Raw genomic sequence first — 129,307 nt, forward strand, 5'->3', positions numbered from 1 at the left:
CCTGTGTGCCCTATTTGACACAGGTGCTGGACTCAATCTTCAGAGGTCACTTCCAGCCCCTACCTTGCTATGATTCTATGAAAGAAAGGTCAGGAGATATGAGTGGGAAACCCTTTTGCTTGGTTTGCACTGCCAGGCAATTCTCCATAGGTCCCCTCCAACCCCTACCATTCTAGGATTCTATATCTTGAACTAGTGTCCTATCTCACTGATCTTTCTTTTCAGGAGTGCCAGGTTATTACAGTGCACAATTTGTTATGAGCAGTCTCAAGACCAGCTTTTGTCAGAACCCAGCTGGCTGGTCAGTCTTTTTTCTAAGCAAATAGAGAAGGTTGACAAGTGAGCTTTTACAGACCCCAGATGCTAGCTTTTCTATATAAGTTCACGATATTGACACTATCTGAGTCTAGAGCTGATAAACCTTATTGCATTCCTTTCCAACATGTAATGTTATTAAAAATAGGTTAGTCACAAGGGCTTCTTATCAAAGTCCCTTGTTTCCCTAGAAACAGTGACCAGCATTAACCTTTCTAAAAGTAGCCCCTGCCAGAGACAAATGTCTTTGGTTGCCACTGCTGCAGATTTAATCTAGGGGAAATCTGCTGCAAATTCTAGTTCATATCAAAAGAAAGCAAACTCCAGAAAGGCAGAAATAACCTGTGCAGCATCAATTCATATTGGGCCAGCAAGGAAAAGAAACTGACCAGTTTTGAGCCAGTGCTGGTTGTGTCTCTTTGTAAGTGGCACCAGCGCTGAAATTGTCTTGGCATTAGCTACAGAACCAGTTGTTTGCAGCCCCAAAAAAAGCAAAGGTGGGAGTGAGATAGTAGTGTTGCAGGACTGATGGAAGCTGAATATTTGCAGAACAGAAAATGTAACTGATAATATCCAGTTTGTGATAAGCAGAGGAGGTGGTAATGGAATATTGTGTTTGGAAGGAAAGCAGTGTGAGGGGAGAGGAAGGGAGAACGTATTGGCATGTTCTACCCTCATGGCATGAAATAATCATTCTCAGCCTGTACAGCAGAATAACTGCATCCATAGCTTGTGGTGATGCATGCAACTGACCTTGATTATGTGATCAGGGGTGTCTGCTTGAGCTTTACATAACCACTGTTCACCTAAGCAGCTGAGAGAATGAGCTGCTTTCTTTGTTACCACACATAAAAGCAAAAAGGTGATGAGTTGGACCCAACATCAACACACCTCCATGCTGTGGGACACTGAGCACCTTTAGAACAGCAGCCTAGGAGGGGTGGGAGGAAATTATGGTTTAAGGACACAAGTGAGAGGAGCACAACAGGCAGCTGAGTGATGGATGTGATACACGCCAAACATCTTCAGTTCAAGCGCAGGCTCCTTCTACAGATCCATGGAGACCTGATCTGAAGCTTGAAGAAGGTATATTTAGACTGGATATTAAGAAGGAATTCTTAACAGTGAGGGTGGTGAGATACTGGAACAGGTTGCTCAGGAAGGTCATGGGTGCCCCCTGCCTGGAGGTGTTCAAGGTCCAGTTGGATGAGGCCTTAAGTAACCTGCTCTAGTGAGAGGTGTCCCTGCCCATGGCAGGGAGGGTTGGAAATAGGTGATCTTTAAGGTCCCTTCCAACCCACACCATTCTATGAATCTATGAGCCCATGACTGAAAACTTCACCCTGAGCTTTAGCAGAAGACCCTCTCCTTAACTTAGGTCTGTCTGGAGGTAGGCATGTCTCTAGCAAAGCAGTAGTGATTCTCTGTCTCTTGGTTGCATTCTCCAAATGCTAAAAATATCAGGTTGCTAAAGCACTCAGATCCTCAGACTTGCCACATCAGTCTCCCATCTCTGAGTCTATCACTTCCACAAATTCCTCTGTTTCTTACAAACCTACTTTGTCTGTGCAACCTGTCGCTGTCCAGCCATCAGGACAACAGCTTTAAAAATACCCCACTTGGTATGCATTTTTCTTCTCTGTTCACAAACCAAACCACTTGCTACTGCGGGTATCTGAGAATTCAGTGAACCTATGGATAAGCTCCCTCCCTGCTCCCTCTTAAGTTGTTGGGATTGAGTTTTCTGAAGCCCTAATATATTGTCTTCTTTTGTGGTCAACAAGCACTATAGAATGGCATGAGGTCTCTTCCAACTCAAGCCATTCTGTGATTCTCCATAATATCGATTCATACATTCATAGAATGGTTTGGGTTGGAAGGAACCTTCAAGATCATCTAGTTCCAACTCCCCTGCCATGGGCTGGGATATCTCCTGCTAGACCAGATTGCTCAAGGCCTCATCCAATCTGGCCTTGAATGGCTCCAGGGAGGGGGCATCCACAACTTCCCTGGGCAACTTGTTCTAGAGTCTCACCACCCTTGTCTTCCTTTGCAGCAAACAAGCATAATAGAATGGCTTGAAGTCTTTTCCAACTCAGGCCATTCTATGGTTATCTGCAATATTTATTTTCCTTTCTCCTTTTATGTTCACTTTATGCTAGAACCAGAGGAAACTTCTCTCTATCCAACTGTGATGGGAAAAACAAATCAATCTGGATGTGTCAATTGTTTTGCTGTTGGTGAGCTGAAGTGGAGTGAGACCTGAGATGCTTGTGGTACTTGTTCTACAAGCAAAATGAGAGTATGATCAGATTGCCTAAACTCAGTTTCATAAATGAGTTTCTTGAAGAAAAGCATTCACTGAAGTTGATGCCTACTTTCTTCACTACCTGTGATTCACTTTCCGGGCAGAACCAACATATTCCTAAACTTCTTCACCACCGTGTCTTGTTCCTAAACTGGGAGATCCCTGTGTATACCAAAGCTGAGCCTATAGGACTGGCTTTTAAGAAAACCATTGAAGAAGTGGATTTGAAGTGTTTGACTGGGATGTGAGAACTCACATCATAGATTTGTTGCTTGAAGGCAGTTTGGCTCACATATCCAAGTTCCCTCTATAATCACTTGTCCCTTTTTCACGAAGCTGGAATTTTTGCATCCTAGGGCAGTTACAGATGAATAGTCTTAATTTTCACACACTCACCCCCCTGCCCCAAGCCCATGGTAATGAAGTTCTGAGGTGCTTGGAAAAACAATACTTGCCCCTGTGAAAACACAGAAGCAGGAAAAGCTTCTTCCATGAAGTCATGAAGCAAGAATGGTGTGGCGAGGAGCACGCTGCTCCCCACTGACATTCCTACCCCCCTCCCTCTCACCAGCCACACATGTCCCCTCCTCATGCATTGTCTCCTTACCCAGGATCTGCTGGACAAATATAGGCATGGAGGAAAACTGCTGATGCCTTTAAACAGTTATCACCAGTGACCTTGAGCTAGGGGCATATAAAGTGTGGAGTAGGCAGAGTGGTGACACTTTCTGTGTGCTCTCCAGGGTGAGTACAAACCTCTCTCACTTCTAACTGTGTTGTGGGTTGATGTGACTAGGGTTGTCCTGTGGCTTAAGGTTTTAGTAGTGATATCACTAAACATATAGTGCTAGTCATCCTGGGATGCTGCTTGAATGCTGGAATGGCAAATAAATGTTTCTTCTCTAACATCAGAAAGAATAACCTCTTAGAAAAGTGTGTCCCTCGTAAGCATGCATCTGGGTGGACTGATTAGCCAGCTCCTGCAAGTCATATTTTCTGTCTCTCTATCATCCACGAATTTGGCTTGTGCAGTTTGTAATTTTAAGCAGCTTGTTGATACAAGGAGTTCTTTATTACAACCTGAGTTATTACCCTTGGAGAGCTGCTGAGCTGCCTGGCAAAGACCACGGGTGCCTGCTGGTGCCTCTGCTGTGGATGAGTCCTCAACAATGTAGCTCTCCCAACAGCCCCATCAAGGAACGATTAGGTTTGTCCTTTCCACATCTGAACGCACCACCAACCTGGTGGTGGTCCTGGGCATGCCACTTAAATTGTGCCAGGGGAAGTTGAGGTTGCTGCAAAAGTGGTCAGGCATTGGAACAGGCTGCCCAGGGAGGTGGTGGAGTCACTGTCCCTGGAAGTGTTCAAGGAACATGTGGACATGGCACTTTGGGACATAGTTTAATGGCCATGGTGGTATTAAGTCAATGGTTGTACCTGATCATCTTAGAGGTCTTTTCTGACCAAAACAATTCTATGACCCTATGAATACTAGTTTCCTGCAAGGAGTACGTATTTTCAGGGATTTTCTGAAGTTCATATACAAGGGCTGGCTCTTTTTTCTATTAGCTAGATCAGGTTGAACAGAAAGTAAATGTTTTTAGCTCTGCCTTGTCTTTCCCATCTATGCTGTCTTTTAAAAATAGGTTTATGGCTATAAGCTAAACATTTCCAGCTTCTCCTATCTGGCAATGGATTTGCCTCATTGAGCTCCCTGCTCCCCCAAGGTGCACACTGGACTCTGTTGTAGCTCTAAGTAGACTGCTGGAAAATATGGAATTCTCCCCCAACTGCCATAATCATCATAGAATCATAGAATGGTTTGGGTTGGAAGGGACCTTATAGATCATCTAGTTCCAACCTCTCTGCCATGGGCTGGAACACCTACCTCTAGACCAGGTTGCTCAAGGCCCCATACCTGTACTGGTGGTTCACCCTGAATAGATACACAAACGTAAATTGGGTAAGAAGGTGGTAACTGAGTAACTGTACTTAAGAGGTCTGCAAGTGGATCTAGGTTGCACAGAAGTGGATTGGAATATTTCAGTGTTTATCAGGGCTTCAGAGAATCTGCCCTGAGTTCTAGAGATCAACACTAGACTGACTCCTCTGGCACTGCAGGTTTAATGTGGGATGACACTGACATTCTCTAACACTGTTCTGTTTAAATGTATGAGCTGATGACATTGCATTGCTCAACCAGAGCTGAGACACTCTCCCCATGGGAGAGAGACTTCACCATGCTAGCTTTGAGTTGTTTCTCCAGCTGGCAATTTTGGTCAGTAGGCAATATTAAAATAATCAGTGATAGTTGTGTTCCTGTAGGCTCTTAATCTTTAAAAAGGGAAAAGTTAAGGCTAGTTCTGAGGGAAAAAAGTTTTTGCTCAACAGCAAAAGGTCAGAAGGTCTCAAGCTTGTACTGTGGCATCAAGAGAGGGCAGAAAGGCAACAAAGCTGGTGAAGGGTCTAGAGAAAAAGTCTTGTGACGAACAGCTGAGGGAACTGAGTTTGTTCAGTCTGGAGAGGAGAAGGCTAAGTGGAGAGCTCAGAGTCCTCATTGCTCTCTACAGCTCCCTGAAAGAAAGTTGGGGTAAGGTTGGGGTCAGCCTCCTCTCCCTATTATCAGGTGACAGGATGAGAGGAAATGGCCTGAAATTGTGCCCGGGGATGTTTAGATTGCATATTAGGAAAAATTTCTTTGCTGCAAGTGCAGTCAGGCATTGGAACAGGCTGCCCAGGGAGGTGGTGGAGTCACTGCCCCTGGAGGTGTTCGAGAAACACATGGACATGGCACTGTGGAACATGGTTTAATGGCCATGGTGGTATTAGGTCGATGGTTGGAATCGATGATCTTAGAGGCTTTTTCCAAACAAAAAATCTGTGATTCTTTGTAAAGCACTTGACAGCTCTGCTGCCTTAGGATGTTGCATTCCACAGGAGGAATGTGTTGAAAACCCCTGATGAATTTTTTTATCCCTACCAGGATTTTGTAGAAAGAAATTGAATTAGATTTTCAAAGACTACAGTCTGTGTCTAGATAGTTCCCTTGAATATTTGTACAGCTGCTATGCATATTGCACAGCAAATAAAATAAGGGAAGAGAGCTTCAAATATTCATCAAGTTGGTGTCCTGGGTTTAAAAAAAAAAATAATTAAAATATGAATGTCTTAAACTGTCTGCTTGTGTGTTTGTGTGCACATCTTCTAGCGGTAGGAGTATTTTACAAACACGTGTGTGTAAATGTTTATGTGTGTGTGCATGAAAAAACAAACAAACGAAAAACCAGGCAAATCCCCCAAAATATCCATGCAATCACTTTAGAGAGTACATAGCAATCACATGAATTGCTTGGCAGCACACACCCAGCAAAAGCATCTCCCACCCATGCAGCCTGAGCTCTCATAGAACCACAGAATTGTAGGTGTTGGAAAGGACCTCTGGAGATCAAGTCCAACCCCCCCTGCCAAAGCAGGATCACCTAGGGCAGGTCATACGGAAATGCATCCAGGTAGGTTTTTGAAAGTCTCCAGAGGAGGAGACTCTACCACCATGCTGGGTAGCCTTCTCCAGTGCTCCACCACCCTCACAGCAAAGAATGATAAAAATCTCCTAAGGTCTGTGACCTTGACAGAGAACAAGTAGGTTTTAAGCTGGACAAATAAGGTCAAATCTGTCTAAAAATCTATGACACTCTTGCACCAAAGCTGCAGATACACTTGTCCTCTGCTGTGCCTTGCTGCAAGCTGATGAATTTGGAGGTACCAGCAACCTGAGAAGCTGCAGCAGCCCAGGACCTCCTGGAGCTGTGCTAGTCCTGTTTTCTCTAAGTTGCTAATTGCATCATGCTGCAGTTACCAGAGTTTTCTTCAGCCCCAGTACTGGCTTTCTCCAGCACAAGCATGGGCATACATGCCTGGACCTACACCAAAGGTGTAGCACACGCCCTTACAGCTGTTCTCAGCTTGCTGCGGTGACATCTTACTCCTTGAGTCCCAGAAGACTGCCTGGGATCCTGCTTGAAGTGGCTGAGTCACTCAGCCCTAGGATGACACACTGGAGAACATACCCTGCTCCAGGCAAATTTGAAAGGGGCCAGAATAGACCCCCACTAAGTGGTTTTTAAAATTACAGCTTGAAGTGGGCTACTTTATCTCCTGCTCTTAAGCATCACTGGTGCCACAAAGATTAAATTCTCCCGTGGAGATAACTGTGACCCTATGTCAAGGTTCTGAACCACCCAGGAGCTGGCTGCTTTAAATAAACTGAGCCAGGAAAGGGTTTATCTAAAGGTACAGTGCAGCCCCAAATCTGTGTTGGGTGTTTGTGCTTCAATCTAATAATTGATTTAATTAGTAGAAGGTTGGACTTAATGATCTTAGAGATCTTTTCCAACCTTAATGATTCTGCGATGATTTTATGATCACTTTGTTGAGCCACCTGCCGTTGTGGAAGTTGTTTTGTGTTGTCTCAAATCACCCACAAAAGGAACTGATGATTGGTTTGGTTTTTTCTCCCCTCCTTTGGTAGACCAGGTCCCTTTCTTTTTCCTCGTTGACCTGTGCCACCTTAAGCCGCCACCATGATGATGGACATGTCAGAGTTCGGGGAGGCTGCTCCCTTCCTCCGCAAGAGTGAGAAGGAGCTGATGATGGCACAGACCGTTGCCTTCGATGGTGAGTTGCAGTATCCCTTGTGCTGCCCCGGGGCTGGGTGAGAGGGATCACAGAATGGTTTGGGTTGGAAGGAACCTTTAAAGGTCATCTTGTCCAACTCCCCTGCAGTCAGCAGAGACATCTGTAGCTAGAGCAGGTGGCCCAGAGCTCCAGACAACCAGACCTGGAATGGTTCCTGGGAGGAGTTGGTGGAAGCTGCAATGCCCACTGACAGCTTTTAGAGGCTCACACCTTTAGATTCATAGATTAAGAGAATGGTTTGGGTTGGAAAGGACCTTAAAGATCATCTAGTTCCAACCCCTCTGGCATGGACAGGGACACCTTCCACTAGACCAGGATGCTCAAGGTCTTGTCCAGCCTGGCCTTGGACACCTCCAGGGAGGGGGGGATTCCTGAGGTGTAATAGTGTAAGTATAAGTACACAGCATCTCACCATTTAGAATAGCTGCTGTAACTAATGATTCTAAGAAGCCACATAGATAACTCAATGTGAATTATTCATATTGCTGTTTTTCATGACAAACCTCAGAAAAATGTGCAGGAAGAAGGTTAAATCTGGCAGGGAAATAATGTGGGCTGAATTCCTCACCCAGACTGCAATTTTCTGCAAAATGTCTTAATTTGGGCTTGGATCTCAGTTTCTCCATCTGCACACTGGTGATGATAGCAATGGATTTCCCATGCAAGCTAAGGCTTAGCATTTTTGAAATCATAGAATCATATTTTGACACCTTGTGCTGGAAGGATGTAGAGGAAACCAAGTGGTAGTCTCAAAGGTGAACCAACATTTTGGATCCCTACACCTTTTTCTTTGGCAGGCACCCCTGCAGCACTGCTCATCTGCTCCAGGCCCAGGGCATTTGTGTTCACAGTATCATAGAATGGTTTCAGTTAGAAGTGATCTTAAAGATCACCTAGTTCCAAGCCCCCTGCCATGGGCAGGGACACCTTCCACTAGACCAGGTTTATCAAGGCCTCATCCAACCTAACCTCTGACACCTCCAAAGAGGGAGCATTCACAACCTCCCTGGGCAACCTGTTCCAGTGTCTCACCACCCTCACTGTCAATAATTTCTTCCTAATATCCAGTCTAAATCTCCCCTCTTCCATCTCAAAGCTATTGCCCCTTGTCCTGTCACCACAAGCCCTTGTAAAATGTCCCTCCCCAGCTCTCAGATAGCCCCCTTCAAGTACTGGAAGACTGCTCTAAGGTCTCCCCAGAGCCTTCCCTTTTCCAGGCCGAACAGTGCCAACTCTCTTAGCCTGTCCCCATAGCAGAGGTGCTCCAGCCCTCTGATCATCTTCATGTTCTCCTCTGGACCCACTCCAGCAGTTCCATATCCTTATTGTGCTGAGGGCACCAGAACCAGACGCATTACAGCAGATGGGTTCTCACCACAGCAGAGTAAAAGGGCAGAATCACCTCCCTTGTCCTGCTGGTCACACTTCTTTTGATGCAGCCCAGGGCCCCATTGCCTTCTGTGCTGCCAGCATTCATTGCATGTTGCTTGTGCATAAGAAGCAACCCAGCAGTCTCACATAGCTGGGCACAGTGGTGCTGTCTGATGCAAGGCTGTGAACCCTCTGTCTCCTTAACTTCACAGGGAAGAAGAAATGTTGGGTTCCCGATGATAAGAAAGCTTATGTGGAAGCTGAAATCACAGAGAGCAGCGATGGCAAAGTGACCGTGCAGACGGCAGATGGAAGGGTACAGAAGCAGTTTTGTCTGATCCATGTCAGCAAGGCTGGAGCAGCAAGCTCCAGATACTGCCTGTCCCAGATTAAGCTCAGTTGCTAGTTTCATGGTATGGGCTGCAAATGGGAAGCTCCAGTAAGAGACACCATCTCAGAATGGCACAAGAGCCACCAAGGGAAAGGCAGCAGTGTGGTGGTGGGTAAGGGACCACCAGCCACTGCTCACAGTGGGTGGTGTGTGAGCAGAGGTGTGCAACCAGCTTGCTCTGGTTTGGCCCCCAGAGGTTTGGCCCAGGCTGTAATTAAATCCCATGGCTCCATTTTCAGCAATGCCACCATGCTCTTTCCTTCCACCATCTCAGTGTCCCACCATTCTTCTGAGAGCTTTGCAGGGAAACAGTATGATAGAACCACAGAATAGCCTGGTTGGAAAAGGCCTTAAGATCATCAAGTCCAACCATAACCTAACATTTCCCTGTACACAACTCTTAAACAATGTCCCTAGGCACGTCGTTCAGATGTCTTTTAAACATCTCCAGAGATGGTGACTCTACCACCTCCCCAGGCAGCCTGTTCCAGTGCCCTATGACCCTTTCAGTGAAGAAATTTTTCCTGATATCCAACCTAAACCTCCCTTGGTACAACTTGAAGCCATTTCCTCTCATTCTATCACCTGATACCAGGTAGGAGAGACCAGCCCCCACCTCACTCCAGCCTTCTTTCAGGGAGTTGTAGAGAGCAATGAGGTCTTCCTTCAGCCTCCTTTTCTCTAGACTAAACAACTCCAGCTACCTCAGCTGCTCCTCCTCTCCAGACCCTTCTCTACCTTTGTTGCCCTTCTCCAGACATGCTGCAGCACCTCAATGCCCTTCTTGGAGTGAGAGACGAAAACTGAAGCTGGTATTTGAGGTGTGGCCTCATGAGTGCCCAGTAGAGGGGCAAGATCACTTCCCTGGTCCTGCTGACCACGCTATTGCTGACACAAATAAATGTGTACATAGGCTGAGTGTGAGCAGCAGGCTTCCCTCTGCAGAAGTTTTCCTGTAAGGGACGGGAAGCAATAGAAAATCCCAACGTTTTCCCACTGTTGCTGCATGTATTTTTTTCTTTGCAGACCTTGACCATAAAAGAAGATGACGTGCAGTCAATGAACCCTCCCAAATTTGACATGATTGAGGACATGGCCATGCTGACACATCTGAACGAGGCCTCCGTGTTGTACAATCTGAGGAAGCGCTACAGCAACTGGATGATCTACGTAAGGGTCACTGCAGGGGGATATTTAGAAAGCTGCATTTCAAGTTCAGACTTCATGTTTGAAAATGTGCTCTTCATATTCACCTTAGAGCTTTGATAAGTCACAAAGCTGAGGGTTTTGCTTATCTTTTTAAGAAAGAAGTTGCTTGGTTGGCTTGTGTCTTGACACAGGCAGACATAACTGTATGAACAGGACACATCTGGTTCTTTCACGGATTCACAAATTGCATCAGGTTGGAAGGAGCCCTCAAAGATCATCTTGTCCCACCCCCCTACAGCAAGCAGGGACACCTCCAACTAGATCAGGCTGCCCAGGGCAACATCAAGTATGAACTTGAATGTCTCCAGTGACTTTGCTTTTGTGTGATTGCCTAGGAGAGGGGTATCATCCGTCATATTTTCAGCAATGCAGACACTGGGGAGATCTGGTTTACTTTTCCTCTCCTAATATTAATCCATGTCAATACCAGCCATGGAGATGTCCTTGTTAAGAAACAATGCCCGAAGCTCAGGGGAGACACATAACTTCTGTTAAGTAGGAACCTTTCTATCTTTAGTTCAGTCATTTTATTCCCTTCATTTTCAGTGCTGACATCTGTCTTACCTCACTCTGACAGTTTAGGTTCTTCTGTGTCTTCCCCACAACATCATTAACAAAAGTTCTGTCAGCACCTGAACAAGCTTCAGTAGCATCTCATTTTATGAGGCAAAACTTTTGCTCTCAGTTTGCTGAATCCAACTGTGTCTAGAACCATAGAATTGTTTGGGTTGCAAGAGACCTCTAAAATCATTGAATCGAACCATCAACCTAATTCCACCATGGCTATTAAACCATGTCCCAAAGTGCTACCTCCAGGGACAGTGACAGTCAAAGGAATCTGTATATTTTCTAGCCAAAACTTGTTCTAGTTCGTGGTGTTCATAAGAGGAGTGAATCCAACTTCTTCCAAATTATATTTTGATTGTTGAACATTTTCTGTGTTTCTCCAATACCTTAGTGTGGACATACCTGGCATAGCTTTGCTTGCAGATCAGTGTAGGGAGAATATTTCATTTGTCATCTTTGCCTTAATCCATTTACTGGTTGGGGTTCCTCTTTCACTGACAGAAAATGAGGATTTATGCCAAGGTCAACCCTGTGAGGCTGGACTAGGTGATCTCTGGAGATCCCTTCCAACCCCTGACATTCTGTGATTCTATGATTTTAGGTAAAGGCACCTGGGATTCACCTTAAACTTTTAGAATGTAACTGAGCTCACTAATCCATGTGCACACAGTGCTTGTACCCATGTATTAACTGTGTTTCCTTCAAGATTTTTGCTTCAACCTGAACTAAGCACCACCAAGAGTTGCCAGTTAACTCTGGTTTCCTGGGATTACAACTGAAAACTCAATTCTTCTTTAGAACAGTCAGGCCTCAGCTTACTGACCTAGATAGCTCAAAAAGCAGCTCTAAAGATAGATTCTTTACCAACAGTGTTTCTCCAGAAGCTGAAAAAAACTCCACAGCTTTGGGGAATAACACTACAATGTTGTTTTCTCTTTGAACACCCACCAGAAATTGCCCCAAGGTGCTCACATCTAATTATTAATGAGAGATTGCTTCTCCTCCCAAGAAAAGAGTTCAAGCAGGAAAGATGTAACTTTTCTTTCCTTCATAATGGTAATTTTCAAGAGGAAACAACTCTTAGAATCATAGAATTGTTTTGGTTGGAAAAATTCTCTAAGATGATTGAGTCCAACTGTTGACCTAACACCACCATGATCACTAAACCATGTCCTGTGTAGCAAGGCAAAAAATCAGATGTAGGTCTATTTGCTGCTCCTTTGTTTTGCAGAAGGGGCTGTTTCTGGTTGTCATGTTCAAAATACATTCCCCCTCTTTGGAAGACTGTTCGATATCTGTAGCTGAAATTCAAGTCAGAATTCAAAGTCCAATCAGAAGCTGACAACACCAAGTCCTGCTTGATCAGCTAAGAGTTTTTTCTTATTTCTTGAGCAGGTTTTTTCACTCGTGTTTTGTGTTCCTCTCCAGACATATTCTGGTTTATTCTGCGTGACTATAAACCCCTACAAGTGGTTGCCTGTCTACAAGTCAGAGGTTGTTGCCGCATACAAAGGCAAGAGGCGCTCGGAGGCTCCTCCTCACATCTTCTCCATCGCTGATAACGCGTACCACGACATGCTGCGTAGTAAGTGGCGCTGTTTGCTTTCACACTGGGGTTTGGCTCTGTTTAGCTCATGTCATTGGTTAGTGAGAGCTTTGGTAGTGTGCAACCAATGTGGAAACGCTCCACAAGCAACAGGGGCCTAGAAATCTGCATCAGCTTTTTTAATTTATTGGTTTGGTTTGGTTTGGTTTAAGTCCCCTGACTTTAAGGTCCCCTTTGCTCTTGCGAGACCCCACCTCGAATACTGTGTCCAGTTCTGGTGTCCCCATCATAAGAAGGACATAGAGCTGTTGGAGCAAGTCCAACAGAAGACCACAAAGATGATCCAAGGGCTGGAACACCTCTTCTATGAGGATAGACTGAGGGAGCTGGAGTTGTTCAACCTGGGAAGACTCCGAGGGGACATTAGAGCTGCCTTCCAATGCCTGAAGAGAACCTCCAGGAAGGCTGGAGAGTGACCTTTCATAAGGGTGTCTATCAACCGGACAAGGGAGAATGGTTTTAAGCTGAGGGAGAGTAGGTTTAGACTGGATCTTAGGAAGAAGTTCTACAGTGGTGAGACTCTGCATTAGGTTGCTCAGAGAGGTTGTGGATGTTCCCTCCCTGCAGGTGTTCAAGGCCAGGTTGGATGAGTGCTTAAGCAACCTGGTCTAATTGAGAGGTGTCCCTGCCCATGGCAGGGGGGGTTGGAACTATATGATCTCTAAGGTCCCTTCCAACCTAAGCCATTCTATGATTCTGTGATGACTGTCCCTATGGTGCTTATGGTAGCAGTAAGATCTGTAGGTGGATTAACTGGAAGATGCACAAATGTAGCTGTCTGAGCTGGGTAACTCTATCAGGCCTCCACACAAATGTCCTACAAGTCTGTCAGCATTTTTGCAACCTCAAAACTAAACTCACTGTCAGTTTACCCTCAGTATTCTAATGCTCAGAAGATGTTTGCTTTCAAAGGTCAGTGAATGGCAGCTCTCAGGGTGCTGGATGCACATCACTGGCATGAAACTGGAACAGATTCTCCCTGCCAATGCCAATGATCTTTAAGGTCCCTTCCAACCCAAAGCAATCTGAATCTATGAACCTGATGTGGGTCAGTATTGTACTGACTGCCACAGGTCTGGGCACCTATCCCACAGCAAGGACTTCATAGAATCATAGAATCCTTTATGGTGGAAAAGACCTTTAAGATCATCCAGTCCAACTGTTAACCCATGGAATCATAGAACTGTGGAGTCTGGAGGAGACCTCTGAGACCATCGAGTCCAATCACTTGCCTAGAGCTCACAATTCCACCACCACTGCTAAGCCACTACCATTAAGCCACATCCCTCAGAACCACATCCACTTGTCTTCTAAATACCTCCAAGGATGGTGACTCCACCACCTCCCTGGGCAGCCTGTTCCAGTGTTTGATAACCCTTTGTGTGAAGAAAATGTTCCCAATATTCTACCTGAACCTCTCATGGCACAACTTGAGGCCATTTCCTCTTGTCTTATCATTTGTTGCATGTGGGAAGAGACCAACCGCCACCTAGCTCCAACCTCCTTTTGGTTGTGGAAGGTGATGAGGTCTCCCCTCAGCTTCCTCTTCACCAGACTAAACCACCCCAGATTTTCCTGTGACATTTTCTTGTGCTGAAACTCAAATTACTGGGGAAAAAAAAAAAAAAAGAGTTTATCAGCAGAGGGCAGCAGTGATGTGCTCATGCGAGGTTCTGGGAGGCAACAGGATAAATCCCAAAGAGACCTGGTGGGAACACATCCTGCTGCTGTCACCTGGTTTTGATAAAATGAGAAGTGCCACAGCTGTGATGGGATAGAATTGCTGGGCAGAGGGGATGAGAGTATGGTTGCAAAGAGATGGTCTTCTGTGAAGGTTGAACCATGGCCAGACTGCTCAATTTAGGGTCAGTGTGCTGGGGAAATTGTTATAAATTAGCACTTGGCTGCTAATATATACGGGCTGTAAAGTGTTCTAATAAATGTTTCTTTCTGGTCAGGCCATTAAGAATGAGAACACTATAAACCTGAGGTGGAAGTCAATCTCTTCTCTCTAGTATCAGGTGATAGAACAAGAAGAAATTATCTGAAATTGTGCCAGAGGTGGTTTAGGTTGGAGATTAGGAATAATTTCTTGCTGCAAGAGTGGTCAGGCATTGGAACAGGCTGCCCAGGGAGGTGGTGGAGTCACCATCCCTGGAGGTGTTCAAGAAACGTGCGAACATGACACTTAGGGATATGGTCTAATTGCCATGGTAGTGTTAGGTCAGTGGGTGGACTTGATGATCTTGGAAGTCTTTTCTAACCACAACAATTCTATGATTCCAGCAGCATGGGCAACTGAAGAAGCATACATATGCATAGTGAGGAACAGCCTGTGAACAAACGGTAACATTACTTAGATTGGTCTAGTACTGGAGTAGCAGAAGGGTCAGATGTATACTCATGAGGAAGAAAAGAATCATTTGCTGGCCTCTTCTCCCAAGGAACAAGTGACAGGGCAAGAGGAAAGAGCCTCAATTTGCACCAGGGCAGGTTTAGGCTGGGCATGAGGAAAAAATTTCTCCCCCAAAATGGTTGTCAAGGCCTGGACCAGGCTGCCCAGAGCAGTGGTGGACTCACCATCCCTGAAGGGGTTTCAAAGCCATGTAGATGTGGACCTGAGGGACATAGTTTAGTGGTGGGCTTGGCAGTGCTGTGTTAATGGTTAGACTTGATGATCTTCAAGGTCTCTTCCAACCTTTATTCCTGTACTCTATGATTATAGTTTCACAAACAGAGGAGGAACATGCACGACAGGCAGCTCTTTAGTACCAACTCAAAACACAGGAGGAGGATTCAAGACAGGGCTAGAACTTCCCATGTTCTGCTTCATGTGATTATCTCCTCTCCTTGCAGGACTATTTTGATATAGTTGGTACTCCTTTGCAATTCTAATGAGCAATTTGTACAGTCTGCTAAGTTGATATCTTTTTTTTTCCCCCTCCACAGATCGGGAGAATCAGTCCATGCTGATCACGTAAGTGCTGCTATTTTGACTGGTTTGAGACTCTGTTGCTGCAAGAAATCTAGAATGAAAAAAAATTAACAAAACTGGACTGAAATACAAGTTGACCCTGGAAAACTCAGCTAAATTGCCTGGAACTAGATCCAAGCCAAGTAACTGGCAATTTGGCCACCTGAGAGCTGCCTTGAGCCCCATGGGAAAGTAGCAGCTGAGAGTTTGATGGAGGCTGGCCCATTCCTAATCCCCATCTGGTGCTCATTTCAAGCAGGCATGAAATCAACTCATCAGATAGTTTTTAAAAGCTCCTTCCAGGTTTAGCCTTGCTGAGGCTGCCCCTTTGTACATAGAAGACTCCTTCTTTCCAGTGTGATGCCTGTTGCTGCAAATTATATTTAAGAATGTTGTGTAGGCACGTAGAAAGAGAGGGAGATGACCAAGGCAAAAAAGGACAATCAGAGAATGCCAGGATGGAAGGGACCCCAAGGATCATATGGTCCAACTTTTCTAAGTATTAATATAGTTGAAATGAGATGTCCCAGCACCCTGTGATGATGGTGGTGAAGAAAGAGTGGTCAAGCACTGGAATAAGTTGTCCAGGGAGCTGGTGGAGCCACGATCCCTGGAGATGTTCAAGAAACATGTAGCTGTGGCACTCTGGGACATGATTTCATGGCCATGGTGTTACGTTGCTGGCTGGACTCAAAGATCTTAGAGGTCTTGTCCAACCAAAGCAGTTCTATGATTCTATGATGATGATTGCACATCATTTACTGGAAAGTATGAAAGATGGAGAGCTGGGTGTCTCTCCTGACAGTTGGCATATGCTCCAAGATAATTCTGGCATATTAATGCAGCTTTTCTGTGCATTTTGTAACCCATTAGCTGTATATAGTTGTCCCTCAGATTCTCAGTCTGGAAGTTTATGAGAAAACTTCATGCCCTTGCAGGAAACTCAGTGTAGAGCATGTTTGTGCTAGAAGCCACATGAAGAATGAGTTGCTGCTCTCTTAGGCATTCACCTCTTCATTCAGTCAGTTCAGGGTGATTTCCACTCAAATGGCCAAAAATCAGTCAGTGATTCTGAGCATAGCCTGTGTGCAGGACAGGAGGATGGAAGGATGGGATGCAGCTGTTTGAACAATGTCTGCATTATCCTTTCTCTTTCTTCCAGTGGAGAATCTGGTGCTGGCAAGACTGTCAACACGAAGCGTGTCATCCAGTACTTTGCCACTGTGGCAGCCCTGGGGGAACCTGGTAAAAAAAACGTAAGTGTGCTGAGGGCTGTTTCATTTTGGACTCCCAGGGTTTATCTGTTGTATACAACCAACCTCACCAGTCCTCACCACACAGCTGGACGTCGACAGGCATGGTGAGGAAAAGAAACCACTGGGAGAAGATGCTGATGCTCCTACGTGGCATTACTGAGGGCATGCTGTTCTGAAGGTAGAAAGGCAACGGTCACCTAACACTGCCACCCTCCAGAAGAAGCAGGAACACCCTTCCTGGTTCTGAACAGCTGCTTATGGCTGCTTCTTTTTCCTGAGTTTTAGTTTTGGTTTTTAGTTTTAATTTTAGTTCTAGAGTTATTTTAGTTTTAGTTTGTGTTAAGGATGTTTCTGATCATATTAAAGCTGGTCAGAAGATGGGGAAACCATGAAGATTAAGATTTTTTAATTTATTTTTTTTCTCCACATGGGAAATAATTTCTAAAAAGAGCAGGATTATCAACAGTGTCACACCTGGAGTGTTGTATCTGGTTCTGGGCTCCCCAGTTCAAGAAAGACAAGGAACTACTGGAGAAAGTCCAGTGGAGTCTACAAGAATGATTAAGAGACTGGAGCATCTCTTACAAGGAGAGGCTGAGAGACCTGGGGCTGTTTAGTCTGGAGAAGATCAGCCTGAGAGGGGATCTTCTCAATGCTGATCAACATCTAAAGGATAAAATCTAAAGATCATGAGGATGAGGCTGGACTCTTCTCAGTGGTGGCCAATGATAGGACAAGGAGAAATGGAACAGGTTGCCCAGGGAGATCATGGATGCCCCTCCCTAGAGGTGTTCAAGGCCAGGTTAGATGGGGCCTTGAGCAACCTGGTCTAGTGGGAGGTGTCCCTGCCCATGTCAGGGTTTTTGGAACTAGATGACCTTCAAGGTCCCTTCCAATCTAAACCATTCTATGATTCTGTGAAAGTCCCACTGGAGTATTGGTGCCCACTAGACACCTAAATTTGCTAATCTTTACCTTTTGTGATGTCCTTCGTATTAGTACTCACATTCTCTTGTTTGTTGTGAGTTTTTTAATCCATCGTGTTCCTCTTTTGACAGCAACCAGCTACCAAAACTGGGGTAAGTCATAATCTTTGCCATTTTATGTTTTTCACATGAAAACAGTCCTGGGCTCTGTCAGTTCATGTCATGAACCTCAGTATTTTACTTTGTGTGGTTCTCCCAGTGAAGGATCCCTGGAGCCCAGGCAGTTTGCTTCAGCAAACTGAAGTTTGTGCATGTGACAGTTAATGCTTTTCTCAACTCCAAACCCCACAACCATTACAAGCTCTGACTGCTTTCAAATCTAATGCATTTTAGTGCTTGTCACTGTCGCCGCTCGCCCCTCTCCTACATGCATTCCCTTGGATGTCCTCACATGCTTCACAGCACATGGCAAGATATGGTGATTTGTTTGCTGTGCAGATGGCATAAAATATCCCATCTACAAAGCACAACAGTTAGAATGCAGCAAAATCTTTGAGGCCTTCCAAGCCTCAAACTCAGCACTGACTGAAGACTTTGCTGTCATGCCAATCACGGTGTGCCACCCCTAGGGTGGAGCTAAATCCCTCTGCTAAAGTGGCTTCTCCCTTGTAAGTGAATGCCTGGCTGTGGTAGAGTTGACATCTGAGTTTGTGGCCTGTAGGGTCCTCAATAATATTTCAACTTTGATTTTTAGGGAACCTTGGAGGATCAAATCATTCAAGCAAACCCAGCCCTAGAAGCTTTTGGCAATGCCAAAACCCTGAGGAATGACAACTCCTCACGTTTTGTAAGTTTGTAACGTAATGATGTCCCCTTTGACATCTCTGGAAAAATCCCTTCAGAAGTTGCTTCTTCTTTTGTCCACTAAAATGTCTGAATTTCTGCACAGTGGAAGAATAGCAAAGTAGGAAAACAAGAAACAGGAAAAACTGCTGGAAGGATTATGTGGTGGGTTGAACATTTCCCCCCAACATTAACTTTGCCAGACCAGCCCAGTCAGAAGCAAACGAAAGCTGTATTTACAGGCAGAACTACAATCTACAATGAAATGCAGTGAATATGTACAAAATATACAATATTCACAGGTATTTACAATTAATAAGCAGCACAAGGACCCCCCTGGTCAAAGACCAGGGGACCTGCAACGGCTTCTCCCTCTCTGCCTCCCCCTTACTTGCCTGTACAAAAGGGACATGGGAGAGAAGCAGAGATATTAGACTTAGCCAAAATAAAAGTGATGCAGCCAAGGTCAGTAAAACCAGTTAGACTCTCCCAGAGCACAGAGCAAGAAGAGAGCTAGAGATTGTTTTGGGAACCAAATCTTATGGTAGATATCTCTCCAATGGAATTGTTTGTAATTATCTTGTTTTCCTTTTTACACCCAATAGTGATTTATTTACATTTTACTACTTTCTGCTCAAGCTGTGTGAAAGATTTTAAAGGCATAGTCTAAAACTACCACAGATTAAAGAAAAAAGGAAAAAAGGTCCACTCTGAAAATCAGTTTAAACTGCACATGCTCAGGAGACAAGCAAAGCTCTTTCTACAGCAATGGCAAATCTTCCCCAGGAATATGATAAATTAAATGAAAGCTACTCGATTTTTTACGAAATTTGGAGGAATTAATATGCAGATTAAATGGGCAAAGCAGTGGGAAATCACAGAATTCTTCTGACTTAAGTAGTTGCATATAAATTAGGACTGCAAATGAGGAGGAGTCAGAGAAGGAACCTGTGTCTGATGCCCAGGCTTTTTGCTCTGAGCCCTGAATTACAGCGAACCTGCCTCTTGAAATGAACTTGGAAGCATTCTCATGGCTCAGCCTGGCACACAAACACTCTGTGATCCTAGCCCTGCAAGCTGATTACAAAGCTGTGTGCACAGACTGAGACTTAGAGAAGTTTCATACCACTGTTGGATATCTGATATTTTACATGAATTTGTAGTGATAGGATGAGGAGTAATGGATTGAAACCTGAGGAGGGAAGATTTAGACTGGATATTATGACAAAATTCTTGACAGTGAAGGTGGTGAGACACTGGAACAGGTTGCCCAGGGAGGCTGTGGATGCCCCCTCCCTGGAGACATGTGTTCATGCCTGTGTGGATGAGACCTTGAGCAACCTGGTCTAGTGGGAGATGTCCCTGGCCATGGCAGGGGAGCTGGAACTAGATGACCTTTAAGTTCCCTTCCAACCCACACCATTCTATGAATCTATGAATTTGTCCCTGAAAACCTGCCTGTGCAAGGACAAAGCGTTAGTATGAGCTGGTTCTCTGGGCCAGAGAAAAGGAGGCTGACAGAAGACCTTCTGACTCTACAACTCTCTGAAAGGAGGTCAGAGCAAGATGGGTGTCTCTTCTAAAAAGGAACAAGCCATAGGACACTAGGAAGCTGCCTCAAGTTGCCCTAGGGGAGGTTTAGGTCACACATGATGAAACCCTGAAAGGAACGTCAAGCCCCAGCCCAGGCTTCCCAGGGCAGTGGTGGAGTCCCTATCCCTGGAGGGGTTTCAAAGCCATGGATATTTGGTGCTGGGGTACATAGTTTAGTGGCAGTGCTGGGATAAGAGTTGGACTTGATGATCTTAAAAGTCTCTTCCCATCAAAATGATTCCATGATTACCCTCAAACATCATTCTTTTGTTTCCCTCTGTGTATCCTATGTGCAATAATTACAATATTTTTCTGTGTGAATTAGGGGAAATTTATCCGAATCCATTTCGGAACCACAGGCAAGCTGTCATCTGCTGATATTGAGATTTGTAAGCACCAAACTTTCTTCCTTTTTAAAAGAAAAAAGATATCACTCATCTGAAAGAATGCAGAGCAATTTTCACTCATTTTTCCTTTGTGCAACTAGATTTATTGGAGAAATCTCGAGTGATTTTTCAGCAACCAGGTGAAAGAGACTATCACATCTTCTACCAAATCCTGTCAGGAAAGAAACCAGAACTACTGGGTGAGTATGACATGGATTTAGAGCTTTAAAGAACTGACCCAGGCTGAGTATGTCTCCATGGGGACAGGCTGGGAGAGTTGGGGCTGTTCAGCCTGGAGAAAAGAAGGCTCGGGGGAGACCTTAGATCAGCCTTCCAGTACCTTAAGGGGGTTACAGGAGAGCTGGGCAGTGAGTTTTTACAAGGGCTTATGATAGGACAAGAGGGAATGGATTGAAGCTGGAGGAGGGAAGATTTAGACTGGATATTAGGAAGATATTCTTTACAGTGAGGGCTGTGAGATGCTGGTGGAATAATAAGCTGTACCAGTACAGGCTGGGAGGTGATCTGCTGGAGAGCATCACTGTGGAGAGGGACCTGGGAGTCCTGGTGCATAACAAGTTATCCATGGGACAGCAATGTGCCCTTGTGGCCAAGAAGACCAATGGGGTCCTGGGGTGTATTAAGAAGAGTGTGTCCAGCAGATCCAAGTTGGTTCTCCTCCCTCTCTACTCTGCCCTGGTGAGACCTCATCTTGAGTACTGTGTTCAGTTTTGGGCTCCCCAGTTCAGGAGGGACAGGGATCTGCTGGAGAAGGTCCAACGAAGGGCTACAAGGATGATTAGGGGACAGGAGCACTGCCTGATGAGGAGAGGCTGAGGGACCTGGGGCTTTTTAGTCTGGAAAAGAGAAGACTTAGAGAGGATTTAATAAATGTTTATAAATATCTGAGGGCTGGGTGTCAGGAGGGAGGGGACAGGCTGTTCTCATTTGCTCCCTGAGATAGGACAAGGAGCAATGGATGTAAGCTGCAGCACAGGAGGTTCCACCTCAACACAAGAGGGAACTTCTTTACTGTAAGGGTCACAGAGCACTGGAACAGGCTCCCCAGAGAGGTTGTGGAGTCTCCTTATCTGGAGACTTTCAAGGCCCATCTGGATGCATTCCTCTGTGACCTGAGCTAGATTGTATGGTCCTGCTCTGGCAGGGGGGTTGGACTCGATGATCTCTTTGGGTCCCTTCCAACCCCTAACATCCTGTGATCCTGTGATCCCTGCTGTGGAGGTGTTCAGGGCCAGGTTGGATGAGGTCTTGAGCAATCTGGTCTATTGGGAGGTGTCCCTGCCCATGGCAGGGGGGTTGGAACTAGCTGAATTTTGAGGTCCCTTCCAACCCACACCATTCTATGAATCTATGATCTTCCAGAGTGCAATGCTCAAGGTTGTGCTGCGGAAGATGGTACTGACCCAAGCAGCATCAGTTATGCCAGCTCCTTCATCTTCCCTTGTTCCTGGTCATGATTCTATGAGTTGACATTGGCTGAGGAAAGGATCAGTGAGCAAACCTGTGCTCAAAAATCTTTATGCTTCCATTTGAGAAAACTGAACTTCCACTTACATAATTTTAAAGATATAAAGTATCTTTTTAAATATACTCTTTTCAAGATGCTGCTGTAATGGCAGCAACAGAAACCATGTTTCTGTGATATGCTGCTGCAGGTACCTTGCAAATGTGCAGTGATATTACAGACTAGACTAAGGGAATGAGTCTCAGGCAGGACATTGAAAATGTAGTGTTATAAAGGCAAAAGAACCATCACTTTGAATTTGTGTAACTCATTGTCTCAAAACATCTGGAGAGTTTGCTTTGGCTCCAAAAGCATTTGGGGAGATAAACATTTAATTGTCTAGATTTTCCTATGAGGAGATTTGCTCACAGGTCCATGAAGACAAGCTACTTCCCTCTTTCTGCCCCAAGTGCCAAAACTGGCATCCTAGGATGTTCTGTAGCAAGGGAGAATATGCAGAGCTTCATATTCCTGTTTTCCCTGGTTGAATGTGGTCTCACAGACCTGCTGGAGAAGAGCGGAGAGCAAGTGAGGTCTCTCTGCTTCCATTTCCTAATACTTTGAAGAAAACCTTCACTAGCTTTTTTTTTTTGTTTGTTTTCTTTTCTCAAGCATGGCCAGCAGGTTAAGAGAAATGGTTAAGAGAAATGATTCTGCCCCTATGTGCTGGTGAGGCTTTACCTGGACTACTGTGTCCAGCAATGGGACCCCCAACACAAGAGGGACGCGGACTTGCTGGAGCAGGTCCAGAGGAAGCCACAAAGGGACTTGAGCACCCCTCCTATGAAGACAGGCTGAGAGAGTTGGGAGCATCCAGCCTGGAGAAGAGAAAGCTCCAGGGACACCTCAGAGCAGCATTTCAGTATCTGAAGGGGACCTACAGGAAGGCTGGGGAGGGACTGCTCAGAAGGGCTTGCCGTGATAGGACAAGGGGCAATGGTTTGAAACTGGAGCAGGGTAGATTTGGTTGGACATTAGGAGAAAGTTCTTCACAATGAGAGTAGTGAAATACTGGAACAGGTTGCCCAGAGTTGTGGTTGAGGCCCCATCTCTGGAGCCGTTCAAGGTCCAATCTGGTGTGGCCCTGGGCAGCAGGGACACCTCTAGTTGGAGGTGTCCCTGCTGACTGGCTGGGGGGAGGATAAGGTGACCTTTGAAGGTCTGCTTCCAGCCTGATGCATTCTATGATTCTGTAGTCAAGTGACATGGTTTGCTGATTTTAATTTGTATTCTGGAGAAACATATTTTATAAAATGCATTGAAGAGTCACTTTATTGCTGCACCTAACTGCTCTGAGCCATAGTGTAATCACCATCTGGCTTGAAGTCCTTATTATCCTGACAGTGCATGGTCAAGTCCCTAACCTCTTTAGCTTTTATGTGGCCTAATTAATGATGATTATGGGACAGACTTCAGGGAAGCACTGCACTGAGATGCCTGTGTAAATCCCAGTTCTGGGAAAACAAGCTCTTTCTCATCAGTTGTCTGTCTATCTGTCTGCTCTCCAATGACACAAACCTTTCTGGCCAGCAGGAGCTTGTCTGCAGGCTCTTGAGAGGCTGAAAGCAACACGAACTTTTGTTTTGTAGACAAAAAATGATTCATTTTTATATAAACGCAGGCATTTATTAATTATTACATACATAGTGTATGTAATTAATACATAGTGACTATGTAGCAAAGTAACACGGACTTAGCCAGGACATGATTTTATAGATGTGACCAAACCCAGGTGTAACAGTGTGAGAGCTGAAATCCCTATCCCACACTGACAATAACCAGGCTAGCTCAGTCTGGAGGCAAATGAAAGCTGTATTTACAAGCAAATCTACAATCTATGATGAAATGCAATGAATATGTACAAATATACACTGTTCACAACATTTACAAATCTGTACAATCAACAGAAAAGCACAACCAAGCTCCCTTTGCTTTCCCCAAGGGGCCTCCCTCCCAGCCAGAAGGAATTCCCCCAGGCCCCCCTGGCAGAAGGCAGAGAATCAAGAAGCAAGAGAGGCTGTTAGACTTAGCTTGTCAAGGTCAGTGTGTTATCTTTAGCCAGAAAAGAAGAAACAGCAGGCAGAAGCCCAGCAAGCAAGCCGAGCCCCAGACTGCCCAAAAAAACCCCTCCCCAACCTTGTTTTGAGTAGTGGTTCTTAAACATTTCTCTCTCTCCAATGGAAGTGTTTATAACAATCATTATTTTGCTTTCTTTCACTCAATAGTGACTTATTTACATTCCCTCACCTCCTCTGCTCGAACTATGTGAAGAAAAATTAAAAAGACAATCTTGAAACCATCACACCAGGTCAGACAGGTCCTTGAGCAACCTGGTTTGATGAGATATGTCACTACCAATGCCAAGGGGGTTGGAACTAGATGATCTTTAAGGTTCCTTCCAACCCAAACTATTCTATGAATCTATGGTTTACTTATCTATATATATTTAGAGAGGTTGGTGTGTGTCTGTGTATATAAAATACTGAAATCTAGACCAAGCCTCCCTCTGCTGAATGTGAGTAAAATTTTCTGCTCATTTAGGGAAACAGGAGACACTTTAAAAATGTGTAGATGTAGTGCTGAGGAGCATGGCTTAGTGGTGCGCTTGGTAGTGCTCGGTTAATGATTGGACTTGATGATCTTAAAGATCTTTTCCAGCCTAAATATTTCTCTGATTCTGTGACTTTCACTGTACTTTTGGAGCTTTCTGGAAAATGACTCTATGTTTCTGGGGGGAAGGGAAGAAGGAAAGACAGAGAGAACCATATTCAAACTTCTGCTCATCAAGAGCCAAGTGTCTTATGTAAAGAGTCCTGAGTTTTTCATAAAAGATAGGAACCAAGCCCACTGTCCCCATCTTGGACCATACTAATATCTTTTTCTGCTCTGTACTTAGATGGGATTTTTCACCTAGAGGCATACAAGGGAAAAAGTAGGGCTTTGTGGCAAATTATAGGTTGTGGATGCCCCCTCCCTGGTAGTCTTCAAAGCCAGGCTGGACAAGGCCGAGTGGAAGGTCTAGTGGAAGGTGTCCCTGCTCATGGCAGGGAAGTTAGAACTAGTTGATTTCTAAGGTCCCTTCCAACCCAAATCGTTCTATCATTCTTTGATTATGAACTCAATGTGCTGCAAAACATGCTTAATAGGTGTGTGTGTGTGCAATATTCCCATCTTCTTTCTAAAAAATACAACCCAAACTCAACATGATAAACAGCTGTGCAGAGACAAATGTATATGAGTTGAGCTCTCAGTCTACATTGTTTTGGGATCTCCTGAATGAATGGTGCTTTTGACCTTAGCAATTCTTTTACAGATATGCTACTGGTATCTACCAACCCCTATGACTACCACTTTTGCTCCCAAGGAGTAGTTACAGTGGACAACTTGGACGATGGAGAAGAATTGTTAGCAACAGATGTAAGCTAATACTGATTTGACTCTGTTCTTCATAATTAGGTGTATGAGGGGAGAAAAAGTGTTTCAGTCACTAAAACTACTAGACTAAGGTGAAAGCCAAAATGGGTCTTAATTGCAGTCAGACCATGAAGCATGAGGCCTGATGGACTATTCTACCTCTGGATCTGGCCTTGCTCCATGTAATGCCCATAGGCACAACCTTCTTACAGTTTTGATATATATAGAATCCTAGATAAAAGGGGGTCTCCTGCTCCCCAGCCACTGCTGGGACTTCAGGAGGCTCCAGTGGCTGCTTTGTGAGATAATGCCCCTTGGCAAGTCAGTAACATCTGCCATGCCAAGGCACATTGTGGGGCTGCAACATGTTATTGCTTTTGGATACAGCAGTGACAAAATACCTGTTTCCTTTTCACAGCAAGCCATGGACATCTTGGGATTTGTGCCAGATGAGAAGGCTGGGTCCTACAAGCTCACAGGTGCCATTATGCACTTTGGGAACATGAAATTCAAACAAAGACCCAGAGAAGAGCAGGCAGAGGCTGATGGCACTGAAAGTAAGAATAACACCTAAAATTAATCCTTCCCTTCAGAAGTCTGGCATATGAGAATCATGCACTGTGCTGAGGAAAAAGCAGCCTGTTTGCTTTGATCTTGCACAGTGTAGCTGCTGTTCAGCCAAGAGTGCTGTGCAGTGGTTCATTCAGTAGTTACCTTACCTAGTAGAAGGTGAAGAGACATAGAGTAACCTAATGAAATCCCATTTTTGTGACCATTTGAACAATATAGTTGCAAGTAGTTTTCTCTTTGATGTCTTCAGGTCTTCCTTCTTTAGCTTCTCTTGCACCTGAACATGGTTTAGTGGTTTGGGATGTGGTTTAATGGTAGTAGCCTAGCAGTAGTGGTGGGATTGCGAGCTCTAGGTGAGTTGTTGGACTTCTTGTCGCAAAGGTCTCTTCCAACCTCAAAAGTTCTATGGTTCTATGATATGCTCTTTTCTCTATACCCGAAGAGTTTCTCAAGTGTGATTCTTGCAGCCTAGATAACCTTTTCCATCACAAAGGATTCATGTTAGGCACACCAAACATAGATCATTAAGAGAGCAGTTGATCCAGTTTCTCTTTGGAAATGGATGTACTCAATATTTTTGTCTTGGCTAGGCATGTTTCCATGGAGAACTTCAAAGCAGTTGAAACCATGTTTCTCTTGACCAGGTGCTGACAAAGCTGCCTATCTAATGGGAATCAACTCCTCTGATTTGATTAAGGGTTTATTGCACCCTAGAGTGAAAGTTGGCAACGAGTACGTGACCAAAGGTCAAAGTGTTGAACAGGTAAGGAGAAGCTTTCAGGGTATTTGGATACTTGTCCTGCAAGATTTGTGGATTCATCTGTAACTTCTGAGAGCTGCTAGAGATATTAACCTGTACCTTTAGTACGTGTTCTCATTTCAGATCACCAAACTTGGGGGAACAGACACTGAAAGTGGGGGAAACTGGTAAAGAGAAAGACAAAGAACTAGTGGCCAGCATGGCCTTTGATAGCGTTGTTTTTCTGATGTCTTAGTAGCAGCCACTCAAGGAAACCAGGTGCAATAACACCACATGGGTATTGAGATCTAATTCTGGAGGAGAACAGTTACCTAAAAGAGTGGAACCATGAATTATTTATTCACTTATTCATTATTCATGCAATTTTAAGCTCTGTGTGACCTCAATCAGCTAAAGGCAATATCCACTTAAAGGTATCTCTTGGTTTGGGAAAAGCCCTTGAGCTAGCACTGCTGCCTCCATAGCAGCATTGGAGAAGATGTTGCAGCTTTTTGGTGACAATTATTAGGAAACATTTCTTTGCTGCAAGAGTGATCAGGCATTGGAATAAGCTGTGCAGGGAGGTGGTGGAGTCACCATCCCTGGAGGTTTTCAAGAAAAGTGTGGCCATGGCACTTTGGGACATTGTTTAATGGCCATGGTGGTTTTGCGTTGGTGGTTGGACTCAATGGTGTTAGAGGTCTCTTTCAACAAAAATGTTCTATGATTCTATGACAATTGTTGATTGAAGACAGGCTGTGGCACAGTCTCAAAAAGTAGAAAACTTCTGGAGAGAGGTCTGTCCAGCCTGAAGAGAGACTTTGGTCAGTCTTTTCCTATCACCTGCCATAACATCCCTCAAAAACTGGAAGCAAATGGCCCTGAGAAGCCTGAGCACAGACCTCCCCAGAATATTAGCAGTAGCTCTGGACATCATGGCTGCCATTTGGCCCCTAGCTTCTAAAGCTATGTCAGGGATTAAAACATTTGTAACTCGCTGTCCAGTTGTTTCCCAAAAGGTGCTTTACTAGCACTTTATGTACATGTTAGTATGCATGTGCTTACATAAGGTGAAGAAAACTCAGCATAGATAAGAGCAGAAGCTGGGTGTTGTATCAAGTCTATCTCAGTGGTTGTAAACCCTGAGTAGAGATTGAAGTCAGATGCTACACTCAAATCCTTGTGCCCACAGTGGATTATGTCCCTCACAGTGGTGTTTTGAACCATGTATTTCAGGTTTTGTATGCTGTTGGAGCCTTATCTAAGGCAGTCTACGATCGAATGTTCAAATGGCTGGTGGTCCGTATCAACAAGACCTTGGACACTAAGCTACCAAGACAGTTCTTCATTGGAGTCCTGGACATTGCTGGGTTTGAAATCTTTGATGTGAGTACTAATGTGTAAGGGTTTGGTAGAAGGACATAGAAGATACCAAATAATAGCTCTGGGTGGGTATTTCTAAGTGAACAGAAGGCAAAGTCCTGAGAAAGCCATAAAGCAAACAGCATGTATGACTTTTTCCATGTGCAGATGTAGAAAACATTCAGCATTTAGCATAACTGGATAGATGATAGTGCCTGGGGAGGAAGAGGATGGCAACCTTTTGCTCAGGAGCTAGTAGAGTCTCTGTCTCTGGAGGTGTTCAAGAAAAGTGTGGACATATTCCTTTGGGACACAGTTTAATGGCCACAGCGGTGTTAGGTTGAAGTTTGGACTCAATAATCTTAGAGGGCTTTTCCAACCAAAACAATTCTGTGATTCCTTAGCAAAGACAACATCTCACATGCTTTGAGGTGTGTTTTAGAAGAATGTATTTTCCCCACTCTTTCTCTTTGAGAGAAAGCATAATTTATATAGGATATTTCTTTCTTTTTTTATCTCAGTACACAAGCTCTATCTCCATCTCGGTTTTAAAAAGTCATCTTTTTACAATGAGAACAATCATTCACAGGAACAACCTCCCCAGGATTTCATAGAATCCCTGTCATTGGAGGTTTTTAAGATGTGCTTGGACAGGGCTGTAGACAATCTCATCTACACTCCCCCTCCCACAAAAGGTTGGACCAGATGATCTTTTGAAGTCCATTCCAAACTGCACTATTCTCTGATTCTATCATCATTGTAAACAAGTGTGTGTGAGGAGAGCACATCACAGCTTCCGCTGCTCAGGATCCATTCCTGAAGTTTGCCATTGCTGCCTCGTTTTGCTCTCTGTATGGAGCACAGCACAAAGCATGTTGGCTCTGCTGTCAGGACTGGTGTGGCATGCTGCTGAAGGAAAAGCATGTTCATCCTGAGAGACCTCAGCAAATCTGGGCATCCTCACACTCCAGATGACAGCTGCTGAACTCCCCCCTCCTTTGACTTTGGTGTTATGCTCAGCAGTTTCTCAACCAGATATCGTTTAGAAGGTTTTAGATGGATTGCCCATTGGAATGGGCTGCCCAGGGAGGTGGTGCAGTCACCATCACTGGAGATGTTCAAGAGGAGACTGGATGAGGCACTTAGGGCCATGGTCTACCTGATTGCTTAGGGCTGGGTGATGGGTTGGACTGGATGATCTTGGAGGTCTCTTCCAACCTGGTTGATTCTATAATTCTAGATTTAATGATTCTATGATTCTATGATAAACACCTTCCTCTTTGCTGTTCCACCAAGCTTTGTGGTGTAAATGCATCTTTTTCTTTCTTTTTTTTTTTTTTGTGTCTTTCTGCAGTTTAACAGCTTTGAGCAACTCTGCATCAATTACACTAATGAGAAACTGCAACAGTTTTTCAATCACCACATGTTTGTCCTGGAGCAAGAAGAATATAAGAAGGAAGGCATTGAATGGGTGTTCATTGATTTTGGCATGGACCTGCAGGCCTGCATTGATCTAATTGAGAAGGTATGTCCAGGCGTGCTCAAGTGTATTTACTGAATTGGATTTATTCATGATATTCCCTTGGAGATGTCCTCAAGCCTCACTAAACCGAGTAGAATAAACAGCCTGACAGGTTTCTTGCCTTTCTACACACAATACAGAATGAAAGGAAAACCACTGTTTGTGGTATCTGTGTCTTCTTGGCTTGACCTCCACAAGTCTGCTGTGCAAATCCAAGAGTAACCACAAGGTGTAGATTAATTTGTATGGTTGCCTAAGCTTCTTTGGTTTTTACTTTTCACAGAATCAGAACCACAGAATATCCTTTTCTGTCCCTACTGCTCTTCCATTTGCTATGTTGCAAATGGAACATCAAACTCTGCCTAACATCCAACTCACTTTTCAGCTTCTTAGGGCAAATGCTACACTTCAGTAACCTCTCCCCATGAGGTTCCTTTTTCTTCCATTACATATGGATGTGCAAGCTCCTTCATGCTCTTCCTAGCCCAGAACTACTGGTTCACTCTCACCCCTTCCTCAGCATGGCATGCATGCCTTTCCTTTTCTCTTCTTTGTAAGAAGAGAAAATTGTGATGGGGACAGCTGTCTTTTGCTGTATCTCTTGTTCTGCCACCTCCTGTGGCATCTGACCCTGCTGATCAGTGAGGAAAAATGAATTTTTGAGTATTGCCTTAGTGGGACATTTGGAACACCTGGAATAGAGATTATTAAGTACTTTTCTGCTTGATCATTTTTCTCCAGAGGAGCAGGGTATCTGTGCATGATTCTAGTCCCTCAAGCACTCTGTCCAGTGAAAAGTTAGTTCATCTTTTCCTAGTTCATCAGATAGCCAAATGACAGTTATTTGATGGACCAAATCAATGCTGGACCAAAATATGGTCCAACTGCCCTGAAAGGTAAATCACACCCTTTCTGGATGTCATCATAAAACAGAGTGGACATGCTGAATAGTCAAAGATGTGGTTACTCTTTCAACAGAACAGCCAAAGGCTTCCTCCTCAGAATGAGAAGAAATTTTGCAGGCTTTTAAAACTCCATCAGATCAAAGTCAAAGCCTGCACAGCTCCTGAAAGCAGGCAGCCTAAGCATTTTCCAACAAAGATGTTCTTAAATCCACAGCCATTGGGAATCCTGTCTATCCTTGAAGAGGAATGTATGTTCCCAAAAGCTACAGATATGACATTCAAAGCCAAACTCTATGACAACCATCTTGGAAAGTCACCTAACTTACAGAAGCCCAGGCCTGATAAGAAAAGGAAATATGAAGCTCACTTTGAACTTCGTCATTATGCTGGTTCAGTAAGTTCCTTTGCTGACTCTGTACTATAGGTCTTCCAGGTGGGGTCGGGCCCATAGCACACAAGGGAGGGTTGGAAGGATGGAGAGGGGAAGAAAGAAACAGCGAAGAACAAAAGCAGACATCTACTCTCTCTGCACAAATATTGCAACACAGCAAGTTGCCACCAGACTCCAGGACATCTGGTCCTTGAATACATAAATAAAATGAAACAACGGGGGAAGGCTAATGATGATTTTGCTGAAAAGATTCCTTTCCTTTATCACTTTCCTCTAATCAGATGCAGACTAGTGATTAAACAGCAGCAGCATACAACTGTTAATCTTGGTTCCCTCTACAAAGGATCTGAGTAATTTCTGCCTAACTTTAGGGCTTATATTTACCATCACTTTTTACTCATACCATGACCAGCTGTCACGGTTTAAGACATCAGTGTGTCAAAGCAGCCAAGGCAATTGTGGTTAACAGTGTTGTGAAGGTTTAGTTAACAGGTATGATAATGATGATGGAGTAGATGGGAATGTCATCTAGGACTGTGATACCTGAGCCAAAGCTTGCCCACTTTCAACATTCTGTTTTCAGACCTGATAAGCAGAAAATCTGAGAGGGACACAGGCAGTTTTTTATCAAACTAGAATTGATATGAAGCCTCAGCACAGAAGAGCTGGGACCTACCTGATGCTATTAATTTCAGATTATAATGGAACATTAAGATAATGTTATATTTACTACAAGAAATAATGTCCAGCTTGCTCTTTATCTGTAACTGTCAATGGTTGGACAAAGAAAATAAGAATTTCTGTCCCCTTCTGGTGTTAAAAATGGGACATATCCCAATAAATGTAGCTGCAGCCTAGTCCAAGAGTTATATTTTTAATCATTAAATTTTCCAGAAAATCTTTCATTTAATCCAGTGTAGCATACTTCTGGGAAGTGAAATTATTTGTACATTTTATAGCACAGCACCTATTAGTAGGGTTCCTGGGCCAGTGGTGACCTGGTATCTCCACAGCCAAACTGCATGGAGTCCACGAGAAGATGGAGGGTCCAGATAGTTTGGAAGGGAGCATGTATGGGATTCAGATGGTAATTATTAGGAAGAGAGATCTGGGAATTAGGAAGCAGAGAATTGGAGGGGAAGTGATGGAAAAATGAGGTGGCTGGTGCTGCTCTGAGAGCAACAATTCATTGGCTTCAAGCCAAACCATGAAGAACTCCTGGGTGCTCTGAAGGAAGAAGCTGGGGAGGGTATTTTTACAAGGGGTTATAGTGATAGGATGAGGGGGAATGGACTGAAGCTAGAGGAGGGGAGACTGGATAATAGGAAGAAATTCTTGACAGTGTGGGTGGTGAGACATTGGAACAGGTTGCCCAGGGAGACTGTGAATGCCCCCTCCCTGGAGGTATTCAAGGTTAGGTAGGATGAGGCCTTGAGCAACTTAGTCTAGTGGAAGGTATCCCTGCCCATGAACTACATGATCTTTAAGGTTCCTTCCAACCCCAACCATTGTATGATTCTGTGATTTGCAACCTCTGATTTATTTTCATTGCCTTGCTGTAGGTTCCATACAACATCATTGGGTGGCTTGAGAAGAACAAGGACCCACTTAATGAAACTGTGGTAGGCATTTTCCAAAAATCATCCAACAAACTCCTGGCCAGCTTGTTTGAAAGCTACGTTGGTGCTGAGAGTGGTAAGCAGAAGCAGCTCACATGGGGTTTCTTTCATTCCTGGGATGCATGCTTGGGAATACATTTAAGAAACAAAACAATTCTCTCAGCTGCAATTTGCTCAACACTAAATGAGGCAGTGACTAATTATTTAGATGTGCACAGCATCTGTAGGAGTTTGCCAATTATACCAAGGAGCCATTAACTCAGTTAATTTGAATGCATAATAAGTTTGAGCAATTTTGGCAAGGAAATCTGAGTGTTGTCAGCACTCCAGTGGGAGCTTGAGCCTGCAAGTGTTCAGATAGGCAAGTGTTGCACAGAAAATGTTGTACATAAATACCTGTGAGAAAGAGTAGCTCTTCTTTCCCATGCTGTAGTCCTCCTTGCTTGTAGTCCACCCTGAATCCATTAAGAAATACAAAAGAATATTTTGAAGTATTTTGTTGGATTACAAGTCTTATGAGAAATGGCTGACTGAGTAACCAGAAGAGGAGGCTTCTACAGCTACCTCAAAGGAGTTTGGAGCAAGGTGGGGGTTGGTCTCTTCTCACATGCAAAAAGTGACAGGAAGGGAGGAAATGGCCTGAAATTGTGCCAGAAGGGGCTCAGATTGGATACTAGGAAGAATTTCTTCACAGAAAGGGTTATCAAACATTGGAACAGGCTGCCCAGGGAGGTGGTGGAGTCATCGTCCCTGAAGGTGTTTTAAAGATGCATGGATGTGGTGCTTAGGGGCGTGGTTTAATGGTAGTGTCTTAGCAGTAGTGGTGGAGCTGTGAGCTCCAGGTGAGTGGTCAGACTTGATGATCTCAAAGGTCTCTTCCAACCTCAACAGTTCTATGGTTCGATGATTCTGTGATTAGTGGCAAGTAGACGCTGAAAGTACTTGAACACCATTCCACAGTGGAAAAGGTAGAAGAACTTCCCAATACATCTTGCTGCTGTTTTGGGGATTTTTTTGTTTGCCAAGACTATACATACACCCCTCTCATTGGAAGTGTTCAAGGCCAGCTTGGATGAGGCCTTGAGCAGCCTGGTCTAGAGGGAGGTGTCCCTGCCCGTGGCAGTGGGGTTTGGAACTAGATGCTCTCTAAGGTCCCCTCCCATCCAAACCATTCTGTGATTCTTTGAACGTATTGAAGCTGTCTGCCTCACACAGAGCAGTTTTATTTCTGAGAAGACGAGTAGCAAGCCTTCAGAACATTGATCTTAAGTAAATAAGACTGGCATTCATTACAAAGATGTAGCTTTTATGTCCTGAAGTTGCAATCAGTTACAGCCTATTTATTAGTAATCTCATTTCCATAGATGTTTTTGTCATGAATCATGAGACACTTGCTGAGGAAGAAAGCAGGCTGCAAACTTCATAATGTGAATAAGAGATGGAGCTGAATGGAAATACCAAAAATCCTGCCACTAGCAAATTTTTGCAAGTCACTATCTGCCTATTTTCCTGTGTATATTCCTGTCCATCAGAACACTACCTTGTTTCTCCTCAGTGTCAGGAGAAAAGAACAGCCTGCCCAGATCAGCCTTTTCCAGTCTGGGCAGTGTCACTGTCAAGAAGGGGGACAAGCTGTGGATAATCTCATCAAGCACATTGCACTCTTCACTTCTCCTTTTATGTTGAGTGTTGTTGACAGGTGACAAAATGCCAGACCTCCTGGTGATAATCTAATGGTCCAGTGTTTAGAAAGCTGCAACGATTGCTGTACGTTTTTGGGTCGTGTTTGGCTCTTGTGAAACTTCATAAAGGTCATGTCAGAAACTAGCACTCCTTTGGAGGAGCTGAGTAATTTTGGCTCTGAAGCTTTAAGCAAAATTCAGGGGATGCAAAGCTACTGTGTCTAAAATTGCAAATATTCATTTCCCTCCATTCTAGACAAATGTTATTTGCATGAGTTCAGTGTCTGCACAGGAGGCACATGAGAAACAGTGTCCTTACAGCACAGTGTGCAGTGGCAGTTATCCATCAGCATGACCTTTCTTTGCCTTTTTCTTTTTCTACATCACCACACCCTCCAATAAATTACAACCCACTCTGCTTTGTGAAAGATTCTCTTTACTGGTGCAGGTTCACTGGAACCAGTTGCTCAGGGAGGTTGTGGATGCCCTCTCTATGGAAGTGTTCAAGGCCAAGTTGGACAGGGCCTGGTGTGACCTGGTCTAGTGGAAGATGTCCCTTCCCATGGCAGGGGAGTTGGATCTGTGTGGTGTGCAGGTGGACAGATGATTCTGACACTCAGCTCTGCTTGGTGAGACCTCACCTGGAGTACTATGTCCAGCTATGAACCCCCAACACAAGAGGAACATGGACCTGCTGGAGCAGAGGAGGCCTCAAAGATGATCAGAGGGCTGGAGGACTTTCCCTATGAAGACAGGCTGAAAGAACTGGGGCTGTTCAGCCTGGAGAAGAGAAGGCTCCAGGAAGACTGTATTTCAATATCTGAAGTGAACCTACAGGAAGGCTGGGGAAGGACTGTTTAGAAGGGCATGGAGTGATAGGATGAGGGGTAATTCTTTGAAACTGGAGCAGGGTAGATTTAGGTTTGGCATTAGGAAAAAGTTCTTCTCAATGAGAGTGGTGAAATACTGGAACAGGATGCCCAGGATGTGGTTGAGGTCCCATCCCTGCAGACATTCAAGATCAGACTTGATGTGGCCCTGAGCAGCACGGTCTAGTTGGAGGTGTCCCTGGTGTCTGCAGGAGGGTTGGACAAGATGACCTTTGAGGGTCCCCTCCAACGCAATGCAATCTGCAAATCTGTGAACTGGATGATCTTTAACGTCTCTTCCAACCCAAAACACTCTGTGAAAAGTCCTTTTTCTACCTTATTCATATTTATGGACTTTCTGCATAACAAGTGATGTTGTGAAATGCAAATGCAATCCAGAAAGCTGACAGCAGTCCTTGACAGAAACCCCAAGTATGGACAGATAGCTACAAACCTGTGATAGATTCCACTTGATGTTCAGAAGGTTTTGTATAATATTTGAGCAATCAGAGCCATCAAGTTATTAGCTGTGCCTTTCATTCCAAGGGATTTGTGTTACTAGAAGGATTTGTCTGTTCCCATGCCCTGTGTGCAGCCCTTACTGAGACAGATTGGGATTTTTATTTCTTTCTTTTCATATTTTTTTCCCTCAGGTGACCAGGGTGGAGAAAAAAAACGTAAGAAAGGTGCTTCTTTCCAAACCGTGTCCTCCTTGCACAAGGTTTGTTCACCTCTTGCCATCTGATGGTTTGAGTTAAGACAATTTATGGAAGAGGAATGTTAAGGGTTCTAATGGGCCAAAACCTAAAAAATTCAAATCACCTCAGAATTCAGCTAGGGCCTGAGTTATTGATGTTGGCCAAGTGAATACACTGTGTGAGGGGCTGCTCCATTTTATCTTCTTAGGGATTCAGGATGAAGTGGGTTTTATTCAATTTGTCCAGGTATCACAACATGTTGTGAACAATCTTTATCACTTATTTGGCAGCTTATAACTTCATGCATGCCTTTGGAACAGGAACTGATTACAAGTCATTTGCTAGTCCCATTGGAATAGGCTGCCTAGGGAGGTGTTGCAGTCACCATCCCTGCAAGTATTCACGAAACATATGAACATGGAACTGTGGGACATGGTTTAATGGCCATGGTGGTGTTAGCTTGAATGTTGGACTCAACAATCTTAGAGGTCTTTTCCAACCAAAATAATTATGTGATTCTATGACTGTTGTTTGTAATTGGATCCTAGGGTTAGACTAATCATGGAAAACAAAGTTATTGAGTAGAGTGGCATAAAGACTCTTTTTCCATTAATAATTCCCTTCTTCTGGGACTGGTCTGTGCTGCTGTGGAAGCTGTCACAATGATCACACTTAGACAAAAGTGAGGTCTATAATTTACCTTTAATGGTATTCCTTATGGGACACACTGAGGAAACTGTAATGGAGGGAAAGCTCAGGTAGGGAAGGAAGTGGTTATCTCCCAATAGTCATGTAATTGTGTCTTGTTTGGAGGCAGTCTTCATGAATGCAAATCACAGGAAACCAAGACCAGTATCGCTCCAGCTGAAGGAGTGTAAAGATAGCTGAAGGATCACTCAGTAATTTAATATTCCAGAGAGAGGCAAATTCTCCAGAGCTGCTAAGTGCCCAGCTCTAGTCGTTTCATCCTCCTGACTGGCACAAGCAAAGTTTTCACTCTGAACATCAAGTAATGGCCATTTGGTTTAGGAGGAAGTTCTTCACAGTGAGGGTAGTGAAATACTGAAACAGGTTGCCCAGAGAGGTGGAGGAAGCCCCATCCCTGGAGACATTCAAGGTCAAACTTGATGGGGCTCCAAGCAACCTGATCTAGTTGTAGGTGTACCTGCTCACAGCAGGGAGGTTGGACAAGATGAACTTCCAACACAGAACATTCTATGATTCAAGTGTGCTGATGACATTATACCACTTCTACTAATCTCTATTTTCTAAATTTCTAAATTCTTACAGTTTCTAAACTCTACTAATTTCTGTATTTGACTAGACAAAACACATTCTGCAGAGCTTAGTGATCACTGGTAGGCACTGAATGACTGCCACCCTCTGAGCTATATTGGGGTCTCTCTGGGATATCTGATAAACACCAGTGAAGGGAAAACATTTGGGAAAACAACAACCTGGCTTTTGTGAGGAACAGATGGGAGAGACAAACTCTCCTTACTGAGTAGGGAAGTGATTAGGCAAAAATGCAACTGGTTTTACAGAAATGCTCCACGGGATGATGCTGCATTTTGCTGCTCCTCTTGTTTCTGACATTTCTGAGGCTGTGACATGTGTCTTCTTAAGACTCTGCTAAAAATGATGTGGATTTCTATAGCTAAGTTAATTCATATTTTGGTTTATTGGACACATTTCACACTAATAATTTTGGTAATCTTATTGGAGCCTATTTAGAGGGGTGACATTAATACACATAACAACCAACTGAAGGAACAAAGGATTGCAATTTCACTGAACAGCTAAAGTTAATTGTGGTTTTCATATGTCTGTTCTAGGAAAATTTGAACAAGCTGATGACTAACTTAAAATCTACAGCCCCTCACTTTGTGCGATGCATTATCCCCAACGAATTAAAAACTCCAGGTATGGAAAACACAGCAGTCTGAACACTGCAGACTATCCCCATGCAGAACTATGCCATTCCAATACTTACCTCCAAGTCACCAGCTTGTACTTAAATACTGTATTTCTGCCCCTCTACTCTGCCCTAGTGAGGTCTCACCTGGAGTATGGTGTCCAGTTCTGGGCTCCTGTGCTCGTTTGGGGCCAGACAGATCCTCTCTTGCCCCAAGAGGGTCAAAAGAACGACAGTCACACAAACGGATTGGAGAGTGATGGAAAGTTTAAATGGAAAAGCAATCGTCGAAGCTACAGAAAACTACAAAGCATGGTGCCAAGAATATCCCAAAGCGTAGAGAGTCCCATACATAATACCCAAAGCTTCCCAATCCTTCCCTTCTCCCACCTGAGGGTCTACCCAAACCCCCCAGGGCTCTTTCTTCTCCCTCTCACTGCTAGGCAAGTCTCAGGCTGGCCAGGTCTGAGACTGCCCACTCTCCATTCTCCTCCTGGCATTAGGCCTAGACAGGCCTAAGAGGCCTGAGATACTCCCCCACCGTTACCCGATAAGAGAGCATCTCCCACGGGAGCAGAGAGGGAAAAAAGAGAAAGAGAATGACTCTGCAGATGGATTGATAGGGTGCAGGATTTATGGGTAGAAATACGCCGTGTCCTGTGTCCACCCTATTGGGTAGACATTCAGGACACCGGAGGTGTAACTCATGTGGCAGTAACAGGAGGAACCCAGCCTAAACTGCCACAGCTCCTCAGTTCAAGAGGGACAGGGAACTACTGGAGAGAGTCCAACAGAGGCTGACGAAGGGACTGGGACATCTATCTGATGAGGAAAGGCTGAGAGACCTGGGGCTGTTTGGCCTTCAGAAGGGAAGGCTGAGAGGGGATCTGATCAATGTTTATAAATATCTGAAGGGTGTGTCAGGAATATGGGGCCAGTCTCTTTGCACTAGTGCCCAGCGATGGGACAAGGGGCAATGGACACAAACTGAAACATGGGAAGTTCCACCTCAGCATGAGGGAAAACTTTGCTCTGAGGGTGCTGGAGCCCTGGAGCAGGCTGCCCAGAGAGGTTGTAGAGTCTCTTTCTCTGGAGACTTTCAAGACCCATCTGGATGCATTCCTGTGTGTCTTGCCCAAGGCAGTCCTGCTCTGGCAGAGGGGTTGGACTGGGTGATCTGCAAAGATCCCTTCCAACCCCTACCATTCTGTGATTCTGTGACTATCTGCATTACTCACCTTATCCAATGGTGAGATGACACCTCACATTTCTCTTGGTGAAATGAAGATGAAACTCCATTAATGTAGGCTTGTTTTTGCCTCTGTAGGTGAAATGGATGCTTTCCTTGTCTTGCATCAGCTCCGCTGTAACGGTGTCCTGGAAGGCATCCGCATTTGCCGAAAGGGTTTCCCAAACAGGGTGCTTTATGCTGACTTTAAACAAAGGTAATGCAAAGCTGTGTTGTCTCCTGACCTGATCCATCAGCCAACATAAGCAAAGCATGTGTTCTCATTTTTCTGAGGCCTTTTATTCCATTCAACTTCATTTACTATTCAGTTTGCCTGAACATGAAAGGCAGAATTCTACTCTTGCTTGTCTCTGTGTACGTGAATATAGGATGTAGGAGGATTTATTTTAAACAACTATTTTGTTGTTGTTGTTTGGGGATTTTTTGTGGGGTTTTTTTAAGTTTTGAAGGAAGAGTGGGGAGAAAAAAAGGCAGAATCTAGGCCACATTTACTCATTGCTCATCTGTTATTAACAGGTACCGCATCCTGAATCCAGGTGCAATCCCAGAGGACACATTTGTAGATAGCAGAAAAGCTGCTGAAAAACTGATGGCATCTTTAGATGTTGACCACAACCAATATCGTTTTGGACACACCAAGGTAACTGGAAAAGACCAGCACTGCTTATGCAAAGGGAAAAGTGAAGGTCCAGAGGAGGCCAAGAAGATGATCAGAAGGCTGGAGCAGCCTTCTGGGTACAGGCTGAGAGAGTTGCACCTCTTCAGTCTGGAGAAAAGAAGCATCTGGGGAGACCTTATAGCTACATTTCAGTATCTGAAGGGGACCTGCAAGAAGGCTGAGAACGGAGTGTTTAAAAGGGCCTGTAGTGACAGCATGAGGAGCAATGGTTTTAAGCTGGAGGAGGAGGGATTTAGACTGGATATTGGGAAGAAATTCTTGACAGTGAGAGTGGTGAGACACTGGAACAGTGCTATTGATGCCCCCTCCTTGAAGGTGTTCAAGGCCAGGTTAGATGGGGCCTTGAGCAACCTGGTCTAGTGGGTTTGGAACTAAATGATCTTGAAGGTCCCTTCCAGCCAAAACCATTGTATGAACCTATGATCTAATACCTAATCTGCTGAACAGGACATTATGCAGTTTCTGGTTGCAGCAATTAAGGAGAGCTTATAATACAAGGAACTAGCAATATAGCATCAAAGGGATAGTTAATTATTAAGCTGTTCTAGAGGAATTTTATTTCTCTGGCTTGAGCACCCACAAAGCTTTTATTGCTAGAAGCAGGTATGGCAGCAGCTGTGAAACAATAGCTTGTTTCATCTAACATAGGTACACTCAGAGATAGATGCACCACAAGATCAGCTGCAGTTCTTTGGCATGAGACCATGTGCAATTACGACATGATCCCATCAGCAGGGATCTCTGGGAGCTGCAGTTCAGCTGACCTGCTTTGAACCCTGTTACAGCTGGAAAGTACTGCGGCAATAAAATAGTCTAGCCTGATCAAAACTGAGGGCATGAGACCTGGATTTAACACAGCTTTGGAACTAAACAGTCCCTGATTCAAGCAGTAGTTGGCCCTCTATGCTCTTTTATTTTATGGTGTGTCAGTAAAAACATTGTTTTTCTGAATAATTTCAATAGTTCAAGAAGGACATGGACTTGCTGGAGCAGGTCCAGAGGAGGGCCACAAAGATGATCAGAGGACTGGAGCACCCCTCCTATGCAGATAGGCTGAGAGAGTTGGGTCTGTTCAGCCTGGAGAAGAGAAGGCTCCAGGGAGATCTTATAGCAGCATTTCAGCATTTGAAGAGGGCCTACAGGAAGGCTGGGGAAGGACTTGTTTAGAAGGGCTTGTGGTGGTAGGGTGTGGGGCAGTGGTTTGAAACTGCAGCAGGAGAGATTCAAGTTGGACATCAGGAGGGAGTTCATCACAATGAGAGTGGTGAAATACTGGAACAGGTTGAGGCCTCCTACCTGAAGAAATTCAAGGTCAAACTTGGTAGGGCCCTGAGCAACCTGACATAGTTGGAGGTGTCCCTACTCACTGCGGGGGGGTTGGATAAGATGCCTTTTGAAAGTCCCTTCTAACTTCGACACATTCTGTGGTTCTGTGACTGGAATAAAATAATTAATTATGGTGTCATTCCATCTGTGCATGTACCAGGTGTTCTTCAAGGCTGGTCTCTTGGGCCATCTAGAAGAAATGAGGGATGAGAGACTGGCGAAAATCTTAACGATGATCCAGGCAAGAGCACGTGGCAGACTGATGAGGATTGAGTTCCAGAAGATAGTGGAGCGCAGGTATAAAGACACCCCCTTAAACCTCAGCAGATAATAGTCATTATTATTTAATTATGTATTGAACAGAGCCATTATCACAACCCCTAAGGCTATAGATAGCCCTAAATTAAAGGTTTAAAGTGGATGTAAGATAAAAATAATAGCAGCTGTGTATTAGTTGCCTGCATTTCTGGGAAAAATCAGATTTGGAAATGGTTCTTGATCCTGAACATCAAGAGATAAGGAGAAAGTTTCTTGTATGTGTTGGAACCTAGCACAACCTCTTCATATTACTGAGAACAAAGCCATAAACCAGTCTGAGAATGAATTTTAAAAAAATCTCACTTTCTCAATTCAGACCAAGCTTCAGAAATTTGGGTTGTTTTCTTCTTAAACCAGGGATGCCCTTCTTGTGATTCAGTGGAACATACGCGCTTTCATGGCTGTGAAGAACTGGCCCTGGATGAAGCTTTTCTTTAAGATCAAACCTCTTCTGAAGACTGCAGAAACTGAAAAGGAGATGGCCAATATGAAGGAAGAGTTCTTGAAACTGAAGGAGGCCCTGGAAAAATCTGAAGCCAGGAGAAAGGAGCTTGAAGAAAAGCAAGTCTCTTTAGTTCAGGAAAAAAATGATTTGCTTCTCCAGCTGCAAGCTGTGAGTAAACACATGTATTCTTAATGGACATCAGGAGGAAGTTCTTCACAATAAGGGTGGTGAAATAATGGAATAGGTTGCCTAGAGATGTGGTGGAGGCCCCATTCTTAGACACAGTCAAGGCCAAACTTGATGAGACCCTGAGCAACCTGATCCTGTTGGAAATGTCCCTGCTTACTGCAGAGGGGTTGGACAAGATGACCTTTGAGGGTCCCTTCCAACCTGATGCATTCTATGATTTTATCTATTACATGTTCTCTGAAACTCAAAGGCTTACAGACCAGCATGCTAGTGAAATTCAATTTAAAAAAGTGTTGGTCTTGTCAAAGTCTTGCCAAAAATTAGAGTGGATAGAAATTCTCATAGTATATGGGTCAGAAATGCAAATCTTAACAGGTTCTGTCCACAGCAATGTCCATGGCAGTTAGAGATGGAAGTAGTCTTGTATGTGACCCGTCATGCTCACTCCCATGGCAGGGAGTTTGGAACTAGATGACCTTCAAGGTCCCTTCAATCCAAACCATTCTATGAATCATCATACCAATCTATGAATCTTGCTCTGTTCATTACTTTTCAGTCTTGTCTTCTGAAATGAGGAGTAGGAAGTTTTTCTTACATTGGATCAGGTTTTCTGACAACTTACAGGGTAGGTGACAAGTGGAATAGGAACAAACAAGCAGTCATTGCTGTCCTCTTCCTTGTGCCACACCAGGAGCAAGACACCCTGGCAGATGCTGAAGAACGATGTGACTTGTTGATCAAATCCAAGATTCAGCTGGAGGCCAAAGTCAAAGAACTGACGGAGCGGGTGGAGGATGAGGAAGAGATGAATTCTGAGCTGACTTCTAAGAAGAGAAAGTTGGAGGATGAGTGCTCTGAGCTCAAGAAGGATATTGATGACCTTGAAATAACACTTGCAAAAGTAGAGAAAGAGAAGCATGCTACTGAGAACAAGGTACTTTTAGAACTTCAGCATGGACTCAAGAGAGGTTGGGCATAGGTTACCTTTACGATAAGTTCTAATGGTATTCTGATGCTTTTATACTGTTTGTTACACAGGCCACGCAAGGGAGCAATATATACAAAGTTATTTGACCTTGGGAGGGAACTTTTGCTGTGTCTGAGCCTAGGTTTCCCATTTTCTGAAACGATTTTTGCTGCAGTTCAGCTAAAGAATTATGTCAAGTTTGAGCATTTTTGAGTAAGCCATTTTCTGCTGCAACCATGTAACCAGGGGATATTTAGGTTGGACATGAGGAACGATTTCTTCCCCAAAACAATTGTCAAGCCCTGGCATAGGCTTCCTGGGGCAGTGGTGGAGTCTCCATCCCTGGAGGGGTTCCAAAGCTGTGTAGATGTGTAGCTGAGGGACGTGGTTTAGTGGTGACCTGGCAGTGCGGGGGTAATGGTTGGACTTGATGATCTTAAAGGTCTTTTCCAAACAAAACTATTCCTTGAGTTCTTTGAGGGGGCCTACAAGAAAGCTGGGGAGGGATTTTTTAAAAGGGCTTTTAGTGCTAGGATGAGGAGAAATGGGGGGAGATTTGCATTGGATATTAGGAAGAAATTCTTGACAGTGAGGGTGCTGACACACTGGAACAGGTTACCCAGAGAAGTTGGAGATCCCCCTCCCTGGACATGTTCAAGGCTAGGATGGATGAGGCCTTGATCAACCTGGTCTAGTGGGAGGTGTCCCTGCCCATGGCACGGGGTTAGAACTAGATGATCTTGAAGGTCCCTTTCAACCCAAATCATTCTATGATTCTTCCAGAGAGAATCAAAAGCTGGAGTTCACCACAATGAGAGTCACACTGAAAATAATTTAGTCCACTTGAAAGAATATTTTAATCCCACAACAAGAACTGCCACACATTGGCTCCCTTGATGGCGATTTGACTCTAAAGGCTTAAGAAGCTGCATAGGGAGAGGTCTCAGTCCCTTTATTTCCATTGTCTCCTGCATACACATTCAGCACAGACAGTCACTTGAGCCAGGTTGTGATGATCCTTTGTTTCAAAGCCTTACAAATACATCTGTCTGTCTCACACAGGTCAAAAATCTGACAGAAGAAATGGCAACCCTTGATGAGAATATCAGCAAACTTACTAAGGAGAAAAAGTCCTTGCAGGAAGCTCATCAGCAAGTTCTGGATGACTTACAAGCAGAGGAGGATAAGGTCAACACATTGAGCAAAGCTAAAGTGAAACTGGAACAGCAAGTTGATGATGTAAGCTGGCTCTGCCCTCATTTCCCTAAGCTTATTTGTCCACCACTTAGAGTTTGCATGAGTTTGAAACACTGCAAAATTGAGATGTATTCCTGTCTTTTTAGAAATGATCAAGGATTTAGAAATGTAGACCTTGTACTGTCTGTGAAAGGTATAACTACAGGAAGGCTATAAAAACTTCTCTGTGTATTTCAGCCTTTGGAAGGAGACAGGTAATGAGGGAAAATCCACTCTTTGTATTTGCAGTTCAGCTGGCAGGAAGTCAAACAGAGCTTGCCTACAAAGAGAACTGTCCTGCTTGCACTAATTTAGAGCATGGACTAACCCTGATGGTACATTTCTTTAGCCCATAAGCCCACTGGCTGCTAGAAAACAAAAAATCCAAAATAGGATCACAGAATCACAGATGGTGTTGGGTTGGAAAAGACCCTCAAAGGTCATCTTGTCCAACCCCAACAAGTATGCTTGGACTAAATATTTCTGATTGTAACTGTCCAGAGCTCAGCACAAAACTGGGCTCAGCATATATCTGACTGCTGTAAACCATCTGTCTTCAATAGATTTAATAAGTTGTTTTGTTCCTGAAGCTTGAGGGTTCACTTGAACAAGAGAAGAAAGTGAGAATGGACCTAGAGAGGGCAAAACGCAAACTGGAAGGTGATTTGAAGCTGACCCAAGAGAGTGTCATGGACTTGGAGAATGATAAGCTGCAGATGGAAGAAAAGCTCAAAAAGTAAGAGACTGATTCTGATGTATGAAATAAAGCAGCACAGTTCCCATTGTCATTTCAGAGCCTTCAGGTGTGTGGTCCTGCTCTGATGGCAGCTGAAAGGAAATTCACAGAATCGTAAAATCATAAAATTACTTGAGTTGGAAGGGACCTTAAAGATCATCTAGTTCCAATCCCCTGACATGGGCAGAGCCATCTTCCACTAGACCAGGTTGCTCATAGCATCATCCAGCCTGGTCTGAAACACTTCCAAGCATGAGGCTTCCACAACTTCTCTGGGCAACCCATTTCACTGTCTCACTACCCTCATAATAAATAAATTCTTCCTGATGTCCTGTCTAAATCTACTCTGCTCTAGCTTCAATCCATTTCCCCTTGTCCTAAATTCCATGAGGAGAGATTATGTATCCAAGGAGGGAGGAAAAAACATTCTTGTGTGCAAGAAACATCAGAATTCATTACACTTTCCAGCACTAAAAAAAAACAAACAACCCAAAACCAAATAAAAAAACACGAAAAAAAAACACACAAAAAACCCAACAACAACAACCCAAAATTACTTATGTTTTTCATTGCTTAGAAGAGAAAGTTGAAGAAAGCCCCTAAAAAGTTGCTCATCCTATCTAACTAGGACAATTTTGTTGAAAGACCTGACTCTGTTAAATATATTTTTCCCCTAAGGCTGAAAATAACATTGCTTTTGTATGACACAAAGAAACAGAAATATAATTGCACAAATGCATGTAGAGACCTAACGTGAAAGCTGCTGCTCAGAGAAAGATGTGTTTTCATGCAAATTACAAGAGATGAGGATTGCTTTTATTTGTGGAATTTTTATTGATAAGACTAACTTGAAGCTACAGGGAAAATTGTCACAGTGGTGTTTTCCTTTCCATGGCAGGAAAGAATTTGAAATGAGCCAGCTGAATTCCAAGATAGAAGATGAACAAGCTATCGTGATGCAGCTACAGAAGAAGATCAAAGAGCTTCAGGTCAGCTTGCTTCTTTCTCATACGCTTTAGGATGAGTTTCTCTTTGTGCCTCACCAAAGGGCTTTGCAGAAACTTTTTGTGGCTAGCTGCAGCTGAACTTTGAGACTCAAAGTGGTGAATCATAGAATTGTTTTGGTTGGAAAAGATCTTTAAGATCATCGAGTCCAACCAGGATCTCACTCTACCAAGTCTGATGCTAAACCATGCTCCTCAGCACCACATCACTGCCTACTTTAAACACCTCCACAGATGGGGACTCCACCACTACTTTGGACAGCCTGGTCCAGGCCTTGACAACCCTTTTGGGGAAGAAATTGTTCCTCATGTCCAATCGAAACCTCCCCTGGTGCAACTTGGGGCAGTTTCCTCTTGTCATGTCAAGACCTCCACCTTGTCCTGTCAAGACCCCCACCTGATCTTGGTAGCTTCCCGGAGTGATCCCTTTTCCCCTCAGGATGTTCACTTTATGGTGGTTCCTTCCCAGTGGCAAAAGTGGAGAAAGAGAAGCATGCTACTGAAAACAAGGTACCTTTAGAACCTCACAATGGGTTCAAGACAGCTTGAGCATGGATTACCTTTATGAAAAGAGCTACTGGTCTTCTGATGGTTTGTCAGGACATATGGCCACAGGATGCTAGTGTCTTCAGGCAGGGCAGGAAGGCTGTAGTGTATTGCTTTAAGTAAACAATATTGTCCCAAACCACGGAGCTGAAGGTGGGTGCTGGGGAGGAGTTCAGCAGTGATAACCATGGAGTTAACATTTAGGGAAGCTCTCAAATGCACAGGAAATTTTCATCAGAAACGAAAAGGCCAAAGAATGACAAAAATGTCTTTCCCCAAATTATCAGCTCTTTTTTTTTTATCAGTAAAATACATTTGCCTAGCTTGGACATGAAGTGTAGATTGGTCAAAATAACAGTTTCATGGAAAAGTCTGTTCCCAAATAATATTCATTATGCATGGAATTCTGCTGGGTTTGAAATCCTGTCTGAACACTCTCAGAAAGAAGCTACGTCAGTCACAGAGCTCTTAAAATGGGCACAAAGAGTCCCCTTCAATGACAAATTGTTGCTGCCACTCCTCACATCAAGTAATTTCCTCATGTACTTCAGCTGAATGTCAAGTACATGAGTAGAAGGTCAATGCACTTGACCTAAATGTCTTGAACTAGAGCTTGCAGAGCAATCTACCATGAGAAAGATGTGACTCATCATCTGTACTACAGCTTGAGATCTGATTTACTGGGAAAGTCCTTTAACTGCTCTTCTTCCATCTGTCTTGTAAAATGTGGGCTGGAAGAGGGTTTAAAAATTAGTAACATGCTTCATGGTCTCCTGATGGGAATCATAATGAAGGTGACCCAAAGGTGCTTGTGTCTCTTTGGTAGGCTCGTATAGAGGAACTGGAAGAGGAGCTGGAAGCAGAAAGAGCTGCTCGAGCCAAGGTGGAAAAGCAGAGATCAGATCTGGCTCGAGAGCTGGAGGAATTGAGCGAACGACTCGAGGAGGCTGGGGGAGCCACAGCTGCCCAGCTGGAGATGAACAAGAAACGTGAGGCAGAGTTCCTGAAGCTGAGACGGGACCTGGAGGAGGCCACACTGCACTATGAAGCCACAGCTGCCACCCTCAGGAAGAAGCATGCAGACAGTGTGGCTGAGATGGGTGAGCAACTGGACAACCTGCAGCGGGTCAAGCAGAAACTGGAAAAGGAGAAAAGTGAGCTGAAGATGGAAGTGGATGATCTGTCATCCAACATGGAACAGATGGTCAAGGCAAAAGTAAGCGTCCTGAGGCTTCCCAAACCCCCAGTGGTCATCTGTTGCTAAGGCTGGTCTGAGGGTTTCCCAGGATACCTAGTAGGGCTGGAGTGTTTTAGAAGGTGGTGGCTTTCAGTCTGAGGTTGCTTATTGTTGCACAGTGCCCACCTTCCTTAGCTGGTGGTGTGACATTTTCTGACGTGGAGAGGGACAGCTATTGTGATGAGGCAACAATTAAGATAGCCTAAAACACACAGTGTACCCTCAGCCCCAGACATGTTGTTTATCCATCTACCTCAGAGCACAAAGCTGTCTCACTGAAATCATGCTCCACCAGGCTGGTGATGACCAGGGTGATGCCACTCGAGGCAGGATATCTTCCATCCTAAGCAGATTCCTCTCAAATCCTGCCCTTGATTCACAGGCTGGAGTGCAAAGCCAAGGCTTGCATGACCACCCTGTGTATTTTTGCTTCCTTTGGGTGGATTGTGGGGTTTGTTTCCTGAGCAGATAAATCCTGGCAGCTTTCTGAGCTCTCTAAAGAGTTCCTTCAGTGCAAGTGAAGCACAGAAATGTCAGTATTCTGGGATTTAGAAAGCTGTCATCAAAGGCAATTTATGATGAATGGCAATTAAAGCAGAATCAGTCGAGCAATTCTCATTGGAGGTGATTTTCCCATCTAGCAATTATGATGAGGCTATGTCTGAGCTTCACAGGCATGTGATTGCTTTTGAAGTTCTTGCAGAGTCTTTTTTTACACTGATGCTGCTGTTCAGAAGGCAGATGAAGGAAAACAAACGAGGAAGGTGGTCTGATGGGGAGTCCCCTGGCCTGGGGCTGTAGACACAGGGCTGCTATTCCCTGCTCTGCTGCAGTGGAATTTGTGTCTTTGCTATCTGCTGGTTTTGGGGCTGGAAGGGTTCCTCAAAGGTCATCTTGTCCAACCTCCCTGCAGTCATCAGGGATGCCTCCAACTAGATCAGGCTGCCCAGGGCCATATCGAGTCTGATCTTGAATGTCTCCAGGGGCCTCAACCACATCCCTGGGCAACCTGCTCCAGTATTTCATCACTCTCATTGTGAAGAGTGTCCTCCTGATGTTCAATCTACATCCACCCTGCTCCAGTTGCAAACCATTGCCCCTCATCCTATTACTACAAGCCCTTCTAAACACTCCCTCCCCAGCCTTCCTGTAGATTCCCTTCAGATATTGAAATGTAGCTGTAAGGTCTCCCCATAGTCTTCTCTTCTCCAGGCTGAACAGGCCAAACTCTTTCCGCCTGTCTTTGTATAAGAGGTGCTCAGCCCTTTGATCATCTTCTGATAACCATCCCTCTGAAAGCATGCATTTTGAGCTTCCAAATGGCTGCCTGCAGCCTACAGTTTTGCCCTTTGCTCTTTATTCTAATTCCTCTTAGGCAAACGCAGAGAAACTTTGTCGTACTTATGAAGACCACCTAAATGAGACAAAAATGAAGCTGGAGGAAATGACACGCCTCATGAATGACCTCACTACTCAGAAGACAAAGCTTCAGAGTGAGAACGGTATGTATATGTGTGTGTGTGTGTATGTGTGTGTGTGTATGTGTGTGTGTGTGTGTGTGCAGCCTGAATAGGCTGTGTCCCAGTAATGTTCCCGGTATGTCTCAGCACAGTGCTGGTGAGATGTTTCATGCAACAGCATCTGCTCTGGTTGGGATTGCTGGACAGAGCAGTAGCTTTGTGTCTTTAACATTCCTGTCTTCAAATTTTTATGGCCTTGGTGTGGGCACCTTGCCTCAGACTGTTTTTTTAAATAAACCTAGGACCGTATTTGCCAGCACACTGTGGTACCATATCCTGTTCTGAAATGGGTGCTGACTAGGTGCCCAGTTTCAGAAGCAAGGATGTGTACATCTGTCTTGCAATGTTAGAGGGAAGATAAAGGATTTGGCATAACTGCTGCTACCTGGGTCAATATTGTCTTCCTCAGCATGACCTTGAGCATTGCACAGTAGAAGATCATAGAATCATAGAATGGTTTGAGTTGGAAGGGACCTTCAAGATCATCTAGTTCCAAACCCCCTGCCATGGGCAGGGACACCTCCCACTAGACCAGGTTGCTCAAGGTTTCATCCAACCTAGCCTTGAACATCGCCAGGGAGGAGGCATCCACAATCTCCCTTGACAGATAGTTCCAGCATCTCACCACCTTCACTGTAATGAATTTCTTCCTAATATCCAGACTAAATCTACCTTTTTCCATGTCAAAGCCATTGCCTCTCATCCTGTCACCACAAGTCCTTGTAACAGGTCCCTCACAAGCTTTCCTGCAGGCCCCCTTCATGGACTGGAAGGCCACTATAAAGGTCTCCCCGGAGCCTTCTCCCCTCCAGGCTGAACATCCCCAACTCCCTCAGCAGAGGTCACCATAGCAGAGGTGCTCCAGCCCTCTGATCATCTTCATCGACTCCTCTGAACCCGCTCCAATAGTTCTATGTTCTTCTTTTATTGAGGACACCAGAGCTGGACACAGCAATCCACGTGGGGTCTCAGAAGAGGAGAGCAGATGAGGAGAATCAGCTCACTCCTGCTGGTCACATCTGACTAAAAATATCTGCTGTCCTCTAAGTGCTTGAGATACTTTCTAGAGCAGTACTATTTCATCTCTGCATCCTCCTCAAATACCACTGCTCTGTGTCTTTTCAAAGGCATAGTTTTCATTTCCTTTTGTTTGATAGTTTTATGTTTCTACATTACTTAGACAGAAGGCTGCAGTGTCCCTCCAGTGCCTCCCTTTCCTTGTGATGAAAGAAGTGTTCCTTAGGTAGCCCTCTGCTCTATATGTTGGTCACTGTGAGGTTCTCAGGGTGCTTTGCAATCCTTTGAGAAGAAGTTTGTGGAAAAGCAATGTCAAGTAGTTAAGAAAAGTATAAACAAACCCATGACAGTAGGAATCAGTCTAGTCTGATCCATGAGCTAAACAAAAATTAACAAATCAAGGTAGCAGCAGTACAAAACAAAATCCAAAGACTCAGACAAAGAAAAATCAAAGCAAACAAACAAACAAAAAAACCCCAAATAACAAAGAATAACCCAAACAAACAAAAAACCCAGAAGAAACAAATCTGAAAAAACCCACACACACAGACAAAAAGAAACAAACCAAGCCACCCAAACCCAAAATCAAAAGGGAAAACAAAACAAAACAAACCACAAAAACCCTTCCAAACAAACCAACCCCTTAGGAAAACTCTTATGTCTGATGGTTAGAGCTTTGGAAAAAGTTTCATGAAAGGTCAGCCACAATCACTGTAAGCTCCTTTCTTCAGCAGAATTGGACAACTTAGACCTTGATTTTGGTTGGGACTTTCTCATTTCATCCCCTAACTTTTCCTTTTCACTGTTAAATCCTGTGGCAGGTGAATTTACAAGACAGCTTGAGGAGAAGGAGTCACTGATAAGTCAGCTGTCCCGGGGGAAAACATCATTTACACAACAGATTGAAGAACTTAGGAGACAGCTAGAAGAGGAGACCAAGGTAATGCTTTGGCTGTTGGATTTGATTTACAGATTCACAAAATGCATCAAGTTGGAAAGGACCCTCAAAGGGCATCTTGTCCAATGCCCCTGCAGTCAGCAGGGACATCTCCAACTAGATCAGGCTACTCAGAGACACATCAAGTCTGATCTTGAATATCTCCAGGGATGGACCCTCAACCACCTTGCTGGGCAACCTGTTTCAGTATTTTAGCAGTCTCATTGTAAAGAACTTCCTTCTAAAGTCCAACCTAAACCTACCCTGATCCAGTTTCAAACCATTGCCCCTCGTGCTATAGGCCCCTATAGGCCCTTCTAAACAGTCTCTCTCCTGCCTCTCCTGCCTTCAGATCCTGAAATGTAGTTATAAACTCTCCCTGGAGCCTTCTCTTAGCCAGGCTGGAGAAGAGAAGGCTCCAGAAAGACCTAATCTTTTCCAACCTCAACAGTTCTGTGATCTATGATTCTATGACTGTGTTCCATTCGTTGAAATGGAATGGGGGAAAAGGTTCATGTTCATTAGTAACTTGGATTTGTGCTGAAATGAGGCACAAATTTCTTTCCTGAAAAATGGTGGTCTTAGGTTGAAGGTTGGACTCAATGACCTTAAAGGTTTTCTCCAACCAAAACACTTCTGTGATTCTCTAGGAGTGAGAATGCCTCCTGTTAATTGCACTGATCCTGAGTATCTGCCCCTGGTCTAAGCCTCTGCCCCTGGGGCAAGTCACAAGAGAAGAGTTTAAGAAAACAAGCAGCGTCCATAATTGTTAAATAAAAGTCACCCAGCAGGATAGTCAAAATCTCAGGTATTCCACCTTAAAAGTTTGGGTGATTCTCCAAAGATGTTAAATGCTCTTCAGTTTCAGTAGCTTCTTCTGCATGCCACCACTTAGGAATGACTTCAAACACCTCTCACCTCACTTGACCCAGGCTGTTCAAGACCAGAGGCAAAAAGACAAAAGAGGTTTAATCCTCTATTTGACTTTCTAGAGGGTTTTTGTTTGAGTGTTGCTGTAGCTGACCTTGCAATGCTTCTCTCCCTGCAGTCCAAAAATGCCCTGGCTCATGCCCTGCAAGCAGCCAGGCATGACTGTGACCTCCTGCGGGAACAGTACGAGGAGGAGCAGGAAGCCAAGGCAGAGCTGCAGAGGGCCCTCTCCAAGGGAAATGCAGAGGTGGCACAGTGGAGAACAAAGTATGAGACTGATGCCATTCAGAGAACTGAGGAGCTGGAAGATGCCAAGTAAGTAGGTTATGTGGGATTCTTCACACTGTGCCTGGCAGGAGCGAGCAGCAGAAGGAGTGAGCTGATTCTCCACCTCTGCTCTGCTCTTGTGAGACCCCACCTGGAGTACTGTGTTCAGTTCTGGTGCCCCAGCACAAGAGGGACATGGAAATGCTGGAGCAGGTCCAGAGGAGGCCACACAGATGGAGCTGGAGCACCTATGCTATGGGGAGAGACTGGGAGAGTTGGAGCTGTTCAGCCTGGAGAAGGAGAAGGCTTCAGAGAGACATTAGAGTGGTCTTCCAATACCTGAAGGGGGCTACAGGAGAGCTGTAGAGGGACTTTTCACAAGGACTTGTAGTGATAGGATGGCTTTGAGCTGGAAGAGGGGAGGTTTAGACTGGAGATTAAAAAGAAATTCTTTACAGTGAGGGTGGTGAGACACCAGAACAGGTTGCCCAGTGAAGGTCATGGAAGCCCCCTCCTTGGAGGTGTTCAGGGCCAGGTTGGATGAGGCCTTGAGCAACCTGATCTAGTGGGAGATGTCCCTGTCCATGGCAGGAGGTCTGGACTTTAAGATCCCTTACAACTCAAACTATGACTGTGCTCTCTGGAGTTTGTTATGGCACTAAGAAGACAGAGTGACCTAATTGGAAAAATTCCCTCCTGCTCTCTGCTGTCATTTGAGGCTGTCCTCCTTCTGTTCTTTTCATTGTTTGAGCAGGTCAATGTTTCTGCTGAATATTTGTCCATGGGGTGGTGGATGTGGATGCTGTCATTTATTTATGACTTCACAAGGTTAGATTACCCTGCTTGATTATTTTGCACTCTCACTTGCTTTGCCCCAACCCAGGGCTGTGTTCCCTTAGTCTTGACTTCCCTTCCCAGCAGTGAGATGATGGCTGCCCTGGGAAGGTAGGGTAGAAAGTCATGTTGGCTCATGTTGTGCAGCCACTCCCAGTTACTGCTCTCAGGTATTATTGGGCAAGATCTCTGAGCATCTCCAGCTTCTGCCTCCACAAACCTCTGATCTGCAGCATCTTATCCCTCTTTCAGTATATTTTCTTCATCTAGCATCCTCACATTCTCCTTTCTGAGCCCTCCTGAGATTCCCAGCCCCCTGTTTTCCCAGTCTAATTGACCAGTGAACAAAAGCCCAAGGTGTGACTAACCTACCTGGAGGTTCTGTTTCATATCTCTTAACTGGAAGAACACAACACTTTCATTTGGACCATGTCTTACCAAAATTTACAACCAACCCATAGAGTTAGTTAGCCAGTGGCAAGCTGCTGCTTGCAAGGTCAGAAGTTCCATCCCAAATATTCATACACACACACAAATGCACAGACATACCTGCCAGCATTCATAATTTAATTTGGGCCCCTCACTACAAGAAGGACATTGAGCTGCTGAAGTTGCTCCCAAGAAGTGGAAAAAAGCTGTGAAGGATTTGGAGAACAGATCTGGTGAGGAGCAGCTGAGAGAACTGGGGTTGCTTAGTCTGGAGAAGAGGAGGCTGAGAGGAGACCTCATTGCTTCTCTACAACTGTCTGAAAAGAGGTTGGAGTCAGGTGGGAGTCAGTGTCTTCTCCCTAGTATCAGGTGCTAGAATGAGAGGAAATGTCCTGAAATGTGCCAGGGGAAGCTTAGATTGGAGACTAGGAATTTTTTTTCCTTCAAGGGTGGTCAGGCATTGGCACAGGCTGCTGAGGGAGGTTGTGGAGTCGCCATTCCTGGAGGAGTTCAAGAAATGTGTGGCCTTGGCACTTTTAGACATTGTTTAATGGCCACGGTGGTGTTAGGTTGGTGGTTGGACTCAATGATCTCAGAGGTCTTTTCCAACCAAAACAGTTCTGTGTTTCTGTAATTTAAGATGGGGTTCACCTCTCATAGTCCTTCTTCTCTAGAGGCTTGATTTCCCCCTCTCTTCCCCTTGTCTCCCTCATTTTCCCTTTCAAAACTGATCTACTGAGCTGCTGCTCTGGTGTTCATTTTTCTGGATGACATGGCAGCAGTGGCACTGTCATTTCACTGCCTCTTCCCACCTGATAGGAAGAAGCTTGCTGCTCGCCTGCAAGAGGCTGAGGAAGCAATTGAGGCAGCTAATGCCAAGTGCTCTTCTCTGGAGAAGACAAAGCACAGGCTGCAGAATGAGCTGGAAGACATGATGATTGACCTGGAGAAGGCCAATTCAGCTGCTGCCTCCCTGGACAAGAAGCAGCGTGGGTTTGACAAGATCATCAGTGACTGGAAGCAGAAGTATGAAGAGTCACAGGCTGAGCTGGAGGCTTCCCAGAAGGAGGCTCGTGGTCTTAGCACCGAGCTCTTCAAGCTGAAGAATGCCTACGAGGAGACACTGGACCATCTGGAGACATTGAAAAGGGAAAACAAGAACCTCCAAGGTAGGGTTTATGCAGGCCCCACATCCAGCATGAGAAACACACCACAGGACAGCAGGAGGGCTGCAGGTGCCCTGTAGCAGTTGTGGGGAAAGGTGTTTATGTCATCCTTCAGACTAGCTTTCAGATGTGTTTGGAGACACTGAGTGATGCTGGCAATGAGGGTTTTGAATTTAGAAACTGGTATGGCCAGAAGACAGCAGGCTTCCCTCTGCTCACCTGAAGATCACTGGCAGAGGTGCCAGTCTCAGGTGACAGACAAGAAAAAGGACAGAGGTGCAGTGAGTGAAGCCTAGACAGCTTCCAAAACAGAGCACAGTGTTGGTAGCCTGCAGATCATAGAGGAAAACTAAACTGTTATGACAGAATCATAGAATGGTTTGGGTTGGAAGGGACCTTCAAGATCACCTGCCATGGGCAGAGACACTTCCCACTAGACCACGTTGCTCAAGGACTCATCCAACCTAACCTTTCACACCTCCAGGGAGGGGGCATCATGACCTCCCTGGGCAACTTGTTCTAGTGTCTCACCACCTTCACTGTAAAGAATTCTTCCTAATCTCCAGTCTAAATCACAGAATCATAGAATCAGTCAGGGTTGAAAGGGACCACAAGAATCATCTAGTTCCAACCCCCCTGCCATGAGCAGGGACACCACACACTAGAGCAGGCTGGCCAGAGCCTCATCCAGCCTGGCCTTAAACACCTCCAGGGATGGGGCCCCAACCACCTTCTCGGACAACCCATTCCAGGCTCTCACCACTCTCATGGTGAAGAACTTCTTCCTCATGTCCAGCCTGAATCTCTCCACTTCCAGCTATCCATTCCTATCACTACCTGATATCCTAAAAAGTCCCTCCCCAGCTTTCTTGTAGGCCCCCTTCAGATACTGGAAGGCCGCACTGGAATCTCCCCTCCTCCAGCTCAAAGCCATTGCCCCTTGTCCTATCACTACAAACCCTTGTAAAAAGTCACTCCCCAGCTCTCCTTTAGCTCCCTTCAGGTACTGGAAGGCTGCTCTAAAGACTCTCTGGAGCCTTCTCTTCTCCAGGCTTCTCTTCTCCAGACCCAACTCTCTCAGCCTGTCCTCATAGGAGAGGTGCTCCAGCCCTCTGATCATCTTCATGGCCCTCAAAAAGTGTTCACCAGAAAGTCTGTGCTCTCAAGCTGGTAAAAGGTAAAAGAAGTTGCTGCACTTGCACAATAAAGCTGGTGAGGGACATATTAGGGTGTCAGGTAATGATAAGACTAGGGGGAATGGAACAAAACTAGAAATGGGTAGATTCAGATTGGATGTTAGGAAGAAGTTCTTCACCATAAGGGTAGTGAGACACTGGAACAGGTTGCCCAGGGAGGTGATAGAAGCCTCATCCCTGGAGGTTTTTAAGACCAGGTTGGATGTGGCTCTGGGAAACCTGATGTAGTGTGAGGTGTCCCTGCCCATGGCAGGGGGGATTGGAACTAGATGATCCTTGAGGTCCCTTCCAACCCTAACAATTCTATGACTTTATGATTCAGGGAGCAGTTTGAGGCATGGGTCCTGCGCTCACACTCGATCGATTGCAGGATGTTTGGAGCACTCTGATGGCTAAAGCCACCCATCCTGTCTTGTTTCAGAGGAGATTTCTGATCTCACCAACCAGATTAGTGAAGGAAACAAGAGCCTCCATGAAATAGAAAAAACCAAGAAACAGATTGAACAAGAGAAGTCAGAAGTTCAACTGGCTCTGGAAGAAGCAGAGGTAAGGAAAGAAAGCTCAGAGGAAGAGGAAAGGGTGTTTTTATCATGATTTTCCTTCCTGTTTCATCTCCTCAGTAGCACAGCCAATGTGTTGATTGTTGACAAGTGCAACCTCAGCTCTTCTGGTCTCCCTATCTAGGGTTTCCAAGAATGCTGACTTTTGGAGATGCTACCTCTAAGACCATCAGCTGAAGTGCTTTCAAAGGTGGTGCTTTGCAGATACTGGGTTTTTGTTGTTGGGTGGTTGTTTTCACCTTTCAGGAAGCTCAGAACAGCTCCTGATAATCCAGCCCTCTCCACTTTAGCATGGAATATTTTGGTCTTTCAGGAAAGAGGAACTGCTGAGAATTACAACCTTGGACTGTTTTATCAGACAGTTCCGGTGTCTAGTTTCCAACCACAAATTCACCATTTCCTGTTTTTGAGAGCAACAAAACTACCCTCCTAACAACTTTAGATTTTATTGTGTCTCAGATGTTGTGTTGGATGCTGCTTCAAAAAATGGTAGCAGTGTCAGAATCCAATTGAAAACAGACCAGTTAGAAAATCTTTGACTCCCAGTAGGAGTTTGGTCAAGACATTTAGCATTAATGTCTTCAATCGCAAGTATACTTGGACCCAAGAGGGATGGAACAAGCCAACTGGAAATAACTGGAAGGGCTTAGCTGTTAATTCTGAAAGTGTATTTCAAAGCTGAGAAGGGGGTGTGGGTGTTGCTGGCTAGAAGAAACACAGCTCATAGCAAGGGGTTTTAGTGAAGCATTTCTTTTGAATTGTTCCCTAAAGGACAGTAGATCTAGGGAGGTTCTGTTCCTCCTCTACTCTGCCCTGGTGAGAGCACACCAGGAATACTGTATCCAGTTTTGGACTCCCCAGTTAAAGAAAGACAGGGAACTACTGGAGAGAGTCCAACAGAGAGCTATGGGAACAAAGGGACCGGAACATCTCTCCTATGAAGAAAGACTGAAAGAACTGGGACTGTTTAGTCTTGAGAACAGAAGGCTGAGAGGGAATCTTATTAATGTCTATACATATCTGAGAGGTGAGTGTCAAGATGAAAGTGCCATAGTCTTTTCAGTGGTGTCCTGTAATAGGACGAGGAACAACAGGTATAAGCTGGAACACAGGAATTTCCACCTCAACATGAGGAGAAATTTCTTTGCTCTGAGGGTGCTGGAGCCCTGGAACAGGCTGCCCAGAGAAGTTGTGGAGTCTCCTTCTCTGGAAACTTTTAAAATATGCCTGGATGTGTTCCTGTGCAACCTGCCCTAGATGATTCTGCTTTGGCAGGAGGGTTTGACATGATATCTAGAGGTCCCTTCCAAACCTCTAACATTCTATGATCTGCTAAAACAAACATCGTCCAGTGAGGGCTCTATGAAGACCTTAAATGCTGTGTGACTTCTTTTGTCTCCTACAGGATGCTTTATACTTTGCAGGGATTTCACAGCCAAACAAGCAGGTGTCATGATCAGAGCAGAGGAAAGAGCATGCCTTTCTTCCACAGCTCTGAGATGTGGCGAGTGATGTTGTGCTCTGTCAGTAAGAAAGAATACATCAGTGCTTGAGGGATCTAAGGGACACACTTTACTTTGTTGGACTGTGTGGAATGGCTTCCTAAAGCTCAGTGATCTTAGGAAGTAACAAAAGTAAAGTGGTGATGTATCTTGGTTGAACTGTGAAGGAAATGGCTTAATACAGATTTTCTCCCTTCCTTGTGAATTTGGGGCTCTGGCAGTCACCAACTGGTGACACAGTACTTCTGCCTGCTGTTCCCATTAATGTGCTGTGGCCCCTTGGCATGAAGTGTGCATTCAACTGACTGTGGCTGCTGCATGATGGCCAGGGGTTACCAAGGATTTCGGAGAGCTTTGTCTTCACAGCCTCGATTCGGTTTCCAACATCTCTCCAGGGAAGCACAGTTAAGCCTGTGCAAGTTTACCCTGCAGGCAGCACTTCCAAAATAGATGGTTTAGTCATAATATATGGTAGTAAAGTTCTTCTTCACTCTGAGGGTGGTAAGACACTGGAACAGGTTGCCCAGAGAAGTTGTGGACGCCTCACCCCTGGAATTGCTTAATACCAGGCTGGATGAGGCCTTGGTATAATGGAAAGTATCCCTGCCCATGGCAGGGGGGTTTGAACTAGATGATCTTTAAGGCCCCTTCCAACTCAACCCGTTCTGTGATTCTATGATATTCAGTTCTGTGCTTTCCTTCTCTGTTAGGAGCTGGAATATCACTGTGTCTGGCTTATACAAGACCTGGAAGTCAGAGTCCCTGTTACATCTTTATTGTCAGTTTAGGTTTTGACTTCCATGAAATGTAAGAATAAAGACACAAGAACAGCTCTTCATTGTTTCATAGACTTGACTTCAAGTTAACTGGGAAGAGCAGACAGAGTAATGTTTGATTTTGTCATGCAGAACTGATGTATGTTAGTGCTTTCATTGATCCATGCATTCATAGAATGGTTTGGGTTGGAAGGGGATCTTAAAGATCACCTAGTTCCAGCCCCCTGCCATAGGCAGGGACACCTCCCACTAGAGCAGGTTGCTCCAGGCCTCATCCAACCTGGCCCTGACCATCTCCAGGGAGGGGACATCCACTGGGCAACCTGTACCAGTGCCTCACAGACTTCCTTTAAGTCATATTGCCTGAGAAGATTGTATAAATGGGAGACTTTCAACGTTTCATGATGTGGAGAGATCCTAGTGAGCTGGGGGATATGTGGACCCCTGGACTCTCCCAACAAGCAGCTTGTTTAAGTTTTGGTCTATTCCTTACAAGCCCATGAATTTCCAGAGTGTGTCTGTGCAGAGTTGTAGCATGGAGATCATCTACTGATAGCAAAGCCATGCAGACAAGCCCTAACATGTTGTGAGCTGTGGACTCTTTGACAATTTGTCCTCTGCGGAGCTTGCTGCTCAGTTTTCCATCTGCCAAGTTGCATCAAAAGGCAAATAAATGCATTTTTTTTCCATATAAACTTCTCATGTCCTTGCCTAGAGAGAGAGGTAGGGAGGAAACTGTGCTACAGGGAATGGAAAGAGAAGTTGCCAGGCTTCATCTTCCTGCAGCCATTTCTGATAGGAAAAAAACCCACAATAAAAAACCCACAATAAAAGACCACAATAACTCCTGGCCTCGGTGCTTTCCATTGCAGGGAGCTCTGGAGCATGAAGAAAGCAAGACCCTTCGTTTTCAGCTTGAACTTTCACAGCTGAAGGCAGACTTTGAAAGGAAACTGGCGGAAAAGGAAGAAGAAATGGAAAATATAAGGTACTGTGCAGGAAGCAGCATGGTTATATTTAAAGGGAAAACCTCAAAAGATAAAAAACAACCTCAAGACTCAAACCAGTCAAATGCACCACAGGTGCACCACAGCCTGCAGAAGAGAAGGCTCTGGGGAGAACTTAGAGCACCCTTCTAGCACCTAAAAGGGACTACAGGAAAGCCGAGGAGGGACCTTTTACAAGGGCTTGTAGTAATAGAATGAGGGGCAATGGCTTTGAGATGGAGGAGAGAGGATTTAGATAGGGTATTAGGAAGAAATTCATTACAATAAAGGTGGTAAGACACTGGAACAGATTAGCCAGGGAGGTTGTGGATTCCCCCTCCCTGGAGGTTATCAAGGCCAGGTTGGATAAGGCACTGGGCAACCTGGTCTAGTGGGAGGTATTCCCTGCCCATGCCAGGGGGGTTGGAACCTGATGATCTTTCAGGTGCCTTCCAACCCAAACCATTCTATGTTTCTATGGTTACATCAGCACGAGCCGACGCTGTCTGTAGCCGTAACCCAACCAGCTCTGATCACTTGCCCAGGGGAAGTCCCACCATATTACTGTTTCTTAGCTCAAATACTCCTGTCAGGTCAGTCCCTGTCAGCACACAGATAAACCCATCAGAGAGCAACACAATCAACTGGCTGCAGCAGACCAAGGGCCACGAAGTCTGTATGGTCACAATATGGAGTCAAGGAAGTCTGGAGAGCTGTCTTCTAATCACCTAGGATGGCTGCTTCCCAGGGCAAACCACAGGTGAAACCAGAAGTGGTGCTCAAGCCTCAGGCAATCTGTAACTCTGCATTTAGTTAATTTATTGTGGTGGGTCAAAATTACCCCCCAACATAAAATTGCCAGACTAGTTCAGTTAGAAAGCAAATGAAGCTGTATTTACAAGCAGAACTACAATCTAAAATATGAAATGCAATGAATATGTACAAAATATACAACATTTACATGCATTTACAATTTATAAACAACACAAGAATCCCCCTGAACAAAACCAGGGGGCTACCAACAGCTTCCCCCTCCCTGCTCCCTTCCCCCTTGTACAAGGTAAAAGAGAGGGAAGAGCAGAGAGTGGCTGTTAGTACTTAACCACAACAAAGGAACACAGCCAAGGTCAGAAAGCCAGCAGAAGGACAAGTCAGTATCTGCCAGAGCAAGGAAACTGAAAAGAGAGAAAGTTAGTTTACACAACTGACCTTATGTTAGTTATCTGACCAATGGGATTATTTAGACCTTATCATTATTTTCCCTTTTATATCCAATGGTAATTTATTTACATTCTACCACTTTCTGTTCAAGCTGTGGAAAATTTTCTAGGCACAGCCTAAAAGTACCATATTTATGCAGCTTTGCATTTAGTTAATTTATGCAGCAGTTGCAGCTCCACTGAGTGTGGGAGGATGTGAAGAGCTTGCCATTGCACAAGAGTTGGGTAAGCAGTGAGAATTGCAGAGATGCAGAAACTATGGATAGAAAATGAGGGAAGCTTGCAGGAGAAAGGCATAAACAGCAAAAAAAAAAAAAAAAAAAAAGGAAAGCCTTTCTATAACAGAAGGATGACGGCTTTTGTCTCTCCTCTACCCCTGAAGACTAGCTCTAGGCTAAAGAGGTGCACTCTTAAAGAAAAGTTCCACTCTTTAAGTGCTGCTAGGCTGGGACGGATTTGAGGGGAGACCTCAATTGCTCTCTGCAACTCCCTGAAAGGAGGTTGGAGTGAAGTGAGTGTCAGTCTCTTCTCTCTAGTATCAGATAATAGAATGAGAGGAAACAGCCTGAAATCATGCCAGAGGAGGTTTAGGTTGGATATCAGGAAAAACTTCCTTGCTGCAAGAGTGGTCAGGCTTTGGAACAGGCTGCTATGGACCTCCCTGGTAGAGTCACTGTCCCTAGAGATGTTCAAGAAACATGTGGCCATTTCACTTTGGGAAATAGTTTAATGGCCATGGTGGTGTTGGGCTGATGTTTGGACGTGATGGTTTTGGAGGTCTTTTCCAACCAAAACAATTCTATGATTCTATACACTTCTCCACATGAGAATGCTCTCATTTACATTGTATGCATTTCTTTAGAAATCTCTGCCCTTGACTTAGTCATTGCTGCAACACTGTTAATCCACTGTTAATCCATTGTTTGTTGATAAAGTAACGATTAGGGAAGGGCAAGTCCATGGCTCAGCTTGGCCAGCGTAGGTATGAGGACTGATAAGCTGATTGTTTTTAAAACAATGTTTCAGCCCTTTCAGGTACCATCTTCTCATGTCCTGCAGGTGTCTGAATTATAGAGATCTCAGTGCCTGGATTACAGACATCTCAGGACAAGCTATCATTGATATTTTCTCACTCAGCTTGTTACAGTAGAATTGCTTTGGTTGGAAAAGACCTCTAAGATCATGGAGTCCAACTATGTTTTGCTCCTAACTTGTTCAGCAGACACATTGTTGTTCTCCTGGGAGTGTAGCTCAGTATCTTCCTGAAGCAATAACGCCCTCAAGGTTCTCCTTGTTGACTTGGTAATCACCAAGTGATCCCAGCCTCTTTTGGCAAAACTTGGTCAGCAGTGAGATAAATATTTCCCTGTATGAGTCATGTTCATATCTTCAGGTTGTAAAACAGCGAAACTTTCATCACAGGGCTTGACTATTAGATAGGCAAGAAAATGAAGCACAAAGCACCTGTCTCTCTCTGCTTTGTGATCTTCACATTGGCACCAAGCTGCCTTTCACAGGGGGAGGAGGCTGGTAATTAAGGTGAGTTTCATCTCTTCTAACTTCAGATGTCTATAGCACAGATTTCCTTTCCTGAATTGTTCCTTTTACGATTGAGCTTAAGAAATGTGGTCCAACATATACTGTAAGACACAATAAATTGCAGCTTAGATGTGCCATTTACTATCAAGAGCACCTAATTAGTTTAGAATGTTGCTGCCTATCCCCAGTTTGATTAATCCCTTCCAAAAATGCCTTCAGAAAAAGGCTGAGATGTAAAAACATCCCAGTGAAGGGTGGTGAGACATTGGAACAGCTTGCCCAGAGAGGTCATGGATGCCCCCTCCCTCGAGATGTTCAAGGCCAGGTTGGATGAGGCTTTGAGCAACCTGCACTACTGGAAGGTGTCTCTGTCCATGGCAGGGGTGTTGGAACCTGATCATCTTTAAGGTCCCCTTCGAATCCAAACCATTCCATGAATAATTTAGTAAAGTGCTACCACATCTTTCTATTTTCTGTAAAATCCACTCTTCAGTCAGAATCCCAATTCTCTAGTAACCCCACTGACTGCAAATGAACAGCCATGACAGAAGGACACATATATTTGGGTTGCAAACACAGCCCTGTGAGCATCCAGGGAGGCTGTGTGGGCATGAGAACCTGCCTGTAGACTTCCAAGGAACACCACACCTATTGCCAGTGCATGGTACAAGTTCTGGGTACTGGTGTCTAAGGTTGCTTACTGCAAGACCTTTGTCTGATTTCTGTACTGTTACTGAACCTATTTGTTCCTTTTCCCAAGAAAGGTTGGATCAGATGATCCTTGAGGTCCCTTCCTACATGATGTTCTAGGACTCCATGAAATATCACAGAATCACAGAATGGTAGGATTTGGAGGGGACCTCTTGGAGATCATCAAGTCCAATTGCCCTGCCAAGGCAGGGTCACCTAGAGGTCACATAGGAACATGCCCAGGTGAACGCTGAATGTCTCCAAAGATGGAGACTCCACCAGCTCTCTGGGCAGCCTGTTCCAGTGCTCCATTACCCTTCAGTTAAAGAAGTTCTTCCTCATGTTTAGATGGACATTCTTATGATCTTGGTGAGAGACTGCTAAACTTGAAGTGCTTCTTGTTAGTCTCAAAGCTGCACTTTCTTGAGTTTACAAGACATGTGAGAGAACTCTTTGCTCCCATGCCATCAAAGGAAGTGCAGGAGGAGGATGCTGTAGCTGCTTACAGGTCAGGAGTTAGCTGAGTGGGTGAAGCACATCAGACAGTTAGAATTGAGGCACTGGAAACCTGTGATTCATTCAGAAGTACGCTCCCATTTCTGGAAATGAGACACTTCCAGAAAGTGAAGTAGCATTGCATGCAGTTCTGCATTCCTGTGTAGAGATGAAAATGGCTTCATCCACCCTTCATGTGTCCTTCCCAGGAGAAACCAACAACGTGCCATCGATTCACTGCAGTCCACCCTTGATTCTGAAGCCCGGAGCAGAAACGAGGCCATCCGGCTCAAGAAGAAGATGGAAGGTGACCTGAATGAGATGGAAATCCAGCTCAGCCATGCTAACAGGCATGCTGCAGAAGCCACAAAGTCAGCACGTATCTTGCAGACACAAATAAAGGTACTATGAGAGCTGCCATCCCAAACCCCCAGTGGTAGGTGTGGGCCAGGTTTTATTCAGTACAGAACAAAGCCAGAGTGATGATGGTAATTTGAGAAGCTGCTCCTGAGCATGTGCAGGGAAAGCTGCTAGTGATCACATCTGGTGTAAGAGAATGCTGGAAAACTGATTTCTTCCAAGGCTTGTTCATAAACTGGATGAGATCCTGTCATTAAACCCTTGCTGGCTACAACCTCCTGTGGTGGGAAAAAGTGTGCCTCATGAGGAACTGGAGATCTGTGATTTTCTTGTCAGCTTGCAGGCCCTTTAAAAGCAGGGAGTAAGTCAGTTGGCCAGAGGGCAGAGTGTGAGTGGTGAGACATTAGAACAAGTTTCCCAGGGAGGTCATGGATGCCCCCTCTCTGGACGTGTTCAAGGCCAGTCTGGATGAGGACTTGAGCAACCTGGTCTAGTGGGAGGTGTCACTGCCCATGACAGGGGGGTGGAACTAGAGGAGCTTTAATGTCCCTTCCAACCCAAACCATTCTATGAATCTATGAATCTACTCAATTCTGTTGTTTGCTTCAACATTTGTAATAGCTTAAAAAAAAAAGTGTTTTGCTAAGATACCTCTGAAGTCATGTCCTCTCCCATGGTTAAGCAGCTAGTTACTGACAGATCGGAACACTCAGTTCTTTCCCCCATTGCACCACACACCACAAAACCTCACAGTGTGGAGGAAGCCTTTCTCCATTTATTTAATTCTCTCCTCTTTGTAAGGTATTGGAATTCTTTAGGTGGGCCTCACACAACCTCTGCAATCTGGGCTCTTTTTAAGTAAGCACAGAGGCTCAAAACACCATTGCAGTGGTAAAAAAACCCCAAACATCTGATTTGTTTAACCAGAAGGCCATTGAGATGCTGAGGCATGTCCAGAGAAGGGCAACAAAGCTGCTGAAGGGTCTGGAGAACAGGTCTGGGGAGGAGCAGCTGAGGGAACTGGGGTTGTTCAGTCTGGAGTAGAGGAGGCTGAGGTGAGACTTCATTGCTCTCTACAACTACCTGAAAGGAGGTTGGAGTGAGGTGGGGGTTGGTCTCTTCTCCCTAGCATCAGGTGATAGAACGAGAGGAAATGGCCTGAAATTGTGCCAGGGAGGTTTAGATTGGATGTTAGAAAAATTTCTTTGCTGCAAGTGTGGTCGGGCATTGGAACAGGCTGCTGAGGGAGGTGGTGGAGTCCCTGTCCCTGGAGGTGTGCCAGAAATGTGTGGACATTGCACTTGGAATGTGGTTTAATGGCCACAGTGGTGTTAGTTTGAAAGTTGGACTCAACAATCTTAGAGGTCTTTTCCAGCCAAAACAATTCTATGATTCTATGACTCTAGGAGCTTCAGGTTCAGCTGGATGACTCAGGACATGTGAATGAAGATCTGAAGGAGCAGTTGGCAGTCTCTGACAGGAGGAACAATCTTCTCCAATCAGAGTTGGATGAGCTGAGGGCTTTGCTGGACCAGACTGAACGAGCAAGGAAGCTGGCAGAGCATGAGCTGCTGGAAGCCACTGAACGTGTGAACCTGCTTCACACTCAGGTTGGTTTTCTTTGGTTTTTGTGCTCTCTCCCTTACTGGCTTGAACTGGAACTTGTCTATCAGGCACTGCCACTGTTTGTCCATTGCTGCCATAAAGCAGACACACCTTGCCCTCCTTCAAGGAATAAAGCGAGGAAGAGGAAGTTAGTCACTCTGTAGATATATCACCTTCCCTCCCTTCAAGTCAGCTGGAATTGTGATTCAACCAACTGGTGATAAACAGTTCCCAGAGAAAGTGATGATGGAAGATAATAGGAATAAGTTTGATTTCTTTCCTTCTTCCATGCTGCAAAACCAGTTTGCTGCTACAGTGAAGCCATGGGTGGGCTTTGGACATTAGGAAGAGGTTCTTTACTATGAGGGTGGCAAGACACTGGAATGGGTTGCCCAGAGAAGTTGTGGATGCCTCCAGGCTATATGAGACTTTGAGCAACCTGGTCTAGTGGAAGGTTCCCCTGCCTATGGCAAGGGGGTTGGAACCAGATGATCTTTAAGGTCTTTTCCAACCCAGACCATTCTATGACTCTGTCACAGTCGACACTACAATTTTTTCAGGGCCATGGAGGGCCATGTCCTGACTCACCACCATTTTTGCTACAATCCCAAAGCTTCTCCTCACCAAATAACCATCAGAAAGAAACAAAAATGGGGTACAGGCACAGTGTTTCATCCAGCTCATTGATGACATGGGGCTTCTGGTTCAGTCTCCTCATTGCCTAACTGATTATGGACCATTAGTTTTCCAAATTGAACTGCCTTACTCATTTTTCTCTTTCAGCCTATTGCTTATTATTTTATTGGAGTATTTACAGCTTTGAGAGGATTTTAATTATTTCCTCAGTCTGAAGCCTTATAGGTCCAGGTCAGCCCTCAGTTCATACCTGGACCTCCTTGTCCAAGTACTTCTCTGTGTAATCCAGGAGTTGGTAAAACCATTAAGCCTCGATGTGCCATGCTGTTTAGAGGAGTTATGTCTCTAATCATCATGTTTCTTCTTTTTCCACTGTTCCTCTGAAAAACATAAAAGAACACAAGCCTGATCAATCAAAAGAAGAAGCTGGAGGGTGACATTTCCCAGATGCAGAATGAAGTGGAGGAATCGATGCAGGAGTGCCGGAATGCAGAGGAAAAAGCCAAGAAAGCAATCACAGATGTAAGTAGGATGCTGCTTCCTTGGTCACTTCTTTTCAGTACCATAACATCTTAGGACAGACAAGAAGATATTTTCCAAGATCATAGATCCAAAGCACTCCATGGAGGTAACTGATGAAACTACAAAATAGAAGAAGCTAGCAGTAAAAAGAGAGGAAGGACTTTTTCCTGATATTTAGGGTTGGGGTTTGGTTGCTTTGTTGGAGTGTTTCTGCCCCACACATTTCTGCCCTGAGAATGGAGTTTCCATTTGCAGATTCACAGATTGTATTGGGGTGGAAGGGACCCTCAAAAGTCATCTTGTACAACATCCCTACAGTGAGCAGGGACACCTCCAACTAGATCAGATTGCTTAGAGTCCCATTAATCCTCAAAGTCTCAGGTCCTGTCACCTTTGAATCAGGTAAATCATGCACCTGGACAGAATAAACCAGTTCACACTGAACTAGCCCTAACTGGTCTCCTGCTGTACACAGAATCTGATATGAGAAACAAAACTACTGAATACCAAACAAGGGACTCCACAACTAGATGTCTAGGAAAACGCCAAAGATCCCAGGAGGAGAGATGGAGTGCATTCTTCCCCTAGGGAAGACAAACTTTGGCCTGATACAGACCTGGGGAAATCCATGTCTTCAGAGTTCACCTGATATGCCACGTCATACCAACAGATAAAATGAAAGCTAAAGCTGGAGGCTTCTGTGAGTTACGTCTGGAGGGCCTGCACAAAGCTATTCCTCTATCATGGTATTCCCTGCTTCTCAGCTGACAGCACTATTGCTACCTGCCAGAAAGAAGGACACTGAGGTGCTGGAATGTGTCCAGAGAAGGGCAACTTCAAAGCTGGTGAAGGGTCAGAGAACAGGCCCAGTGATGAGCAGCTGAGGGAACTGGGGTTGTTTAGTCTGGAGAAGAGGAAGCTGAGGGAAGACCTCATTGCTTTCTACAACTCCCTGAAATGAGGTTGGAGTAAGGTGGGGGTTGGTCTTTTCTTCCTAGAATCAGGTAATAGAATGAGAGGAAATGGCCTGGAATTCCACCAAGGGAGGTTTAGTTTGGATACTAGGAAAATTTTCTTTGCTGCAAGAGTGGCCAGGCATTGGAAGAGGCTGCCCATGGAGGTGGTGGAGTCACTGTCCCTGGAGATGTTAAAAAAAATCAGTAGATGTGACACTCTGGATGTGGTAGTTCTAGGCTGTACCTTTAAAATTTTCCACCACACTGGGATATGGTTTAATGGCCATGGTGGTGTTCAGTCAGTGGTTGGGCTTGATGCTCATAGAGGTCTTTCTCAACCAAAACAATTCTCTGATTCTGTGACTCTAACATGCTGATTGTCCTTCATTCAGCTCCAGCCTGGGTGCAGTGATCGATGCCTATTGAAAGCTGTGCAGAGAAGGGTACAACATCTGTGGATGGCTCCTGGTGGCAGGCACAAACATCAGAGAAGGACTGGGTTAATTGGTACCCTCCTTATGTGTCTCACAGAAAAGCCAGGGACCAATGGAATATGTTCAGACTGAGCTTTCTGGCCAAGGACGCTGGGACCAGACTGCAGAAGCTGCTAGAGGCAGTTCTTGGCTATGACTGTGAAGGGAAATTTGTCTGCTAGGATTTTTAGATTCATAGAATGGTTTGGGTTGGACAGGACCTTAAAGATTATCTAGTTCCAACCCCCCCTGCCATGGGCAAGGACACCTTCCACTAGACCAAGTTGCTCAAGGCCCCATCAAATCTGGCCTTGAACAAATTTCCTCCCTCCAGGGAGGGAACATTCACAACCTCTCTGGGCAACCTGTTCCAGTGTCTCACCACCCTCACTGTCAAGAATTTGTCTAAATCTCCCCTCTTCCAGCTCAAAGCCATTCCCTCTCATCCTATCACTACAAGCCCTTGTAAAAAGTCCCTCCCCATCTTTCCTGTAGCCCCCTTTGGTTACTGGAAGGCTGCTTTAGGGTCTCCCTGGAGCCTTCTATTCTACCCTTCCAGAGCTCCACACACCAAGATTAAATTGTGAGTAAGCTCTGTGTAAAATACCTGCAGTGCATGGCAGAGGCTTACTTGTGGGTGTTATGAATGAGACATGGTATAGTCCAGGTCCTGATCTGTGGGGAATCTTCAGTCAGAGGGAAGAAAACAATTCCTCCAAGGCTATTCTGTCCCTGGGCTTTCTGTGTCAAGGCAAGGTATGAGCACGCAAGGTATTCTCTCAAGCTGTGGGTACAGCGAGTGATCCAAAGAGGGGGTAGTTCCAATAGATAGATCTTCCATCATTCCACAGTAACCCAGTATCACAAGAGAGCTGCTGAAAAATGTGGTTGTTTTTCAGGCAGCAATGATGGCTGAGGAGCTTAAAAAGGAGCAGGATACTAGTGCTCACTTAGAGAGAATGAAGAAGAACATGGAGCAAACCATCAAAGACCTCCAGAAACGACTGGATGAAGCAGAACAAATCGCCCTGAAAGGTGGCAAGAAGCAGATCCAGAAACTGGAATCCAGGGTAAGTTTATGATCCAACTTTGGCTCGCTCTCTCCTGCTTACAGAACTGGGAACAGGTAGGTGCCTAAAGGCTGCCTGTCAAATTCATGGAGGTCAATAAGGGATAGAGTGAATGCTTTCCTCTGTTTCACAAAATGCAGTTCTTGGAGGCATGCTTCCCCTTCATCATCCAGCTACAACGATCTGTTGTAGCCACAGCAGATGACAAAGCCCTTGATTTAAAACAAAAAACAACATTAAATTTAAGAAAAACAACTAAAACCAGCAAAAAGCTTCTCCAAAGCTTGCTTCAGTTGAACTTTTTTTTTTTTTTGGCCTTCACATATGTCTGCAGCTTTGACTGCGAGTGCAGCTTGAAAAAGGCAGAATGGAAAGGTGACATTTTGATTGGCTCCTGAAATTCAGCTTTATGGAGGTGCTGAGAAAGTGAGCATGTCTTGAGCTGTGAACCAAATTATCTGCATAGCTTAATGACATGAAGGGGTTTCTCCTGGGTTCTTGAAGGTTCGTGAGCTGGAGAACGAACTTGAGACTGAACTGCGTCGCAATACGGATGCCCAGAAAGGAGCGCGCAAGTTTGAGAGACGCATCAAAGAGCTGACTTACCAGGTATGGTGAGGGCTGTGGCAACCAGCAGGTCACTGGGGAGAAATGGATTCCCCCAAACAACATCTTCAGGTGCCTCAGTGCTTCAGTGGAGGATGAAGGATGGCATTTCCCAGAGCTTTCTGATTCTTTCTGGATTGTTCAGTCTGGAGAAGAGAAGGCTGAGAGGAGACCTCATTGCTCTCTACAGCTCTGTGAAAGGAGGTTCAAGTGAGGTGGGGATTGGTCTCCTCTCCCTATTGTCAGGTGATACAATGAGAGGAAATAGCTTGAAATTGTGCCAGAGGAGGTTTAGGTTGGAGATTAGGAAAAATTACTTTCCTGCAAGAGTGGTCAGGCATTGGAACAGGCTGCCCAGGGAGGTGGTGGAGTCACTGCCCCTGGAGGTGTTCAAGAAATGTGTGGGCATGGCACTTGAAGTCATGGTTTAATGGCCACGGTAGTGTTAGGCTGATGGTTAGACTCAATGATCTTGGAGGTCTTTTCCAAGCAAAACAATTCTATGATTCTATGCTTTCTTCTGAAATCAAACACAGAGTAAATTTTGCTCTCAGTTGTGTTTACAGGATCACAGGATGTTAGGGGTTGGAAGGGACCTCCAAAGATCGAGTCCAACCCCCCTGCCAGAGCAGGACCATAGAATCTAGCACAGGTCACACAGGAACACATCCAGATGGGTCTTGAAAGTCTCCAGAGAAGACCCACTCTTACTTCAAAAGATGACCCCTTCAAATTGAAAAAGAGTTTGAAAGTAGGAGGACTGATTTTTAAAATTTTATTAAATCTAGTTTTCTCTTGTTATACACTGGAATTCCAAAAGACAGGCTGAAGGGTGGACTCGATGATCTTAAAGGTCTCTTTCAACTGAAATAATTCTATGATTCCATGATTATAGGAAGCTTTAGAGCTAGGAAGAACATCTTCCCAAGGCTATCATCATCCTGCCTGACTCACTGTGGATAATGTTAGAAAGCCTTGGTTGCTGGGATTTGGACTGTTTTAGCACAGCATTAATATGGAGCAGGCTCAGATGCCTACTCACACTGCGAGAGAAGAAAGGGCCCAGCTGTCCCTCAGCTATGCTGATGTTGCTAAAAAGAGCCAGAAGGATTCAGCTGGCTGTAAAGCATCACTCAGTGTAGGGTTGCCCAGTCCCAGGGCTCTGCTACCTATTACTAAGCAGCAGGGAGAGAGTCTAAAGCCTCAGAATGCTAACAGCTGCTTGCCTTTCAACAAAGCTCTTCATCACAGAGCACTGATCCTTTTGCTTTCAACAGCCTCCTTAAGAAGATAATCCCATCCATCTGCTTTAGGAGATTATGTAGCTTCCTACCTGTTGTTTCACTCAGTTTTGTAAGAAGAGGCTGAAGGTTGTTTCCTCAGAATACACAGCTCCAGCACAGACAGACAGAATCATATGCTCATAGAATGGTTTGGGTTGGAAGGGACCTTAAAAATCATCTAACTCCAACCCTGCTTCCATGGATGGTGGCACCTCCCGCTACACCAGGTTGCTCAAGGCCCTGTCCAACCCAGCTAGATCAGGCTGCCCAGGGCCACATCAAGTCTTATCTTGATTGTCTCCAGGGATGGGGCCTCAACCACATCCCTAGGCACCCTGTTCCAGCATTTCACCATTCTCATTTTGAAGAACTTCCTCCTAATGCCCAACTGAAATCTACCCTGCTCTGCTTTCAAACCGTTGTCCCTTGTAATATCACCACAAGCCCTTCTAAACAGTCCCTCTCCAGCCTTCCTGTAGGTCCCCTTCAGATATTGAAATCCAGCTCTAAGATCTCCATGGAGCTGTCTCTTCTCCTGGCTGAACAACCCCAGTTCTTCCTGCCCATCTTTGTAGAGACACACTCTGTAATGACATCATGCTCCTCATCTGTGAGCAAGGAACTCTTTTCTGTGTTTATACTTCTGAAAGTGTGTGCACATAGAAGTGTGTGTGTGTGTATGTATATATATTTACATATACTGATATGAATGGGAGGGCACTCTCCTTTAGTCTTCAGCCTCCAGGCTTACTTACATCTTCAATCAACCCACAGACATCTTTCTCATCTACACAGGATGATCACTGTATGTTTTGTTTGCATTTTGAACTCTATGTTTCTAAAATGCTGCCTGTGGCAGCCATACCTATTTCAGTGTGGGAGGTGCTTTAGGCCTTTTTCACTCTCAACCCAGTTAATGATGTTTCCATGCAGTCAGAAGAAGATAAGAAGAATCTGGCCAGGATGCAGGACCTGATTGACAAACTCCAATTGAAAGTGAAGAGCTACAAGCACCAAGCAGAGGAAGCTGTAAGTAACCATTCAGGCTTTTTGACTTTTGAGAAATTTCTTGTCCTTTACCTCACAATCTTTGCTCCATAGAAGCTTTTAGTACAAACACACGTTTTGTACATTGATTTGTGTTTACATTCATAGAATCCTTGTGTGTATAATATGCTACATATTTAATTTTATTTTATAGTATATTTATAATATAAAATAAAACATGTAGCATATCTGGGTGACACTGGAACAGCTTGCCCAGGGAGGTTGTAGATACTCGCTCCCTGGAGGTGTTTAAGGCCAGGCTGGATGAGGCCTTGAGCAACCTGGTCTAGTGGGAGGTGATCCTGCCCGTGGCAGGGGGGTTGGAAATGGATGATCTTTAAGGCCTCTTCTAACCTAAACCATTCTATGAATCTGTTGATTAAAGAAAAGGTGTTCAATTTTATCTTAAGACTGCAGTACAATTTGCACAGGAAGTGGGGAAGGGCAGTAGCAGGAAAGACTTTTTTCCTCCTAGTCCCTCAGGAGGCATGCTGAGAACCTCCAAGTTCACTTACCACAGAGAGTGGCACTGGAAATGTCAACTGCAAAATAACAATCCTGGTTCTCCAGGAGGCAAATGGGTCCCATCCAGTGTTACCTAGTCATGCTGAGCACTTTTCATTCCACTTGAAATGGAAAGCTTTGCTTCATATGGACAGGAGGAAATGAGCTGTACTGTTTTCTCTCACCAGGAAGCTCAAGCCAATCTGTACCTTTCAAAGTACAGAAAGCAGCAACATGATCTGGATGATGCTGAAGAAAGAGCTGAAATAGCTGAATCTCAGGTTAACAAGCTGAGGAGCAAGTCAAGAGACATTGGCATGAAAAAGGTATGGCTGTACCACATGGGCTAAATGTGACTGTTTCATACACTGTATGCAAGAAGATCTGTTACATCTATCGAAGTAGCATGGGCTAGAAGAAAATCTTGCTTACTACATCTTTAGTTTCAGTCTACCTTTTATTTTATCATTAAGGTAAGTCTTTAAGACAGCAAAATTAATTCTGTCCTCTTGACATGGTCATTGAACCTCTGTGCTCAGGAGCCAGAAGTTTCCAGAACTGGTGATTGGGTTTGTTGGTTTGTTTTCATTTTTTTGCAAGAGATATTTAAAAACTCCACCTTTTTCTTCTTCTGATGGTGTAAATTTCTGTATATGTAATACAGCCTAGGGCTGATTGCCCTGGCAGATGGCCAGATATTTTAACGTCATCCAATGAACTGAAGACAGGCAAGGTTGGATAGATTTATGCTAGTCTGTTTCAGGTAGAAACCAGTAACACCAGCAAGCAGAAGCATTAGTGAAAAAAGCTTTTTTGTCATTTGTTTGTGACTTTACCCTAAACCACCCTCAACACTTCCATTTTAACAGCTGCATACTATCCCAATTGCATTTCAGGTTCATGAAGAGGAGTAAGTATGGTCCAAGCTGACAGATGTGAGAAGATGCTTCATATAATCAGGCACAACTGATGAAAAAAAATATTTTAAAAAAAGCACTCAGAGAAATAAACATCAAGTGAAAACCCAAAGACAGTGTACAGTGTTTTCCATTCATTTCTGGGTTTCTATTTGCCAGGGATCAATAAAAGATTAAGTCTTGCCAACAGCCCACTTCATTATGTTAGAATAAATCCCAACTGGCAGATCATTTCACAAAATCAAAAACAAGGGTAACTCCAGTAACACTTCAGACTTTCATGTATTAGGTGCAGATTCTTCAAGCAGCACAAATTAAACCTGTGCAGGACAGCTTGGATAACCCAGCTTCCATCTGTCTTGCCAGTCAGAGTCCATATGAGTTTTGTAGGAGAGCAGAAAGTGAACTTCTTCACACCGTCAGTCGGTTTAGAAGCTTCCACTGCTACCAGACAATTTACTTTTGCTCACCAGCTGCAGGAGAAACATAGGAGATGCTGTGGAGGGACATGTCCCATCTGGACTGGCTGTGGTTCAGAAATAAGGTGTTCTCTTAGGCCTTTTCCACTTTCAAACAGGGAAATTGTCTTTGCCTAAAAACAAAATACTACATGAAGTGGAAAACAGTAATCCCTCTCTTTCTCCCATACTAAAAAAATAAAAGAATCTCTCAAACCTCAGTCTTCTGTACAGAATTTCTCACCGTGCCTTTAATACACCCATGTTCCTCACAGACATCAATTGATTTACCTTTTTTTTCCTCATCACTTCAGGGTTTTTGTTACTATGGCTCGGAAAATTCACACAGCATCACAGAGGATCACAGGATGTTAGGGGTTGGAAAGGACATCTGAACATCATCGAGTCCAACCCCCCTGCCAGAGCAGGACCATAGAATCTATCACACGTCACACATTTCCATGTTGTTATAACTTGATGAGGAAAGTGGTTGAGACACTTCAGTCATTTCAGTAGAGTTTTCAAGGAGGTTTCTTCTACTTTTCTAGTCAAAACAAAAACGTTTATAAGAATTACTGAAGTGTAAAATTAATTGTCTAGTGGGGACAGAGCAAAATAGCTTCACTATAAAGTCAGTATTTTCCCTTTTAACAATAGCTGAGGGAAATAAACCTTCACACAACAGTGCAGGAAACATTCTTGGTTCTTCCATCTGCTCCACCATGCAACACAGCTGAAGCTGAGCGCTCACACTTCTCACGCTGAAGTTTCAGTGAGCTTTGATGTTGGATTTAACTGAAATAGTCATTTGGGCCTTAAAGAACACTAGGTACATGCTTTGAGAGACTTCATGTTTTGGTTTGTGATTGGGTCTTTTTGAGAGAGAAAATTGGTTGGCTTTTAAAGTGAGTTATCAGAAAGAATTTGTAAAGGGTAACCAACTTTTTTTATTTTTTTATAGAGCACAGGACAGCATCTTGGCAAGATATTGAGTTGCTGGAGCATGTCCAAAGAAGGGCAATAATGCTAGTAAAGGGTGTGGTGAACAGGTCTGGTGAGGAGCAGCTGAGGGAACTGGGGTTGTTCAGTCTGAAGAAAAACAGGCTGAGGGAAGACCTCATTGCTGTCTACTGAAAGGAAGGTTAAGTGATGTGGGAGCTAATATCTTCTTCTTAGTATCATGTGATAGAATGAGAGGAAACAGCCTGAAATTGTGCCAGGGGAGGTTTAGATTTTACATGAGAAACAATTTATTTTCTGCAAGACTGGTGAGGCATGGGAACAGGCTGCTCAGGGAGGTGGTGGAGAGACTGTCCCTGGAGGTGTTTAAAAGAAACGTGGACATGACACTTTGGGACATGGTTTACTGGCCATGGTGGTGCTGGGTTGGACTAGAGAATCTTACATGTCTCTTCCAACTGAAACAATTCTGTGATTCTAAGTTAACGTTCTTACAACCAAAAGACTATTGCATAGATGCACCAATGAAGGCCTTCTGGACATAGAAATAAAGCAAGAATGAGGACAATTTATTTATTCTGAGATTTATCATCCTACATCTTCAGTCTTTTTTTGTATGCTTTAATTTATGAAAATCAAACTTACGTTGTAGTCAGACATTCAAGACCTGAATTTAAGTCTAACAATACCTTTAAAAATTAATTCCTTAGTGACTGTACATACCTTGTACCAGACTAGACCACCAGCAGCGCAGAGCAGCAGCAAGGCAATCGGGATGACCACTCTTATCTCAATATCCATCCTGTTGTTTGAGTACCCTTCAAAATACAAACTCCAAAAAGTTTAACGGAAGTGCTTGATATCACAAATTAATGTTCACTATTGTTCAATAATTACATCAAACCTATTTTTTTTTTTTAATTATAATCTAAAAATCTGTGAATAAGGGACATGATCTCAGTTTCTTTTTAATGTTACTAATAGAACAATATTCAAGTTACTTGACCCATACTATGAAACCTTTAAAAGAGACATTAATGATTTCAATCATCATCATACATTAGATTGAAAGGGATCCTAGAGATCATCTATGCCAATCTCCCTGCCAGGGGCTGGAACAACTTCCACTAGACCAGGTTGGTCAAGGCCTCATCCAACCTGGCCTTGAGCACCTCCAGGGAGGGGACATCAACAAGCTCTCTGGGCAACCTGTTCCAGTGCCTCACTACCCTCATACTGAAGAAATTCTTCCTAAGATCCTAAGTCTAAACCTACTCTCCATCTTATAACTGTTCCCTCTTGTCCTACTGCTAGACACCCTTATGAAAAGTCCCACTCCAGCTGTCCTGTAGGTTCCCTGCTGGTAATGGAAGGCAGCTATATAAGATCCCCACAGAGTCTTCTCTTCTCCAGGCTCAACAACCCCAGCTCCCTCATCCTGTGCTCATAGCAGAGGTGCTCCAGCCCTTGGATAATCTTTGTGGCCCTCCTCTTGACTCTCTCCAACAGATCTATGTTCTTATGATGACTTTAGTGTGAACTGAAAGCAGATTATTTTACTTGATTGTGCTGATACAAAACTCCATGTATGCTCACAGAACATGGTTTGAAGACTTCTTAATACCAATTTCATTTTAAAATATATCCAGTATGGTAAATATGTCTACGAGAAAGCTGGAGAGGGACTTTTTACAAGGGCTTGTAGTGATAGGACAAGAGGGAATGGATTGAAGCTGGAAGAGGGGAGATTTAGATTGGATATGAGGAAGAAATTATTGACAGTGAAGATGGTGAGACATTGGAACAGGTTGCCCAGGAACATTGTTGATGCCCCCTCCCTGGAGGTGTTCAAGGCCAGGTTGGAAGAGGCCTTGAGCAACCTGGTCTAGTGGGAGGTGTCCCTGCCCATGGCAGGGGGTTTGGAACTACATTATCTTCAAAGTCTCTTCCAACACAAAGCATTCTATTAATCTGTGAATCTTTGTCTTCTCTTCATCTCCTTGCTAAGTTTAGAGACTATATTTGCTATTAGCAGAGCATTTGGGACATGCTTCTGAGAGTTTCTCTGAGAACTGTCAGTAGCAACTCAGAGCAGCCATCAATTTTGAGATCTTTGTCACAACAAACTGAATAAAAGAATTCTCAAATATTTAAATAAATAAATCTTAATTAACATTTTTCCCCAGGGACAGCAATAATAAAATATCTCTATTATCCACCTGTACTAATTACACAAGATAATTTTTTACAGGTTACTGACAGGCTTCTTGGCTCTGCATACCCCATCCTCCAAACTCATAGGATCATAGAATGGTTTGGGTTGGAATTCACCTTCCCAGCTCTCCTGCAGCCAAATTCAGGTATTGGAAGGCTGCTCTAAAGTCTCTTCTCCAGTCTGAACAACCTGGGCTGGGGCAATCCCAGGCACCAATATAGGCTGAGCAGTGACTGGCTTGAGAGCAGAAGAAGAAAAGGACTTGGGGGTGCTGGTGGATGAGAAGCTCAACAGGAGCCACCAGTGTACACTTGCAGCCCAGAAACCAAATCACATCCTGAGCTACATCAAGAGAAGCATAGCCAGCAGGTCGAGGGAGGTGATTCTCCCTCTCTACTGCGCTCTGGTGAGACCTCACCTGGAGTACTGTGTCCAGTTCTGGAGCCCCCATTACAAGAAGGATCTGGAAGTGCTGGATTGTGCCCAGAGAAGGGCCATGAGGATGATCAGAGGGCTGAAGCACCTCTCCTATGAGGACAGAGTGAGAGAATTGGGGCTGTTCAGTCTGGAGAAGAGGATTTTTGAAAGCTTGCCTAGGGAGATTATGGATGTTCCCTTCCTTGAAGGCATTCAAGGTCAGGCTGGATGTGGTTCTGGGCAACCTGATCTAGTGGAAAGTGTCCCTGCCCACAGCAGGGGGTTTGGAACTAGATAATCCTTGAGGTCCCTTCCAACCCAGACAATTCTGTGATTCAGTGAACCTCAACTCTTCCAGCCTGTTCCCACAGGGGCAGATAATGGATGACAGATAAAACGAGTAAGAGCAGCAACCTACCAACTTGTAAAGTTCTCACAGTGAGCTTTGTGTATTGAGTTGTTGAAATATTGCACACATATTCTCCACTGTCCTGGGCAGTAAGATCACGCAGCATCAGTGAAAAGTTGCTTTGGTTCACCTGCGCTCGAGTCTGGAATGAGTGAGGTGTCCCATTGAAGGCAGCCAGGTCTAAAATCTCTGCACCTCTGTGTAATTTCCAGACAACACTGAAACCTTCAGTGTCTGCTGTGGTGTTGCTGTAGTCACAAGGAATTGCAGTGCTGCTTCCTTCTACGACAGACAGCTGGTCTGAAAAGAGAAAAATGAAGACATCTCTTCAGGTTTTTTTGGAAAATACTGTGGAGCTTATTCAGACATGGGGGAAGGGGAGGGAGTTGGTCTCTTCTCCCTAGTATCAAGTGACAGAACAACAAATGGTCTGAAATTGTGCCAGGGGAGGTTTAGGTTGGATATTAAGAAGAATTTCTTTCCTGCAAGAGTGGTCAGGCCTTGGAACTCGCTGCCCAGGGACCTCCCTAGTGGAGTCGCCATTCTTGGAAATGCTTAAAAGACATCTGGATGAGGAGCTTAGGCATGTGGTCTAACAGCTATGTACAGGGAGATGCTAGGCTATGGTTGGACTCAATGATATCAAGGTCTTTTCCAACCAGACAATTCTGTAATTCTATGATCCCATTTCCATGGCTGTCCCCCCCTGCAGAAATCCTGTATTTAATTTGGCCCTGAAAACATCTGTGATGTTCAGTAACCACAAAGGAAGACCCTTCCTCTCATTCCTACCTTTCATCCTCCACTCAGCAGTCCAGTTTTCATAGGGGAGATGGATATGACAATAGTATGGATCAGCTGTGTTTGTAATATTCTGGTCACTTCTAAGAGAATAGAGGACTCCATTGCTGCTTTTCTCCTGCTGTGTTTCTTGGATGGATGTATTGCCTCGCAGCCAAGATATATGCGGTTCGGGGTACGTGAGGAAGGCACGGCACATCAGCATTCTTCCTGTGTCTAGCTTTTGGTATTCCAGTGCATAAAAAGAGGAAACTAGATTAAAAAGAAAACAAAAAGAAATTAATCCTACTACTTTGGAAATCCTTTTTAACTTGAAGTGGTTCTCTTCTGAAATAACAGTGGGTACAATAAACAGAACTGAGAGCAAAATTTAATCTCTGTTTGATTTCCAACGAAAGCACAGAACCATAGAATTGCTTTGGTTGGAAAAGACTCTAAGATCATCGAGTCCAACCATCAACCTAAGACCACCATTAAACCATGTCCCAAAGTGCCATGTCCACACGTTTGTTGAACACCTCCAGGGGCAGTGAATCCATCACCTCCTGGGCAGACTGCTCCAATGCCTGACCACTCTTGTAGAAAATAAATTTTTCCTAATCTCCAACCTAATATCACCTGGCATAATCATAGAATCATAGAATGGTTTGGAAGGGACCTTAAAGATCATCTAGTTTCAACACCCCTTCAGGGGCGTTCTATCACCTGATATTAGGGAGATCAACCCCCCCCACCTCACTCTAACCTCCCTTCAAGGAGTTGTAGAGAGCAATGAGGTCTCTCTCCTCAGTCTCCTCCTCTCTTCATAGCAGCATTTACTGTCATTACCAGGGTGTGCACTATTCCAAGCAGCTACAAAATGCTTTAAAACTCAAATGTACCACCTAAATGCCCCTTAGAAACCACATTACAATAGGTTGTGAGATTAAGTGCTGCATTGTCATTTCTCAGCTCATGCTCCAACATTTCATGAGAGAAAATTAATTGATTGATTGCATCATCAGGATCAAAAGGTGCTCTGTGGAGTTGGAGGATATTGATTCCCTGCAAGAAATAGGACCGGAAAATCTGATTGTATAATCCCATTTTCACTGTCATGATCCAAGCACTTTAGCTGTTGTACTGACCTCTTACACGCAGCATGACTTCCACTTGTCTTTTAGCTTCCAGTGTTCCCACGTAGCATTTATAAAGGCCCTCATCAGTCACAGTTAGGTTACTAAGTTTCAAGGAGGCATTTCCATTATGAATGTTCTGGTGGAAAAGATGTGTTCTGTTTTTGTAATCCAGGTCTTGCTGTTCCAGATGATCACTCTGATTGTAGTAGCTGTGCACATATTTCTTCCCTGTCTCCCAATGAATTACTTCATCACGTCCAGGTGGGAAAGAGCAAGGAAGGATGCAATCCTTGGAAAACTGCCCCACTATTGTTTTCTGCTCTGTAAAACCTAAAGCACATGAATACAGATGAAGAAATCAAATCTAGTCCTGACACAAAACTGCTCTGGCAGGCAGGACATTCCTACCAAGAGCACCAACAGCTCTTGCAGGACTTTTCTGTATCATGAGTTTCAGGGACAGCACAAGTCTTCATTCAGTTTGATCAATATTGAAACACACAGCTCTGGTCATCGAACTTATAATCACCTACAGATCCCAACCAGCACACCCCACCTGAGCTTCAAATGCATTTCCAACAGCACGACTTAAACCTCAAACCCTTCTGAGCTGCAGCTTGCTACTTGCTCCAATGTTCATAGTGTCATGTTGCAGTGACCCAGGTTACCAGTAACCTTCACAGGGTTATTATTGCACCATCACAAGCGCAGACAGAATGCTTTAAAACAGCTGCCTCCCCACCTAGTGTCAGGCAGCTCTGTCCCTGCCCCCCAGGGTAATTAGGGTATGGATTCCTCAAAATTAATTCCCACAAGTGGTAGCATCTGATTTCAGCATGAACTGAGAACCACTGCTGCTGAAAGGTCACACAAGGCATGCCACCAGCAGAGCCATGGGACAGAAACATTGGCAGGCAACAATTTGAGTGCTTGATGGCCCATGGCCATTGATTCAGCCATCTTCCAGTCATCTTTTGCTAACTGTTTTAGGATATCTCAAATTGATTCTTTACCATTAATAAATAGTTTTAGAATTAATTCATTTCCCAACCCTACCCCCATTAAAAAATTTGTAACAATTATCTTGCTATTTCTCATAAACAATAGAGCTAAAAACCTACCCCAAACTGTAGCACCTATATGAAATAAATAGATGAGAAGAGATAGGATTCTCTGTCTCTTCATGTCTTCTTTGGTTCATTGCAGACTCACATCGAACTGACAACATAAAAGGAGGGGAGAAAACCTATTTAAATACAGGTGTGATGGTTTTAAGACTGTCTTTTTAATTTTTCTTCACAAAGTTCAAGCAGAGAAAGAATGTAAATAAATCACCATTGGTGTAAGAAAGCAAAATAATGATTATTCTAAACACTTCCATTGGAGAGAGAGAAATGTTTAAGAATCTCTACTCAAAACAAGGTTGGGGACTTGGGCAGTCTCAGCTTTCTGGGCTTCTGTCTGCCTGCTTCTTCTTTTCTGGCTGAAGATAACACACTGACCTTGACAAGCTAAGTCTAACAGCCTCTCTGCTTCTTGACTCTCTGCCTTCTGCCAGGGGGGGTCTGAGGGGATTCCTTCTGGCTGGGGAGAGGCCCCTTGGGGAAGGCCCCTTGGGGGAAGCAAAGAGAGCTTGGTTTTGCTTTTCTGTTGATTGTACAGATTTGTACATGTTGTGAATAGTGTATATTTGTACATATTAATTGCTTTTCATCATAGATTGTAGATTTGCTTGTAAATACAGCTTTCATTTGCCTCCAGACTGAGCTAGCCTGGTCATTGTCAGTGTGGGAGGGGGATTTCAGCTCTCACACTGTTACAACAGGTAAAAGACAAGCTTCAATGATATAATTTCCCTTCTACAGCTTATTAACGATTTTGTGTCATGGTTTTTGATCCAGATTTTTTGGTTTAAGGTCACTATGTGATACTCTATGTTTCATAATGGTTGAGGCGCTCTCACCACCATGCAATCCCTAGCTGTTTATTTTTAATATCTAGAAAGTTTACCATCAGTGTTCTTAGAGGACTAGGGAACGTTAATTTTCATTCATGAACACAACACCAAGGAAAAACAGTGAAGCACAATTTCCAAAAGGATGTCAGACAGCCCTTGCCAAGACAGATTTTTTTAATTTCCTAAAATTTATTTCTAATAACTGCAACAGTTGACTTTCTGGGGTGGGAAATGTGCTTGGTGTTTGGATTACAGAAATTGTAATCAATGATAAGTTTGACTTTATGTGATCTACCACATTTAACAGTCAAGTTTAACCAGTGGTGATGCTCTGAGAGTAACATGCTTCCAGCAGTACCTCTGTGCAATGCCTTCGGGAGCTGCATCAAGGAGTAAAGCCTGGACAGTGCAAGTTGCCTTGCATCTTCTAGCTATGCTCCAAAAGGCAATACTGAAATACAGAACTATCACTAGCTATCTGAAAATGTTTATGTTCAGCCCAGATGTTAGCATCACAGTCTGTTGAGAAAAATGTTTGTGGCTTTCTAGAAAAACCTGGGAAGTGCAGGCTCTTCTTTTTAACAGGTCTGGAGTCTTACAGGCATAAAGTAGATTTATGGTGATAGAGTCACAGTTCAAAGGACTACAGAAAGACATTTTTCCTGTTTGTTACAGGCACAACCAAGACATCACACCCTAAAGCTTTGTAGTGAAATATTAAAATGAATTTTTTTATCTAGACAGCATACAACTAGAGTTGAGATTACTGTGGTCATGTCAATTACTGATGCTCTAGTTTTCAGGAGACTTATTTCATATAGAACTATCATGGGCTGTTGGGCAGCAGCTCAGGCAGGGTTTCTGAGAGCAAGGCAAGGGACTCAAATGTATCTTTCAAGAGAGGCTGCACTTGCTTGGGCTATTGTAGGAAACAAACATCAAACAGCACATGATTTTTTTTGCTAGTCAGCAACCAAACTACATGCCCTTTGAACTGTGCATCAGTGTGAACCCTGATAAGAGCAATGGGATCAGTCTCTGCTCTGTGAACTTTCCTGTGATATACTTTGAGAGCCGCCATACATACAGTAATACTCACCTAACTCTGTCAAACAAAGCAATTCCTTTACTTAGTGTAAAGCATTTTGATCAAATCCTTGTCAAGGTAACTTAGCAAGACATTTCAAGCACACACACATGCACATGCAAGGACTGAAAATGGCCCCAAGTAAGCAAGAAAAATGAATGTGCAAAGTACAAGGACTGGAAATGCCCACAAGCAAACAAGAAATATGAATTTGTAAAAAGTTCTAAAATAAACATGGTAATCACAATAATGCTAAAACCCCATACTAGCCACAACGACACTAGCTTTCCAGAATTTCCCTACTAAATCTTCAGGGAATCACAGAATTGTTAGGGTTGGAAGGGAGGACCTCAAGCATTATCTAGTTCCATCCCCCCCTGCCATGGGCAGGGACACCTCACACTAGATCAGGTTGCTCAGAGCCACATCCAGCCTGGCCTTAAACACCTCCAGGGGTGAGGCTTCTACCACCTCCCTGGGCAACCTGTTCCAGTGTCTCACCACCCTCATGGTGAAGAACTTCTTCCTAACAACCAATATGAATCTACCCATTTCTATTTTTGCTCCATTCTCCCTAGTCTTATCATTACCTGACACCCTAAAAAGTCCCTCCCCAGCTTTCTTGTAGGCCCCCTTCAGATATTGGAAGGCCACAATAAGGTCACCTCAGAGCCTTCTCTTCTCCAGACTGAACAGCCCCAACTCTTTCAGTCTGTCCTCATAGGAGAGCTGCTTCAGCCCTCTGATCATCCTGGTGGCCCTTCTCTGGACATGTTCCAGATCTTTCCTGTAACAGGGGCTCCAGAACTGGATGCAGTACTCCAGGTGGGGTCTCACCAGAGCAGAGTAGAGGGGGAGAATCACCTCCCTTGACCTGCTGGCCATACTTCTCTTGATGCGCTCCAGGATATGATTTGCTTTCTGGGCTGCAAGTGCACACTGGTGGTTCATGTTGAGCTTCTCATCCACCAGCACCCCCAAGTCCTTTTCTTCAGGGCTGCTCTCCAGCCAGTCACTTCCCAGCCTATATCAGTGCTTGGGATTGCCCTGACCCAGACTTTTCAGGAGACTTTTTCTATAGCAGAAAAAATAATTATTTCCCCACCTCCCTGCAATAAAATCCCTATGACCGAAATTCTAACTTCATACTTTCCTTGTTAAAAAAACTTTCTCAAAATTGGAAACTTCACACATTCTAAACATTCCTAAAAGAAGAAGGTGCCCACATTCTAAACATCCCAAATTGTCTTAGGAAGAAGACCAAAAATATACACATAGCATATTACCCAACTCCCCCACCCTGTATACTCATAACACCATACAACTGTTATAAGAATATTGAGGGAGATTTACCTCTTCTGATTTCATAAGGAGACAAAAAAAAATCAGTCTTGTTTCAGGTGTTTCTTGTAGGCAGTGTTTATACCAATACATACAAAAATAAATATACAGCTCTCGTGAAGCCTGCAACTTTGCCTCTTCCCTGCTCCAGTCACACCCACACCTTCCAGGGTTCAGGTATTTAACAAGCATGCTGATTCCTAGCCCATAAATGGCATGTTTCTGTAAGGTGAACCACACCTCTCTTACGAAAGAGAGGCTTCCCCACTTTCTTGTTATTTGAGCCTAACAATTTCTCCACCTTTTAACCCTTTCTTTTCCCTGCTTTTGGTGAACAAACTGTAAGTTACAGAAGACATTATTTATGTTAGAGATGTGATTTCTACAGCAGTGATGATGCCACTTTCAGGTTGTGCTTGGGCATAAGAACCTGAGGGAGGAAGCAGGGTAAATTCTGTGGGGGCACAAGGCCTAACAAGCTTAAGATACAAACCATCATGACATTCTTCTCAGAAAAAGTGAAACAGTAGGTGTCCTAGGCAGTCTGCAGGGCTAGGTAACTAATTTCTATTAATATTTCACCAGTGCTTAATTTTCTGTGGAAGGGTTAGGTGATTCTTTTTTAACAATATTTCACCTGTACTTCATTTTCTCTGGACACTTCAAGCCTCCATGCACAATTTACTTTCCAGTAACTAAAGAAACTGATCAAGAAACAGACAGGATTCAAGTGCTGTAGGGAAAAGCCAAAGGCAGTGCAGGAGGGAAAGCAAAGAGGTGGTGTTTGTGCTCAAAGATCCCATCTGGTGTTAGCATCACACAGGTGAGCTGTGTCTTCTGCATTCCTTGGAGAAGCAGCTTGGCCACTGCTCTCTTCCACACCACCTCATATCAGTTCATAGATTGATAGAATGGCTTGGGTTGGAAGGGACCTTGAAGATCATCTAGTTCCAAGCCCCCTGCCATGGGCAGGGACAGCTTCCACTAGACCAGGTTGCTCAAGGCGTCATCCAACCTGACCTTGAACACCTCCAGAGAAGGAGCATCCACAATCTCCCTGAGCAACCTGTTCCAGTGTTTCACCACCTTTACTGTAAAGAATTTTTTCCTAATATCTACCCTCTTCCAGCTTCAGTCCATTGCCCTTCATCCTATCAATACAGGCCTTTCTAAAAAATCCCTCCCCAGCTTTCTTTTAGGTCCCCTTTGGATATTGAAATGCAGCTATGTGATGGTTTGAAACTGTCTTTTTAATTTTTCCTTGCAAAGTTCAGAACAGAGAAAGTGAAAGAATGTAAATAAGTCACTATTGGGTGTAAGAAAGCAAAATAACGATTGTTCTAAACACTTCCATTGGATAGATAGAAATGTTTAAGAACTATTACCCAAAACAAAGTAGGCATTCTGCACCCTGCGTTCGGCAGTGGGGGCAGTTGCTGGGCTGTCTGGCTGCTGTTTCTTCTTCTCTTCTGGCTGACGATAACACACTGACCTTGGCAGCTAAGTTAACAACTTTCTGCTTAACAAACTCTGCTTCTCTGTCCAGGGGCGTCTGGGAGGAAGCTCCTGGGAGAGGGAGGCCCCTTTGGGAGGGTCCCCTTGGGGGGAAGCAAAGGGAGCCTGGTTGTGCTTTTCTGTTGATTGTATATATTTGTAAGTGTTGTGAATTTTGTATATTTGTACATATTCATTGCATTTCATCTGCTTGTAAATACAGCCTTCATTTGCTTCCAGACTGGGCTAGCCTGGTTATTGTCGGTGGGGGGGGAATTTCAGCTCACACCGACACACTTTTTATTTTTGGCGCCCAACGTGGGGCTCGATTGCTTGTGATTTATTTCTGCTCAGATTAGGAAGCAAAATGAAGCTGTTTTGGATTCTGAGTCATTCTATTTCATCTATTATTGGTGCAATTGTCTACAGATGGGCCATTTCTTGCATGATAGAGAAGATTGTGAGATATGTGGCATATAAGTAATTTCTTTGGGTTAAGAACAAGTTACTGAATGTTGGTGAATTCTGTTGTGGTCTTATTGGGCTAAGAAGCTATGGTAACTCAACTATGGATCTGCTAGCAGACACATTTGAGTTTGTTACTCCTCTTACAACTACAGAGGGTGTTTGGAACCAGTGGTACCCTAGATATCTTGTGCTTGCCTTAGTTTTGTTGCTTCTTGGAATAATCATATGGCTGCTGATAGCACTGTGTCAAGAAAGACGTAAGGCTACTTGCTCTTCCAACTCTGCTGTGAATGTGAAAACCAAGCCAGTAAATTTGGTGGCCACTGTAAGCAGAAAGCTTAAAGGAGCTGCAGGAGGAGATGCAGATGCTGCAGGAGATGGTGCAGATGGAGATGAGGGTCCTTCTACTCAGGGTCCCTCTGTTAAGAAAGATCCTTCTGATGAGGAAGAGAAGGTTAGCCTTAAAACTCTGGCAGACCTCTTGAGACCCCACATGGATGATGGAGATGTAGGTCAGGATGTAGACCCTGGTAGATTAGCAACTGCTGGCAGAGCCTCTGAACTCAAGGAAATTCAATGGAGGATTACAACAGGATTATGGGGACAGCAACCTCAGGATGATGATGATGATGATGAGGATGACATACAGTCAGCTAATGCACCCAGACAGGAAATTAGACATGTGAGGAAGGATTACATCAGAGGAGATAATGAGCCAGTCCTGTCTTGGCTAGCCAGGTGTTTTGATATGGGAGCCCCAGCATTGGTGGTAGGTGACAAGTCGGCCTCTCAGTTGGGGATGCTCTCAAAGGATACAGGCATAGACAGGCACCTAGGCAAGTGCATTGGTAAAGTTTCTCTGTGGGCACGCCTCCTACTGGCAGTCTCGCTGAGGTACCCCAGCAGAGATGATTTACCATGGAACCCTAAGCCTTGGACCACAATAGATGAGGGAATCAAGCGTCTGAGAGAGTTTGCTGTGAGAGAAGTAATGTATGGAGATCATAAGACTCTGAATCCTGATGAAATTCCTGTTGGTACAGGCCTTGCCAAAAAGCTCATTAAGCTTGCTCCTCCTAATTATGCTACTATTCTGGCAAGCAGAATTGTGGCAAGAAATTATGGTGGAGTGCCTCCTACTGTTGGTCATTTCACTGACCAAATGAGGCAATTGGAGGATAGTCTTGCACGTACTTCTTTGGTTTCAGTCATTGAAACTTTGTCTGGAGAGATAAAGAATTGCATGAAAGAGCTGAAGGAGGAACTTAAAACCTCCATATCCAACTTGATGAAGGGGGATGATTCTGATTCCTCTTCCTCCAGATGGATACAAGTTTCAGCTGTTAGGAACAGACGTGCTCCAAGGAGGCCATTCCAGAATAGGTCAAACCAAAACAGACAGCAGAGGCAATCACGTGGCAGTATCTGGATAACTCTGCGTGATCAGTTTGGTGAGAACATGAACAGATGGGATGGTCAACCAACTTCTGATCTTTTCAAGAGGTTACGGGAGCTGCAGAGGGGCAGATCCCGAGGTAGCAATACCAGGAGGGTAGCTGTCGCTTCCTCAGTTTCCCAGAACAACTCTGATAGCTCCAACAGTGATCCTAATTCTGGTGCTGGACGTTGTGCCAGCTGTACATGTGGAGGTAATCCCCACCATTAGGGGTGCCCTGCCTTCCGCCAGGGGGAGGTAAGGGATAATGGAGATAACAGAATCTATTGGGATGTGTACATCCAGTGGCCTGGCACTTCAAAATTTCAGAAGTACAGGGCCTTGGTTGACACAGGAGCTCAGTGCACCATAATACCATCAAATTATCAAGGGGGAGAATCTATAACTATTCAGGGAGTCACTGGTGGATCTCAAGAGTTGTTTAAGATAGAGGTTGACATAAGTTTAACTGGGAAGCAGTGGAAGAAACATACTATTGTAACAGGACTTAATGCACCTTGTATTTTGGGAATTGATTTTCTGAGAGAAGGGCATTTTAAAGACCCTAAGGGTTACAAATGGGCTTTTGGAATAGTAACTGTAGAAATTGATGGAGGAAAATTGGAGTTGTCTATCAGACCTGAGCTTTCAGATGAATCTGCAGTTGTGGGACAACATGAGATAGAGGATGTAAAGCTGCCGGTTGCTTCTCAAACTGTGCATCACAGACAACACAGAACCAACCGTGACTCTTTGGTGCCCATTCAAAACTTGATTCGTCAGTTGGAGAGTCAGAAGGTCATCAGCAAAACTCATTCACCTTTCAACAGTCCAATCTGGCCTGTGAGAAAGCAGAATGGAGAGTGGCGTCTGACAGTTGATTTCCGTGCCTTGAATGAAGTAACTCCACCCATGAGTGCAGCTGTACCAGACATGATGGAACTCCAATATGAGCTGGAATCCAAGCAGGCCAAATGGTATGCTACCATAGACATTGCTAATGCTTTCTTCTCTATTCCCATAGCAGAGGAATGCAGGCCTCAGTTTGCTTTCACCTGGAGAGGCATTCAGTACACATTCAATCGTTTGCCCCAGGGGTGGATTCACAGTTCAACCATCTGCCATGCAGTGATCCATGATGCTTTGGAGAAAGGTGAAGCTCCAGAACACATTCAGTTCATCGATGACATCATCGTCTGGGGTGAGACTACTGGAGAAGTCTTCGAGAAAGGTAACAAAATCCTTGACATTCTCTTGCAAGCTGGTTTCGCTATCAAGCGAGACAAGGTGAAAGGACCTGCCAGAGAAATCCAGTTTCTGGGAGTGCGGTGGCAAGATGGTCGCCGTCACATCCCAATGGATGTGATAAACAGAGTCTCCACCATGGCAAATCCCATCAATAAGAAAGAAACTCTGCGTTTCTTAGGCATAGTGGGATTTTGGAGACTGCACATTCCTGGACACAGTCAGATTGTGAAACCTCTCTATGATGTGACTCGAAAGAGAAACAGTTTCCAATGGGGTCCTGAGCAACAAGCAGCCTTTGACCAGATCAAGCGAGAGGTAGTCCAAGCGATGGGTCTGGGACCTGTCCGAACTGGTCCAGACATTAAGAACATTCTGTACACGGCCGCAAGTGACAATGGTCCAACCTGGTGCTTATGGCAAAGAGCTCCAGGTGAGACACGAGGACGTCCTCTTGGTTTCTGGGGTCGTGGCTACAGAGGCTCAGAGGCAAACTACACTCCAACAGAGAAAGAGATTTTAGCTGCTTATGAAGGAGTGAAAGCTGCTTCCGAAGTGATCGGAACTGAGTCACAACTTCTTCTAGCTCCTAGATTGCCAGTTCTGAATTGGATGTTCAAAGGCAAAGGTTCTTCACCACATCATGCAACAGATGCTACCTGGTCTAAGTGGATGGCTCTGATAACACAGAGAGCTCGAATGGGAAATCTCGAAAGGCCTGGTTTGGTGGAGGTGATCACAAACTGGCCAGAAGGCACAAGCTGTGCTAAACCTCCAGAGGAGAGAGTAACTCGTGCTGAGGAAGCTCCTCCTTACAGTGATCTGTCTGATGATGAAAAGAGATATGCTTTGTTCACAGACGGTTCCTGTCGTCTTGTTGGGAACAAGCGGAGATGGAAATCTGCAGTGTGGAGTCCAACGCGCAGAGTTGCAGAAGCGAGAGATGGAGAAGGAGAATCCAGTCAATTCGCAGAGGTAAAAGCTGTCCAGCTAGCTCTTAACATAGCTGAACGTGAGAGATGGCCAAAGCTTTATCTCTACACCGACTCGTGGATGGTAGCCAATGCCTTGTGGGGTTGGCTGAAAGACTGGAAGAAGAATGGCTGGCAGAGGAAAGGAAAGCCAATCTGGGCTGCAGATCTGTGGCAAGACATTGCTGCTCGCATTGAGAGAATCCCAGTGAAAGTGAGACACATCGATGCTCACATTCCTAAGCGCAAAGCTACTGAGGAACAACAACACAACCATCAGGCAGATCTAGCTGCAAGAGCTTCCCAGGTGGACACAAACTCTGATCCTGATCCTGATCTTGACTGGAGACACCGAGGTGAGCTGTTCTTAGCTCGGTGGGCCCATGACTCGTCAGGACATCAAGGCAGAGATGCAACCTACCGATGGGCTCGTGACAGATCCATTGACATTTCCATGGATGCTATCACACAAGTCATCCATGACTGTGACATTTGTGCTGCTATTAAGCAGGCAAAGCGGATCAAGCCCTTGTGGTACAGTGACCGATGGTCCAAGTACAAGTATGGTGAAGCCTGGCAGATTGACTACATCACTCTACCTCGTTCTCCATCTGGTAAGCAGTATGTGCTGACTATGGTAGAGGCAAGGACTGGATGGCTGGAAACTTATCCAGTTCCTCATGCAACTGCACGTAACACCATTCTTGGTCTGGAAAGACAAATCCTGTGGAGACACGGAACTCCAGAGAGGATTGAGTCGGACAATGGAACTCACTTCAAGAAGAATCTTGTAAAAAACTGGGCCAAAGAGCACGGCATCGAGTGGATATTCCACATTCCCTACTATGCACCAGCTGCAGGGAAGATCGAACGCTACAACGGTTTGCTGAAAACCACTCTCAAAGCCATGGGGGGTGGATCTTTGAAAAACTGGGAGAAACATTTAGCACAAGCAACCTGGTTGGTGAATAGTAGAGGTTCAGTGAATCGAGCTGGACCTGCCCAATCAGATTTGTTGCGAAAGGAAGAAGGTGATAGAGTTCCTGTTATCAGAGAAAAGAATCTGTTAGGCAAAACTGTTTGGGTATTTTCTCCTTCAGGAGAGGCCAAACCTGTCCAAGGGGTGGTTTCTGCTGAAGGTCCTGGTCACACCTATTGGGTGATGCAAGAAAATGGTGAAATTCAGTGTATTCCACAAAGCAATCTAACTTTGGCTGAGAGAGGTTAAATTCAGAGTGTTGCGCAGATACAGCATCGCGCCCAAGAGGAGAGTTCATGAGATCTATGGTGCACGAACCCTGAGAGCCCTGAGTCACCTGAGAGTCCCTGTTCCTTTCTTCGCTCCATCTGCGAGGAAACAAACTGTTTGCTGTTTTTCCTGTGATTTGACTCTTTTGAATCATCTACATCTGAGATAGCCGGAATGGACTATGATCTTTATTCACCTATTGTTGTAGTTATTATTTTAAATTAGATAAATGGTAGTAGCAGCCAATGGAATTGTTTAGAAGGGGTGGACTGTGATGGTTTGAAACTGTCTTTTTAATTTTTCCTTGCAAAGTTCAGAACAGAGAAAGTGAAAAAATGTAAATAAGTCACTATTGGGTGTAAGAAAGCAAAATAACGATTGTTCTAAACACTTCCATTGGATAGATAGAAATGTTTAAGAACTATTACCCAAAACAAAGTAGGCATTCTGCACATTCTGCGTTCGGCAGTGGGGGCAGTTGCTGGGCTGTCTGGCTGCTGTTTCTTCTTCTCTTCTGGCTGACGATAACACACTGACCTTGGCAGCTAAGTTAACAACTTTCTGCTTAACAAACTCTGCTTCTCTGTCCAGGGGCGTCTGGGGGGAAGCTCCTGGGAGAGAGAAGCCCCTTTGGGAGGGTCCCCTTGGGGGGAAGCAAAGGGAGCCTGGTTGTGCTTTTCTGTTGATTGTATATATTTGTAAGTGTTGTGAATTTTGTATATTTGTACATATTCATTGCATTTCATCTGCTTGTAAATACAGCCTTCATTTGCTTCCAGACTGGGCTAGCCTGGTTATTGTCGGTGGGGGGGGAATTTCAGCTCACACCGACACAAGCTATAAGGTCTCCTGGAGCCTTCTCTTCTCCAGGCTGAACAGCCCCAATTCAGCCTGTCCCCATAGGAGAGGTGCTCCAGTGCTCTGATCATCTTCGTGGCCTCCTCTGGACCTGCCCCAACAAGTCCATGCTCCTCTTGTGTTGGAGCCCCCATAACTGGACACAGCACTCTAGGTGAGGTCTCACCAGAGCAGAGTGGCAGAATCACCTCTCTTGATCTCCTGACCACACTGGTTTTGATATGGCTCAGGATGCCATTGACCTTCTGGGCTGCAAGCGCTCATTGCCAGCTCATGCCCAGATTTTCACCCACCAGCACCCCAAGTCCTTTTCTGCAGGGCTCCTCTCAATCTCATCATCTCCCAGCCTGGACTGATATTGAGGATTGCCCTGACCCAGATGCAAGTCCTTGCATTTGGCTCTATTGGACCTCAGCTCACTTCTCCAGGCTTCCAGACATACATTGCCATCCATCCAGCAGCAAACTACCACACCATAGGCCCTTAGATTTACTGTCAGCTGTTGGCAGCTACAGCTGATGCCTCCTTTCAGCCTGTACAGTCTAACATGGCCGCAGCTTACTCAGCAACCACAGGGTAAACGTTTAACTAAGGAACCACACACACACCCCTGACATGCCCAAGGTTGAAGCAGCTGAGAACAGCAAGGCTTTCTCACTCTCTCCTACCCTGCAGCCATAGCAATAGGACAGGACCCTGCCACCCCATCCCACCTCTGGACAACCAGAGCTGTGCTATGTCCTCTGCGTCATCTCTGTGGCCACTGCATGGAAGCGCTGAGCCTGATGGTGGTATCCAGTCCTTGATATCAATCCAGGCTTGGGAAGGGTGAGATCGAGAGCAGCCCTGCAAAAAAGGATGTGGGGGTGCTGGTGGGTGAAAATCTGGACTTGGGCAATGGGCACTTGCAACCCAGAAGGCCGATAGCATCTAAACACATCTAAAGATGATATCGGGTTGAGAGAGGTGATTCTGCCCCTCTGCTTTGCTCTGGTAAGACCTCACCTGAAATGCTGTTTCCAGCTAAGGAGCCCCCAACACAAGAGGGACATGGTCCTGCTGAGGCAGGTCCAGAGGAGGCCATGAAGATGATCAGAGGGCTGGAGCACCTCTCCTATGGGGACAGGCTGAGAGTTGAGGCTTTTCAACCTGGAGAAGAGAAGGCTTCAAGGAGATCTTATAGCTGCATTTCAATATCTGAAGGGGACCAACAATAAAGTTGGGGAGGGATTGTTTAGATGGGCTTGTAGTGACTGGATGCGTGGCAATGCTTCGAAACTGAAGCAGAGTAGATTCAGATTGGGTGACATGAGAATGGTGAAATACTGGAACAGGTTGCCCAGGGAGATTGTCGATGCCTCATCCACGGAGACATTCAAGATCAGACTTGATGCGGCCCTGGGCAGCCTGATCTAGTTGGAGGTGTCCCTGCTGACTGCAGAGGTGTTGGACAAGATGCAAGCGTCTCTTGCAACCCGAGGCAACCTCTGAATCTTCGGCACAGAGAGCCCTGCTGAGGCGGGCCCTGCCCCTGTGGAGACTCGCGGAGCGCTGATTGGAGGCTAACTCGCCATGGCGCGTCGCCATTGGTGGCTCGCACCGTACAGAGGCGGGTTCTTGTCGCCTCTGGAGTGTATGATTGGACCGGAGAAATTATGTGAGACCGAGACCGGTGGCGATTGGTTGGGCTGGTTGTCTTGGTTACAGGCTGCGGCGTGGTGGCTCCAAGATGGCGGAGGAAGCTAGTGGGGGCAGCGGGGCGCGGCGCGGGGCGGCGGAGCGGGATGAGGAGGGAGCGGCAGCGGAGCGGGGCCCGGGGGCTGCCTACCACATGTTCGTGGTGATGGAGGACCTGCTGGACAAGCTGAAGTTGCTGAATTACGAGGAGGAGGCGCTGCGGCGCCACAACATGCGACCGATCTCCAGGTGCCCCTTACCCGCTCAACCAGGCGGCCGAGGAGGGTCCCGGGGAGGGCAGCGGCGGCGGCTGGGACCAGGGGGCCGCGTCGTAAGAAGCTCCACGCATGAGGGGGCACAGCGGGACCCTCAATCAGACACATAGCGAGGCCATCAGAAAGGAATCCCAGAGACTTGGGAAGGAAGGGTGACTCTCAGATGGCCAGATTCTAGGGTCGTCAAAAGCAGTCCGTTTCATTGATTCGTAGGTTTGTAGAATGGTTTGGGTTGGAAGGGACCCTAAAGATCATCTAGCTCCAATCCCCCTGCCATGGGCAGGGACACCTTCCACTACACCATGTTGATCAAGGCCTCAACCTGGCCTTGAACACCTGCAGAGAGGGGGCACCCACGACCTCCCTGGGCAATCTGTTGCAGAGTCTCACCACCCTCACTGTAAAGAATTTCTTTGCAATATTCAGTAATAATATTTCAATAATATTAATTTCTAATATTCAATAATACTTCAATTTCATAGCTTACAGTATATTTTGGAAGCCTTCAAAAGAACAAGTCCCTCTAAAGGTTGAGATGTGATCACTAAATAGTCACTTGAACTTCCCTGCCCCCAATAGTTTACTGGAGTTGAGTATTTTCATGCCAGCGTATCTGTGCAAAAAAAAAAAAAAAAGAATTCTGCCCTAATATAATTTGTTGTATTCAGGATAATTATTTGTGATCCATGAGAGAATGATCAGAGGAAGAGACCTGCCATATGAAGAAAGGCTGGGACAGCTTGGTTTCGTCAGCCTTGAGAAGAGTAGACTTAGGGAGACCTTATTACCATGCAGCGGTACATCAAAGGTGGCTACCAAGAAGATGGAGACTCCCTTTTCACAAGGAGTCACATGGAAAAGACAAGGCATAATGGGAAAAATTTACTCACCGGGAGAAGAAAATAGTTCCCCATGATAACAGTTAGACATTGGAATCATCTCCCAAGGAAAGCAGTGGATTCCCCTACACTGGTCAGTTTGAAGACTCAGATTGACAGGGTGCTGGACCATCTCATGTCACTTCTACTATCACCTAGAAAGGTGATCCTTGAGGTGCATTCCAACTTGGCATTCTCTGATTCTGTGTATTTGTAATGGGGCTCAAATCCATTGCTTTAATGTTGTTGTTATTTTTTTCATTTTGTTTCATGTGAGGGGTACTTTTTTCTTAAAATATGATGGGAAACAGGACACTTGGGAAGTGGGACCTATGTGGTCCCAACATCCACCTGCCCAAAAGATCTTCAAACCCCTCTCTCAGTTTCAAGCAGTCTCCATGGCAGCTGTCACACACTTAAGCTTTCTAAAAGCAACAGTTTGGAAGGGGATAAAAATCTTGTTAAATGTTGTGCCCAGCTCATGGTATTCCTACTTTGACAGCAGTGTGCTTGCCATTAGTAGTCAGAAGACATCTTGTATCATGTCAGACTACAAAGTATGTCATTAGCAGAGGTCACCAAGAAGCTGTTAGGGGACTGGAACATCTGACTTATGAGGAAAGACTGAGAGAATTAGGTTTTTTCAGTCTGGAAAAGAGCAGATTGAGAAGAGATCTCGTCAATGATGATCAGCATTTAAGGAGTGGGTGTCAGGAGGATGGGAGCAGTCTTTTTCAGTGGTGCCCAATGACAGGACAAGGGATAATGGACATACATACAAACATAAGTTTCATCTAACCATGAGGAGGACCTTCTTTAATTTAAGGGTAGTGGAGCACTGGAATAGGCTGCCCAGATAGGTTGTTGAGTCTCCATCTCTGGAGACATTCCAAACCCACCTGGACATGTTTCCTGTGTGACCTGGAGTCGATGCTTTCCAGGAGTCCCCTCCCCTACAGTACTGTGTAATAGTGGATGGAAAAGCTGCCTGTAGAAAACGTAGTCTGCTGTGGTTGTCTGTGAAACTAGACATCTGAATTTAGCTCATATGGGTCACTCACTGACAAAGTCAGTTAAAGGAGATGCTTTCTAGCTTGTGCTGTCCTTCAGAACCTCAAAACACTGACGTTTTTTCCCTCCTTTTTAAACAGGCACTACTTTGCGCTGCCCACAAACCCTGGTGAGCAGTTCTTTATGTTTTGCACTCTTGCTGCCTGGATGATCACCAAAGCAGGACGTCCCTTTCAGCAGCCCCAGGAATATGATGACCCCAACGCTGTGATATCAAACGTGCTCTCAGAAGTGCGCTCCTTTGTAAGTCCTGACCATGCTGTTTCCCCAAATCTGTTTCAAGCTGGTGCAGCACCCTCAGAAATAACAGTCATGCCATGCTACTTCTCCTTTCTGATTATCTTCCCAAGGGCTGGACAGACTTCTCCTGTCTATGAGTTTGTGCTATGTTAACTAGTTAATCAGAAGTTTATTCGGTCTATGCCTGCTTGCTAAGTTTTTGGCACTACAAAAATAGTGTTATTATATTTTAGATGATTCCAACTATTATTATTATTATTGTTACTGTTATTATTCCATAGTCTGTTAAATGGATTAAATCATGCTTCAGGAAAGGGACTTTTTACAAGGGCTTGTAGTGAGAGGTAATGGCTTTAAGCTGGAAGAGGGTTAATTTAAACTGAATATTAGGAAGAAGTTCTTTACAGTGAGGGTGGTGAGACTCTGGACAGGGTTGCCCAGGGAGGTTGTGGAAGTTGTGTTCTGTTCCCTGGAAATGTTCAAGGCCAGGCTGGATGGGGCCTTGAATAATCTGGTCTAGTAGAAGGTGTCATTGCCCATGGCAGGGGGTTTGGAACTAGATGATCTTTGAGGTTCCTTCTGACCCATCAACCTACAAGAAAGGAGGATCCAGGAACTATAGACCTGTTAGTCTGACCTCGGTACCAGGGAAGATCATAGAGCAGGTCATCTCAGGCACCATTGCATGCCATATAGAGAACAACCAGGCCCAGTCTGCATGAGTTTATGAAGGGCAGGTCCTGCCTGACCAACCTGATCTCCTTCTATGACAGGATGACCTGACTGCTGGATGAGGGAAAGGCTGTGGGTATTTTCTACCTAGACTTTCGAAAAACCTTTGACACTGTTTCCAACAGAATTCTGGTGGACAAATTGGCTGCTCATGGCTTGGACAAGCACAGGCTCTGCTGGATAAGGCACTGGCTTGAACAGCCCAAAGAGTGGTGGCAGCCAGTCACAAGTGGTGTTCCTCTGGGTCAGTGTTGGGACCACTTCTGTTTAACATCTTTGTTGATGACCTTGATGAAGACATAGAATGTGTCATCAGTAAGTTCACAGGTGACACCAAGTTATGTTGGGAGTGTTGATCTGCATGAGGGTAGGGAGGCTCTACAGAGGGACTTGGATAGCTTGGATCAATGGCCAGTGTTAATGGGATGAGCTTCAACAAGGCCAACTGCCAGGTCCTGCACTTGGGTCACAACAACCCCAAGCAATACTATAGGCTTGGGGAAGTGTGGCTGGAAAGCTGTCTGGCAGAAAGGGACCTGGGGGTTCTAATCAAGCATCTGAATATGAGCAAGCAGTGTGCCCAGGTGGCCAAGAAAGCCAATGGCAGCCTGGCTTGTATCAGAAATGCTGTGTCCAGCAGGAGTAGGGAGGTGATTGTCCCCTTGTCCTCAGCTCTGGTGAGGCCACACCTTGAGTATTATGTCCAGTTTTGGGCAGCTCAATACAGGAGAGATGTGGAGGTGCTGGAGTGAGTGCAGAGGAGGGCAATGAAGCTGGAGAAGGGTCTGGAGAATAAATCTTATGAAGAGCAACTAAAGGAGCTGGAGCTGTTTAGTTTGGAAAAGAGGCGGCTGAGGGGAAACCTCATTGCTATCTACAACTACCTGAAAGAATATTGTAGAGAGGCTGGTGCTGGTCTCTTCTCACAGGTAATTAGTGACAGAAGAAGAGGGAATGGCCTCAAGCTGTGACTGAGTAGGTTTAGGCTGGACATTAGGAAAAAATTTTTCACAGAAAAGAGTGGTCAGGCATTGGATTGTGCTGCCCAGGGAGGTGGTTGAGTTGCCAACCCTGGATGTGTTTAAAGGTTGTTTAGATGTGGTGCTTGGGGATATGGTTTAGGGGTGAACTGTAGAATAGGCTTATTGGTTGGACTTGGTGATTCTGAGGGTCTTTTCCAACCTGAATGTTTCTGTGATTCTGTGACCATTGCTGGCTCATGTTGAGTTTTTCATCAACTGACACCCCTCAAGTGCTTTCAAGCACTGCTTTCAAGCTGCTTTCAAGCCACTCCTCGCTATATTTTTTTCCTCAAATTGCATTGCCCCAAGTGCAGGACCTTGCACTTTTCCCTGTTGAACTTCATGAGGTTGGCTTGGGCCCACCCCATGCCTGTCCCAAGTCCCTCTGGATGGTATCCCTTCTCTACACTGTGTCACCTGGACCACACATCTTTGCATCATCCACAAACTTGCTGAGGGTGCACTCAATCCTACTGTCTGTGGGATTTTGTCCATGCTGACAAAGGTGTTAAACACTACTGACCACTGAGGCACAGCAATTGTCACTGGTCTCCATTTGGACATTGAGCTGTTGACTGCAACTGTGTGGCCATCCAGCCAATTCCTTATGCAGCCAGTGGTCCACTTCTCAACTTCATGCTTTTCCAGTTTGGTGACCAGGATGTCATGTGGGACATGGGATTTCACCCCAGAACAAGTGCAAAATCCTGACAAGCTGGTGAAATGTCTGGAAAAAAGTCTGCTGTCAGCCCAGAAGTTCCTGAGAGACAGAAATTGCTGTGATGTGCTGATGCCTGGTCCGTGCCTATCGAGTGCTCAGAGGCAAGAGGAGGTCTCTGGACCTATAGGCAGACTGGTAGGCCCTGTGGCTACTCAGGCCCAAACAGCAGGCATGGCAGTTGTTCCAGAGAAACCAGCCTGTGCCAGTATCAGCTACCCCTGTATGGAAAAAGAAACCTGCAAGGAAAGTAGCTACTCTGGCAAAGGATGAGGATGAATCAAGGTCATCACAGGAACAAGAGGAAGAGCCAGGAGTGGTCACTCAGTCTTTATCTCTGGCTTTGGAAGATGGCCAAGGACAAATGGTGGATGAAATGTTTAGCAGGCTCTGGCAGTGTGAGGGAAGACTTTCTTCCTTTGTCCAGGCCTGTGTTTCAGCTGTGGAGGAACTGTCTCATCAACTCAAAGAGAACATGTCCTATTCCCCACCTGTATGGTCCTGTGTTTCAACCATGAGGAGGAGGCACTTCCCTGGCCAAGGGAGAGAATCTGGGAGGTAGCCTCTGGTTTTTTTCACTTGAGTGACAATGGAGAGGACATGAGGAAGTGGGATGGAAAACCCACTTCAATCCTAGCTGCACAAGTACACCAATTACAGGGGAATTCTCCCCTGAAGAATGATGCCTCAGTTTCCAGTGGAAAGTCACCAAAAAAGGGCAGATGGAATGATACTGCTTCTGAACATCCTGAAGGGACTTTCAAAGCGTCTTCACGAGATGCAAGTGATTCCAGTCAGAATTAGAGGGGCCCTGCTTCCAACCAGATGGAGGAGTGGGACAACTGGATATATTGGACTGTATGGATCAGATGGCCTGGCAGCACGTTGATCGTTGAACCCACGAGAGTCTAAAGCTTTAGTAGATGCAGGTGCACAGTGTACTGTGATGCCACCAAACTACAAGAGGTGGAACCCGCCTGTGTTTCTGGTGTGACAGGGATCCTGACAGCTGGATGTGCTGGAAGCTGAGCACCAGAATGCAGGCCACAGTTTGCTTTCACTTGGAGGGGTGGAAGGAGTCACTGAAATTGATTGTCCCGGGGGTACAAACACAGCCCCACTGTTTGGGCTGGTCATGGACTGATCCAGACCGTACTGAAACAGGGTGGAGCTCCAGAGCATCTGCAGTGAGAAGAAGTCTTCTGTATACTGCAAAGTGATCTCATTTTGAGTGAGAATGGACAGTGAATGATGTATGTTGCAATATGTTAATTGCTGCTGGGCATGATGTAGATGGTACAGAATAACGGGTGGAGAATGTCATGGGTTTAGCCAATTGAATCTGCTGATGAATATTCAATACCATGCTGATGTCATCTCAACCCAGGTTGGGGCTTTTCGGTGTTGCTTTCCCTCCTATCTGTGTGTGGGGTACTTGTTTGTGAAAGCAGACTGTGTTAAACCAGCACAATTATAGAGAGCTGAGTAGAATTATATAGAATATAATCATATCTTCATACACAATGGACACTTGGGTTTTAGTGTAAAAAATCTTGTTCTCTTCCTGAGATTGATGGGTAGCCATTAGTAATCAATATGTCTCTTTGTTTTAGGGAAGGCCTGTGGATTTTCCTCCTTCAAAATTAAAGGCAGGTTATGGAGAGCAAGTGTGCTATGTTCTTGATTGTTTAGCTGAGGAAGCCCTGAAATACACTGGCTTTAGCTGGAAAAGGTATAGTACACTTTTAAACATCTTACCTTGTGCTTGTTTTCCACCAAAATGTAATTGTAAAGACAAAGCATAGTAATAACTACAGATGTGCCACTTGATTTTCATGAGATGCAAAATTCGGTTAGGCTGGAAACAGTTATTACCAGCAAGGATTCATAGAATGGTTTGGGTTGGAAGGGAACTTAAAGACCATCTAGTTCCAGCCTCCCTGCCATGGGCAGGAGCACTTTCCATTAGACCAGGTTGCTCAAGGTCTGAATGGATGACTTCGGGCTGTCAAAAGACTTAGCTCAATAATAACTTTTGCCTCATGAACTTTTTTGGGTCATTTTCTTATGCATAACTGCTTGTTAATCTGACGGTTGAAACATTCAATGTCCTTTTATATCCTAACATGTTGCCAAGGGGGCTGGCTCATGGCTGCCCCTTCCATAGAGGTGTTCAAGGCCAAGTTGGATGAGGCCTTGAACAACCTGGTCTAGTGGGAGTGTCCCTGCCCATGGCAGGGGAGTTGGAAGTAGATAGTCTTTAAGGTTCCTCCCAACCCAAACCATTTTATAAATCTATCAATAGTTAATTAATTGACCTCTTCATTTAGAGGTATGCATGGTGTGTGATCATGTTAAAGGTAGGCTACAGCAACTCTGAGTATTTAATCCAAAGGAAAATTTAGGAGAAGTTAGATGACAGATAATTCCAAGTATATGAAGATTTCTTTAGAAGTGTTATTTGGTTCCTTCCCTCTGATGGATTTTGAAATGAATATAGCAAAGTAATTTCTACTTTGGAAATATTTCCTTGTTACTTCTGTTTAGTATAGAAATTCCACTGCAGGCTGAAAATCAGTCTGTGGTGACTTGCACTTGAATTTTAAGAGATTAGACCAAAAGAGAAAAGAAATCAAAATTTACTCCCCAGATGTATGAATGTAGTGTACTGCTTGTCACAATAACTTAGCCTTGCTTTTAAGACACTCTACCATAAACGAAGACTTTTAAGGCTGAGTGTTAATTTTATTTAAGTACTCAAGACACTAATCACTGTCTAGTTGTATTTCACATTATCCATGCTTCCCATGGAATGTTGTGTTTGCTTAGGAACAATGTACAGTATTTCCAGTTTGCTGTGTTTAAAAGCTCTGTTGTTCATTGAACTGATTTCAGGCCAGCGTATCCCACGGAAGAGCTAGAAGAAGAAGAAATAACAGAAGATGATGCAGAATTAACACTTAGTAAATTGGAAGAAGATGTTGCAGTAGGTTTACCTGACTACTTTTGATTATATTTATATTGGTCAGCTATGAGCAAATTTTCACTTGCTCCTTATTTGGTTTGGTTTTGAGAAGCCTTTTCTGTTAGCTGCTCAGTCACCCTTTTGCCCTGCATCTCCATTCCTGCATCGTCAGCTTCTCTGCAGAGTTTTTTGCTTCCTTTCAGATAAGTTCGTTAACTCTTCAGGCCAGAGCATATCTTCTTATGTGCATTTATAATACCAATTCATTTGTATACAACCTGAGATCTCTTCCTTTAATAGTCACAGAATCCTATCGTGGTGGGGGTTGAAAGGGACCTCCGGAGATTATCCTGTCCAGCCTCCCTGCTAGGGCAGTGTCACCCACAGCAGGTTGCTCAGGATCACAATGTCTTGGTGGGTTTGGAATCTCTCCAGAGAAGGAGACTCCACAACTTCTCTGGGCAGCCTGCTCTGGGGCTCCAGCACCCTCACAGCAAAGAATTTTCTCTTCATCCTCAGATGGCACCTCCTGGGTTCTGGTTTCTGCCTGTTACCCTTTGTCCTGTCACTGGGTATCGCTCAGAAGAGTCTTGCCCCCCACCCTTTAACTCTTGCTGAGCATTGAGAAGATCCTCTCTTTGGCCATTCTTCTCCAGGCTAAACAGCCCCAGGTCTCTCAGCCTTTCATCCTCACAGAGATACTCCAGGCCTCTCAGCATCTTTGTAGCTTCTGCTGGACTCTCTCCAATAGTTCCCTGTCCTTGAACTGGGGAGCCCAGAACTGGACCCAGTCACTGCAGACATGACCTCAGTAGGGCAGAACAGAGAGGGAGGAGAACTTCCTTGATCTGCTTGCCACATTCTTAATGCACTCTTGGAGACCATTTTCCTTCTTGGTCATGAGGGTACATTGCGAAATTTGTAGTTAATGGAAAGTGCAGTGGAATCTAACCATACTTTTTATAGCTCCTAATGGTTCTACAGGAATTAATTATATGTTGTAATTTTTTCCCTAGTCCATTGTTTCTGCCAAATATATCAATATGTCCTGGGTGTATTAGCTCTATCTGGAATTGAATTTAGCAGTATTTCCAGTAGTTAAATGCTAATGGTGAGGTTCATTGATTATTCTTCTGGTTTTGATTCTGGAATAAAATTTGAGGCTGACAGAGACAAGTCTAGTTCTGTAAATGCTGGGGAACCGAGTAGCCAGCAGCAGCCAGTAAGGCTGGGTGTGCACAGCTGGGTTCCTCAATTCTGATAGCTGATTGTGTTGTTGTTACGGTAGTGTTGTGATATGTTATTCTAATATAATAAACGGGTGTTGTCCATTTAGCACAAGGTAGTCCCAGTCTACTCACCATTTGTGTCTTGGAAATATTTGGGAACTAGGGGCCACACATGCCAGAAGAAAATAAAATGGTCCCTGTTATTAGAAACTAGGGAAGGCAAAGGCGTAAGTTCCCAAGACTTGTTGCAGCTTTCATGATTTGTCTGGAAAAGAGGTGGGTGATGACGTTTGACTTTGGTGGAAAAAATGGGTAACAGAATGGGTACAAGAAAGCTGGGAAGGGACTTTTTACAAGGCCTTGTAGGGATAGGACGAGGGGTAATGGGTTTGAGCTGGAAGAGGGTAGATTTAGACTGGGCATTAGGAAGAAATTCTTGACAGTGAGGGTGGTGAGACACTAGAACAGGTTGCTCAGGGATGTTGTGGATGCCCCCTCCCTGTAGGTGTTCAAGGCCAGGTTGGATGAGGCTTTCAGCAAGCTGGTGGATGATCTAGATGATCTTGAAGGTTCCTTCGATCCAAACCATTCTATGATTCTATGAATCTGTTATTGCAGACTTCATACCTTCTTTTGTTCAGAAATACAGAATTTAATGCTTCTTGTCCTGTGCTCCTGCAAAATGAAATTCTGGTGGAAGATTGTGCAATACTTACTGATGTCTTACTTTGCAACTTTCCTTCAGGAAGAAGAGTCGGACAGTGAAGAAAATTTTATTGACCTGAATGTTCTAAAGGCACAAACATACAGATCAGTAAGTTGTTACTGAGTGGTCTTCTCTTGAGAGACGTTTGTACCTGTAGCATGAATTTATTTCTGTGGGATTCAAATCTGAAAATCCTTTTATAGTCTAAGCTTGGGGGAAAAAAAAAACAATCCAATTAAATTGAATCAGCTTATTTTAAAATAAAAATGTGCAGCCAGATTCTAAGCTGATACAAGTGTGGGAGTGCTGGAAACATTTGCAAGAAATATTTGCAGAGACTTTTAAGGAAGCATAGTGTTAATTTATTGAATATTTTAATTCTCCCCTGCTATTTCTTGAATATATTATAATTCAGGGTTGATTTAGATTGGGTGTTAGGAAGAAATTCTTGGCAGTGGGGGTGGGGAGACACTAGAAAAGGTTGCCCGGGGAGATTGTGGATGTCCCCTCCCTGTAGGTGTTCAAGGCCAGATGGGTTGAGGCTTTGAGCAAGCTGGTTTAGTGGGAAGTGTGTCCCAGCCCGTGGCAGGGAGGTTGGAACTAGATGATCTTTAAGGTCCCTTCCAACCCAAACCATTCTGTGAATCTACGAATTTCTCGCTAAATACATTTCATTCTTTTCAAATTTAAATGTGATGAGAAGATACATTTATTTGAATTCCTAATTATTTTTTAACTTCAAAGAAAGCCATTGAAGACAACTGTTACATTAGTAGTCTTGACCATTCTGGATATAAATATTTTTCTGAATAAGTGCACTGCCAGCCATTGTAACATGATTTCTAACAGTTCTAACTCTGCATAGTGTTTATATTTTGTTCATAAACTTTGTGATTTTTGGACAGGACATGAATGACACAGCAAAGCAAGAAGAGATTTTACAGTCCACGACAGATGCAGCAGAGTGGAATCTGGAAGTGGAACGTGTGCTTCCACAGCTGAAAGTTATAGTCAGGACTGACAATAAGGTGTGTAAGATTTGCATTGTACACATGGTGAATGAAGTGTGATTTCAGTCACTGGTGTTTACTTTCCATCTACAAGCTTTTTATCTTTTGTTATGTCAAGAATTGTCAATAATGGGCACTCCAGTGCTATTTGTATGAACCTTAGAAGCAATAATTTTCAGTAGGGCTTTTTTTTCTGATCTTATCGCAGGATCATAGAACAGTTTGGGTTGGAAGGGATCTTAAAGGTCATCTAGTTCCCACCCACCTGCCCTGGGCAGGAAGACCTTCCACTAGACCAGGATGCTCAAGGTCCCATCAAACCATTGTATATTGTATAAGAGTGTTTTTTTTCTGCTACTCCCTGGGCAACTTATTTCTGTATAATTTATTTTCATACATTTGTTCTGTGGAAACTTCTGAAATTGTTCCAGTCTATTCATATTTGCTCCTCCTTATTCTCCTTCCCCTGCATGTTGCTTTAGCAGTTTGCCTCTGTCTGGAATATCTAGAACCCCCAGCTTTGTAAGGCCCAAGTTCACCTTCTTTGAAATGATGCCTGCAGTTTTTTGATAATCCATAGTGTTCCTGAGCTGTTTCTTGTCTCTCTTAGTGTTTATCTGATAGGTCTGTGTCTCTGTAGGCTTTTTTTCCCCTCCCCCTTTTCCATATCATCCCATTTTGGCAAAGTCCTGGTTCAAATAACTGTACTGATAGAAACATTCTTCCACTCCACATGCCTTATCCAATAGTGTTTGCTTCTTGTTACTGCCTCTGTTATTGTTTGTCAGTCAGATTTGTGTCTCTCTATGTTCTGCTTTCCATCCTTTTTGACAAGACCCTTGATCAGATAATCTTACTGAAGTGAATTTTCAACTTCCAAGTATCCTTAGAGTGCCTATTTTACAAGAAAATCTCCTAAGGTTTGATTTTAAGTGCTAAAGATTTATTAATGTCACTTTTAACACCCAGACCAGTACAATGCCAAAAGCTTTAAAACGTTTAAAATATTTTTTAGCATGGTCAGAAACCTGATCCTGAAGTAGCAGTATTTCTGCAGTGCTGCTGCTCTGCTTCATTTTGAACTCAGAGTCTGTCTGCAGCTGTGTTTTGGATCTGGGGGATGTAAAAAATTTGCATTGATATAGAAGCATTTGTGATAAAGCTTAGGAATTGAAATTGATTTCTGAGTAAAAGTTACTTACTTATCAAGTTAAACCAGCACTTTTTCTCATCCCACATAGAATCATAGGATCATTAAGGTTTGAAAAGACCTCTAAGATAATCAAATCCAGCCTTTACTCAACATCTTCATGACCATTAGACCATGTCCCAAACTGCCACATCTACTTGTTTTTTGAACACTAGAGTCCATGTATGTTTTCCCTCCTAATCAAAAATCAGTTTAAGCATTTCTCCTCTTTCATTTCTTTCTGTTCTCCTGATAACAGTAAGGGCTAAGTAGAAAGGGAAGATCTGATAGTCTGGAACTGGTAGGTGTTGGGCATTTGAAGCACTCATTTTATTTATGAGCTATTGCTAGTGCAGCTATAATCAATATTTTCAGTATTTGTGCCTGCGGTTTTTTTCTAGCAGAAATAGTTCCATGGAGACAGACTCTAAATATCTAAAGTCTCTAATAGTTCCATCAAGCAGACTCTAAAAAGCACAGCTACTGTGGGGTATCAGTGAGGATGTCAGGGCTTGTTTATGGATCTGAGTGTCACATGTGACATTTAGGAGGTTTATAAATTGAGTGGCATTAAGCAAGTGCCTCTGGGTATGAGCATGGCAGGGGCAGAATGATACACAGCAACAGCAGAACAGAGAACAGCCCCTGCCTTGCTACTGGCCTTGGTTTAATAACAAGAGGAAATATAAAAGTTGTACTTACCTCTGTTTTACTTACTTTTTAGGACTGGAGGATTCATGTAGATCAGATGCATCAGCATAAGGAAGGAATTGAATCTTCTTTGAATGAAACTAGGGTATGTCTTGTATGAGCAGAGTACTTCACTGACCTATCAGTATTTTCATTTACTTTTTCATTTGATATTAAGAACTATTTTTTTTTCTTCATTTTATTTGTAAAACTAAAAAGGGAAACATATGACAGTGATAACTAGGGACACTGGGACTGGCAAAATATCTTGTGACAAAGAGCTGGGTAAAATATCTTGAGATAAAGAGTTGTGCAGGTGGGAACTAACAGAGTTCATTAACTGTAAGTTATTATGTGCATTATAAGTGCATCCTGATTACAGAAGGCAAAAGAGAATAATACAATATACAAACTAACCCTCCCCCCCCCAAAAAACACAATGCAATCTGAAAATAAACGCTGATATAAACCCCAAAATCTTGTCAGATACTGGTGCTAGAGTAAATTACTGACATTGACGTTTGTAATTGATTGAGGGGAGGAGAATGATTTATAGTCTCACAGAATGATTTGGGTTAGAAGAGACCTTAAAGACCATCTAGTTCCAACCCCCATGCTGTGGGCAGGGGCACCTTCCATGAGACCAGGTTGCTGAAGGCCTCAATGTGATAAAGGTGGGAATAAGTGTGGAGGTGGGCAAACACATTAGGAATCATTTTTTTCTTGGTTAAATGTAGCTTTTCTGTACTATTTCTCTCACTTACAGGTTTCCATCCCCTTTCTTAATTCCAGCACCATTTTAATACTCTTTGCATACTATCTGTATACTGTCAAACTACAGAATATGATTTTCTAGGGTTACCTCGACAAACTGCATAATGAAATCAGCAAAACATTGGAAAAGATCAGCAGCAGGGAGAAGTACATCAACAATCAGCTGGAGCACTTGGTCCAAGAGTACCGTTCAGCGCAAGCCTTGCTGAGTGAGGTAATGAACTCCTGATGTTGCCTTCTCTAGTATTAACTGGTTATGAAGTGAAGCTGAAGGCAAAGAAGACTTGGAGGAGTTCATAGAATCATAGATCAGTTTGGGTTGTAAGGGACCTTCAAGATCATCTAGTTCCAACCCCCCCTTACATGGCCAGGGGCACCTTTCCTATAAGACCAGGTTGCTCAAGGCCTCGTCTAACCTGGCCTTGAAAATCTCCAGGGAGTATCCACAACCTCCCTGGGTAACTTGTTCCAGTGTCTCACCACTTTCACTGTAAAGAATTTCTTCCTAATATCCAGTCTAAATCTACCTTCTGTGAATTCTGCTGTTGGATATAAAGCAGAGGAAATGTTGATTGGCTGTCAAATTATATAGTTTTCAAGCTAGGCTAGCAACTTTTATTCAACTGTTCCACAGGGGAAAGTAAAGGGGTTTTTGCCTGATTATTATGTAAATCCATTGCCAATCTTCAACAGCTAGTAAATTGCTAGTTCTGCTCTCTGTGAATTTCACACATCTGTGGTGAGTTGAAAACTACAGTCTCAGTCCAGCATTCATCTCTTATATTGATCACTCCTACTAATGTGCACAAAGCACTGTGATTACTTCTCTACTTCTTTTAGTTTTTATGCCAGCAGAGTGCCGTTTGGGAAGCTTTTTGAACACAGAATCACAGAATTGTTGTAGTTGCAAAGACCTTGAAGATCATCATGTCCAACCATCAGCCTAACACCACCATGGCCATTAAACCATGTCCCAAAGTGCCATGTCCACATGTTTCTTGAATACTTTTAGGAATGGTGACTCAAGCACCTCCCTGGGCAGCCTGTTCTAATGCCTGACCACTCCTGCAGGAACAAAATTTTTCCTAACATCCAACCTAAACCTCCCTGGCACAATTTCAGGCCATTTCCTCTTGTTCTATCATGTGATAGTGTGGAGAATGAGACTGACTCCCACCTCGCTCCAGCCTCCTTTCAGAGAGTTGTAGACAGCAATGAGGTCTTCCCTCAGCCTCCTCTTCTCCGAACTAAACAACCCCAGTTCCCTCAGCTGCTTCTCCTCAGACCTGTTCTCCAGACCACTCACCAGCTTTGTTGCCCTTCTCTGGACACCTCAATGTCCTTTTTGGAATCTCCACTCCCACTCAAAAACTGAACCCAGTATTGGAGGTGTGGCCTCACCAGTGCCCAGCGGAGGGGCACAATCACTTTCCTCCTCCTGGTGGCCACACTATTGCTGATCCAGGCCAGAATGCTGCTGGCCTTCTTGGCCACCTGAGCTCACTGCTGGCTCACGTTCAGCCAGCTGTCAACCAGTAGCCCTATGTCTTTTTTTGCCACTCTGCCTCAAGCCTGGCACATTCATGGGGTTGTTATGACCCAAGTTCAGGATCTTCTAGTTAGGAGACCTATATAAACTACAATTTGGCTAGCTCTCAGATTTGTGTCTGTGACATTAAAACAAGGCTAACAGGATTGACCCCTGTGCTTTCTGTTTACATTACTGTTTAACTTTAGGAAAACTTCAAAATAGTAATTCGTTGTTGATGAAGGAAAAACTCTAGGTTTCAGGATTCAATTCTGTGCATTTTGGCAAGGTTTGCTTATGTTTATTTCCTCATGTAAATTATTAGAAAACATATTTTTTATTGTGTATATATTAATTTTTTAAACAGTTTTGTATTTTTGAATAATAAGTTATTACAAGGGCTGATGTTTCAATCCTGCCCTCATATGTGTAGTGATGTAAACATCACTGGGATTTTGTGGGAGAGTTTCTGCAAGTGGGATATACAAGAGCAAGTTCTCATGTTTTCTGAGCTATATGAACATATCTCTTGAGCCTTTCTCATTACAACAAAAACTGTTTCTTTCTAGGCCAAAGATAAGTACCAAGAGGGAAGTGGAGGAGTAACTGAAAGGATTAAAGTGCTTTCTGAGGTAAAACACATCTTCACCTATTTTCTTTTCCTTATTTTAAAACAATCTCCTAAAAGCTGGCATTTAGTGTTTGCAGTTTTATGAACCCAGTTCTTTCTGCTTTGTTTTCATGTTAAAGATTAATCTGCTTAGTGGAGCAGTGTAGTCCAGTCCCTAAACTTAAAAATCAATCACAGCCTAGTTTTTTTTGTTTGGTTGGTTTGTTTTGTTTTGTTTTTAACTGGTGAATCTGGGCAAGTTATTGTGAGCTCTTCAATTCTTCAATTCCCCAGTTTATTAAAGAGAATAAACGTTCTGTATTTAATAACCTGTGTCCTGGAATTACTGAGGATTAATCAAGTCATGTCCATAAATTCTTGGAATAAGAAAAGCTTAGTTCTTAGTTAAAATTAACATTTTTTGGGGGAAAAAAGCAGTATTTGACTAATCGGTAACTTTTCCGTGCTAGGCAAATTATCTTAACACCTAAAACTGTTTTTCTGTGTTGTTGTTTTTCTTTAAATCAGAGAGATACAAAGAAAAATCCTAACTACCTCAATATCTTGACTGTTTCCTGGCTTTTTTAATCCCCTGACTCCTAACTGCTTCAGCATGTTAAGTGATTCATAGCATTTTATTTAGAATTTACTGCTTGATTTCCAACCCTTTGTCCGATTCAGAAATTATTTTTTGTAATGGCTTTGTTGTTTGGGTTTGAAAAACCCATTTTATGTATTAGATAATAAAGTGAAATAGTCACATAAAATAGATCACATGCTGGAAAAATCATATAAAAGTTATACAATCATATAAAAAGATCATATGCTGGAAACTGTAAAACAAGGTTGAGATGTTTTAGAATAGAATAGTTCAGTTGGAAGGGATCTCCAATGATCATCTAGTCCAGCAATTTAAAGGGAGTTTTCTAGCTGAATGCAGAATTCTGCAGAATTCTGCAGAATAAGAGTGTCTTTTTATTTCACTGTCAAAGGAAGTAAGTTTGAAAAGGAGAATACTTTATGATGCCTTCAGATTTATCATGTGCCTACTGTAGGTATGCAAGAACAATGCAGAGATGCAGTTGCAGATGCTGCTTTTATATTACTGAAAAGGCTTGTTGAAGCCTTAATGAAGGTTTTTTGTACTGTAGACAAAAATACTGAATTATTACCTAGACTGTACCTTAGAATCATATATTTGCATTTTCTTCATTGTCTACAGAGGCAAACTGGTCAGTAGAGATTCAGTGCTGAAATGCACTTTTATTCTTAATCCCTGCATTTCTGCTGTCACCTGCTGAAGTCCTGACACTTCCAGAAGGGTAGCTGGCATGGGGAGGGATGTTTTTCAAAGGTTTGTAGTGACAGGATGAGAGGGAATGGATTGAAGCAGGAAGAGGGCAGATATAGACTGAGTATTAGGAAGAAATTCTTTAGAGTGAGGGTGGTGAGACACTGGAACAGGTTGCCCAGGGAGGCCATGGATGCCTCCTCCCCGGAGGTGTTCAAGACCAGGCTGGATGAGGCCGTGAGCAACCTGGTCTAGTGGAAGCTGTCCCTGCCAATGGCAGGGTAGTTGGAACTTGATGATCTTTTAAGATCCCTTCCAACCCAAACCAAACTATGATTTGGGGAATCTTGGTCTATGGGAGGGACACTTACTCCCATCTTCCATCCAGCACCATGCTGCAATGCTTACACTGTTGTTTTTATTCGTTCGGGATGTACATAGCCTCAGTAACACAAACGGCCAACTTGTATTCTTTTTGCTGTCATCTTTACAAGAATTTATTGAAATTATTTTTTTCTTAATGTTTGAAAAGTTCCTTCCTATGCACAATTAAGACAGATTGGTTCAGATTTTTAACTAATGCAGTTGGGCAGCAGAGATTGGTTCAGTTTGGTTCATTTTTTTTTAAACTAATGTAGTTATTCAGCACAGATTTTTTTTGTTTTCTTTTTTTAACTTGACATTCATCTAGTTTAATTAAGAAAAAAATCTCTTTTTTAAGATTACAGAAGTATTAGAGAGGGTAAAGCAAGAAACTGAAGAGAAAGGAAGCAGCATGACTGATGGTGGTGAGTATGATTTTTGCTTCAAACCAAACATCCATTTTCTCAGTGACAAGTAGATGATTTGTCCTTTATTAAGGAAAAATAGTGACTAGTTTAAAATAACAATATAAAAATTTTAAAAGAAAATAATTTAAGAAATTTAAAATAATTAAGAAATTTAATTTAAGAAATTTAATTTAAGAAATTTAAAAGCAAATCTGGAGTTTAAACCTCTTTGAAAAGGATCTCTGTAGAAGGTAGAGATTCAGGATTTCCCCCTTTGGTAGATTATTCGTAGAAATCTTTTAAAGAAAAAAAAAAGGGGGAGGGGGTTTCCTCAAGCTCTTAAAAGGGGGCTGATTTATTGAATTATTTGCAATATTATTTATTATTATTGGCAGTAGATGTTAGATTTGCCAACTAAGGATGGCTGGAGTCAGTAAGAAAATTCATTTTGGTGTTTTGACGTCTGGATTTTTTTTAATATTTCACTTTAATGTCTATTTAAATTTGTCTCAGAAATTGAGATTATTTTTTTTCTCCTGGTAAATGAATTCTTTTGCAAACCTAGGAATATGAATGCAGAAATAAATTGCTGCATGTTACAGCAGGGCTAAATATGCAAGCTGCATCCATATTTAGCTGTATCCATCTTTAGCTGTACCCATACCAGCTAATTTACTTAGGCAGTTGTGAGTGTTATTGTTTAAGGAACTTTTATGCATCCTTGCTTTGGCTGTGAAGAAGCTACTTTCTTCCCTTGCAATATCTTTTTTGTATTGTTGCATGGCTAAGGGTCAGGATAAAATCTAGAGGCCAGAATTAAAATGAACAGCATCCTGAGGGTGATATTAGTGGGAAGTAAGGCATTAGACATAAAGTATGGAGCACAAAATGATCTTTCACAGATAAAATGACATCCTGCTGAATGTGTCTTCTGTTCTCTACCAAACCCCAGGTCAGGTATTGCAATGAGGCTTTAAGATGAAAAAAATAGATCATTGACAAACCTATCTTAATGTTGGTGCAGATCTCAGAAGACAGCAAAATCGTTATCACCCGTTTCTATCTTTGAAGTGTCTTGCATATTAAAAAGAATGTGTCAATACATTTGAGTCTTCAGAGTAGAACATCCTTTTGTTCATTGAACTCCTCAACTTTAAGGAGTGGATTATAACAATAATGCTTTTGTGTTAAGCAGATGACACAATTGCACTGTTTTTAATTTTGTTTGAACAGCTCCTCTGGTGAAGATTAAACAGGCCCTAACAAAGCTGAAGCAAGAAACTATTCAGATGGACATCCAGATTGGTGTAATGGAACACACATTACTCCAGTCAAAGCTGAAGGAGAAATCCAATATGACTAGAGATATGCATGCAGCAACCATTCCAGAAGCCATAGTAGGTGCCTATTAAAGTTGTTTGGAACTCACTTGGTTTGCCCAGAATACATTTTTCTACCATTTCCTTTTTTCTTAGTGTATAGGTTTGCTTGTGGTTGGTTTTGGTTTTGTTGGTTTTTGTTTAGTATTTTTGGGGGGGATCAGGGGGGGATGTTGTGGGGTTTCTTTTGTTTTTTTTTAACAAGATGTTTGTCATGCACTTCCAAGGAAGTAACAGGAATACTTGGGACTCAACATGGAGCCATGGTTAGTTTTGTGATGTAAAGATTTACTGCAGATCCTTTCCAAATACAGTAATAAATTCTTATTAAAATCTCCACTTCATTGGAGAATGTGATGCAGTATGAAAGTCCAGAGAATGATACTGACAGCCTGTAACTTGAGCTTCAAAATTTCTGAAATAAAATTACTTGCAAAGGACATGAAAGGAATTTAAAATGCCTATTACTGCCTTTTATATACATTTAGTATAAAGTCTTTAATTGATGATATTGAAATAACACAGCATTATTCTTTCTAAAACACTGGGTCAAAACTGGGATCAGCTGCAAGTAAATTGTTGCTTCGAACTGAAGTGTAAGGATTAAACAACAAATTAATGTTTCAATAATACTGGCATGTTCCTAGGGCAGCCAGTTTTTGAGTGGACAGCCACACTATTCCTCACTTCTTGTTGTTAATGGTCCTCTAGACAGACTGGTATGGATTTTTTTTCATTGTTTTTATTTTTGCCTCTTGCAGAAAATAAAAAAAAGTTAAGAATACAGGAGCCCTGCAGCAGGCTGCCCAGAGAGGTTGTGGAGCCTCCTTCTCTGGAGACTTTCAAAACCTGCCTGGATGTAGCTTGCCCTAAGTGATTCTGCTTTGGCAGGGGGGTTGGAGTTGATGGTCTCTGGAGGTCCCTTCCAACCTCTAACATTCTGTGATTCTGTGACTGTTAGATTTCTAATTTTTTTTCCCATGTGTCTTACATGTTTCATAGTCACATAGTATTGTGTCAAGTACTGCATTCTTAGAATCACAGAATTGTTTCAGCCAGAAAAGACCTCTAAGAACATCAAGTCAAACCATTGAACTAACATCACCATAGCCCCTAAAACATGTCCCACATTGCCATGTTTCTTGAACACCTCCAGGGATGGGAACTTCGCCGCCTCCCTAGGCAGCCTATTCCAAGGCCTGACCACTCTTGCGGGAAAGAATTTTTCCCTGATCCCCAACCTAAACCTCCCTTGGCACAATTTCAGGCCGTTTCCTCTCATTTTATCACCTGATATTTGGGATAGATAATCTGTAGTAGAACTCTGTGGGCATCATTTGGATTATTCTTGTTTTCTGTTCTTGTGTCAGAACACCTAAATTTGATCTCTGTTAAGGAAAAAAATGTTGACAAATCTAGTTGTGTAATACAGAATGAGGAGAAAAATGTAGGAGGAAGGGGTTGGAAATGTAATGGCAACAGAGAGCTGCCTTTGTCTTGGTGAATGTGTAGGCAGGGAGTGATTCTAGATTTTACTGGCAATGAAGGAGTGGGGAACAAAGAAATAATGTTATTTCATTTGTTTTTGAACACCCCAGTCTAGTGTTCCCTGGTTCAAGAAGGACAGGGAACTTGCTGGAGAGGGTACAGAAAAGGGCTATAAAGATAATGAGGGGACTGGAACATCTCTCATGAAGAAAGGCTGAGAGATTTGGGACTTTTCAGTCTGGAAAAGAGTGGACTGAGTGGGACATCTCATCAGTGCTGATCAATACTTCAAGGGTGGGTGGCAGGAGGATGGGACCAGTCTTTTTTCAGGGATGTCCACTGACAGGACAAGGAGTAATGGGCACAGACTTGAACATAAGAAGTTCCATCTGAAGATGAGGAGGAAATTCTTTAATTTCAGGGTGGTGGAGCACTGGAGCAGGCTGCCCAAGGGAAGTGCTGGAGTCTCCATGTCTGGAGACATTCCAAATCCACCTGGACATGTTCACGTGTGATCTTCTCTAGGTGAACCTGCCTTGACAGGGGAGTTGGACCTGATCTCCAGAGGTCCCTTCCAAGCCCTACATTCTATGATTCTGTGATTCTTATTGAAGGACTGATATATCCTTTGTGTTACTATTGTTCATAAGCCACAGACAATATTGGTACAATTCAGCTGGTATAATTAGAAATTCTTTACAGTGAGGGTGGTGAGACACTGGAACAGGTTGCCCAGAGAGGTCATGCATGCCTCCTTCCTGGAGGTGTTCAAGGCCAGGTTGGATGAGGCTTTTAGCAACTTGGTCTTGGTGGAATGTGTTCCTGCCCATGGTAGTAGGGTTGGAACTAGATGGTATTTAAAGTCCCTTCTAACCCAAAACCATTCTCTGAATCTATGAATTTCTCTCACTCCAAGGTGTGCATTATTCTGCAGAATCAGTGGATCAGTTCTCTGAAAGTTAAGACACTGGAGACAGTTGGTACCATGAGCTGGTTTCTGAACTTCGTGCTCCAGTCTTCCGTTTACCAAAAAGAAAAAGCCCTAAACCCATAAAATCGTGCGGAAGGCTGGATGCAAATACCAACTGTTATCATTTACCTGTGCGAGCAACTGCTGAAAATCTCTATGAATCACACTTGAAATGGGTTTCCAGCTTCTTTTGCTGCCTACCTCAACCCTCCCACATTCAGCTGAAATTAGCAAAGTGATTATTCATGTTCCCTTTGTTAGGTAGTGTTGCTGCTGCCTGTTTACTGTAACAGTGGGTTTACTTCAACTGCAGCTAAAGCAATCCCCTCCTGCATTGCCTGTCTCGCTCTCGACGAGGCTTTTGGATTCCTGGATAAATGATGCTTGTGTAAATAACTCCCCAAAACCCTCCTCCTTCATGCTTCATAACAAACACCATTAATCAAAGCCATTCCCTTATCTACCAACCCTCTCACTCTAATAGAAGTTAATCTGTTGTGACAAGCATGGCCAAACCCCCTCTAAGGTGGTAGAAGAAATCTCCAGAAGAAAAGCTAGCCTGCTTTATGCCAAAGTAATTCTAAAATAGTCTGCTAATTAGATGTCATTAATCCCCATTATTTTTCACAGTACTGTCTGAAACTGCATTAATCTAAGCACAGGACACTGCTATTGTTTTCTCAAGAGTGACATGTGGCCCTTAATTGTCATATGGCAAAGAATGGCTGTTGTCCATTTAGACAGTAAAATCACTTGACGCTGCTTTGAAAGCCTTCTTACTGCTCCAGCAAGTGACCACAGTACCTTCCTTAAAAGCCTGAGGAGAGAGAGCCCACCTCCCTGGGCAGCCTGTTCCAATGCCTGACCACTCCTTCAGCGAAGAAATTCTTCCTAATATCTAACCTAAACCTCCCCTGGCACAATTTCAGGCTATTTTCTCTTGTCCTATTACCTTATACTAGGGAGAAGGGACTGAGCTCTACCTCACTCCAACCTCCTTTGAGGGAGTTTGAGAGCAATGATGTCCCCTCCAGCCTCCTCTTCTCCAGACTAAACAACTCCAGTTGCCACAGCTGCTCCTCACCAGACCTGTTCTCTAGACCCTTCACCAGCTTTGTTGCCCTTATTTAGGGTAGAGGACTATTCATAGAGTAACTTTTACATAGAGCTCTCCTCTTCCAAGGTTTCTTAACATTTTCACTTCTCCCTATTATCAGGTGATAGAACAAGAGGAAATGTCCTGAAAGTGTGCCAGGGGAGGTTTATGTTGGAGTTTAGGAAGAATTTCTTTGCTGCAAGAGTGGTCAGGCATTGGAACAGGCTGCCCAGGGAGGTGGTGGAGTCATCATCCCTGGAGGTGTTCAAGAAATGTGTGGACATGGCACTTTGGGACATGGTTTAGTGGTCATGGTGGTGTTAGGTCAGTGGTTGCACTCAATGATCTTAGAGGTCTTTTCCAGCATAAACCAGTCAATGATTCTGTGATTGCTACTGATGTGCAGTGTGACACACACAACGATCCCTGTGTAAGTTATAGTAAAAGCAATTAAATCATCCCTTCATGACCTTGAAAAAAATTCTAGCATAAATGAAGAGCCAGTATGTGAACATTTTCAGCCTCAGAGCTCTTGGAATTTTGCATTCAAATTTTGCAGCCTGGGCTTGTCTCTGAGTTTGACAAATGTTAATTTAAAATAAAAAAAAAGGGAGAGAGAGAGAAAGAAAGAAATGGGTGTGATGCTGTTTCTGTTCCTGCTGGCTCACAGCCTGTTCCCTGCCTGTCAGGGCTGTGGTGTCCTCCACAGACTCCACAGACTCCTGCCTGTCCTTTGGCCCAAACTTTGGCACCATCACCTCTCTGAGTTCCTGCAGCATCACCTCTTTCCACTTTCTTCTTCCTGTGTTAAAGTTGTAGGAAATGGATGGGTGTCCTGATAAAGGCTTGAAATACAGCTTGGGGAAAGCATGTCCTTCAGCACACCCTCCATAAGCTTGACACTCAGTTTGATGGGAGTGTTGATCTGCTGGAGGGTAGGAAGGCTCTGCAAAGGGATCTGGCCAGGCTGGATCAATGGAGCAAGATCAGTTGTATGAGGTTCAACGAGGCCAAGTGTGGGGTCCTGCACTTGGGTCACAACAACCTCATGAACGCTTCAGGCTTGGGGCAGAGTGGCTGAAAAGCTGCCCGGTGGAAAAGGATCTGGAGGTGCTGGTTGACATTTGGCTGAACATGAGCCAGTGTGTGCCCAGGTGACCAAAAAGGCCAAGAAGCATCTTGGTCTGGATCAGGAATGGTGTGGCCAGCAGGAGTAGGAAAGTGATTGTGCCCCTGTACTGGGCACTGGTGAGGCCACAATACCAGGTCCAGTTTTGGGCCTCTCAGTCCAACAAGGACATTGAGGTGTTGGAGCCTCTGCAGAGAAGGGCAACAAAGCTGGTGAAGGGTCTGGAGAAGAGGTCTGGTGAGGAGCAGCAGAGGGACCTAGGGTTGTTTAGTCTGGAGGAGTGTCATATGTTGAGTTTTAATCTGCTATTATTCATACCATCCTGCTTCATGCCAGCTTCAAAATGAAAGTGCTGGCTGGAGCAAGGTATTATGGGGCATGACATTCAAATTACAACATGGGAGGCTTCCTGTTTGGGTTGCTGCTTTTAGTTTCTGGGTTTTGGGTGTCGTCTCTCTTCCACGGAGATGGCAGCATGAGAAGGAGGGATGGGGGAGTAGATCCCTGGCTTGGGTTTTTGGCTCTCTGCTTGCTGCTGATTTCTGCTGTGCTTTCTCTGTAAATAGGCTAAGGAATTGTGCATTATGTTATCGCATTTATATCAAACTCTTACCTTAACTCTTTGTCTCAATCTGGAATTTGTGTGTGTGTGTGTTACTTTCCCTCACTTCTATGTTGTAGGGAAAAGGCTGTGTTAAACTAGCACAAGGAGGCTGAGAGGAGACCTCATTGTTCTCTACAACTTCGAAAAGAGGTTGACGTGAGGTTGGGCTTGGTCTCTTCTCCCCAGTATCAGGTGATACAATGAGAGGAAATGGCCTGAAACTGTGCCAGGGGAGGTTTAGGTGGAGTTTAGGAAAAATTTCTTTGCTGCAAGAGTGGTCAGGCATTAGAACAGGCTGCCCAGGATGGTGGTGGAGTCACCATCCCTGGAGGTGTTCAAGAAACGATGGAGATGGCACCTGGGACTAGTTTAATGGCCATGGTGGTGTTGGGTTGATGGTTGAACTCGATGATCCTAGAAGTCTTTTCCAACACAAACGATTCTATGATTCTATGACATCAGTGCCTGTGAACTTCAGTAAACAGAGCATAAAAGCACTAGCTTTTCTACATGAATACTGCTGATAGGTGGGGAGTTTCCACAGCAGGCTCCGAGATAGCAAAAGATCTTTTTGGCTGCCATTTCCTCTTCCCTCCCTTCAGGCACCACAGCTAGGACTTTCTCAGGTATTAGCTAACAATTAGCTATTGCTCCAAGAGATGTCTGCCTTTCAGCCTCCTGGCCTTTGCAGCCCTACCATTTAGCAAACAATTGTTCCCAGGCAACACAGATATGAGCAAGGCTGGGAGGATTTTTTTACTGAAAGTAAATAACCATTTGACTAATGCTAGTCTTGCTGGCTAGTTTCACTCTGTTCTTTTTCATTCCTGATCCTAAGTAATTTAATGTGGTTGCATTTCAGTGGACCCTCAGCAAGTTTGCTGATGACACCAAACTGGGAGGATTGGCTGATACATCAGAGGCTGTGATGCCATCTAATGAGATCTGGACAGGCTGGAGAACTGGGCAAAGGGGAACCTCATGAAGTTCAATAAGGACAAGTTTAGAGTCCTCCACCTGCAGAGGAACAGCCTCATGCACCAGTACAGATTAGGGGTTGATCTGCTGGAAAGCAGTTTCATAGAGAAGGACCTTGGAGTCCTGGTGGACAGTTAAGTTATCCATGGCACAGCAGTGTGCCTTTGTGGTCAAGAAAGACAGTGGTACCCTGGGGTGCATCAAGAAAAGTGTGTCCAGGAGGTCTAGGAAGGTTCTTCTCCCTCCTATTCTGCCCTGGTGAGACTACACCTGGAATACTCTCTCCAGTTTGAGGCTCACCAATTCAAGAGAGAAAGGGATCTACTGGAGAGAGTACAACAGAGACTACAAGGATGACTGGAGGACTTGAACATATCTCCTGTGCAGAAAGGCTGAGACATTTGGGGCTGTTTAGCCTGGAGAAGAGAAGGCTAAGGGGGCCATTTGAAGGTCAAAAGTACAGAGTAATTATTTCTAACAATATTCCTCTTGATGACTCACTAATTGCAATTGTTCATTCAAAGTATTTCCTGGTTTTGTGGCTTTCAAAGGATGGCACTACTTCAAATAACATCTTAGTGTTAGTAACATGTAGAATTAAACTCTGGATTGAAGGCATCCCCTAGACCAAACATTTCCCATCCTTCCTCTAGTTTTAGGGCTGAAGTTTCTCACTCTATCTTGAGAGGGAGACTCTTGTAAAGGTTTTACAAGTTCCCTCTATTCTTTTCTCAGCATTGCTGGTCCACAAGCATTTTACCTCCTTTCACCTAATCACAGAATGGTAGTGGTTGGAAGGGACCTCTGGAGATCATCAAGTCCAACCTCCCAAAGAATCCATTTGGGAAAGAAGACAAGCCAGCAATCAGAGCAAGGGAGACAGCGTGTTTGTGAAACTTTGCTGTAAAGTAGTGCCAAAAAAATGGTGCAGAAGGAGGTTTGGCAGCATCTGTTGCTTATTGTTTCCTTTGTTTCAGGAAGTGCTGAAGTTCCCAGTATGATGGCAGGAAGGATTTATGCCAAGTTTGACAAATGCTGTCAAACAACACTAAAAAAATAATGAAAACTGGGATCTTAAGAGTGTCATTCACTACTTTTGTACTACTCTGTCTAGCAGCCATTTCATTACAGCATTCCTGTGTTAGCACCTCAAGTAAAATATACTTGGAGTTTTTCACCATCTTCAGTGGCAACGAAGAATAAAAAATACTGTTCTGAGAAGACTTTATTCCTGGGGCAGAAAGGTCTGGCAGGTTTGGAGAGTGTATTTGCTGTAAGTACCTCAGGACTCTGACATTTCTGTTTAAATAAGAATGTGCTTAATGCTATTACTTGATGTACTTAATGCTATTATTTGATGTACTTAATGCTTTTGATAAGGGCTCATAGTGATAGGGCAAGGGGCAATGGCTTTGAGATGGAAGAGGGGAGATGTAGGCTGGAGATTAGGAAGAAATTCTTTACAGTGAGGGTGGTGAGACACTGGAACAGGTCCAAGGAGGTTGTGGATGCCCTTTTCCTGGAAGTGTTCAAGGCCAGGTTGGATGAGTCCTTGAGCAACCTGATCTAGAGAAAGGTGTCCCAGCCTGTGGCAGGGTGTTGGAACTAGATGATCTTTAAAGTCCCTTCCAACCCAAACCATTCTACGAATCTATGTTTGGTTACGTGGGATCTCTGCTGGAAACCAGGATTGCAGGTAACTGTGTTAGAGAAGATAAACAATGGAAAGTCAGATTTTCTTTCAGCCGTGAACAGCAGTCATTTACAGGTAACAAATCCAAAATGCTGGAATGAAAAGGCTTCCTTTAAAAAGCTCCTCCATATTATCTTTGCAGCTACAGATGGAAGACAAACACCATGGTGCTTTGTCACTCTTTTGCTGAAAGCTGCTAATCAAAACTCAGCCTCTCACTGATTGCTCTAATCAGGGGAAGGAGAAATTGGCAATGAAGCCAGGTGGTAACTTCTGTGCTCAGAATGAATCAAACAAAAAATCAGAAAATAAAACACACAAAGTGCTGACAAATTCAAGCCATCTCCTGGTAGACTTGATCTCATAGCTATTGTTGGGGTCAGGCTACATGTTCTTCTGACTCCTGACTCAGAATTAGCTTTCCTATCTTGCCTGTTTTTTCAGATCTTCACCATCTCTCTCTTCATGATCTTTACCACCTCTCTATGCATATAGCGTAACTCTGGATGACTGTGCTTATCTCTTTATCTGGAGAAGAGACATATTTCTGCTGCAGCTCTCAAAACCCTTTATATGTCAACCCCCTGCTCTGCAAAGAGGTTTCTTTCTTCTCTGCATCTTGAAGAGCTGTATTGATACCCAGAGTTTCAAAGCAGCTTAACTTGACCTCTGTCAATGTAAGTTTTGGCTTTCATTCATCAGGAAAAATATATTCTGTCCAGGGGTGACAGAAAAGGAGAAATCTGAGAAGATACAGCCACAGGATGAAGCCTTTAGAAAGCTGTGATATTTCCTGTAGCTCCCATATTTTTATCCTGTGGCCACAGAGGATCATAAATAGAATCATAAAATTGTTTCAGTTGGAAAAGGCTTCTAAGAATCGAGTCCAACCATCAACCCAACACCACCATGTCCCAAAGTGCCATGTCCACATGCTTCTTGAACACCTCCAGGGACAGTGACTCCACCACCTCTCTGGGCAGCCTGTTCCAATGCCTGACCACTTTTGCAGCAAAGAAAGTTTTCCTAATCTCTAACCTAAACCTTCCCTGGCACAATTTCAGGCCATTTCTTCTCATTCTGTCCCTTGATAGTGAGAAGAAGAGACTGACCCCACCTCACTCCAGTTGCTTTTCAGAAAGTTATAGAGAGAAGATCTCACCTCAGCCTCCTTTTCTCCAGACTAAACAACCCCAGTTCCCCCAGCTGCTTGTCACCAAACCTGTTCTCCAAACCCTTCACCAGTTTCATTGTCCTCTGGACAGGGATTGTTTCTTTGTATGAACGTGTCCAGTTATTTCCTTGATTCATCAGCTTTTGTCTTCCAAGTCTGGCTGCCATGAGCACAATCATAACTACCATATCCTCACCCTTGCCATCCTCCACTCTGCATGCTGGTACTGTTGCAGATGCCCATAAGGTCTTGGTTCCATGATCAGCAGTCTCCAAGGCAGAGGCATTGGGTGTGCAGTCTGTGAGTTGGACAGTGACTTTCTTTGCCTGAAGCAACTCTTCATAGAAATCTACGGTCACTTCCTCCTGGCAGGGTCACAGGAACATGATTTCTGGGAAAGAGCAAGGTCTGGCTAAACAGCATGAGTAGTGTAGCTGCCCTAGCTGGTGGTGTGGGAGTGGAGATCAGCAGAGCTTAAATACCTTGTTTCCTGAGTGTCCTGCTAAGTATAATGCAAACTGTGACTCAAAATAGCAATTGTCACTTGACAAATATGATGACTCATTTTGACACTTTGGGCTGTTTTAACTCTGTGAGCCATTTGTAGGCTCTCCTTGTGAGAAGCTGCCTGCACAGCTTGTGAAAGGGAAGGTCAGGGCCTAGAATTAGCCCCATACCGAGTCCAGCACAAGACTTCTAGGGAGGTGGTCCTGACTGAAAGGGGACCCTGAGCACTGGCAGCTGTACTCCAGCACAGGGTGAAAAGCACCAAGAAGTGACTTCCAGTGCTAACCTGACCAGCCACTGGGAACAGAGGCCTTTCTGTCTGGCTTTTGTTCTCGTATGGCAAATAAGGACAGACCAGCACTGGCACCATTGTCTGTAGTAGATGTGTTTGCACCCAGGGGAAGACTGTGGCATGTTATAAACAATGATGGCACTGAGTGTAGCGGAATCGATCCCAGAAGGACCACAAAGGGTGCATTGGCCAAAGCAGGGTTTAAAGATGAGGTTCTGTATAATGGAGCTAGAAGAATACTTAAGAGAGTGAAAATGAGGCTCACCATTCTCTGAGATGAAATATGAAATGGAGTGTCACAGAAGGGTCTGGGTTAGAAAGGACTTTAAAGGTCATCTAAAAAGGCATCATAGCCCTTTGACATTGTTGCATTTTCTGCATCAGAGGAAAGTTCTATCTTCTGCCTGTCAGAAGGTCACACACTCAGCTAAACTGGTATTTTGTTTTCTGAGTAACTATAAAATGAGTGCCTTATTGCTTCTCAGATGCAAACTTGGTTTACTGTTATGCAGTGAGAGCTCTTTGTGTGCCATGGGTTCTGATTGCTGCTATATTCTTGAAACTTTATGTTGAGATCAGTCTGCTAAAATCAGGAATGGTAATTTGGGTGTATAAGAGGGGCAATGAAGCTGGTGAAGGTTGTGGAGAACAGGTCTTAGGAAGAGTGGCTGAATGAACTGGGGTTGTTTAGTCTGGAGGAGACTGAGGGGAGACCTTATTGTTCTCTACAACTCCCTGAAAGGAGATTGGAATGAGGTGGGGGTTGGTCTCTTCTCCCTAGTATCAGGTGATAGAACAAGAGGAAATGGCATGTGCCAGGGAAGGTTTAGGTCAGGGATTAGGAACAATTTATTTTCTGCAAGAGTGGTCAGACATTGGAACAGGCTGTCCAGGGAGGTGGTGGAGTCACCATCCCTGGAGGTGTTTAAAAGATGTCTGGATGAGGTGCTTAGGGGCATGGTTTAAAGGCCATGGTGATCTTAGGTTGATGATTTGACTTGATGATCTTGGAAGTCTTTTCCAACTAAAACAATTCTGATTCTACGAAAAGGTAGCTGTGGAAGGAGCCAGCAAGGAAACAAAAGCACTGGAGCAGGTATGTTTGCTATGGGAGTGAGCAGAAAGTGAAAAGAACAGTGGACAGGAAAAAGAGGGGAAAAGAGGCATTGAGGGTGGGGAGAACAGACTGGTATGACACTGGAGTTCACCACAGCCTTAACATAAGCTACTGTGAGTCACAGTAGATTCCTCCCAGCAGCCAAGCACACACAAACACCCCAAACCAACCTTACATTCACCAGCACGGCTTTTGGTGTCCCAAATCCACAAGGGAAGGTGAAAAACCAGGGAAAAGTCAAAAGGTTAGGTGAGGACAGAGGCTGAGCAGCTTCAGAAGAGGATACACAAGCACAGGAAATTGTCAACGGAAGGAGAAGAGGGGGAGGAGGAGGAAGGCAGAGCCCAGTGTGCTGAATATGCTGGAATGAGGCTGGGTTTTGCATAGACCTCCTTTGTTAGCAGCTCTTCCAGTTCTGCTCTCTGAATAGCTGGAGCTGTGACAGCGGTTGGTCAGGGAGATGTGACATTATCTGCTGCAGCCACAGAGAAACAGTTCAACACAGTCCCAGCTGCTGCAGGAGCACCAGCAAGACCCTCCTTGGAACAGCTACAGGTCAATAAAATTGGCACTGTTAGGCTGCTGCCTTGAGGGGAAAAGGTAAAAAAATCCTGGCGCTAACCCTTTCCAGAGCATTGTTTTCACTCTTGCCTTTTTTTCCTCTTGCTTTTTTTGGAGATGAGCTGCATTTATCTGCTGTTATTGAGTAGACAAACAGAATTTCATCCTTGAATGTTCTACATCCAGTAGAATTTTTATAAGCAATAGGGAAATGTCACCAAAACTAAAGCCATTTTACAGGTTTTTCCAGTTCACCAGTGGAGTTCCTCTTCAACACTTCATTTTTTTCCCTATTTGCAAGTTCAAATTTGGTGTCAGAGGGCAGAACCCACAATTATCACTTCAAGCAGTGGCCTCAAGCTGCACCAGGGGAGGTTTAGGTTGGACATGAGGAAAAATGTCTTTCCTGCAAGAGTGGTCAGGCATTGGAACAGGCTGCCCAGGGAGCTGGTGGAGTCACCATCCCTGAAAATGATCAAGAAATATCTGGAGGTGGCAATCTGGGACATGGTTTAATAGCCATGGTGGAGTTAGGTCAATGGTTGGACTCGATCTGAAGAGGTCTTTTCCAACCGAAACAATTCTATGATTCTGTGAAATCTCAATGGGCTGCTTCCCTAGGAGCACAGAAATGAGGGATAACTACTTAGACTAAATAGTAAACAACTGTGTTGCTGTTGATGTTTTTAGAGGTCTTTTCAAAACAAAATAATTCTGTGATTTTATGATTTATCTGCAGCCTCCAAGGCCAGATACCCCATTAGTCATTAAAGGCTTTACCAGTACTGAAGTTTCACCAAGCAGGCAGGCCAACAGCACATCATAACTCAAACCAAAATACTCTGCTAATTACTCCAGTACTTAATGTTTCTTACATTTGATCTGGAGAAGTCCTGTCAGAGAAGCAATTAAATGATCCCACCTCCACCTTACAAAAGCTTTTAATTTCAAGAGAGATGAGATTTCTTGTGCTCCACCCCCTTCCAGACTCTCTTGAATATAAATTGAAAGGAAACCTTCCTGGCTAAATGAACCTTTGGACAAGGGAATGGCAGAATGCCAGATGCTTTATCTCAAAATATTATCATAATGAAATTCTTGTCTAACATTATTACTCTTTTATACTCATCCTGGACTTCTCCCTGTCATCTCCAAACATCTCCTTTGTCATTCATTGATTTTATTCTTACCAGCAGCATTACTCAAACACAGGCTGGTCTGAGGCTCATGCACACAACCATACAAGGAGGCAGAGCAATTACATTCACCCACGGTGCTCTTCAGTGTAAGATCTGTTGTCTTCAATAAACATTGCACCTCCTCTCCCTTTTCATTGTGGGCTCCAACATAGATAGAAACCAGGAGCTCAGGGAGTCTGAGCTAAAAAAGAGTGGAGGCTGAGGAAGCAAGTAAGAGCTGCCATATATGGCTCTCCTCTTCCTCAGGCATTTGTCATCACAGGACATGGGGCAATATCATGACACACAGGACATGAGCCAGCAATGTGTCCTCATGGTCAAGACAGCCTGTGGCATCCTGGGGTGCATCAAGGTGGCAAGCAGGTCAAGGAAGTTTACCCTGTCCCTCTATTCTGCTCTGGTGAGGCTACATATGGAGTATTGTGTCCAGTTCTGGGCTCCCCAGTTCAAGAATGACAGGAACTTCCTAGAGAGGGTACAGAAAAGGGCTATAAAGATGATGAGGGGACAGGAACATCTCTCTTAGGAGGAAAGATTGAGAGATTTGGGGCTTCTCAGTCTGGAAAAGAGTGGACTGAGTGGGACATCTCATCAATGCTGATCAATACTTCAAGGGTGGGTGGCAGGAGGATGGGACCAGTCTTTTTTCAGTGATGTCCACTGACAGGACAAGGAGTAATGGGCACAGACTTGAACATAAGAAGTTCCATCTAAAAATGAGAAGGAACTTCTTTAATTTCAGGGTGGTGGAGCACTGGAGCAGGCTGCCCAAGGGAAGTGCTGGAGTCTCCATGTCTGGAGACATTCCAAACTCTCCTGGACGTGGTCATATGTGATGTTCTCACGGTGAACCTGCCTTGGTAGGGCGGGGGTTGGACTCGATGATCTCAAGGTCTGTTCCAACCCCTACCATTCTGTGATTCTGTGATTCTGTAAATTGCTTATACAGCAGACCCAGCACATCCAGTTTCATAGATTCTACAGCACCTGCATTTGGCTCTGGGAAGTGGTTAAGGATTGAAATCTGCATCTCATGGAATCTTTGCCATCAATTGAAGCTTCATGATTAGCAAATGGTACACCATCACAACTCACATTGTGCAGTCACTGGGGAAGCATTCCTCAAGCAGTTCCATTCCCTTGTCCAAGTGGCTTATGTGCTATTCATAACACTGTATAGAAATGGCATACATGACATCACATGCACATTAAAATTCTCTAAAAAGAAAAAAAAAACAACACTTGTTAATCTTGTGGGGATATTGTGCTAAAAGTGGTGTATCCATCAAAAGAAAACCAAATTCCATTTCATGCAAGCTCATCAGCAAAACATACACAATATGCAACTACTTCACAGCTGCCAAAAGACATCAGGCTAACTTCTTTATTTAGCTAGAAGGGGAAATCTAACCAGGCAAAGCTGTTGGGAGCCAAGACGATAAGAAATACCCCAAGCCAAACAAGCAACTAACACCCCCCAGAAAAAAAGTATCATAGAATTGTTTGGGTTGGAAAAGACCTCTAAGATCGAGTTCAACCATCGACCTCTAACACCACTATGGTCGTTAAACAATGTCCCAAAGTGCCATCTCCACGTGTTTCTTGAACACCTCCAGGGATGTGGTCTCCACCACCTCCCTGGGCAGCCTGTTCCAATGCCTGACCACTCTTGCAGCAAAGAAATTTTTCCTAATCTCCAACCTAAACCTCCTCTGGCACAATTTCATGCCATTTCTGGGAGAAAGAAACCAACCCTAACCTCACTCCAACCTCCTTTCAGGGTGTTGTAGAAAGGAATGAGGTCTCCCCTCAGCCTCCTCTTCTCCAGACTAAACAACCTTATCCCAAATTTAGCCAAATGCAGAAGAGTTTTTCAGTGAAATGCATGCACTGGACCAAGTGAAATAGCAGTGGCATTGATGTGGCTGCACACGAGCCATGTCAATTAGGGAATTTGTTGGCAGCTTTGTTGTAAACCTGGGAACTAGAGCTCCTAAAAACCACTTGGTGCAGTTGTGTTTCTGGTATTCATCTGACCTTCTCTCTCCCATCCTCCTCTCCTCTCTCAGCCCTCCCCCATACAGCAACTGGTTCCAGCTAACAATATTTCTCTTTGTGCCCATGAAAATACCATTAGATCCAAACACACCCCATGAAATTTGAGGTTTTAATCTGCTCACATGTGCTGGGAAGTCAACAACTTCCACAAGACAACCATTTTCCTCACACAGCTTTCATTTTCCTAACCCAGCTTTCATTTTCCTAAAAATAGCTCAGGGATGGTATGAATTGTTTAAATATTTTCAATTAGTACCAAGTGAAGCTCACCCACTCACCTCCCCAGCCACCCCCAGCCCCCATGGAACCCATTCAGCCCAAGGAGAGGCCTGATGTTAAAATCATTTGGAAATAGATGGTATTTGCAGAGTAGGCAGGGTTGTCCTGCCCCACTGCACAATGACAGCCATCTCACACTCAGCAGCTAACCCAAGATGGAGACAGGACAAGGGCTGCAAGTTCCTAGCCCAGGGTCTGACAGGACACAGTGGAAAGATGTGGGGCCTTTGTGGCATGGCATGTGAGCTGTCACATGAAAGATGGCTCTGGGAGACTTTGTACTTTGAAGATACACCTCAGAATCAAACTTTTCCACTCTCTGGGAGAGGACAGTTATGAATTTACTCCAGGAAGAAGTGATTCATGTTCAGCTTTTGGTCCGAATGCAAGCACTCCTCACAGACACTGGGGATATGCCTAATTTTTCTGTCTGTGGTCCACCATGCCTTCCAGCCACTTAACTAAGCTCTTGGGACATCAGTCACTGACTCTGAAGGGGGTGGTATGTCCCTAACTAGATGTTCCTCAGATGAAGATGGCCCAGAAGAGGGCCACAAAGATGATCACAAGGCTGGAGCACCTCTCCTATGAGGACACGCTGAGGGAATTGGGTCTGTTCAGCCTGGAGAAGGGTCTATGGAGACCTTTTAGCAATCTTCCAGTACCTGAAGGGGGCTACAGGAAAGCTGGGGAGGGACTTTCTACAAGGTCTTTAGTGACAGAGCAAAGGGCAATGGATTTAAACTAGAGCATGGTAGATTTAGACTGGATATTAGGAAGACGTTCTTTACTATGAGGGTACTGGAATGGGTTGCCCAGAGAAGTTGTGGATGCCTCATCCCTCAAAGTGTTTAAGACCAGGCTAGAGGAGCCTTTGAGCAACCTGGTCTAGTGGAAGGTGTCCCTGCCCATGATGGGGGCGATGGTTGGAACTAGATGATCGTTAAGGTCCCTTCAAATTCAAGCCATTCTATGGTTCTATTCTAATTACCACAGTACTGTCCAGCTGCACATAGACTTGGCTGCCTACCACAGATCCAGTTCCCTGAGCATAAGAGTCTTCTCTCTGTGTTTTCACAGCCTGGCTCTCCAGAGGAAGGCCCTTTGTTCCCAACAAGGATGACAAATGGCTTTTAGCTTTATTTTCTCAGAGAGAAGCTTATGTGATTGTGCTGTCTGTCATCTGTCTACACTGCTAAGTTTTTAACTGCCACAGTCAATTATCATTATTTCCAAAGATGAGAATCACTAGAGGCAGACATCTCCATGAGAATTCTGTTTCTATGGATTTTGTCCAAG

General features: G+C 44.2%; 3 protein-coding genes across 3 annotated transcripts; 2 read left to right on the forward strand and 1 right to left on the reverse strand.

Annotated features, from left to right (window-relative positions):
- The first annotated feature begins 7,203 nt into the window (after positions 1-7,203).
- On the forward strand, positions 7,204-73,623 carry MYH15 (myosin heavy chain 15). Its single transcript, XM_054400027.1, has 42 exons — positions 7,204-7,297; positions 8,902-9,005; positions 10,107-10,250; positions 12,285-12,441; positions 15,412-15,439; positions 16,599-16,692; positions 17,751-17,771; positions 18,373-18,465; positions 20,380-20,443; positions 20,542-20,640; positions 25,279-25,382; positions 25,798-25,936; positions 26,594-26,712; positions 27,925-28,074; positions 29,405-29,575; positions 30,692-30,871; positions 32,431-32,563; positions 35,692-35,759; positions 37,572-37,659; positions 38,979-39,096; positions 39,417-39,540; positions 41,066-41,202; positions 41,581-41,836; positions 42,549-42,791; positions 43,887-44,063; positions 44,651-44,796; positions 45,695-45,785; positions 47,173-47,562; positions 48,959-49,085; positions 50,942-51,060; positions 52,106-52,302; positions 54,337-54,686; positions 56,301-56,425; positions 59,590-59,705; positions 63,857-64,049; positions 65,414-65,617; positions 66,645-66,770; positions 69,099-69,269; positions 69,774-69,878; positions 72,092-72,187; positions 72,898-73,035; positions 73,606-73,623. Exons 1-42 carry the CDS (start codon positions 7,204-7,206, stop codon positions 73,621-73,623), a joined length of 5,817 nt encoding a protein of 1,938 aa, XP_054256002.1.
- Positions 73,624-74,526: 903 nt separating this feature from the next.
- HHLA2 (HERV-H LTR-associating 2) lies at positions 74,527-81,189 on the reverse strand. The gene is made up of 6 exons (XM_054385370.1): positions 81,126-81,189; positions 80,014-80,334; positions 78,878-79,138; positions 78,095-78,385; positions 75,768-75,862; positions 74,527-74,628 (listed from the first exon to the last, which is right to left on the reverse strand). Exons 1-6 carry the CDS (start codon positions 81,187-81,189, stop codon positions 74,527-74,529), a joined length of 1,134 nt encoding a protein of 377 aa, XP_054241345.1.
- Positions 81,190-93,838: 12,649 nt separating this feature from the next.
- On the forward strand, positions 93,839-112,896 carry IFT57 (intraflagellar transport 57). The gene is made up of 11 exons (XM_054387870.1): positions 93,839-94,035; positions 96,091-96,253; positions 100,336-100,454; positions 101,618-101,708; positions 103,662-103,730; positions 104,528-104,650; positions 106,546-106,617; positions 107,368-107,499; positions 109,383-109,445; positions 111,436-111,502; positions 112,718-112,896. The coding sequence occupies exons 1-11, from the start codon at positions 93,839-93,841 to the stop codon at positions 112,894-112,896; spliced, it is 1,275 nt and encodes a 424-aa protein (XP_054243845.1).
- Positions 112,897-129,307: the final 16,411 nt, after the last annotated feature.

Source organism: Indicator indicator, chromosome 1 (assembly GCF_027791375.1).
Source record: "Indicator indicator isolate 239-I01 chromosome 1, UM_Iind_1.1, whole genome shotgun sequence".
Lineage (NCBI taxonomy): Eukaryota > Metazoa > Chordata > Aves > Piciformes > Indicatoridae > Indicator > Indicator indicator.

Coding starts and splice junctions, on each gene's coding strand:
- HHLA2 (XM_054385370.1), bottom strand. CDS start 81,189: ATGAAGAGACAGAGAATCCTATCTCTTCTCATCTATTTATTTCATATA. Junction 78,386..78,877: donor TGCTGAGTGGAGGATGAAAG/GTAGGAATGAGA, acceptor TTCTCTTTTCAG/ACCAGCTGTCTGTCGTAGAA. Junction 75,863..78,094: donor TGTGAGAACTTTACAAGTTG/GTAGGTTGCTGC, acceptor TGTATTTTGAAG/GGTACTCAAACAACAGGATG.
- MYH15 (XM_054400027.1), top strand. CDS start 7,204: ATGATGATGGACATGTCAGAGTTCGGGGAGGCTGCTCCCTTCCTCCGC. Junction 18,466..20,379: donor ATGACAACTCCTCACGTTTT/GTAAGTTTGTAA, acceptor TGTGTGAATTAG/GGGAAATTTATCCGAATCCA. Junction 39,541..41,065: donor ATCGTTTTGGACACACCAAG/GTAACTGGAAAA, acceptor TGCATGTACCAG/GTGTTCTTCAAGGCTGGTCT.
- IFT57 (XM_054387870.1), top strand. CDS start 93,839: ATGGCGGAGGAAGCTAGTGGGGGCAGCGGGGCGCGGCGCGGGGCGGCG. Junction 94,036..96,090: donor AACATGCGACCGATCTCCAG/GTGCCCCTTACC, acceptor CTTTTTAAACAG/GCACTACTTTGCGCTGCCCA. Junction 107,500..109,382: donor CGCAAGCCTTGCTGAGTGAG/GTAATGAACTCC, acceptor GTTTCTTTCTAG/GCCAAAGATAAGTACCAAGA.